This window comes from Strix aluco, chromosome 4 (assembly GCF_031877795.1).
Source record: "Strix aluco isolate bStrAlu1 chromosome 4, bStrAlu1.hap1, whole genome shotgun sequence".
Taxonomy (NCBI): Eukaryota; Metazoa; Chordata; class Aves; order Strigiformes; family Strigidae; genus Strix; species Strix aluco.
Genome location: NC_133934.1, coordinates 121,919,200 through 122,062,294, shown reverse-complemented (window position 1 = coordinate 122,062,294; position 143,095 = coordinate 121,919,200). Strand labels below are relative to the sequence as shown.

At 42.8% G+C, this 143,095-nt stretch overlaps 3 protein-coding genes and 1 long non-coding RNA gene across 10 annotated transcripts; 1 reads left to right on the top strand and 3 right to left on the bottom strand.

Moving 5' to 3' along the window:
• Nucleotides 1-9,182: 9,182 nt before the first annotated feature.
• On the bottom strand, nucleotides 9,183-12,209 carry ZBTB42 (zinc finger and BTB domain containing 42). Its single transcript, XM_074821606.1, has 2 exons — nucleotides 12,073-12,209; nucleotides 9,183-10,654 (listed from the first exon to the last, which is right to left on the bottom strand). Exon 2 carries the CDS (start codon nucleotides 10,638-10,640, stop codon nucleotides 9,210-9,212), a length of 1,431 nt encoding a protein of 476 aa, XP_074677707.1. The 5' UTR covers nucleotides 10,641-10,654; nucleotides 12,073-12,209; the 3' UTR covers nucleotides 9,183-9,209.
• Nucleotides 12,210-41,309: 29,100 nt separating this feature from the next.
• Nucleotides 41,310-45,251, bottom strand: LOC141921990 (uncharacterized). Its single transcript, XR_012622854.1, has 3 exons — nucleotides 45,132-45,251; nucleotides 43,522-43,662; nucleotides 41,310-43,333 (listed from the first exon to the last, which is right to left on the bottom strand). It is a non-coding gene; the product is annotated as an uncharacterized LOC141921990 (long non-coding RNA).
• Nucleotides 44,511-120,837, top strand: AKT1 (AKT serine/threonine kinase 1). Of its 5 annotated transcripts, none has more exons than XM_074820893.1 (15): nucleotides 44,511-44,681; nucleotides 45,914-46,054; nucleotides 51,741-51,917; nucleotides 83,936-84,064; nucleotides 90,695-90,806; nucleotides 93,600-93,747; nucleotides 95,574-95,705; nucleotides 95,866-95,931; nucleotides 97,612-97,680; nucleotides 98,383-98,508; nucleotides 99,819-99,947; nucleotides 104,189-104,403; nucleotides 112,552-112,639; nucleotides 117,363-117,465; nucleotides 118,162-120,837. In XM_074820893.1, the coding sequence occupies exons 3-15, from the start codon at nucleotides 51,872-51,874 to the stop codon at nucleotides 118,239-118,241; spliced, it is 1,443 nt and encodes a 480-aa protein (XP_074676994.1). In that variant the 5' UTR covers nucleotides 44,511-44,681; nucleotides 45,914-46,054; nucleotides 51,741-51,871; the 3' UTR covers nucleotides 118,242-120,837. The 5 variants fall into 5 exon arrangements, with proteins under 5 accessions (XP_074676994.1, XP_074676996.1, XP_074676992.1 ...); XM_074820891.1 differs by lacking the exon at nucleotides 44,511-44,681 and adding an exon at nucleotides 44,743-45,153 and having other exon boundaries at nucleotides 45,914-45,968; XM_074820892.1 differs by lacking the exon at nucleotides 44,511-44,681 and adding an exon at nucleotides 44,743-45,153.
• A 16,564-nt stretch (nucleotides 120,838-137,401) lies between these two features.
• On the bottom strand, nucleotides 137,402-139,414 carry SIVA1 (SIVA1 apoptosis inducing factor). 3 transcript variants are annotated; one of them, XR_012622853.1, is made up of 5 exons: nucleotides 139,274-139,414; nucleotides 138,890-139,102; nucleotides 138,282-138,441; nucleotides 137,656-137,780; nucleotides 137,402-137,507 (listed from the first exon to the last, which is right to left on the bottom strand). XR_012622853.1 is itself a non-coding variant. In XM_074820896.1 (4 exons), the coding sequence occupies exons 1-4, from the start codon at nucleotides 139,389-139,391 to the stop codon at nucleotides 137,723-137,725; spliced, it is 549 nt and encodes a 182-aa protein (XP_074676997.1). In that variant the 5' UTR covers nucleotides 139,392-139,414; the 3' UTR covers nucleotides 137,542-137,722. The 3 variants fall into 3 exon arrangements, 2 of the variants coding, with proteins under 2 accessions (XP_074676997.1, XP_074676998.1); XM_074820896.1 differs by lacking the exon at nucleotides 137,402-137,507 and having other exon boundaries at nucleotides 137,542-137,780; XM_074820897.1 differs by lacking the exon at nucleotides 137,402-137,507 and having other exon boundaries at nucleotides 137,542-137,780; nucleotides 138,282-138,438.
• Nucleotides 139,415-143,095: the final 3,681 nt, after the last annotated feature.

The window sequence follows — 143,095 nt, the reverse complement described above, 5'->3', positions numbered from 1 at the left end:
GGCATTGAAACTAGGCCTGGGTGGCAGCTGAGCAGCTTAGCAGAGCTTCCTCAGACCTGCTCCCCAGCTAGAGCAGAACTCAACCCCCTGGGTAAATTTGAGCTTAAACAAACTTTCCACCTTCCCTCAGAGGCATGGAGCTGAAAGTTTGTCTCCCAGGTGTAGGAGAAGCACCAGGAGACAAAGCACTGTCCAGACCAGGGGATGACAGTGAGCAGGCATTAACCCTGCTCCACCCTTCCATCAGCCCAGAGCAGAGATACGGGCACCTGCAGCACAGGTCTCACAGACCAACTGTTTCCCAGGAGCCGCCCAGCAGCACTGAACCCTTTCCCGTCCAGCAGTGGGTTTCTCCACCATACTCTCAACATCAGCTGAAGCACTTAGACCTCACAGGGCAGAATGCAGGAAGGACTGTCATGTTCACTACCTCATTCACTTACCAACACCACCACTCTCTACACTGTCCTGCACTGGTTCAGCTCCAGTCTAATGGGTCCCACAGTAAGCCTTGCTGTAGCCTAGGCCTTGGCTCCCTTTTCCTAGCATGATGTATCCGAATATCCACCTTTCAATCTAACGCAAGAAAAATTAGTTTCATTAGCAAGAGGCTAATTGGGTTATTTCTAAGTCAGAACTGGAGGTTCATTTTGAAGGCTACAAGAAAGGGAAGGCAACCACATTTAGGGTTTTTCCCCTAAAAATTTCAGTGATGCTCATTAAAGACTCTTAAGCAAAAGCCGAAGACAAGGCACAGGAGAACTACTTTTGACCAAGAAGATGAAAATTTTCCTGAAGAACAAACATAGCACCGAGGTCTTAACCTTGCACATTTTACAGAAGTCGCTTCTGCATGTGTTGACCCAATGGCCCATTTCTCATGCTGCCCAGACAGCACCTTACACCCTGGGGCCTCCTGTATCTTTACTGGCCATGAAATAAAACATCCATGGGGCTTTAGAATAAGCCTGTTCTGCAGTTTGGCTGCTTTGCTCAAGACTCTGCATCCCAGTCTAGTTTATAAGTTGGGTCAGTTCACCACATAAGCCCATTTTTACAGCTCAGTCATCACACTGCCAATAGAGCCACCCCCCTTACTGACGTGGAAAGACAAAAGCATCAGAGCATATGACCTGGGCTAGACATCAGGGGGAGAAAAGAGCTTTCCAGGCTAAGGGACAGGTGGGCACTGTGACAGATTGTCTGAGAAGGTTCCCACAAACAGGTTAGACATATATTTGTCAGGTAAAACTAATGCTGCATTCTCCCTGCCCAGGAACAGGACAGACCAGATGCCCAGACAAAGTCTCTTCCCATCCTCTTTCAGGGATTTTATGCCTGTTCAACTTTGACAGCAGCAGGGTGAAAGGGTTTGCTTACAAAACATTTTCAGAAACAAAACTGCTATATGTGTAAGAGCATCTCTAAGGAAATGATTAAAAGAAAACCACCTTCTTCTGACAGCTGATAAGACATCAGAAGGGTTGAAATCCTAGTCACTGCAACTACTTCTGGTCTACCAAAACTAAGATATTTTCATTTAATTTATAAAGTAAGGGAGATTGAAGCTTCTGCTCCTCCAAATGTCACTGGCCCTCCATAAAATAAAGATAGCTTCTGGTACATGAGAAATGTCACGACCCATTCCTGGTCCTTGCTCAGTGCTCATTGCCATAACCTATTGCACAGATGTGATGGATTTTTGAACACAAGATCTATTATGCTTCCTGCCAGAGGCTCAAATGCATACAGGCTTTCAAAACACCTTGCCAGGCAGTTACTTTTTATACAGACTCAGTATTTGCCTGCAGTTGCTGCCAAGCATTAGCTTGAATCTTACCAATAAGTTGGGAAGTCAGCATTGCTAATGAAATTCTTCATATTATCTGAACGATCATCCTCCTCCCATCCTGAAGCAAAATTCAATTGATTCTCACACTGAAGGACCTACCCAAGGAGAATGGCTGGAATTTGTGATAACCAAGGCAGAACTGGCATTGCCCTGTCTGAGCCCCTCTTGCAGAGCCCCACATTTGTTCTGCAAAATCCTGCTGGACTGGACCTACCTTATTTCCCCCGCTTTGGAGACACTGTATTTTTACACTTGTGCTTTTGAGTCCAAGCTCTCTCAGTATGACCTTGGGAACGAAGATGGCACTGTCTCGTTCCCATCTTGTGCCAGCCAGGAAGCCCAGCGCCTGCCAAGCGCCAGCCAGACACCGCAAAACATCGCAGAGTGCAAGGGAGGTTCTTCCACGGCCGAAGCCAAAACAGCCATTTGATAATTAACCACCCGGATCGAGCCAGACAAGCCACAATGATGAAGGCGAAGATCACTGTGCTCCCCCATGCAACCCGCACCCCGTGGGGTGGCCGGGAGGAGGTTAGGGGCTGACCCCAGACCTCGCTCGCAGACACGGCAGCAGATGTGCCGGGCTTCCCCACGGTCTCTCCCTTGCCTGGCAGATGCTGGCCTCTCTGGGAAAGCACTAAATGGATTCTGCTGAATCACTGCAGCAGATGGTTCATAGCACCACCTGGATAGCACAGAAAAAAAGAGATAAGGAAGGTTGGGGAACAGAGAGTACCTAGTGTGTGGGCTGAGTTATCCCCAGGGAGAAGTAACCTGTGGATAAGGTCGTCATTTGAACTTTTGTTTCCCCGAATTCCTATGTTATTAGGACTGATAACATCCCTTTCCTAGCAATTCTGTCCTGAGGTCTACAATATATCTTGCTTCAAAAGCCCTTGGGGAAAAGCCTTCAAAACCCCTTGGGATGCCAGATCCTACCCTCTGCCGCTGGAAAACGCTGGCAGCACTGCCCGGCACAGGCTGCTTTGGCTGGCAGCAGCACCAGCCTTCATCCCTGCCTGTGCCAAACTCCTCTTGCTGGGGTAGGGCACAAACAAGGCCCAGGAATATTAACAGGGGTTTGGGGGGCTTTTGAGGGTTTGTTTTTGTTTGTTTTTGTTTTTTTTTTTTAAAGCCAGGTTGGCAAGTATTTTACTTTTCTGCAACAGATCATTTTGAAAGGGCAGAGGAGCCAGCTGTGCACAGAAGTGTGCAGCTGTACGAGAGGGAACAACAAACAGGAAACAGGTAACAATAACCAACATGTTTGCGCGCTCTCCTCCTGTTAAACAGCATTAGCAATTTTTTTTTTTTTTTTCCCTCTCCTTTTTTTTAACTGGGATGAAAAGAGCTAGTCAGGAAGGGAACAGAGGGCTACCAGGATCCCTTGGTCCAGTTGTTATGAAAGACACCTTGCTGCACAAAGGTGCTCAATCTGTGGTACTTCCAGCCAGGTGCTCCCCAGCACAAAACATCAAGTCATTTGAGACAAAATGTTCTCTAGGCAGGTCGCTCGCAGCCCTGTTCACGATTCCTCCTCCTCCCAGGACAAGGCGTTTTCACACACCAACTGCACCGTAGGCTCGACTCCATCTCACTTGAGCCCAGCTTTGTCCTACATAGGCTGTTTTTGCTGGGTCACACCTGCCATTGATTTCTTCAGATAACAGCTGCTGTTTCATGTTCTGCTGTGTGCCTTTCTCAGCAAAACAGCACAGAAAAATACTTGCGGGCAAGTGAAGCTCAGGGTGTCACAATCCGACCCTGAGCACAGTAGAAGCTGCATGGTAATGGTATTACCAACAAGCTGGGCAATACAAAGATCCCTCTACCCCTCCACCCCAACTAATTCTTATGGGGGAGCTCCCTCATTAACATGCTTGGAGGCGTATTTCACCTGCAAGAATCTAATTTAAGCAATAAATACAGTCCCTCCACACAGTGCTTCCAACAATGTAGGATCCAACAGCACCAGGGACCTCACCTGGCGACATGTCCATGGGTCAGCATGACCTCTCCTCAGTGGTTGGGAGGCACTCGGTCCAAACCCACACCCCACCACCCAAGCTAGAAAAAAGCCATTCCCCCGTCGTCTCCAGCTGCGTGGTGGCATTGGGTCACACATGGCCAGATGTACCCAGACATCCACAGTCATCTCTGTACATACCAAGGCCAGACCACCTTCAGAAGGTACTTAGCACTTCAAAACAAAAGCTAAAAATAAATAAAAACATTTCACAACACTCACCCCAAGGAGAACTGGGCTTTGCAAGGGCAGCAGGAACCCAAGCTGCTGACATTGGTAGGACTGACCCTTGCCAACTTAAGGAGCCCGTTACATGCTGCAATCCTGGAAGATGACGGCCCTTGTCATGGTTAGGACAGCAGATGCCCTGGGGGGTCACCCCCTTTTCCATAGGGAAGGGCAGGATCACTCCCAGCATACCTGTGAGCTGGCAGGCAGGGAACCCTGCCTAGAGGGATCCCATTGCTTATTCAGTATGTACACACCCCAACCCCCCCCTTTCCAGTACCCACTTAGTGGCCTGGTTTCTTCTCAAAGCTTTTTATATTTCACATTCCTAAGATTTAATTATGTTATCAGAACAACAGGCATCAGGATTTGGAGTGCCAGAATTCACATTAGCAATTGCTATCAACAAAGAAAATGGGCACAGCATGCCCATGCCAAAGTAGATGTGGGCTGCTCTCCTCAATCTACTCACGGTTATTTATAGCCTGTTTGCAAGCCATCCACCTCCCAGGTTTAGCTTCAAGCTTGCTTCTTTCTGAGCACCCTTCTCCTTCAGAGAAAACACTTTTGCCTCCCCTTCCCTAGCACAGCACCCAGATTTGGGAGCATTTAGTTCATTTTCTGGGGCAAGGGGAATAAAACACCTTTGAATCTTCTTCCAAACATTCACAACAGCAGAAAAAAGTGGAGAGTGCCACAAATAAACAGCTGCAGGGACACCCACCCCGCAAGGGCAGAAATTAAAAAAAAGAATTTATAGTTTCTAACACTTCACCACATCAGAGCTGGAGGATGCAGGACTGCTGTGCATCTCCAGCAGCTTTCTGCCTTCCCTGCAGACAGGGATGGAGGCACAAGCTCTGCAAGGCAGGACGCATGCTTGAATGCAAGAAATACCTACCTATTTTGAGATGATTGCAAAGAAGCAGCTACATGATAGCAGGAGGGGAGAGAGAGCTGCGCCTCCACACCAGCATTAACTCTAATTTGCCCGTCCCCTCAACCAGCACCATTTCAGGGCAGCCTGATTCTGCCAGGATCCTTTGCCTCCAAATAATTAAGAAACACAAGATGCAGCGCATGTAGTACAGGTGCAAACCTACCCAACAGCTTATTTCCCTCCCCTGAGCAGCAGCTGGCACAGACAACTCATGTCTTCTTCCTCCTAATCCCAGCTTCTGCTAAAGTCAACCCAAGTTTTCAGGTGGACATTACCAGAAGCTGGGTCAGACCCCAGCTCCCTCAAGCCTGGGAGAAATTTTCAACGCTTTAAGAGAAGCCCTTCAAGCAAGTTAACCAACGTGGCTTCAGTCAGCCCAATGGTGTTGGGATGCCAGCAGGCACTGGTGCTCTTTGCTGGGCTGTCCATGCACACTGCATCCCTTCAGCATCCACAGGCTTGTCACCTGGTTCCCAGCACCCGCCTGCGGCTGTGAAGCAGCAACACTTGGGGCAGGGCTGCTCCAGAGCTTCCTCAGGGCATCGGAGGGAGAGTTGAGCCCACTCAAACCTCCCTCATACTCTGGTTAAAATGCAGAAGTGGTGCTGGCTTTAGTTCGGCCCAGTGACTAAGGAAACGCTCGGTCAGGCTCTGACTGAGATACAGCAGCTCCTCACATGCCTAGAATTCCACATGGCCCTGAAAAAGAAATAAATATTAAGAGTATATAATGATAAAAAAAGCAGTACAGCCACCTGTAAATAATTAATATTAAATAAAATAAAAATCAATTAATAAATAATAATAAACCCAAACACCACACACTTTCCGCTAAAGGGGGGGAAGAGGAGGAGGAGGCTCAAGCTTACAACTCTAGCACGTTTTATTTTGTGTAAATTTATAAAGACAACAATCCTAGTCACGATTGTCACATTGTACAGCACATACCAATACAGTTGCAAACAGAACTCCACGCAAAACTAAGCGTTAACAGTAGCTTGAATCACTCTTCCTGCGATTGTCGTATCTAGACTAACAGTATTACGCTAACACTGAAGAAAAAATAGTTCACTATAAAACAGTGATAGAACGTTTTTATAAAATATATTCCATTCCAATAGCTTCTCTACATACTGTATACTATAAAACTCTCCCACAAAAATTAGTGTCTTTAAATATACATATTTAATCTGAACTGCACCAAGATTAAAAACAATTAAAAATATCAATGATTTTTTTTTTTTTTTACATTAACTTCACAGTATTTGTTTGTAGTAGAAGACAAATCCAGTGTTTAAAATGCGGAGCAGGACTACTCCCTACAGAGACAGTAACCACCCCACAGTGAAACAGTTTATGAAGAGACAAGTGTAAGTGTGCCATGTTTTTAGTACTTCTCTGTAGAGTCATGAACCATTTTGAAAACATGCTCCGAGCTATTGCAACTTAAAAATGAGACACACACACAGAGAAAAAAAGTCACCTTAAGAACAAAAATAAGTGCAAACATTTTTTTACTTTAAAAATTCAAGCTATGAGGAGTGGGAACACAAATACCAGACTATGAGAACAGAGTGTTCATGATGTAGTCAAGAATGAGAAAGTCTTTTTTTTTTTAAAAAAAAAAAACCTTTTGCCCCATAATCACTGCAGTACAGAGCATGCTCACAGCATCAGTTTAATGAATTATTTCTATACTAAGATCAGACACAAACTTGTTTCAACTTTTCCCTGCTCCATACGCTAACGATGTTCTTATGGCACGTCCTATTTTATGATCTTCTAAAAAAAAAAAAAAAACACAAACCAAAACAGTAATTGAAGACTGAAATGCAAAAAAAGTGTCACAAGAATGCAAAATTAAGATTACCAGCTTCAGTAATGCTGACTCTACATTAAACTCTTTACATGTTGTTCAACATGCAAAACCCATTGTTATAAAATTTAAAGTGAAGTGTAAATTAACTAGTTTTGAAATAGATTAACAGTAATAATTCCACTTCAAAAAAAAATCTAATAAATACTATATCAAGTATCTTCAGGAGAAAAAAATAACTTAATTTTAGTAGAAAGAAAAATAACTTAATTTTAGTAATTTTGTTCAGTGCTATTTCCAATCACAGCAAAAAGGAAAAAAAAAAAGAGAAAAAAAATGATTAAGTAGAATAAGACCACAGTACCAAAGCCACTTATGTTCAAGATACAGTACTCTCCCACAACTTTCATATGTAACAGGTTCAGCAAAAATATTTTACAGTCAAGAAATTAGACTGAAAACAAAACCCAAAACTATAAATAGAAGCAAAATTTCACATTACATGTACATTCATAGTTTAAGAGATGAATAATAAGAGGAGGCTGTAACAATATCCTGATTTTCTTTAAAAGAGGAAGTACTTATTTTAAAAAGTAAAAATAAAAAAAATAACCAATCCCATATTATTTATGTAGGTAGTGCTCAGTTTTTGGACCAGAAGGGGAAGGCATTGGGTTATTTTTTCTTCATAAGATGAAATACAGTATTTTAAGCACAACTTTTTAAAATAACCTAACTCAGTGCTTCAAATGCATTTTAAAATAAACGCTTAAGTTTCACAAAAAAACTCCAGGAGTGTCAGGAAAGCTGGTGAAGCAACGCTAACGCAGCAGAATGACATTCAAAACCCTCAGATATTATTATTATTATATTTCAGTCCCATGTACCTTGAATGGGTAATCTGACTGGAAGGAAATAATCTCATATTGACTGACATGCACAGACCAAAGGATGATCTATTAGGCAAGTAATTGTGTTATTTGGAGTAAAACTGGTTAGTTACAGGCAGCCTCAGTTTACAAACAAACTAAAAAAAAAAAAAACACCACCTAAAAATACCCCAAAAACCTCCCCTGAAAAGGTGGGACATGGGGGAAAAAGTTGGGCCATATTTTTCCTCCAGCAGTTAATCTTCATACTGCCCCTTCAAAATGCTGGCAATTGCACGGAATTTGGCCCACAGGGAATCACCAACTTCTTAAAAAATAAAACATAATCCCAAGCTGCTGATTTTAGCACTGCAGCAAACTTTTCGGACAAGATAGCAAGGCATCTCCTAACACACATGGTATGAGTTACCTTGAATTAAGACACACCCCCGGAGCCTGATATCAAGAGGGGTTATTTAGCCACTTTGGGGCTGCTGTCACCCCCAAAGGGGAGAGGATCAGCCCCTGGGTGTCAATATGGGAATGAAAACATTCACATATCATGTGATTTTTTTTTGTGTATGTCCTAGCGTGCATCCTTCAGCATTTTAGGAGTGAATATGCTGCAGACAGAAAGAGTTTTTCCATCCGTGTTTTATGCTCAAAAGCAGCTTTTCAGTAGGTCAGCCCAGGGAGGAGGATGGGTGGGAGGGGAAAATTTAAGTCAAGTCCCGAGGCAAAAACTTCTCATTCAGATTTTAGGACCAGTTGCAGAACTATTCTAATACAATAAAGAGAATAAAAAATGACCAGTACCAAAGACACAGCCAGGAATCCTCACCCCCCCTTTATGATTTGGGCCAATTTAAGGTCTCATCTAGCTCTATAAAATAAGAGTACGTCTGCTTACTCTGCGATATGCAGACAAGTTTCTCTACACTGAAATGTATTTAAATCATAGTTCATCTCTTCGGATGTTTCTATGCGACATGCAGAGAGCATTAGGGGAGCTTAATGGAATCCAAAATTTTTCTCCGGAATTTGCTGATAATCTTTTTTCAAACTAAAAAAAAAAAAAAAAAACACCAAACCAAAAAACCCTGACCACGAAGCAAGTACTTCCAGCATGAAAACAGATGCTAAATCATTGCAGAATTACTTAGATCATTTCACATTAATAATGTAACATGGGTGCGCAAGAGAAGACCTAAAGGACAGTGCTGAGAAGGGAGGGTGGCAGGAGAAGGGGGGAGCTGGAGGGGTGGAAGGATTGCATTAAAAGGCCTCTGGAGTGTATACCTCTGCATCTTTTAGAGATCATATACCTGAAGTGAATATCACCAAAATAAAATAAAGGGGTGGGGTGGGGGGGTGGGGGGGGGGAACAATTCAGTTGCTGCCTTTTTTTCCTGTTTTGTTTTAAGGGAGGTGGGGGGGAAGAAAATAAAAAATTAAAAAAAAAATAAAAATCACACGTCTCAAACAACCAAGGACTTTACAAGGCCACAATGAAATTTGCGGATATGTCTGTACAAATCTCCAGACTGCGTGAACCGTCTCTCGCACCACTTGCACCCGTGGGGCTTCTCCCTGGTGTGCACGACTGCGTGGCGGCTGAGGTTGTGGGAATACTGGAAGCTCTTTCCGCACTGGCCGCAGGTGTAGGGCTTCTCCCCCGAGTGAGTCCTCTCGTGCCTCTTTAACGTGTACATGCAAGAGAAAGTCTTTCCGCAGAGGGTACAAGTGGGGACTGACCCGTCGGGGGACAGGCGGGTCCGGGAGCCGTCCTTGTCGCGGAAGTGAGAGCTCAGGTGCAGCTGAAGGATGTGGGGGCTCGGGAACACCTTGCTACAGAGGGGGCAAATGCAGATATGCCCGGGAGGCACGAGGACACCCGAGGAAGAGATGTCTGACGAATCCATGTCGTCCTCGCTTTCGTCTCGCTCTTGATCTATATCCTCCTCTCGGGCATGAGAGCTGCCATTCCCCGCGAACATGTGTCCTAACCCTGTCACTAGGCTTTTGGCTGAATTCCCAAAATGCTGACTCTCCGGACTCCTGGCTTCGCCGTCCTCCTGATCTGACAGCAAGTCTTGTTCATCTTTAACAAGTGGCTCGGTACCCTGCTGCTGGCTGTCGGAAGCCAGCTGTCCAAAGACATAGGAGGGGTGTAAGGAATCTCTCCCCGGCACAGGCTTGAAAGACAAATCCAGCGCGCAGTCCACATCACTCGAAGCCAGGGGATGGTTAACAGACCTTTGGGACAAAGGTCCTGTGGAACTATTGACATTAGCCTTTGTTTTTCCAGCTGCTGCGGCGCACGGTTCTGCCTCTGTCGGCACAGAGCTGACACTTATATGATCAGAGGACCAGGCGGGGTGACTGCTGACCTTTTCTTTGCCTGCTGCTCTCTCGTATTCTGCAACGCTGAATTTTTGTTTGTTTCCTGGGTCAAACTCGTGGACCAGGGGCACTCCAGCGTCTAGAAAATGCTCCGCTTTCTCCAAACTAGCCACCTCATCATTAATCTTCTCTTCCGAACATAATTCTTTATCTTTCAACTTGCCCTTGCAGACTTTCACAATGTCATACATGTGAAGGTAGCTAGCCGCAGCCAGCACATCTTCGACCGGGAGACTGTTGAATTCCAGCTTTCCCTCGTACATGAATTCGAGCAGCAGGCTGAAGGCAGGGGCTGTGACAATGTCACTGTTCAGATGCACAATATCCCTTTTGTCTAACTGGTCCCTGTAGAAAAGATGGAAGTACATACTGCAAGAGGCAAGAACGGCTCTGTGAGCTCTGAATTGAGCTTCTCCAACTAAAACAGTACAGTCACACAGGAAGCCCTGGTGACGCTGCTGACTCAGACACTGCAGCAACTGGCGGCTATGGTCTGGAAACTCCATTCTTCCTTCATAACCTGTTCAAAACAGGAAAAACTTGAATGCTACTGTAAACTAAAGCCTCCTAGCAGCTGTAACAAACAGATCGGCTTTTTGGTAACACAAGCCAAAGAAACAGCCTTGGAGATAACGTTTACTGTTAATTGTCTGTAATAGTTTTATTAAGGGGGGGCGGCGGGGGGTGGGGGGGGGGAAGAGAGAGAAAAAAAACCCAACACAACATGCTTCTCATCCTTTCGCACCTGCTCCGAACAGGAAAAACTTGATTGTAAGTAAACAAAAGCTAGTAAAGCAGCAGCCCCTCCAACCTTTGTTTCTCCCACTAAGCACTTTAATAAAATTAAGAGGAGGAAAGCACATACACATTAAAAAAAAATAAAAGCATAAACTCCCAGGCCGTCTTCCCAGCAACGCTAACTCGGGGCATCTTTTACTAAAGCATATTACCCACGTCACGCACATACACACACGCACATTTAAACTTTATCCTCAGTCGTTATGCACCGAAACACAACAAAACAGTCGCGGCTGGCGCTGGAGAAGCGGCGTTTTTGCAGGGAGGGAGCGGGGTAGGGAGGGAGCGGGGTAGGGAGGGAGCGGGGTAGGGAGGGCGGGCGGGGAGAAGCAGCCCCGGCACCCGCATGCGGAAAGGGGCGGGGGGGGCGGTGTGGGGGTGGGATAAAGGGAAAAAGTTTCCCTTGAAGTTATTAAAAGCCGAGGAAGAAAATAAGCGGCGTAAGGACAGCGAGAGAGCAGGGCTGGGGCTGCAGCCGGCTACCTGCCGCGGCCGGGCGCTTACCTTCCCGCGGGACGCGGCGGAGCCGGCCGCGGGCGCGGAGCCGGGCGGGCAGGAGGGAGCGCGGGCGCGGTGCGTGCGCGAGTGCGAGCGAGGCGCGGCGGGAGGGAGGGAGGCGGGAGGGAGGGAGGGAGGGAGGGAGGGAGGGAGGGAAGGAGGAGTGCTCGGTTTGCTAATTACACCGCAAGCTGGAGAGTCAGCTGCTCTGACTTCACTGCGATGGAAATGCTACCTCCAGCTGTGCGCCTTTTAATGCCATATGTTACTCCAAATCTCGCTACCAGCCAACCACAGCTTGCTGCCTTTTAAAGTTCCAGCAGCCCCATTTATAGCCCGCGATTAAATCCCACAAACTTGCCCCGAGCCCGCCCCCCCCTTCCATACTCCCCCCCACACCCCGGACCCCCGCCCCCCCCCCCCCTCCGCAAAGTTGCTCCCCGCAGCCCTCCCGCCGTGACCTTCGCCAGCGCCCCGTTCCGCGCAGCGCGGGGGGGGAGGGGAGGCACCGCGGAGCCGCTTTTCGGAGCCCGCCCCCCCTCCCCTTTTGCAGCCGCGCTCCCCAACTTTGCAGGGAGGACTTTCCCTTGGCGGGGTGGGGGGGTGGGTTTCGCCCTCCCGGCCGGCTCACCGCGTACTCACCGGCGTGCGGCGGCGGCGGGGCTCAGCGTCCGCATGTGCGCGGCGCTCCGCGGGTGCGGCGCGGGGCCGGCGGCGCGGCGGTGTTGTGGAGCAGGTTGTTAGCCGGCCGCTCTCGCGATACTTTCCCTCCGAGCCGCGGGTGTGTGAGTGTGTGTGAGTGTGAGTGTGTGTGTGCGTGTGTCCCCGTCTGGTGCACACAATAGCCCCCGCCGCCCCGGCCAGCCCCGCCGGCGGCGGCCGGTGTGCGCTGCCGGCTGCGCCCTCCCCCCCTCTCCTCCTCCTTCTCCTCCTCCCTCCCCCTTCCTCCTCCTCCTCCCCTCCCCTCCCGGCCGCTGCATTGGCAGCGCGGCCGTCCCGCTCCCAACTCCGCTGCGCCGCCGCGGAGAGGGCGCGCACGCCCGTCCGCTGCAGCCCGACGTGCCGCGGAGGGCGGAGAGCGGGGCTGCCCGGCGCAGAGCAGGGGCCGCCTCCGCGCCCGCGGAGGGCCGGGGGGAAGCGCGGTAGCGGGAGTTGCGCGGCGCTTGCCCCGCGGCGGGGATGGGGCGAGAGTCGTGGCGCTCCCCAGGCTTTATCTTGAGTTGCGCGTCAGCTGATAAATACCAGATGCCTACGGATTTTTCAAGATGACCTTTCCGATGGTTGATTTGAATTTTAAATTTTAATTAGCTGTAATCCCATCAAAAGTGAGCGCTTTCAGCGGGAGGGTGCGCGGAGGTGCGGGGCCGGGGGGGGCCGGGGACCGGCCGCAGGTCCCCGCCGCAGCGCCCGGGGTCAGACCCGGCCGCCGCCAGCACCCGCCGCGCAAGTCCGGCTGCCGGAGCCCCGGGAGCCTCCCTCGCCCCGCCGGGGCTGGCGGGGGGGCGGAATGCCGCTGCCGTGGGGTGTCCCCGGAGCCCCCGGGCTGCAGCAGCCCCGGGGGGCACGGAGGTGGCCGCGGACGCGAAGCGATGGGTTGAGGCTCCGGGTCGAGGTGGATGTTGAGGGTTTTGCTGCCCTTCGAAAGAAAAAGGGCTGAGTCTGAGCGTGCTGGTGGGTTTGGGGGAGCGGAGCCCCGGGGTCCCTTCAGAGCTCCCCTGCGAACACCCTGCGTGGTGCCAGTCGGAGTCTCCAGCCTGTGCTTTAGCCTCCAACAAGTAAAGCAGGGAAACTCCTTTCTCTTCCTTCCTCTAGCTTGCCTTGTCTAGATTAGAATATCCGCAGGATAGTAACTTTTTTTTTTTTTTTTTAATGCGTGGCTTTTCCGATGCACAATGGTAGCATCAGCACCTTAAAACACCAGGTTTATTGATTGGTATATTTGTTAACTAATCTAATCCCGTTCTTTGATATTTTATCTTTAGGCTCTTTGTCACAGAAGAAGGGTCTGCATTGCCAACACCACTTTTCTCTCACAGACCTCAACTATTTAACTCCATTGGCAGCAAATGCCAGGATATTTGGGTGGTTTTCGAGCATTAATGACTCTGTCCTCACAAAGCTCTTCTGAGATATTTGGCAATGCTATCATCCATACCGTTCAAATTGGGAAGTTCCAGCCCAGAACGTGGAGGTGCCCAGCTCCAGTGAAAGAGTTAAAGGTCCTGGGGTTGAATCTGTCACCGTTCAGTAAAGCCCAGAGCTTTATCTGTCCATGATGGCAGACACGATCAGGGAACGGGAGCTCTCTGTCCTTTTAAAGACGGTATTATCCCGCAGTCGCAGCCTGATAATACACACTCTACCAAAAGTGGAGCAATTTCTTCCCCAAAGTGCAAGTGCAGTTCCCATTAAGTTACTCTGTGGATTTGTCAACTTGTAGAGTTTCTTTGTCATTATACATTGGAAATATTAGGCAGTCTCTTGTATTCCTACGAATTGTGCTGCTTGGCAGAAATCCCTTATTTTGTGTACTTCATTGTTCATTTTTCCCTCTCCCCTTTAGCAATAATGAGAGAAAAAATAAGATAAAAAAAGAACCAAGGTTTTATTCCTGTTTGGGTGCTGTAAGCTAGGAATAATTGTCTACAATCTAACAGTGTCTTATTTTTAGTAAACCAGTTACAATTTCACAGTAAGTTTGTGGTCATTGCCGAGTTTGAAATGTCAGAAAACACAACAGCAGGTATCCATTTTGCGTGTTGTTGGCTTGCTTTTTCAGGGCTCAGAAATACTACACTCACCTTCACACCAAGGCAACGATAGTTACAATACGGGTGTTGTACTGATTTAACTACGGTTGTATAAAATACTGGTAGTACAACTCTCTAATGTAAACAAGCCCGAAGTCATTACTGGAGGCATGCAACAGGAAGAACTGCCCCAGAAACTTTATTCCTGTGTTTTTGAAGGCCCTTGTGAAAGCATGGCATGGTAAGCAAACCATCTGCTTTCATCTCCCTGGCCCCTGAGCCCTTTGCAGGCTGAAGGCTCCCCTACCATGAAGCCCAGAAGAGGCTCCATTTTCAGTCCTTCCTTGAGGGAACGGAGCCAGGCAGCAGCTGCTCGGCCGATACCGAAGTCTCCGTCCAGCGTCCGTGCTCAGGGGAAATCACGACCATCGCGTTGCCCAACATGAGGACAGCTGAACGTGAACTGGGACTGATGGAAGATGTTGGGAGCCACCATGTTCAGCATCCTTGTGCAGCTGCCCGCGTTCCTGGGTCTGGCTAAAACCCTCCTGGGCACCAGCAAGCCTTTTGCTGCTTATGGAACCTTCTAGAGTTGAGCAGAAAGCACAGGTTTAGGGCAGAGAGACTGAAAATCAGTGGTGCTGGCAAGGCTTTTACTTGCCAAGCAAGGCTAGCCCCGCTCCTGGTTGTTTATGCTGCCTGGACACCAGCCAAAGCCCACAGAAATTAGTAGAAAAACCAACTGGATCAGGTCCATAAAGCCTGAGGACTCTCTTCCATTCTTACCCCTTTGATCCAACAAGAGTATATATTTACTGAGTGGGGCCTCTCTAGCCCTCTTTGTTGGCCAAATGCAGAAGTGGTAGCAACAGGTTTTTCGTGCAATTTAATCATTTTCTCTCTCACCGCATTGGGCAGAAGCCTCTTTGTGTTTGTTTCTACATGATTTCAGTGCTTTTATGTTCCTTTTTTTTTTTTTTTTTTTTTTTTTTTTGTAGGGCATCTTCTTTGTGGTAGTCCAGTCACATTTCAGAGGGAGAGTCAGGGCCTGAGATTGTTTAATACTTGCAGGACTGAAGATACTTTAAGTGCATTGGTCATAGCAAGGTTTATTTGCAGAAGTTCTTCCAAACTTTTCCAGAGGTTGGTTTATCCCTTGCAGTCAGCAGTGGGCATTAGAAGGACTGAATGCTTCATTTTCTCCTCTGAAACAGGGAGGAATTTAACCCCAAAGGTTGCTGAGCCCCGTGGTAGTAAGAGAAGGAGCTGCCATTGGCATCCATGGATCTTCCCCAATTAGCAATCTACTCCAGCATTTACCCTGCAGTCAAATCCAAGGTCAGCATTCAGGGGGTTGCTCATTTTGCAGTCAAGTCATAAAAATGGGCATGACCTTCCCAAAGATCTTTTCAAGCACGTCATCTAAGACTCAAGGAAGCATTAACTTGCACTATTGCCATTCCAGACATTAATCAGAACATATATTGCAGACAGTCTCCTCAGCAGTGTGCTTATGTGAGTTGTATTTGTTTTATGGCTGTCCTGCTGATTTCTCCCTGATAACGAGACCCTGTGTGCGCTGGAGTATTTGTGAGTATATATTGTAGCAGCTAGAGCCATTGTCAAATCATCCTACCAAATGGATAGGCTCATAGCACTAAGCTGCATATATAAATTACATATTAACTTGTATTTGCTGTAACACTATCAGTAGGGATACACCAACCTAGTGACATGCATTAAGAGCACAAAGGACTCTGCAGAGGTACCGCTGGCACAGGTCACGTTTGACTCCGCAGCAAGAGCTTGCAACATCCCCGTCCAAAACCAGCCAGGCATTTAATATCACGCCTGTACTTCAGCTCCCTTGTCAGCAGCTGGGAGACAGCTTCCTCTCAGTTATTCATCTTCCATAGTTTCACTCAGCTTGCCTAACTCTCAACTTCTGATTGGTTTTGCTACAATCTGCTGTGTTCTGGCTTTCTACAAATGGTAAAGGAAGGTACTTTTTTAGCCTTTAAAAATCCATTGTTTTTTTCCATAAAGGGAGCACACTTCTTGGTTTGCAGTGGTAAAGGTAATTTGCATGGCATTGATAAGGCACACTCTCCTCTTTGAGAGGCTTTTTTTTTCCTTTTTCACCCTTGCTAATCACCCTGGCAGCCATATTTTAATGTTGCTTGGGTTTTCTTTGGCACATTCAGAATATAATATACATTTACTTAAAAAAAACTAGTACAATTAAGCATGTTATTTCCTTTTTAATATTTGTTTTATTTATTTATCCATCCCCAGGAAGGAACTCTGAGAGCCCATGTAATAAATTAGCAGGTGTGTAGAAGTTTGTAGCAAGATATATAGAGAATGACAGTGAAAGGCCATAAATACCAGTGGACAGTAAGTGGCAAAATTGGTGTCTGCTTTGGTACCAGGCATAAGATTTATCAGGCCCAGACAAAAGTCTTTAAATCAGAAGCTGATGTATTCTCAGATAAGCTGAGCAGCACTGGTAGGGTCCAGTGTAGTTACTAATCTCTTATTAAAGGAGAGGTTCTTAATTGGTGTTGCTCTACTTGTAAGCAAATAATACACAGTGTTAACAATGCACTTTATTTTAGTAACTCCCAGAAGAAGAGAGCTAAATACTGCAGAAGTGTTTTGCTAGATTAGGACTGGGAAATCTCACAATGGAAATACTTGCTCAGCAAAAATATAACCTAGAATAAAGGGCTTCGTACTAGCGATGTTCTGGTGCCAGTTTAGCAGCAGTTCTTCAGAAAATGTTTGTCCCAGGATAAATCAGTTTTACCTCCAACTATTATCCTGAGCTTTGTCAGGCAGAGAGTTGGCATACCTATCCCACTGTCTGTCCAAGGTCTCTTAAGCCAGAGCCTCTCTTGGGACTTGTGGGGTTGGCTGAACATATTCTTAGAACAGGTGTTGTGATCCTCATTAGATAAATCTGCAATCTCCGAGCATAAAAGACTATCTTTTCCTGTGTGTGGCATATAATCTCGGTCTTCTCTTCATTTTTGGTTTTCCGTGGGGTTTCCAAATCAACCCAGCCTGAGCAAATAAAAACAAGCATAAGCATCCCTGATGCCAGTTAAATAATACAATCCCAAACACCTTACTTTTCTCCATTCCTCATACTAAAACCTTCCTGTGCTACACAGTTCACACCATCATTGCTACAATCTGTTTGTTGTTGGCCTTTGTGATGCCCGTTTTTGCCCTCTCAAACCCATCCAGATAGCTGCAGCAATCACCTCTACTATTTCTTCATCCTTTTATCAGGTACTAAATCAAAATCAAGCCCCTTGCTCCCACCTCCAAGACCCTCTGTGATTTGGAGTGCTCACACTGGCATCATCTTCTAACCCCATTCCCCACCCTCCCTGGACATTTTCTTCTGCCCTCATCCCTGTGTCGTTTTTGTCCTGTCATATTAGGCCCCTTCAGCAGGTGCATCTATCTTGCTGTTTACCATGCCTCAACCTTTCTTTGCTGTCGTTCTCCTCAATCTAGTCAGGGGAGCTGGGATGAGGATTTGGGGAGAAGCAGCACTGGATAGGAAGGATTTTGGGGTGAGGGTGGGAGCTCTGTACAGAGAGAAGCCGGGCTCGGCATGCTCCCAGTGTCTGCTTGACTCCTTTGGGAGCCTGGATGCCAAACCCATGCCTCTGAGAGCAGTCCAGCCCCCAGGGATGGAGAGAAATGGGGGGCTGGGGATGGGGAGAGCAAGACAGACCATTTTTCTAGTCAAAAAGAGCTGCTGTTGTCTCAGGGCTGTATAGTAGCCATCACACAGGTCGCTCCACTTCCCTTGATGTATTCCAGGTGGAGGGGAAGTCCAGAGAATGTCATGTAAGAAATGCAAATAAAAATAGCTTTCTAGACTTCCTTCTCTTATGTACTGTCTGCCAAAACATTCGCTCCCCTCCTTTACTGCTTTGCCTATGGATGCGTTTTATGCTTTTATCTTGCTCTTCTGGTAAAAGAAGAAGTACTTGCTGTGAGTTTACATAACTTGCCTTTTACTGCTCTGGCAATGAATGTGGAACTTTGGTCTTAATTAGACTCTCAGTGTAAGTCCTGTTTTAATGAATCACTGAAATACATGAATAACATTAAGCTTCAGAATATGGTTGTAGAGTTGGATATTTAAAGCTGGTCGCCCAGCTGGGTCTATGGGGAGACGAGCGCTTAGCACCCAGGTGAAGGTGTAGTAAGGGGGAAGGGACTCCCTGAAACTAGGGCATAGGTTTCAATTTAGCTGCAGGTAGACCCCTCTGCCTGTGGAAGAGTTTTGATTTCAGAGCTTGTACTTGTGTACTGAAAACTTTGCTCCTGCATCACGGCTTCACCGTGCGACGAAGTGACGGACTTCACAGCATTGGGGGTTCAGGCTGTAGTTTGAGATCCAGGCTATCACGTTACTGAGTTCCTCCTGCAGCCCAGCAAAGAGCCTGAGCTCCACCTGCACCCATGGAGGAGAAGGTTTTTAGGAGTTTGCTCTTGGAAACAAAATGGGATGGTAGAGATGTCAGAAAATGTGCAAAACCTTGGGAAAAAATGCCAGCTCATTAAGATGTACTCCTGATGCTTTTGCAAAGTGCCAGTCTTGTCTGGTGAATCTGGTGACACTTATTAAAGAACATTTGGAAAAAAGGCTTCCAAAAGACCCTTAGCACCACACTTAGCTGGAGGTCAGCCTGTAACAGTTAATAAGTGAAAGGAAACAACCTGGAATGGTAATCACCTGCCGGGGACCTGTGAGTGTCACTGGTAGGATGTCACCCAGTCAAAGCAGGAAGGGAAGAATGGACCACTGTCGTGGAAATGCACTAAATTAAAAGTAACACTAAATGGACTAGAGATTTGTGTAAGAAGCAGCTGTGGGCCAAAACCCTGTGTTTTTTACATCTCCTTTAGTCTGACTGACCTTCAAGACCCAGGCTTGAGGATGTGCCTAGATGGTCCATTTGGCTGCGGTCACTGTAGGACCTTAGTTTGTGTAGCCAGCAGCGTACACAAGTGATGTGCTGCTGCTCTTGTCTGCCTTTAATTCCATAGTCCAAAAGGCTAAGTACTTATTTTCAGCCGAGTGAAGCAGAGATAGCCTCCAGCTCAAGTCCAGAGCAACGTTCAAACTACACTTTTGTAATCGGGATTACTCTCAGGCTCTCTGCTGCATCTTAGGGATCAATACAGGGGAGGATTTGTGACTACATGCATTTAGACCAGACTAAAGAAGGCAAGGAAAGAAAATGAAAGCAGAGGTCCTTTTCAGATCAGTTATGATTAAAAATTTGGATATTTTTTTTTTTTTGTTATTGGGACTTTTAGAGTTATTTTGTTTGGTTATTGGGAGTTACACCTGAACTCTCCAAGCTCTTCCAGCGCTGCATCTGATGCAGAATCAGTACTGAGAAGACCGGCTCTGATGCAGAAACCGAAATCCAAACAATCTCTCTCTCCTAACTAGATCAGATTGCCGATTTAACTCATATCTACAGATAAGGAGGGCAAATGTAGAGAGATTTATATAGAGGAGAGATTGGAAAGAAAGAAATTGCAAGTTAAATGGTGTTTGAAGTGATAGGGAACTCTGGGGAAATAGGCAAAACCTGAAGAGCAGCAAAAGGATAAAAATGATGAAGTTCTCTAGAGAGGCTGAAAAAAGTACATTTTATTTACTGGAAAAATAAGATGGGTAAAGGCTAAATCCCACAATCCCTTACTCATGCAAGGAATCCTGTTGACTTAAATACTTGTGTAAAAGTATTTCTGTGGGTAAAGGATTTGTTGGACCATGTCCAAAACTGGGTTAAGGTTGATGTTTTCACAGAGACAGCAGTCTTTCGTATGCCACCCCAGGTAGTAAATGACAATCATGGGACACATTTTACAGGATGCACCAAATAAATAAAAAAACCAACCCTTTGCCTAAGTGTGTGGGAGGTTCAGGGTGGCGGAGGGCTAACAGGAAGGTGACTCAGTGGCATGGGAGGCAGGGTCAGTGGTTACGGCTCTGCTGCGGCCGAGCGTGGACCCTCTGCCAGAGAACACCGCTGCCAGCACAAACTCACACAAGTTTTGGCGCCTGGCCTAGAACAACACAGGCCTGTTTTTTCCCTTTTGTGCTTGACTCTCTTAAACTGAGACAATGTGAGATTTTTAATTTTATACGCAGAAGGAAGAAAGAATGCAACCTTTTTTTTTTCTTTTCTTTTTCTTTTTCTCCACTGTACTTATCTTCATGAGTGGCAGTCTTACAAAGCCAGGTCAGCAAATACTTTATTCTGGCAACAAGTTTTCGTGCAAAGGGCACAAGGGGCGGCTGTGAGTGACCAGGGTACTTGTAATAGTCACAGACAGAAGAGAAAACCCAGGATGCGCTGCCCCCACCTTTAACCTTCTGCAATGGGTTCTTCAGCTGCGGGCTGTCAGGTCCAGCTGATGAAGAAAGAAGGAGAGACCAATGAGTGGAGCAGGAGAAGGGAGGTTTTAGGTGCTTAAAGCCTGATAGACAAATGAGATAAAAAGTCCCATCTCCTCCGTGCCCTGCTCTTGGCGCCAGTGACTTGGGGAGCCAAGCTGCAAATCTTGCACTTGTCCAGGTATGCCTGGATGGAGATGTGTGACTCTGGCCATGCACAACTCTTCCCACATCTTCAACGCAGCCGTCGGAGCGACCCTTGTGTGTACCTGCCCAGCAGCACCAGGAAAGGCTCCACTCTGCCAGCATAAGCCCAGTCTGAATAAGCTGGAGGAAGAATTGCTCATCGCCCTCATCCTTCTCCAGGACTTCGCAGAAGGTGCCGTGAACATGCACAGCCCCTGTGTCGAGGCTTAACGCTAGGCAGGTGCTCCCTGGATCAGGACCTACATGGTTAATTTTCAAGTGGCGTCTTAGAGCAGATGTTCCCATGTGTATCCCCTCCTTCCCTCTTCTGACACATTTCCTACACAAACAGCAGATTGCATTGCTGCTGTCCTTTTGATCTGTGGGAGGGGGAGGAAAATCCCACACAAATGATATTAGTTCTCAGGCAGGCTGGAGACGGTGCGTACGGGCATGTGCCTCCCTCCCACCTCTCCCTGCCCAGATGTCTTTTCTGGGATGTTCTTCTTAGCCTCTGCCCACTTCTGGAGCTGCTTTTAAGGTTGCTTACCTTAAAGTCTGGAAGGAAAAAGGAGGTAATGGGCAAATTGTGGAAAAATTATGATTGCAAAACATTGCTGTCTGTCTAAATGCATACAGAGGCTGGGGTGCAGGCTGATCTGTCTGCTGCCACGCTGCTGGCACTTGTGTGGTGCCTCACACTTGTGTACCTACACTCCTTGAAGGCACTGATGAATTCAGCCACACTGCCTGGGGGAGGCTTAAGATCTTACCAGACAGGAGACTGTCTTTGAGCTTGTGTATGAGACCATTCCCAGTCCCAAGCTTGCTGTCCAGGCTGGTGGGATGTTGACCCACATGCCCGCATAGTCTCAGGGTGATTGCAGAGGGATGGCTCTTGCAGCCTCGGTACGAGGCAACTCAGGGAGGGATGGCAGGATCCTGGAGGATCAGATCAGTATAGAGAGACCAGTCCTTCCCTCTTTCTTCCAGGGTAAGAACCAGGGACAGAAGATAATCTTGGCAAGATGGCAGGTTCAAGATGAATAAAAGGCGATGTTTCTTTATGGGATTATAGTTAAGGTATGGATCTCCTTGGTACAGCACCTTCAGGGTGCCAAGACTGCATGGGTTTGGAGAACCCTGAGAAAATTTCATGGTCAATAAATTCAACAAAAGGTGTTAAACGCAATGCACTGATTTTGGCTTAGCAAGCCACACAGTGTTGACAGTGTGAAGAATATTCTGGGAAGGCATCACTGATTGCTCACCCTGTTCTTACATTCACCCCCAATATCACTGTTGTTCTTTGTTGGAGAGAAGACACTAGACTAGATGTACCTTTGGTCTGCCCCAGGATGGCCTTTTTGTATTACTGTCTTGAGACAGGGCAGAAAGCTTGCTTTCCCCTTTTACTGGTGGCAGTTGCAAAAGCCCTCTAGATGTATGGTGGAGATGATGGAGGTAGGTGTGGTGGCCACTGATTTTTCTAGCATCATCCTACTAATTCCTTTCTGTGAGTTGACTGGTGTGAAACAGGCAAACAGTTCTGCCTGAGCTCTTTCCTAGAAAGACAAGACATCGTTTTCAGGAAGAGCCTTCGGGATGGCTGGGATGCTTAAAGCTGCCGGTGTCACTGGCCTTGCCACAGCAGCCAGGTGGATGCACCCACACGGAGCAGGATGCATGTGTGAACTAGCCTAACACTGAACTGCTGCTGCTGAGAAATCTAAATGTAGCCAGTGGAGTTTTGGAAACTGGATCTTTTTCTTCATTTAATTTTGCCTGCTTTGGCACCATCCTCATTTCTAACCCCCAGCAGTAGGCTTATAGTATCAGGACTCTCTGCTGTTGTCTTTGGAGGCTTCTATAACAAACACCTGATTATTATGAGAATGATGTTTCTTGAGGCAGGGGATGGGAAGGTTCAAACGTGACACTGTGACCGGCCAAAACAGCAAGCCAGGGAGTGACTGATTGAAATGCTGTAAAAACCAAATTCTTTTAAACCAAAAACCATTCCAAAGAGATTCAGTGTATTTGCAGATGTTATTCATATAGAAGGAGAGTCAAATAACCCACGAAGTCTGACTTACTCATTGGTTTAGAGAGGATATACTAAGCTTCGCACTTTATTTCACTTGGTTTCTTGAGCTTGCAACCAGAACCATCCAGCTCCTTCTTCTGTAGTTAAAATTGCTCAAGAGCATGTAATGAAACCATCTCTGCGTGGCTGTTCACCAGCACTTCTGCAGAGGCATGAAGTACGGGTGGATGCTGGGTGGGTCTGTGCGGCTGTGAGGATCGAGGAGGGTGGGTGCCGCGACGTGGGCTGGCACGGGCAGTGCCAGCACCTCTGCTTTCCCAACTCCAGAACATCTGCCCCTGGCACAGGGCACCAGCGATGAGCAGCGCTGCACTCGGGGTGAGCCCAGCCCTCTGCAGCAGTCGGGCAAAATATACACATAGCAGCCACGGGCAGCAGTGGGGAAAGGAAAGAACAGACTTGTCACACTCCTGGAAAGAAAAGTGCGGGTTGTTTTTCTTTCACGGTCTTTCAAATGGAGCAGCTTTTCCAGTTGTGTTTGGGATATTTCTTAGATGGCAATTTTCTGATATCCTTAGATTTCACAAGTTTCCGATGTTCAGTGTTTCACCTTGGCTCCAGGGGAAAAAAGAAACCTGCCCAGTTCTTTGTCTTCCCCTTTTACATTTTCTCATTAGTCCTCCATTGCAAACCATCAAGTGAGCTCTTGTTTCAAAAAGTACGGGGGTAGAAAAGCTAAAGTTTGTGTTCATTCCCCTGTAACTTTTCCAAAGTTGGTGAAATGATGAGAAGTTAGAGACTCAAAATAAAAGCAGTCAGGAGAATGGGTTCAGATGAATCCCTCCCACTCCTCACCCTGGCATCTCCCCAGCATCTTTCATTTTATTTTGTTTAGCAATAACAACAGTAGGAAACAGAATTATTTATCAAGTAATCAAATGTCCTTTGTGAATGCTCAAAAAAGTGATTTTTTTCAGTTTATTTCCACAAGTATTGTGCTTTGTTGCTATACATTCTCAGGGCTATTAAAAATGGGGGTTGTTTTTTGGGAGCACACATTTAGTTGAAAGAATGCAAGAGCTGCCTGAGGCAAATTCATTTCAAATTCAGATGAAATAAGGTGAGGGAAGGGGAAAAATGGGAAAAGTTAAAAATAAAAGCTTTGGAGAAAAACAGGTTGTGGTAGGCATGCTCCCAGCCACCACGAGCTCAGGCTGAATATGGGAGACAAGGATTCACGAAGAAGTGTGGGAAGGCTCAGGTCTCCATGGACCATGCAGGTACACTTGCTCTTAGATATTATTCTGCCCATCAGACCATATACTTTCAGCGATATCAGTAAAAGCTGAAAGCAATTTCTTTGTGCCTTTCCCAAAGTTGCTGGCATCCCTCATTCCCACCTCACGGTTGGCCCATCGCGTGGTACAAGCTCTCCTTCCCAGCTGCTTTTCAGGTCATCTTGGGAATGTTACTGGAGCTCAGGGCTTAGGTTGTTGCCCTTCACATCAGGAGACCATATGATGCATTTCAGCATTTAAAAAGATAATTTTCGCAGTTTCATTGCCTTGTGTGTAATATATATTTATGAACCATGTGTCCATATGATTTCTACCACTAAGCTTCTAACCCTGTGGCAGACCTAAGGCTTAGTAGACTTACACACAGCAAGACTCAAATTCTTTCCTTTTAATATCAAATCATGCATTATTGTGTGATTTATTCAAAGGCTGCAGCATGGAAAGTAAGAAATGCCCATTGTTGCCAATAATATAATCACATGTGGACTTAATCCTGTAAACATGCACAAATAAAGTTACTTACATATCTAAGTCTTTGGTGCATGCAGCCATTTGAATAAACTCCTCAGTCTGAACGTGCATCTGTACAGTATTTAATGCAAAGGGTTTGAGCCAGCCTAGGGTCTTTGTGCTAAATATATAGTAATTATTATAATGAGGGTATTAATGATTTATTTGTGTGCTGTTCTTACATCTAGTGCCAAATATTATACAGAATGTGTATTTGGGAAGAATTTAGCCCTTCGTATTTTATATCTGTAATAATCCATGACTGAGTTGCTGGATTCCATCTCATTTGTATATGCCATATTTTTTTCCAGAACATCTGTTTAAACCCACACTGGATAGCTGCCAGATTAGTGGAAAGGATATGGTATAAAGAAGACTTTTGTTTCCTCCGAGCAAGGAGAAAAAATAAGTTACAAGTCAGTGCATATTGCCGAGAAGAAGCAACTTTTTCTCTCCAGAAGCAGATGTCCTGTAGTGTTTGAAAATGAAATATTTTTGTGTCTCACAGGCAAAGGTTCTGTGCTTCAACAATATTGATTGTCAGTTAGTACAGGCTGTCAGCCTGCCGTGGTTAACCTACCAGTTGTTGGAGAGACAATCATGAGCAATTAAGAATCACATTTCGCAGTTTCAAATGCATCCATATTGCCACTTTATTCAAAATCCTTTTTTTCATGTTGGAAAGTACATTGGTGAGAGAGAAGGAGTTTTCTTTTTTCCCCCTGCCAACCATATTTTCATTGCTGGCCAAATTAAGAGAGATATATATTGCTCATAAACTTGCTGCAGTTTCTTGATTAAAATCTTACATGCAGCACTCCTTTCAACATCAGTCTATAATAATAAAGCGGGAGCACATTGCATTGCATGTCTTTGTGTTGTGCCTTAGATGCAAAGCACCAGGGAAGCATCAGAGAAAGATTCAGCTGCAGAACAAGCAGGAGCACGATGAGAAAAGGACCGTTCTTCTTCGTGAGGATGGACCTTTGTGATTTGAAATGGGGAAAAGGATAGGAAGATTAAAACCAAGAAGATCTGTAGGCTTAGCAGCTGAAGTTACAATGGTGCTGGGTATGCAGCCATTATGGGAATGGCTGATAGAAGCAAGGTAGCAAAGTGCTGAAATCAACCTGTCACGCCAAGAAGACCAGCCCACATGACATGCTACACAACCCCAAAATCAGCAGTGTCTGGAAAGCTTGTAGCTCTTGTCACCCCTCTGCCAAGCACCCTTCAAGGCTTTGGCAGCTGGTGGCCTTTTAGAGGGAAATACCAGAGACTCTGGGTCTGGGCACTCTCTTACCACATAACTGGATGTGTTACAAAGCCTGTGGCAGGCACTATACACATTATGTTGTGACAAACTGTGTGCGTACCGTCAACTTGGCTGGTGGTTTCGGTCCAAACACCTGGGAATGATCTCAACTTCATTAGCCAACATGGCTTAGAAGGACTTTAGGCAAAGATAAATCCAGAACCTTTCCAAACCAAATAATTTCCTAAAAGCAATGAAAATCCATCAGTTCTTCCAAGAGATCACATCACTCATGGCCTCAGAAGAGATTTCTGACCATGAGATGACTGCTTCCATGGGGCTTCTCAGCACCCTGAACCTCAGAAGCCCTTCCCATGCCTCTGCCACCCACCTCTTGTGAAATCCATGTGTGGTCTGGATCCATAATGCTCAGAGGAATGGGACTGGGAGGTTTCACTTGTGGGAATATGCTCTTTGCAGAACACATGAGATTCTGCCCTACACACAGCAGAGGCATGTAAATGTCAAGTCCTGAGCAAAACCATATACATCATTCAGAGATTGTCAAGAGCAACTAGTAGAAAATGTCAGCACACACTTCACAATAAAGAAGCTCAGAACAACAAGTTGTCTTTGAACCTGTCCATGGAAAGGGTTTTTTTCACACCTCACACTCCCCTCCATCCCATCATCATTACAAAAACCCCCAAACCCTGAGCAACATCAAAACAGACTAAGCCAGCCATTCACCTGAGGTGAGTCCCACAGTGCTGCCTTGGCATTGCAGCACTGATGGATTAATCAAGAGAAATGTACATCATTTAGGATCTCAGCAAAGTATTTCAGAAATGATCAACAATTTGGGCCAGCAGTACTAGCAAATGAAAGGTGCTGAAAATGGGGAATCGTAAGAAAAAAGGGAAATTATGTAGCTGAATAATACTGAGAAATCATCTCCCACACACAAGTGTACACAGGTTCTGATACCAAGACTGGTATGAGTATAAAAGTGAAGAGTTTCAACTTTAGTAAGACTTTGTCAATTCAAAACTTACATTAAAGGGATTTCTGTGCAGTAGCTCTCTCTGACCATATTCACCTCTCCTCTGTACAAAACACAAGTTTGTGGTTTCACAATCACATTTTCCTATTTTTAAAACATGTTTTCTCTGCTGTCTTGCTTTGCAAAAAAGACACTGGAACTGCAAGAGAAACTGTCTCAATGGAGGAAACTGAAATGGCTTCGTGTATGACATGTGAACAATGGAACAAAGTAAACACCAGCAAAAATAGAAAGCAGTGCTTTATTTTCTCTCTGATCTTTCATTTTTAGGGGATATTTGTGATGACGGAGAACTTCCAACACTTCAGGCAAATGGGAAATTTTTAAACAAGAGTTGTGGTGAACGGAGTTAAAATCGGTTGGCGGCCGGTCACGAGTGGTGTCCCCCAGGGCTCGGTTTTGGGGCCACTCCTGTTTAACATCTTTTTTGATGACCTAGAGGAGGGGATCCAGTGCACCCTCAGTAAGTTTGCAGATGACACCAAGTTGGGTGGGAGTGTTGATCTGCTCGAGGGTAGGGAGGCTCTGCAGAGAGACCTGGACAGGCTGGGGCGATGGGCTAAGGCCAACTGTAGGAGTTTCAATAAGGCCAAATGCCGGGTGCTGCACTTGGGCCACAACAACCCCCAGCAGCGCTACAGGCTTGGGGAGGAGTGGCTGGAGAGCTGCCAGTCAGAGAGGGACCTGGGGGTGTTGATTGACAGCTGGCTGAACATGAGCCAGCAGTGTGCCCAGGTGGCCAAGAAGGCCAATGGCATCCTGGCTTGTATCAGAAATAGCGTGGCCAGCAGGGACAGGGAAGGGATCTTACCCCTGTACTCGGCACTGGTGAGGCCGCACCTCAATTACTGTGTTCAGTTTTGGGCCCCTCACTACAAAAAGGACATTGAGTGACTCGAGTGAGTCCAGAGAAGGGCAACGAAGCTGGTGAAGGGTCTGGAGCACATGTCGTATGAGGAGTGGCTGAGGGAACTGGGGTTGTTTAGTCTGGAGAAGAGGAGGCTGAGGGGAGACCTCCTGAAAGGAGGTTGCAGAGAGCTGGGGATGAGTCTCTTTAACCAAGTAACAAGTGATAGGACAAGAGGGGGTGGCCTCAAGTTTCACCAGGGAAGGTTTAGAGTGGATATTAGGAAGCATTTCTTTACAGAACGGGTTGTTAGGTGTTGGAATGGGCTGCCCAGGGAGGTGGTGGAGTCCCCATCCCTGGAGGTGTTTAAGAGTTGGGTCAACATAACGCTGAGGGATATGGTGTAGTTGGGAACTGTTAATGTTGGGTGGATGGTTGGACTGAATGATCTTCAAGGGCTTTTCCAACCTAGATGATTCTGTGATTCTGTGATTCTGTAATAGAGAGTTTAGGTGTTATCATGCAATGAAACAGTATCTTATGCTACTGACAGCAGGATACAAAGGTTTCTTTTATCTAGGACTATCCTGAAACTAGCAAGAACGATGGATAAATGTCTTTAAATGGATTGCAGATCTTTGCATCACACTCAATAACTAAATGCTCTGTCTCTTTGTTTCTTCTAAGATTAAACATTCAAGGAAACTAAACATGATTTTCCCCCCTCTCCTATGTTTGCCTTTGAGTTGAGGAAAAGTTTTCCATCAAGCAATTCAAGCTGTGGAAAATGTCAAGTACCCTGAGCACCTTACTATGATTTATGATCCCAAAAATCTTGATCCTGATAGCAGAGATGAGAAACTTGGATCTGTACTGAGAAAATGACTTAGTTTTATGCTAACCTCGATCAAACTGTTGACACTGACATTAAGCAAACATACTAGGGTGTAATTACATTTTACACGGATCTATGAAATATTCATGTAATAATAACGAATACATACATGCAATCATACAACGTCATCATCATAAACTGTGGTAAATACATACGATATTTGCAATGCTTATACCTTGTTCATATAAATAAATATTCATTAGAACTGAAACTAATTACTGCATGGTCGATGACAGCTGAGAATATTAAGCACCGCTACTGAATTATGCCTTCAAAGGCAATTTTGAAATGACATTCATTGTCAAGTTATGGGTCAGTTTATTTGTCCAGCTATGATAATATTTTTTTTCCAATGGAAAGAATAATGTTTATACTAATTGTCATGAGAATGTCTAAGCATTTTCTGTGACTAGTAATCAAATTAGGGAGCTACGAGTGTCTGTAAGTACACCAATGTTAGTCTATTTTCATATTTAAAATTGGCCTTTCCCACAGCTCATTCAAGTTTATGTTCTAGCCACATGTCCCACAGATAAATAAACAGATGCTCTATATAAAGAGTTAGATCATATTCTGAATGAGTGAGGAACATATGTCATCATTAAGGGAAGCTTCAGTGCCAACGCTGGCATTAAGGTAGAGGAAAGAAAACAAGGAAGAACTTGAAATAGAGCAACATAATCCCAAGGAAGTTGTCAAAACCAGAAGAGAGGTTATTTGCACTAGAGTTGGCAAGAAAATGTTGTTCGGCAGTTTTTGCTGAGAAACAAAAGAATAGCAAGAGGAATTTTTGATTTTTAATTAAAAAACATCCTCCGTTGTTGGTAGTTTTGGGCTGAAACCAAAAATGATGGGTTTTGTTACCTCAACATGCCAAACCTCTAAGTTTTGTGTGAACAGAACTTTTTGCGAGGGATTTAAGGTGCCCAGTTTTGCAACAAACACAATAACAAAATGAATAAACTAAAATTTCCCAAGAATATTTATCTTTGTTAGAAATTTTTTTTTTTTCAGTAAGAAATTTATATGGAAATTTTTTTTCACATGCCACTGATGAAAGGAGGATATCCAGATATAGCTGATAATAGATCTTTACTGTCTGAATGCAACTAGATGACATTGTTTTTATTGTTACTATTGTGTTGCGTGCTTCATAAATAGAGACTGGAAAGACAGTTCATGCCCAAGAGATCATTGTAATCTAAATATAAGTCTAGAGGCTTTATTTATAAAATGTACAGAATCAGGGTTTTTTAATTGCATGCAGAAATATTGTTCAGAGAAAAATACTGTGCACACCTAAAAAGAATTTTAGTTCCCAGGTTTTGGGAAAATCATAAGTGAAAAATCATGCTATAAGTAAAAGAAAAAAAGAAAAAGTTATCTGCAAATGCTCATGAATTTATCTGCAAATTGATCATAGCAAACAAGCAGAGGACTAATACAGAAAACCTGGAAAAGACCAAAGAGCTCCCTGAAGTACCAGAAGAGGGAGGGGAGTCTGTGATGGGCAGAGGAGATACCACTGATGCAATTAAAGGGTTTATGTAAGATATTGTTTCAGGTGATGGTTGATTTCTTAAATCACAAACTTCCTAAGATGCATCTGAAGGTGCGGTAAATAATAATGCACAAAGCACTGGAAGGACAGAACTGCTGTTACACCCATTTTTATCTCTGAATTCCCTAAAAAAGGGTTTATTTCTTGGACAAAATCCACAAGAACTGGGGGATCCAAGGGTGGGAAGGGAGAGACTGTCTCGAAGAAGGGAAAAGACCCGTTCCCCTGCTATCAGTGTAGCGTGGTGTGATCAGGAAATCAAGGGCCAGGCTGGGGAGCCTCTGGCCTGTGGTATACAGGGGAGGTGGGATGTTCTGCATCTGCACATCATGCACCAGCTCCAGAGGAGGTTGCTGGGCTTACCAAGCTGCTTTTGGCTGCTGGTTGCATCGGTCACTGGCAGTGTGTAAAGATTTGGCAGTACGCAGCCGGATCTGTGTGAGACTTGGCTGCCTGCACCATCTTTTTATGCACTTAATTTGAGAAATGAGTACATGACTGAAATTTCTGATGGCCTGATGTGACAGAAAACATCCAGTGCTTTGTAAGCTGAAAACCTCCTGTAAAGCCCCAGATCCAGGTGTAGTCCCATTTGAAGGAAACACCCACCTGGCACTCTGGATTTGGAAAGTAACCTTTACCGGGGAAGCTATTGGAAGGGTTTTTGGAGCAGGACCATTCACACCAACAAGCTTCAGGCTATTTCTTGTCCACAGTTGTGCAACTGCCCTTCCACCCAGGTCTTCAGAACTGTCACTAAACGAGTCCCACACCAACCAGCCCCTGCCAAGGAGTCCCAAATGTTTGGGAGTGAGGGAAAGGGGCAGCCTGGTCTAGGGTGATCACTTAGGTTGTCTTTTCCCAGTCCATCACCACCTGTTCGGGGGCTCTTGGATGGGCAGGTCTTCTGAGGTTGACTGGAAGGAGAGCAGAGCTGTAGTTTGCTGAATGCAGTCAGTGGGTGCTGGCAGCCAGTCGGCAATCGGGTACGTTCCTACCTCGCTCCAGCTATTTCATTTATGTGACAGTTTGTGAGAAACATCTGGCACAGCATCTGACTGACATGTCTCCAGCTACAGAAAGCTGAGAAAAATCAAAGCAGCCACCAGGGATAACAAAATGCATTTTTATGCATCTTAAGCCTCATTCTCTTCTTGCAGCCATGAGACCTGAGCCAGGGGTAATTCAGCTAAAATCAGTGAAGGACAGGCTAAAGATAGCGTGAACTTTGGATAAAGTGTTCCTGCCTGATGAGACAATCCCTGAACCAGGCCATCCAGGTTCCCCTACTTGTATTATCACTGATTTTGTGTATGACCCTGGCCAAGTAATTTTTCTTTCCCTCACCTCGGTTTCTCTCTCTAAATGATAGAAACAAGAGACTGCTTTGGTCACACATGTTGATATCTGCCCGTGCATCTAGAAGAGTTAAATGTAATTATACCCATTCTGGCTCCATCAATGATTGTATGTAAGTTTTGGTGGTTATCCAACAGCCAAAGGTAAAACGGAATGAGGAGCTGGAAGATGAAATGTTTTCAGTTCAGCCTGAATGTGTAGAGTATGTTTTTAGTGCAGATGATGAACCACTGCAATGGCTTACCAGTGACCATGGCGGATTCTCCACCACAGAACATCTACAGGCAGTCTGGGAGTTTTTCTGACATTAAAGACAGAGGTTCTAGAGGACTAGAAATGTGTTTAAACATTTGGCTTTCCTTTATCCAACAGCTGATGTCCTCGCTACCATAAATTAAAGATAGTATTATTGTGTGAGGGAAACCCAGGTCTCTGCAGGGCTCAGATGCACGATCCAGTTACTGCAAGTGAACAAGCTACCTCATGTCAGCTGAGATGTGGTAACTCTGGGTACTTGCTCCTACAAGCAATAACAATAGCTCCCTACAGCAACTGTGCGCTATTTCAGTTTTGCTTTCCCCACCACAAGAAGTGCCATTCCACTGCCTTCACAAGAGATGAAGCATGCACACAGTAGTAACAGTTGCCCAGCTCAGTTGGGCTGACAAGCACTAGCTTGTCAAATGGCAGTAACTCGATCGAATGTCTGCGCGCTAATATTGAAACTCCGCTGAAAATAGGAATAACCTCTTCAGAGATGTGTTCATTCTTAAGACGTCGTAAAAGTGGATGTGGTTGTATGGTGGCGGAGTTCAAACAGGTAGCCCACGATCTTCTCCCCAGGTTTATGTCAAGCTTTCCAGCTCTGTAACCAGTCCCTGCTGCTGCTATATCCAAAGTAACTGCTTAAAATATGCTCTGCTGTTGGAATACAGCAGAACATCCCTCCTCCCACATCCAGCCCCCATACAGAATGATCTAAATGCAAAAGATATGACAAAAAGAGTGGTTTTGGAAATAATTAGGTCAATTAGAATGTAACAAGGAGAGTGGTCTAGACATAGGTGGCATTTAAATTAGCAACAAACTGCTCCATTTGGGTTCTTTAGTTCAGTCACCTATTTAATCATCAATTCATCTATGTGAATTCCTAGCAAATTAGAGAATTTGCTAATTTAACGTACCCTGAAGGTGCTGACTAAATTATGTATCAATGTCACTGATGCCTGCTCTGTCTAAAGTGTGAGAGAAATGCAGTCAGGCTCTTCAGAGAGGGGCTTTGGTGTCACATGCTTTCCAGGGATCACACAAAATGCTGCATTTTAGAAAGGCCTGTTAAGGTTAAAAAAGACACTTTGGTTCTGCATTAGCCAATCTGAATTTTGTTTAAACTTTCCTCACCCAAACCTGAAGTCCATGCACAAAGCTGCTGATAAAAGAGAGGGAACTGAAATAATTTTCATTCTCAACATGTCCTGTACTCCAAAATGGCAGGTGGCCATTTTTGAAGCCAAAGGTAATGAACAATAATCACTTTTATAATTGATACAGTATAAGCAGATCTAAAAGTGGGAGATGATACAGGAAACCATAGCGTCCTCTTACATGATAGGCTAAGAAATTGCCCTGTGGCTTGTACAGCACTTCTCCCAGGCCATACAAGATGCCATCAGTCTCTCCTAGTGGGGCTAACCCTTATCTGGATGAAACTGGCCCCTGGGGAAAGCCCGCATAAGAGTTATCCATCACTCAGGTCACTCCTCTAATTGCAAGTGGCACATAAAAAAAATCTGTTCTGGCTTTATAATTGATGCCCTGCCAGAAGCCAAAGTGTCCTTCCTCCAGGGCTCAGATGTGATCCTCTCACGTCCTTCTTCAGGACTGTCATGGCCTTCAGTGAGACCAAAATCAAGTTCTGAAGAAAACAAGTGTTTGGTGCATCTCTGAAAGCGATCTTTGCAGAAAACATGGGTGGGGAGGGAATGGAAGATGAGGAAGTTGGTTGGGGAACAAATCTGGGAGAAAAACAAAACTGGAATTTTTGAAAAGTCTAATTTTATGCTGCACAACCTGCATGTTTTACCCTCTTTCCTGTTCACTTTTATTTTAGACTCAGCAATTTGAGGAAGCCCCTACTGTGTAGTCAGTAACAGATTGAGGATTCAGTCTTGGGCCCTGCCTAGAGCAAAAAAGATGATACTATTTGTCACAGACAGTAGCTGTGCTTAAACATCCCCTAGAAAAGGGCATGCTCCTGTCTGGTGAGACCAGGCTGACAGTCCCAGGGATCCTTCCAGGTATGGTGGAAGGAGTGGTACCTCTACAGGTAAGAGGTAGCATCGTTCCAGCGCGAGGTGCATTTTGTCAGCACACCGTCATCTGCAGGGGTTTCTGAGAGATTACGTGGTGCCTTGAAAACAGGCCTACTGTCAAAGAGTTCAGATGCTTCTTGAGTGGTATTCAAATGCCTAGAGATATAGGGATGGGTGCAGCCTTGGCAAGATTTTGAAAGCAAGATAAGGAGAAATGAATAATTAGGCATCTGACTGGAGCTGAAAATTAACATCTCTCCTCAGGATTGGTGAACTGCTTTGGCTAAAATAAGATGCAATTTGAATCTTTGCCAGTTGCCTGTATTAAACTGAACCCTTTTTTTTTTTTTTTTTTTCTCTTAAGATCAGAGATTGCTTTGTTCAGTGTTGGAGCACGTCAGAAATTCTTCTGTGATCCTTGGAAGTCTAAGTGGGGGGAGTAGAGAAGAAGGAGTTACCATATTGCTGCATTTGGCACCAGGTGCAACCAAGTGAATGCTGCCTCCGGGTCTGGGTCTGTGATTCAGCAGGGATTTTGATAAATTAAAGAGGCTGCATAGATGCAGGTAGCCACCTTTCTACCTCTCCATGCCTGTTTTAGGACATTTGGCTTGGTCAAATATAAACTCCAAAGAGAGGGTCCCTCTGCTCACCCTGGGGCTGGATGTTTTCAGAGAGGTTTGCCCTTCAGCTCAGGACCTTGCAGAGAGACCAGCTTTCTTCCACTTGCTGGCTTTAAAATCACTTGCTCCCTTCCCAGATGGGCCTGATAACGTCAGGGATCTGGCTGGCCCCAGGCCCTTGGGATTGTAAAAGGTTGCAGGCACCACCGCTGCAGCCTAGAGCAGAGCCAGGAGAGGGGTTACAAAAAACCCCCTCCCTTTGACTTCGGCAGAAAGTTAGATTATTTGGGCAATAAATGAATACAGCAAGTATAGGCTAATGTGGCCAGATCTGAAAATAAAGACAATTTTAGCAGTCCTTTACAGTGCCTAACTGAAGAATTTGGTCACATGGCAGGAAAGAAGGTTACTGAAGAGAGCTCTTTTAGCAGAAGCTCATTCGTATTTTAAACTGGTCACATGCCTTTTCATTTGTGTCTTCTCTGATGTGAGTCTGCTCTTCCTTCATCTTTATTTACATTGATCTGTTTTCATATTTTGCTTTGAATTGCAAGCAGACTTTTCTCTATTAGCCAGTTTGAAGGGGTGGCAGAGGCATCCCCACTCAACTCCTGTTTGCCCCGTGTCCAAGAGGAATCAGTTTTCCTAGTGAAAGAACATTATGGCAATCGCATTGACACGATGCATTTTATGCTGACTGGTCAAGATCAATTCTAGAAACAAACTGTAGCACACAAGTGTTTCTACTCTTCCATTTGTCTCTGCAGTCAGGCACACGTCAAATACATTCCACGTCACATCGCAGACCAGAACAAAAGGCTTGCATCTAAAAATGGTGGGACTCATAGCTAACATTATCAGAAGTGTTGCACAGTGATGCCAGTGTAGCAAAACACAGATTTCTATCGGAGAAACATATATCATGCTCAGAAGGATAGCAGCATTTGCAAAAGCATGCAGTACATAACGAGGAGAATTTCATCATGCAGAGCAAGGAAACGTGTTGGTGGCTACAAAGCAATAGATACAATTCATACCTGAGAATAATTTGATCTTCAGTTTTCCTCCACACTACTCACTACGTCCAAACAGCTTGTACGAGCTATTGACGGGCAGAAATTGTCGGGGAGTTATGGCTTTTTAAGATCTGACTTTCTCAGCAGTTGCAAATGCAAGAGCAGAATGCTGATTAGCTCTAAGATGACATATGCATAAAAAAAAGGACCCCAAGAATATAATAATTCAAGGCTACTTAAAATGAAACGTGTTTTTGTAAACATTACGCAAATAGTGATTTGGGGAATCTGAGCCCCGAGCCGAAAGCCAGGCTGAATGCATTTCCAAGGAATGTGCAGTTAGTACCTTGACCGTGATAAGATTACAATGAGCGTTTTCGACTATTGCTAACTATAAACAGAAATTTGAGCTGTGTGGGTCAACGTGGTGACTCAGCAATCAAAGTTACTTCAATCTGCTGCAGTCAGAGGACTGCAGTTTGGTTTCCAGCACCACGTTTAGGATTTCCAGGGGGAACAGGAGATGAGTCAGGGAATTAGAGCAACCTTGCATTACTTAACTAGTGCTTGTGGCTTGATCAATGGCACTGGGAAGGCTCTGCTGTAGGGAACCCCTGCAACAGTGTCGCAGTGTGCTCGCTGTTACAGAGCGCTGTGGAGGCTGCCAGTGCTGTCAGATGTGGGGGGGAAATAGGGGAGAGAAGAAAAAAAATATACGGTCAGCAAATAATGTGAGAATTTACTGTAGAATCACATGGCAGGTAATATTTACCTTATTGTGCATGAACTGATGCATACTGTATCTCAGCTGTCATGCAGGTAGACACAAAATTTTATATCCCATGGCTCAAAAATACTGCTATTTTCAAGGTACGCCCAATCACCAGTAAACTGGAACGCACACAAAACCCACAACGTCCCTAGAGCAGGAGTGTGTCCTCACCGGTCAGCTGCAACGTCAGGCAGATAATTAACAAATGCCTGGATAAAATGAGCGAGGTCTTGTTTATCAATCAACATACTATTAATTAGTTTGCATGTCAATTTTAATTGAAGTGATTTGTATTAATAATGGTCGTCTGTGCAAGTTGTATGGCATACCTGCAGGGATCTGTGCTTGCTCCCAGGCTTAACTTTTGGCAAATATTCTAACCTAGGAAATATCTTCACAATTTCAAAATACTAATTTTCTGAGAGATAACTAGCTGTGTAACTGTTGGCTATTTATTAATAGAACCTATACGTGGAAAACCATCACTTAACAACTACGTCTCAAATAAAAACAGAGTAAGTGTTATGTAAGAAACTGTCTAGCTGAAGGCATGTCATAAAAAAGCTCCAATGACACACATAAGGGGGGTAACATTATTTGCAAATTATAATAATAGCTTTCCACATCTGTTCTCATGAAGAGGGAAAGCTGTGTGGCTGCTGTTATTTTATTTAAGGTTTGAATCCATCCATATTGCTTTACATTTTGTAAAATATCTATCACTCTCTTCATTTTACCTTTTCTTACTTTGTTAAAGGCAATGCTGTAGCCCAGGTTACTCTGGGGTTGTCATCATCCCAGGATTATGCTGAGCCTCTTCTGGAACTGAATTGTCCCAGGTGTGCTTTCAATTTAAAAATGACTCTATGAGGACAAATATTAGGGCAATCACAGCTGTTTCTGTGCTACTGAACATGATTGTTATTTTATCACTTACAGGATTGCTAGAGCTCCCTAGTGCTGTGCCGTGTCCTGGCACCTCACAAGAGGCAACGTCTGCCCCAAAGAACCTATAATCAAAAACCGGAGAAGGGGCTGGGGGAAGGGAATTAATCAATGATTGACTTTCTCTGCATTAAATACAGGAGTGTCTGAGGTATGGAGATTCAATGACTTGGCTAGGTTATGCAGAGAGTCTATAAAAGAATTGGGAATTCAGAGTAGCCCTCTTCCATCTAAATTCAGACATGTTGAGTCATCAGTCAATAACAAGACTGATTTCCATGGCAGTAGCGTTTGGAGGCTTTAATCAGGTTTCATGTCCTATTATGCTGGGTACTGTGTAAATATAGAGTAACAGATACTCTCTGCAGGCATGTCCTTAAACAGATCCCCGCTGATTTCAGTGGAACTTTACACGTCCAGAAGGATACCCTGGGTAGATCTGATTTTCTAAATAGGAATGAGATGCAGTAGGTGGGAATAAAACCTACAGGATTTATGGGGAACAGATTATAGGTAATAGGATCACAGGGGTGCCTGCCTAAGGGATGCAGTGTAGCTACTTTGTTGATCACTTGTTTTATTTTGGAAGAGGGTAAATGAACAAGGGAAAATCATAAACTTTTTCAGTGGGAGTCTGGTACCTGTATGCTTTGAAGTGTCTGAGTACTGGTGTTTTATTGAATTGCAAAGTTTTCCTGCACAAGAATAAATCAAAACCACTTAAAACAATTGCAGCAAAGCGCTTTTCCATTCTTTCACATAAATACTCTTTGCTAACTTAAAAGGTGGGACAGTGAAAGGTAAATGGAAAATAAAGATGCTATAATGGGAAGAACCGTGAGCACATTTGGAGGACATCTGCTGAGATGTTATCGGGGGCAAAGAAGCCCTGCCCATTCAGTGACATCATTTTCTACAACTTCCAGCCTGTCCTGGCAGGCTCAGGGGCTGCAGCGGGAACGCTGTGTGAGAGCCAGGCTGGATGCGGCAGAAGAATACAGTGGGTCTGATTCCCTCCAGGCTGGCAACGAGTATCTGGCTGAGGAGCAGCCAGTTCTCCAGCCTAATGCAGATGACAAGCCTGAGGACAGTGAAGACTGCAAGGCAGGTCAACAGGTTGATTTCTTTCACAGTTGCCTTTATTATTTTAATATTCAGTGTGTATGTTAGACAAGCACCAAGAAGTTCCTGCAGAGCCTGTGCTTGGCACTGGACACGGACATGCCGAGAGGTACGTCCTGTCCCATAGAGCCCCGAAGGGATGGCTCTGTTATGCACAGGCTCTTAGTGAACCCAGCTTAATGCGTGAGCCAATCTGTTCAAGGCTGGGTTGGGAAGTTCAGCAGACAGGCAATATTTGGCAACTTGAGGGCCAAGAAAACTGATGTTATGTGCTGAGTATGGTGAGGGGTGGGGTGGGGAAGGCAACCAAATAGGTGCTTGCTACATCAGCACGCACACAGGGTTTTTTAGCCTGAATTTTGCAGTGTTTGTACATGTGCCTGATTCTTCTTCCTAATAACTTCTCAACTTCCAGATACCATCAGCTCATGTGGCAACAAGGTTTTCAATGCCTGTGTCTACATTAGCACGTTTGAAACAGGAGTGTGCTTTTGAAGCAAATCTCCTGATCATACCAATTTACTGTGCTCCAGTTTGTATCACGGTCCAGTCTGGGAATGCATGAACTGGGCTCCCTTGCAGAGAACCCAAAGCAGTGACATCCTCCAGACCAGTTCACATGAACTCTGGCCACCACTGGGCATGCAGTCCATGGGACCCCCTCACAGCTAGCCCAAAGCACCCCCACTTCACTGAAACACCTTCAGCTGAGGAACACCAACTGAATCACTCCAGAAAACCACTCCTCCAGGACCACCGCTGCTCATCCTGAGTGCGTCTCAGCTTGCTGCCAACAGGAAACTTCAGGCTGGGGGGAGAGGAAGAGGGTTCAGCCTTGGAGAGGAGCCCTGCCCCTCAAAGCAGGATGGACAATAACTCACTCTGGCCACAGGGTGCAACAGCCACAAACCTATCTGTAGGCACAGCTAACAAAACTAGCGTAAGTGTAGCCAAAGGCTAGTAAAAGCACTCGAAAGTTTTGTGACAATAAGAAGTCAAGCAGAAAAGGAGACCTCAGAGATTTCACTGAGGGCAAGCGGTAGCATGAGCTCAAACCTCATTAGACATCAAAGAACTACAGGAAAAAACCCAGCAAAAACACCTTTATATATTTTTAAATATATAAAAAAAATTTATATAATGTATAAGTTATTACTGGGGCTCTCCTTTCATAGGACTGCTTCTTGTATTATAAATAAAGCAGAAACTCCTCTCTCTCACTGCTCCATAAGCCATTGCTTTTTTGGTTGGTGTCCGGTCAGCATGACTGCAGAAACAAGCAGCAGGGCTCTGAAGTAAAGAGAGCACCAAAGATAGGAATTTATCTTTCCTATCTTTTCCTGCTTTTATTCATGGGAGTGTCACCTCTTTTACATATGAGGTGTGAATACAGATATCACTAAATGCAATTTTATGGCTGCAGTAGCCAGAGGGTCAGACCAGAATGATGCTGAGATGGCCACTTCTGCACTTACAAGCTTCCAAATGATACAATTTTGAGGAGGTGAATCAAAGGGTAGCAGATTTTCACGTGCATGCAGATGCCATTAAAAATGCACTGAAGAAATGAAAAGCAATCCCTTCTCTTCCAGCATTAATAGATAAATAAGAAAAAAACCTGCCGGTCCACTGAATAAATGTCATATAGATTTTAAAGGATCTAGGAAGCCCCTGTCACCATAATACCTAAAACCTTAACGGCTTGATTACAGCTCTTGATCTCCAGGAAACTGCAAATGTCAAGAGGAAGCCTGACCTGCTCTGCGCTGGCTTCACCTGGAGCTCCACGCAGCCAGAACCAGTGCTCCAAGAACCCATTGCTGCACCGGTGCCCACATCCAGCAGTGCGGCTGCTGCTCCTTGCACATGTCCATGTGAGGATCTGCAGGAGTAATCAACCACTGAAACTGCACCCAAGTTAATATGCCCACATTGGGCTTAACTCTGTAATTTTAGGTGAAGAGCATAGTCAGCTTTGGGGGTGTGAGATTTGGGAATGCAATAGGAGCCTGAAAGTTTTAACTTTTCTTTTAATACATGTCTATAACTTCAGTATTTCAGCCTCAGAGGACCTGCCTTTCTGACTACAGTTAAGACCGTGATGTTTCCTCACACAGATCATAGGAACTTCAGCATTTTCAGGTATCTTCCCAGAACTAAGAACTCATGACATGTTACTTTATAAGCAAAGGGGAAAAGCAGTGGTTTGAAGCAGATTTCAATCCCTTCAGATCAAAGACCATGTCTTCTGATGTGTCTCTACAGCACCTAATGGTGCCTGGTCCAGGCTAGGACTTGTGGTTATTAGTGTAACAACAAAAGCAGCTGCGGTGGTGTATGGGACAGAACTGATATATTTGCTATTTTTGTACATTCTATATCTAACCAGCGCATTCTCTATGCAAACCAATTCGGTTCCTGTTTACAGACCATATCCCCCAGAGCATGTTTGCTGCCCCTTGTCACGGCTATCGGTATTCCTGGTGAAGAGGACTGTACCGCTCTCACTTTGGAGTTTGTCAAGAGCTTCCATGACCCAGCCAGAAAAGCTCTTTGTGAAGCATGCCTCCTTCCTCCCGCTGCAGCTGGAGAAAGCACACTGCCATCCCAGGGCTGTCCAGCTTTAGCACCCTGGCAACCAGGAACAGAAGCTCAAACCAAACCTAGGTCTCCTGTCCCACCTCTCCCAGGGCTTTTAGCGAGCCATTGGGAAGAGCTCCCAAAGATGCTTCAGCAGACAGGCATCATCCAGTTCGCTGCTCTTCATGCTACCAGTTTAGCTGACACTAAGTCTTGTAGGAAATTCATCAAAGTACAAACTAAATCATACATGTATTTATTCACAAGATTAATTTCTAAAAAGCAAAACTACAATATTTCAGTATGACTATATTTATTATTTTCCAGATAGCCTGCTATTGTTTTGTTATTGAGAAATACACCTTCAAACATCGGATTTGTTCAATTTTAGAGGCACAACTATATTTATTATATTTGGCACCGTGAAATGTATTTTTATTGAGAGATTTTTGTCTGAGACCAAACCTGAGTTGTTTGTTTAAAAGCTGTTAATGCCTAGACTGAGATGCTAGCTCTGTAATTCTAATAGGATGTCGTATAGTCTCTTCCTTTGAGTACAGCCCACTTTTTAAAAAGGGAGGAACAAATTCACCGTTGGCACATAAAAGTGCTGTCATTACTTGCAGTCAAGGAACAGAACTTGTTCTACTGGGGGCTAACTCAATAATTCTACTTTATCTTACCGTGCTAGTCTTTCTTCTTATGCCTGACTGGATAAAAAACATTTTTATCCAAAGCTGCATAATTTCAATGTTTTAAAATAACGTTTAAAAGTCACATTGAATTATATGTTACCTGTATATGTGTTAAAAATGGATGAGAACAGGAGTGCCTGCTCTTCTGGTGTGGTATTGATACACCGTCTGGCAATCAAACATTCTTTGCCACTAACCCCTATGTTCAGTATTTTCAGGTAATATAATACCAAGGAACAGTTGATGCACCTTATCCTGAAGCACTTAATAAACTAGAGTCAACATAGGTGAAATTTGAGGAAGCGCTCAGGGAAATCTAGGGACTTCCCTGAAAATTAGGGTTTATAGACTATAATCCCACTGATGATAACTGAGTGATAAAACGCACTTTGTTTGCATTTATAAGAATTCTTGAGTGATTTCATTGTTCTCAAAGAAAAAAAAAGCTGCTTTTGTTCATTGTTGATACAAAGTCACTCTTGTTGTTGCAGACCAGGCACTTCCTACTTTACCTGGGTATTTTTATCCACAGTACTTCGCTGTGTTTGAGAGATAAGCCCTTACTCCAGACTCTGAATAGCACTTCCCCCTCAAATTTGGGGAATGGCAGATTCAGATCAAGATTCAAACTTTCTAGTTTGGGCCTGTCTTTCATCATGGTAAATCAAGAGTCGGCAAATCTAAACAATCTATTCGTGTTGAAATTTTGGGGTTTTTTAATTGTACTTCCTTTTTAGCAAACAACGGAGGTTTATTTTCTTTTCTTCAGGACAGAAAACTGTTTACTCTATGACCTTATTTTTTAAACTGCTGCTTCATTTGCAGGGGGAAGTCCTAATGACCTTGCTCACCACACAGCCTGGGAGCTTATCAATCAGGACAGGGTTTGGCAGGAAGGCAAGAAAACACGCCTGCAATCAGATCTATTACCAGAGATCCCCCTGCCTGGACAAGAGTGTCTTACAGCCAGTGAACGCCTGTATTTACGCATGTTCTTTAATGCTAGGTGTGACTGCAGTCTGAAGACTCAAAATTAGTTCATAAATTAATTTTCTTGGTTTTGTTAAGTTCGATACATGTCCTCTGAGCTGCCTGCAAGCTTTGCACACTGATGATTAATTTGATTTTAAACATATCTTTAATGGCTACCTACAATTTAATCTACACTAAATATCCTGTACGTAATGCACGGTAGGTCAAAATGTGGTCACAAACCCAGACTTTTCCTTTCCACTACCTTTGCATCTTAGAGAGTTCTCACAGCCTGCCTTGACACCAACAGAAACCTTTCCACTGACTGCAGCAGGTGAAGATCTGACCCTAAACTAGGTGACTGGACCTGTACCACAGGATCTGCTTATTCCGCTAAGTTGCCCGAATGGTACGTTTTTAAAACTGTGCTGAAATATGTTCCAGTAAACCTAAAGGAAAGCCAAAGAAAATACCACGCTGGTGTAGCAGCTCTGCCAGGAGGAACTGGTCTGTTCCTTGGTGGGAAGGGAGGTTTTGCTCTTCCTCCCTCCACCATGAAGAAGAGTGAAGCCTTTCCTCCTCTGTCTCATGGTTGGCTCCTCTAACACGCTGATGTATCCGAAACCCAGTGATCCATTTGACGCTCAGGAACCCTTGTGACAGATACAATTAGACAGACCTAGTTGGTCAAAATGGAAGAAGAAAGTGAATTTCACTAGATGTGTACAATCATTCAAATGATGTGGTAAAAAGGCCTTTTATTATACCAAATAGGTTTGCTACCAGCGTAAAGGCAGAGTTGTACTCCTCATCTTTACTGCTGTAAATGCATTTTACGTACCTTTATGTTGTGAGTGCAAAGCTGCGGGAAGATGTGCTGTTTCCTAGATTCCAGCTTGCTTCCGACTGCAGAAATGCCATCATCAGTGATCGTACGTTTCAGAAGAAATCCGATCAGTTCTTCCAGTTAGTGTTTATGGCACTGTCGATTAGAAAATAAACAAAATCCCTTAATGACCAAAGAGGGCAAATTTTGGTACTGGAAGTGTGGAGAAATAATAAATCTGCCAAAGGCATTTCCACCACATCATTTTTCAGAGCTGAACGGCTCTTAAAAATCTTACAAAATATTGCGGTGCTGTAAGCAATAGTTGAAGTAATTTGTGATGTTTTGAGCCATTCCTGCTGCGAGAGCAGGACGGCCTCGAGTGCAGCGAGGCAGCGGGGAGAGCAGCATCCACGCTCGCCACCCCGGCCCCTCCGCCACCGCCACTCCCCAGGCAATCGCTTGACCTTTCCTCGCCCCCCCAGCCCGCCTGCTGCGGAAAGGGATATTGAAATATCCTCCAAGGTACCGTCAGACCGAATTATTTAATCAACTGGTTGTTTCACGGGCGCAAGGGAAAGCTCCGAGCGCGGGGTAAGCGGACTGGCACCCCATGCTTTTGGGGAAGCTTGCTGGTGGCACCCCGGGGGGGTCACGGGGGCCTGACCCTTCCCAGAGGTTGAAGTGCCAGGGGCTGCCCGGGGCTCTCCCCCACTGCGGGGTCGGGCCCCTGTTTTTTGGGGTGGATTGTCCACGCTCCGGGCACCAGGCTCCTAACGCTGGCGGCTTCCCGCAGGGCCGAGTTAGGCGAGGCCACATCACCTCGCGGGGCACGGCGTCCCAAACGCCCGGGTCAAGGGCCCTGGGTGGGGGGACACCCCGCCGCCGGGCCGCCCGGGGCCAGGAAACGCCGCCCCCGGGGCCTGGGGCCGGCCTGGCGGGTGGGCGGAGGGGGGCGGCAGGAGGGCCGGGCCGGGCCGGCGGGCGCTGCCCCGCCGCGCTGAGGGGAGCGCTGAGGGCGGCGAGGCGGGGCCGGGCGGCGAGGCCCCGGCGGCGAAGCGTGTCCCCCCCCGCCCCCGGGGAGCGGCGCGGAGCGGAGCGGCCCCTCGGCACGGCGGGGCTGGGTGGGAAGCGGCCCGGCGGCGGTAGGACCCGGCGGCCGCTCCCCGGAGGATGTGAGCGAGCGCCGCGGAGACGCGTGTGGGACGAGCCCGGCCCCGGCTGCGGGAGCTCGGCCCGGTGGCGCGGGGGGGAGGCGGCTGCGGCGGCGGGGGGGCTGCTGAGCGAGGCGAGGGGCGGCCTCCCCCTCCCGGCCGGAGGCAGGGCGGCGGCGGGGGCGAGGCGGAGCGGCGGGGAAGGCACGGCGGCAGCCGGAGCGGGCGTGTGAGCCCCATGGGCCGAGCGCCTGCGAGAGGGGGAGGAGGAGCCGCCCGCCGCCCGGGGATGGTGAGGAGGCGGCGGCTGCCGGGAGCCCAGTGAGGCCTTCGCTCGGCACCCGCCGGAGAGCCCGCCTCGCCAGCCTCCCCCTTCCCCCCGCTCGCTCGCTGGCTCGCTCCCCCCTTACCTCCCCTTCCCCTGCCTCCCTCCCCGGCTGCTTTCCCTTGCCGCCGCCACCCTCCCATCACCTCCTCCCCGGGCTCCAGCCATGTAAGTGACCCGCTCCCCCGGCTGGGAAGGGCTGGGGGAAGGAAGCGCCGGGGCCGGGGCCTGCTCCGCTCGGCCGCGCCGTGCCCGCCGCATTGTGCGGGGCCGGGAGGGGAGGGGAAGGGAAGGGGGGCGACCGGCCTCCGCCTTCCCCGGGCGGCGGCCGCTGACTCGCCTAGGCCGCGGCGGCGGGTGGGGGGCTGCCCCGCCGCTCCCCTCCGCCCGCCCCAGGCACGGCCGGGCTGTGACCCCCCCCCGGGGCGGCCGGGAGGGGTGGTGGGGGTGAGGGGGGCCGGACTGCGGGCGGCCCCCGGCCGGCGTCCTGCCGGCGGGCCCGGGGCGGACAGGAAGCTGTTGGCTCCCCGGGGATGCGGTGGGTGAGAGGGCGGCGGGGCGGGGGGCTCCCCCGGCGGCCCTCGGGCCTGCCCCGAGCCCCTCGGAGCAGCGGCCCTCCAGCACCGGCGGGGGCTGGGGCGGCCCGGGACCTGCCCGAGCATCCCCCAGGGAAACCGGGGGGCGGGGGGTGTGTGTGTGTGCGCGCGTATTTCTAAAACTGTGGCAAATAAAGTCGCCAAGTGCCCCCCCTCCCACCTTACCCGCCCCCATTTTCTCCCCTTGTCTCTGTAGCCGCGTTGTTCAGCCCAGCTCCGCTTTGCGGACCACTAAGTGTTTGCCGACGGGGGTGTGATTATCTCCGTGGGCATTTGGCGTGTGTAGGTGGCTGTGCAGCGTTTGTGGACTGGATTTTTTTTTTTTTTTGCAGTCGTGTTTTGCAGAGCTGTAGGAAGCTGTTTGCAGATGCCCCCCTGCCCCCCCAGGTGAAATTCTGCAGTTGCTGAAATGTTCTTAGAGACTTACAGGACTTTTGCTTCTGTTTCTTTGTAAAGCACATAATTATAATCACGTACGTGAACGTGCTGGGACTTTTTATGTATTTTACTGACAGTATGCTGTTGATGCTAATACAGCTTGTACCTTGTCGGTCTCCCCCCCCTCTTCTTGCCCCCCCGGGGAAAGTATTTAACTGTTTTTCTTTTTGCTTTGTTTGCCTACCACCTCTAATATGTAAGAAGCAAATCCCTGATTTGCTCTTGTTTATTTATAGCACAGGAGGGATGTACATTTCAAAATACAGTTATAAAGAGTTACTAACACTTAATTCAGAAGAATATTTGTTTACAGGTAAATAAATTTGACATACTGCATGACTAGTAATTACTTTTATGTAGTAGTTAATTTCCTGATGACAGCCACAACATTTGTCTGAGTTAACAGATTCAAAGACACTGTGGAACTACCTTTGATTTTTTAAATATGAGGGTTTTTGTTACGTGCGATGTTTATAGAACTGTTTTCAGTGTGCAGCAGTGGTAAATCACATTTAAGAATTGATTCAATGTCCATAAGTAACTTGTAGCTCCAGCATTCACTTGCTGGCTTATAAAAATGTCCTGTAAGTGATTACATTAAGGATTAAATAGGTTCATGACTGACTTGATTTGTTTGGGGACAGAACAAAACTTCTGTTATAAATACTTTAAAATAGAATTTGATTAAATGCATCTCAAGTGGTACAGAAGTTCTGAGCAGCACAGTTCTTAAATTATATGAGCATAAACTGTAAAAGGACTTGTTCTTGTTGGGGAACATAAAGAGGATTTTGTCTGAGCTGTGTCTTTGACAGAGAGGGTATGAAGAAGTCTCTTTTCTGCCATCACTCAGTTTTGAAATAGCTTAGTTTGAAAAAGCTTAGTTTGTCCTATCAAACTATAGTTGTGCTTGCAGCTTGGACAGCTGGATGTTGTAACTCTGGCCCCTCACCTGAACAATATTAACCTTGTGTCTATTGATCAGCAAAGGCATGGAGAGCACAAGTATTTCAAATTACAGTTTTGTAAACCTAAATTAGGCTAACAGATTGAAAGAAAAGTGGATGTGGCTTTAGAGATTTTTGTTCTCCACTTACCATTTTCCCTATAGCGTAGAATCAGAGAAGCCTTTCTGAAGCTTGTGATAAGCTTGCTGCCATGAAATACCAGTTTAGATGTGGTGTCATTCGACACAGAACATTGAGTAGCAAATACTGGTGACCACACCTAACTCGTGGCCCACAATGCATTTTTGTAAAGTAAGCTAAGATGCTGGAACAACCTGGTCCTTCTAAGCTTTTTTGAAAGCTCTCTGCCCAGATTTGGTAACTGGGTCACAGCGCAAAGCTACTGCGGGCTTAGAGGGCCCTGAGCGCATTGGAACCGCTGCTGCTCCCGCAGAACACCCAAGGCAGGATTTGCATAACTCAGGAGATGTACTTCACTGGTCAAAGCCTGGTGGGGACACCTATGTCTACATTCTACTTGAAATATTGGCTGGAGCCCAGCTTTGTGTGTCTGTGCTGTTCAGGTACAGTTGGCTGTCTGCTGTGAGCTTACGCTGGGATCTACTGCAGCAGGAGAGCTTAGGTTGCTCACGATACCCCATGTAATGGGTCCAGACGCGTGCTCCTCTGCCCCCCTGCAGTTCCTGTGTGTCTCATCTGCTCTCATGACAGTGTCATGTGGCCAAGGTAGGCAAATAGGGGCAGCTGGATCCTTTTTTGCCTGGTCCTGCTGCTGTGGATTGTAAGAACATGTAAGGCTGCATAGCATGTTAGGGCTCAGGGTGTCCTGGGAGCATCAGGACCATGCCACACCAGGGCAGTGGGCATCGGTAACTGGTGGTGTCATGGGTGGTGTGGAAGTGTTAGTCCAGGAGCATGCTTTGCTGTAACCTGCTCTCTGATCTGGACTAATTTACACAGTCTAAAGTGCCAGGTGAGGCGGCAGCAGGACTGAGGTTGGTGGGTCTGATCCTCCTTCAGTCTCTTGCTTACTCTCCCTCATGAAGATGAGGTGATTACCATAGATGTTTCTGCATCCCATAAACTTAGGTTTCAGCTTCAGTGTTAGGGAGGAATTCCTTTTCTTCCTGCTCTGCTTTAGGGTGTGAGTAGAAATGAATATAAAATTTCATCTTGGAGAGAGGACAAGGAAAACAGATTCATCTCTTGATTTTGTGAAGACAAAAGAAGGTGAGCATAGTAAATGAAAGAATAAGAGAAGGAACTCTGATGCGACTCTCCCAATACGGAAAAGACAGTTCTGCTCCACCTTCTGTTGGACGGTTGGTTGGACTGACTCCTTAAAGCAGGTTTTGCTGCTGCAGTGCCTAGGGAAGTGAGTTATTATTTATAAAAAAGTTAATAACCTTTAAGGAATTAATATATGCATAAAACCAGCGTCACCATGATATGATGCTGGTGTCATGCCATTCATGATTTACTGCAATTCAGCCGCTTGAGGAATACTTTGGTATCGAAAAAGTATTACAGAAATGCATATTGAAAAACAGGCAAACAGAACGCTGGGAGAAAGACGGAGTTGTTTAGCTTTTGACAGTATTCAGTCATGTGCAGACACAGGCTGGAGCAGCCAGGTCATACTTACCTCAGATGCCCTCTGTTCACTGGGAACCATTCCTAGATGGCCATAAATGAGGACTGTAATCTTTTTTTTTTTTCCCCTCCAAGGATTTTATGGAAAAGGAACTTTCTCTGGTTTACGCATCTCCAGTAGTATGTTGACCTGTAGTTAACTTGCTCTTCTATTCCGAGAAATTACTCTTACTTGCTGCTGCTGTCTTCAATAGCGTCTTTTACTAAAATAGATATATTAGGCACAGCTTGAATGTGTGTTTTAAAATATACCTGATAGAGGAGGTTTGCTGCTGTTGGAGCTGTGTCTATGGACATCTTGTTGGACAGTGAGAAGGGATCCCCAGCTCTTCGCAGCGTGAAGAAAAGATAGCTTAAGTTCCCCCTTATAAAATAAGAGGCTGTGCATAGCTGACTGAAGGACTGAGGTGGAGCCCATGCTGCAGTTTGGTGTCAGGGATTTAATGTTTTACCACTTTGTTGTGCCATGCTGCCCAATCTCCTGTGCATGGCTCCTTTATAAGACCCCCTACCCCCTTCACCACCCCTCTCCCTTCAAAGGAGACAGGCAGGTGAAGACACATTGGTAGTAGCAGGGCTGCAGTAGCAAGTGAAGAGTGTTTCTTGGGTAGAAATTGAAAAGGCAGTCCAAACTTTTTGAACACCACAGAGAGTAGAAAAAGTAGTTCCTCTGAACTTAGGGTTTCTTTGTTGATCTGCTTTTTTGGGCTGTATTGTCATTCAAATTCAGATTATGAGATGACAGTTTAGCTGGTGAAGAGCAGGAGGCTGCCAAGTGGTAATCTTGGCAAGCATTAACCCAGAAAAACCTGGAGTAAGTTAGGTGCAGATTGCAGAATTTTGGGCCTTTGCACCTTTTTCTGTTTTTAATAATAGGATTGTCCTTTCTACAGACTAGTTTGGCTTGTAGCTTACTTTTTTAGGTATGGTTATTGAAAAGGATATTGATTGTTCAGTGCAGCTAAATTGTTGAATTCAAGATGCAGAGATAGGTCGCACAGTCCCTGTGTTCTCTGGCACAATGTTAGAAGTGTTAATTTTCACATCTGGGTGTTGCATTTCCAGGCCTAAGCTGTTATAATCTTAGGGGTTTTGCTCAACACTTTGCAAATTGCTCGATGCTTAAACGAAGCCTCTAAATGAAGTCTGGTCTCCTCTTGACATCAACAAGTCATTCTAGCTTGCATGGCTGTTGTGCATGAAGTTTTGAAAGGATGAAAGCCTGCCATGTTTGTCAGGTTCTATCCTAATTGCTCTGGAGCTAAAGGAGTTTGTTCCAAGGTAACTCTGGCAGCTGTGGGTTACTGGTCTCTATTCTGCAGTATATGGTGTTGTCATATTTATTTATGAAATTAAGGAATTCTTACATGTCTCTTGTTCCAATGTAATTTTTCGTGTGTTTTCCCTCCCTCAAGCAAATGTCTTACGTGTTTGTTGGGAGTTAATAATTATAACCAGTGAGATATGGCAGATACGTAATTTGAAAAAAAAAACCAAAAACCAGCCCACCTTGTTTCTGGGGAAAAACTAGAAAATAAAGTGTTATTGGAAAAGCTGAGGAATAGTGACAAACAGTGAAAGTTCATAGGCAAAGTATCAGGGGAGTGACCTCCTTTGTCCCAGTCCATTTCTGCAGGCAGTGGATGGAACTTGTTCAAATTTGACCTCCTTGCTTTGGCTGCCCGTTTCAGAGTGCTGGTGACGTACAGTACAGACCCCTCTGTCCCTGCTGGGGTTTCAGTTCTAGTTGGATTCGTTCTTACCACCTGTTTCTTCCATCCAGGGTTGTGTCTTAGTGAGTTATGGGGAATTAGTTGCTTTTTAATCTAGTTTCTGATGGATGGCTATCACCTGCACGCTCAGAGATAATTGATGCATGTGTGCCAAATGCATGCAGAGACGGTGTGTATTTGTTAGGGAGGAATGCGATGTCTCTGTGGTTGGAGAGACACTCCAGTAAAAAACAGGTCTTTGGTGGCAGGTTACAAATGCTGCTGGGTTTTGTTTTATTGAACTTCTTGATTACTGCTGGGAATTTGTCACCAATTACATTTTTTGATCACTCAAGTAATACCAGATTGAATGGTGATATGGACACTTTGGAGAGCACAGAAGTCATTAAAGAAAAACAAACAGAGAACATTTGTACCACCAGAAGAAAAATAATCAGATTCCATTTAGAAAAATAAAAAAAGCTAATGCATTTGGGAAGACAATACTTCAATGAGGAAGAGAAATGCACAGAATGTTTCTGTGGTAGTCAGCCATGAACTAGACATGTTTTCAATAAGATATGGCAGTTTTTAGCTATTTAGATAGGGACTTCATCTCATAAAGCAGAGGGGTAAAAATCCTAAGTGGTACTTAGGTGTATTTCATTGTGAGAAAGACAGCAGCAAACTGCAGTGCGTTCAGGGAAGAGCAATAAAATTGATCAGGGTGCTATAAGGGCTGACTTAGAATAACAGAAATGTATGTGAGCTTATCTGAAATTCTCTGTATACCTCTGAGAGGTAGGAATTATAAATATCAGAGGTTGGGGAGTTGAGATCTGCGTAGGATTAACAGGGTGATGCTGAAGGTAGGAAAATTTGAAGCAGAGTATTGGGAACTTTTACTGTCAGAGGTTTATCTCTAAGGTGCACTGTGTGCTAGTTGGTAGACTGCTATACATCAGGCTGTAAAGAAGCCTTCCAGAAGAGGTTCTGGAAGTTTTCTTACCAGGAAATATTTAAAACCGGACTTTGTGAAATCTCAGAATTTTTATTGTTGTGGAGAGTGAGGTGGTGTTTGGAGAGATGGAGGTCTGCTGGGCAAGGTCTTGGATCCACCTCTAATCCAGACAGTGTCCGGTGATGTTCAGTCTGCTCACAATCCACCTACTCACTGAAGAAGCAGGACTTCAGCAAGCATGTTTCTCCACCTGCAGAGATATAAAAATCCTTGTGAAGAGCTAAGCCCTCATTTAGGATTTGTAATAATAGTTAAAAAAACCCCAAACTAACAACCCAGCAATGAAAGCTACTCCCTGCTGTATCCCTTACTGTACATATGTGACATGCTTCAAAATGATGGTGCACTCTTCTTTTGATCCTTTTAGAAATAACTGAGAAGGAGAAAACCAGAAAAAAAAGCCCCAACCCTTTTGTGGAGCCTTCTGTGGAAGTTCAGGAATTTCAACAGAGTGATCTTTTGGCATAAACTGGTTTTTCAAGAGACATTCCCGCCATTATGAATGAAGTAGCAATAGTGAAGGAAGGGTGGCTTCACAAACGAGGTAAGTGTCTCTTCCCTCCAGGACAGTAGACCGACTTTGTGTGGTGATCTGTCCTTTAGCAGCATATCTTCAATAGTCTGTTATTTTCCCGTTCACCCGAATAGGGAATGGCATATAAGGAGCGTGCATGACTTTCTCTCAAGTTTTTGAAGCGCACATATAAGGGGTTTTCTTTGAGTGTGTGCATGTGTGTGTGTTCACCGAAAACTGTGTCAACTGCTTTGAAAATGATAATAAAGATAGCAACTGAAGGAGATGATACTTAAGAGTGTTAAAGGTTAAACTGTAGCAAATTATTTTGATTTATATGGAGGTCTGTAGCTTTTCTGTTTGTGTTAGAAGGTAGGATTGTCTTGACGTGAATCCTCATTTGAACAGTGAAAAATACGCCTGTATTCTGCGAGCAGTGCTGTGCTTTTGCAGAGACTTGCTAGAGAATGTACTGTTTTGTGTCTGAACTGCTCTTGGTACCAGTGTCCTAGACAGGAAGAATAGCCTTGAGTTTGTGCACTCTGTGGATTTCCGTTGTACCACTAATGACATTTGATTTTTACAAAAAGTCTTTATTCTTGACTGGGTGGCAAAACTGAAATAACATAGTCACGTGTACTGTTATGCTTTTTGCATTCTTAAGTGTTTTATCCCCAAAACAGTGGGTTTGGTTTTTTTTGGGGAGGGTAAGGAGGTGTTTGTTTTCAAGCACTACAGCGTTGCTCCTATAAGGTACTTGACTTACCTGTTTCTTTGTATTCTACTATCATTTCTTGGAAAGGAGAGAGCAGTGTTAGGTACTTTCCATAATATCATCATTTTTTTGGACCAAAAACAGATTGTGTGTGCTCCAGCAGTAGGGAAACTTGCATGGTTCTGCAGATTCAGGATTTTTCTGGAGGGTTTGAAACAACTTGCCTGAAGGTGCAGAGGTGTAGCATAATTATTTCTGGAAGAAAATAGAAATACGTTATTGTAACCTTGATGAAGGCTGATGGTTCTTCTGCAACCATAAGAAATTTCTAAGAATTCAGAAAACACGTTGATAATCTGTGTTTTAAAAGGGTGGAAACATATATTTCTAACAGCTGGATACTTGATGTAAAAATGTTTCGATAAAGTTTTTTCCTTTTTTTTTTTTTTGTTCTGGTTTATTTCAGTTAGAAATGCTTTTCCACTCATCATCATAAATAATTTATTCAATAATTCTGGTGTACCCACACTACATTGTTCTGGTAAAGTATTTGAGAATTTTGCTGTGTTTGGATAAAGCAGGAGAAAGAAACACAGAATTATGCTTCCCATTCTCATTTATGAATCTAGAAACTCTTCAAATCAGAGATATGTTTTTAGTTTTAAATTATGGTTTTAGGCTGAGTTTTTTTTTTTTTAACTGTCTATTGTTACAATTCTTTCTGCACTTACCTGTAACTTTAAAAAAAATTATTTTGCTATTTTGACGAGCACTGTACAGAAATCTGGGGGAGAAACATTTAAAAAGTATAAAAATAGAATTGTATCGTCAGGATGATTCAAAGGCAGGTGTGTCTGAAACTTTAAAACAGTCATGTTGTATTTCAAGCTTGTCCGTATTTACTGTTGAGAATTTAATTTTTGCTGTTTCTAGGATTACAATAAAGCTACTTTCAAGGAAGAAGACCTCTGGAGGAGGTCTTAGTAAAAGACGCCCCGATCTGATTTTCTTCTTTTTTTTTTTTTTTTTTTTTTTTTAAAATTACCTTAGAGAAACAGATTATTATCTCTGATGGTTTGCTGATAATATTATGATGAGATTAACTGCTGAACTCATTTCCACTTCCAAAATGTTAGTATCATGTTGTGCATATTTGAGACTACAAATTTGTGCCCAAACACCCAAAGTGTTAAATGTATCTTGACTTTTTTTGGATGCCAGGTTTCCTAATCTTTTTAACCTGTTCCCCAGTGCCTTTTTCCCTTCTCGGTATGTGCGGTGACACCTATTTCATTCTACCTCATTGACTTTGCAACTGTTAATTTGTTGTCCATGCGAGGAGGATTTGAGAAAGCAGTGCTATCTCCCCTTCTCAGCTTGCCAGTGTGTCAGCTCCGTTACTCTCTTGTTTTTTGTAGCTGTTTTGGGATCAGTTGACAAATTCAGTTCTTTTGGCTGGGGGTGCCTGTGGGAGGGAACTGATCCACTTGTGTGTGCATGCGTTTTGTAGAGGTTTGGTTTTTTTTTTAATCATCCACATTTATTGCCAGACCCTATCAGTTTGCTGGCTCTGCAAGATCGAGTGCTTCAACCACAGGATGTTTCCAAAACTGATGTGTGATACTGTGAGCTTCTGAAGTTAAGGCATAAACAGTAATTACTGCAGGGAGGGACTGCTAAAGGAGGATTTTAGATATAGGAAATGTATATTGTTTGTCTTTTGGATCATTTATAAAACCGAAGGTTGCACTGCATGTGTTCTTTAAAGATCCTAGGGCTTTCCACATGCAAATATTTTAAGTAGTGACTGGCTGAACTCCAGATTGGGCAATGATGTTCTCTCTACCTAACGTTCCTCCATAACTTTGGTTGGATATGGTGTCGCTTAGTTCATGTCCTGAGCAGTTGAACAGCATGGCTGTGTGCAGTTAAAAGAGTTGCTACATCTCACCCCAGCAGTGTCTTAATTTTGGTGGTTTTAATGATTTGTGTATGTATAAATCAGGCTGCAAAGTGCTCTGGAGCCCTTCTGGATGGCAGGTGTATATAAGCATAAAGCCGTCATTAGCAGGAGCAGGTGTTTTGGCCTGGCAGGGAAATAGCAGGGCTTTCTAGAATTGTGGGGTTGTTTTCTTCTGTCAGCATGCTTTACATTTCTGTTTTTGTTTCCAAGATTAAAAATACAAATGGAGAAATGAAATTAAACATTGCTGCCTGGCCGAGAGCTCTTGGCAGTTCTGTAAGTCAGTCGCTTGAAGGAAGCTCTACTTCCAGTAGCACAGATGTTTGTTTGTGCAGGGGCCAGAGCCATCTCCATGACATGTCTAACCTCAACCAGGCAGAAATAGAAGAATTCATGAATGAACTTTTTCCCCCCCCTTTTCCCCATTGGCAGCACTGGGTGCTTTTACTCTAATCATAGTGAGGCGATGGACTCTGTGTGAAGACAGAAACAGTAGTTAAAATACTAACCACTTTTTGCATAGCTGCATGGCTGAAGTGTTCCAGCACACACACAGAAAATGGGAAGAAACTCAAACGTGGGGTTGGTGTATTGTATGTGTATGTCCAGAATACGTAGACCCTGGTTGTGTTACATTGAAGGTTTCTTTAGTGGGAAAGGATGGGGTAAGTGGGTTGATGCAGAGGTGCTATAATTGTGATTGGATATGAGGGGGGAAGGAGAAAATTATCTGCCCAAATTGCTACTTTTTGAGTTCTGAGATTACAGGTTTTCTGGATGTATGTCACGAGTATCCTTAATTTTGGTCATTTGCTGTGGAACTTGTTGGATAAAAGACGTATGCCTGAGTGTATTTTATTTACTGATCCATTTTAAAGATCTTATTGGATTTCTTGCATCTTTCTGCTCTGGTCCCTGTTTATAAAGGTTCTTCTATTGTCTTCAGTCTTCATCCTGTGGTTGCCTTTTTTTTTTTTTTTTTTAAGTCTTTCTGCAAAGCTAACAAAAGGGGGATTGTGCGTTTTGATACTCTGTCATCTCTGTCTTCCCTAGTATGTCCGGTTTTCTTATTAGGGCATAAACTCATATGGAAAAAGGAGTCTTTTGGAGGCAGGGAAAGGGGGGGAGGGGAAAAATGTACACTGACATTTAAAAAAGGAAATAGAAATCTTGATTTCTCACTCTGAGAACTCTGAAGCAATTATAAACAGCAGGAGAGACCTGCGTATTCAGCCATTAATATTTAGCAGCAAATGTGGTGCTACTTTTTGCTTTCATTTTTAAGTGGTATATAAACACTGCACAGTAATTTTAACCATGAAAACTAGAACATGTCCTCCAAATGTCAATTTGTGTGGACTTTAGGCAGGTAAAACTATTTGACTGGTTGGGAGTCTGGCTTTCAAGCTGATCAAAATGACTAGAGGTCCTTAAATGAGAAATTGTACAAAAGATACTTACTCCACTTATGGAAATAAAACTAATTTTTTTTTGTTAAAGAATTATTTCTGTAATGGAGTGATACAGATGTCCTAATAAATAACCAGTAGTCCATTGTGATTTGTCTTCCTATAGCTTCATTGCATAAAATGAATGCAGGATCTGTATGTAAAATACAAACCAGGAATTAAATGCTGATTGTTGGTCTTTTAACTTTCTCTATCAGAATAGCACAGACTGTGAACTTTAGCTTTGTTATTTTGAGCACAGGTTCATACTTTCAGTATTCTGTTAGTGTGAATCAAAACAGGATCTTATGAGGTATGACCAGAAGTTAACTTTTTTTTTAAGCCAGTGAGTCTCTTGTGTTCTGTTTCTCCTCACCTCTTCTTTCTTCCTTCTTTTCTGCTCTCACCATGTTCCCTACCTCTTTTTGTATATGTGTGTGTGTGTTTTATTTATTACCTTGGCTTCTGTCTTCCCTGGGAGGTAGCGGTGCACTTTCTTGATGACCTGTGTAGCCAGAACCTTCAAGCTTTTCAGCTTAGTTCATGGATGGTCTGGCTTTAATGGTATTTCAAAGGAGTGGCTGTATCCTTGATACAAAGGATCCTAAGACACATCTGAACTCTGAAGATGCCAGCTAGAGAGGGTACAGCTGCTTCAGAGGAAAAACGGGACAAGAGGAAAGGTAAGAAACAAGATAGGGGCTGAACAAAGAATGGAGGGGGGAAGTTTGTAACAGAGGGAAGGAAGCTGATGCTACTTCCACAGCTGAAGGGTTGGGTTTATAGGGAAATCTGTTGCTCTTCTTATTGGAAACAAAAGATAAGCTGTGTCAGTTTGTGGTTTTTCTTGTGTGTCTCTTTTTCAACACAAGGGGCAATAGTTTTGCAATGCTAGCTCTTGGTTGCTTTCATTTTGCTTGCCCTGTTCTGGGAAAAGGGGATTGGGGAGGAACCAGGAAATTGTCAACCAATAAATCTGACCTCGGTGGTAGGCAAGATGCTAGAGACATTAAGAAAGGATGAGATCACAAAACATCTGGAGAAATATGAGCTGATAATGGCTAGTCAGCTAGACTTTTGGAGAGTAAATCTCATCTGATGGAATTGTTTCTGGAGAGATCATAGGAAACAGGCTGGATCCAGTGTACTGTAAAAAGTCTGATTTAGATGACAGGGAAGTCAGATGCTGAGAATCACCTACTACAGTGTAACTGTACTGTACTACATCTTTGAAAGAGCTAGCGTAGCCTAGAGATTGCTCATCTTCCTTGCACTGAGCAGACTGCCTAAGTTTTTGACCATCTTTGTTACTTTCCAGTGTCCTTTTAGAAGAGTCTTTCTTCCAGAACACAGCTTCACATTTTTGAGGGGTGAAGTCCAAATGTTTCTTTTTTCAGTAAAAATTACTCCCAAAAAATCTATTCCAACATTTTCCTCCACCTTTTTTGCAAAATACTTTCAGTTCTTTAGAGAGGTCATGCTAGGTTAGATGTTCTTCTCTGTGTTTGTAAACTGACTGTCTGGAACTTGCGTATGAGTGGCACCAAACACACTCTCGCTTTGAATGGCAAAGAGGAAGAGCTCAGATGTTGATGTCCACATTATTTTTGTCAGATCTGGAAGTTTACTTTCATATTCTGTTCCATTGTACATCAGAAGCGAAACAAACTAGGTCTCAATTCTATCTCTGAAAGTGGGGTAGCATCATAAATTACTGTTACTTGTTGTTAAAAGAGATTTGAGAGTGAGGGATCTGGGATGTTGCAAGCCCTGTTGAAGTGAGTCTGGGAATGCTTGATAGAGTGGGTCATGCAGAAACTGCCTGCATTGGCTTTGATCCTCTTTTTCATGGTTCCTTCATTTTCGAGAAGGAAAAGGTAGGCCTGTGCAAAAAAAAAAAAAAAAAAGATTGTCCATGTGGTTTTCTGTTCTTTTTTCTCTCAGTAGGCGTATTGAGAAGTCATCAGGTTTGGATTTAGGAAGAAAGAAATACTGAGTGTGCTATTTTGAGGTAAAGAGAGAGCAAGAGAGTAAAGCTTGTGCGTTGTTCTTGCAGGAGTGGTTTTCAGCAAGGTGCTGTGCCATGCATTTTAAATTTGGTGCCTTGTCCTCACTTGAAAATGTCTTTTCCCCTGCAGCCCCTTTGTGGATGCCAGAAGGTTCCTTCGCTTCCATCATTCCCTGCTGGTGCTCCCCCTGCCTAAGCACCATCAGTTGCACTCCTTGCCTGTGCCCACGGCTTCCCCTGCCTAAACTTGCTCTGTGTTAGTGCTCTTACCATCTGAAAAAGCTGGTGAGGACTTTGATGCTTGTAGAGTAGTACATGGTGACATGTAGTGTATATCCTTTTATCCACCACTTCTGTTACTGATAATTGTTTTAAAAATTAGGGTGGGGGTTGGTCTCAGATTCATTTAGGAAACAAACCTTAATATGTATTGGCAAGAGGGATTTGCTTGGCATTTGAACATTTAATTTGAATGCATTTTGAAAGACAGAGCATTGTAAAAAACAAACAAACAACTGTCAGCCTTGTGGGTTTTTTCCCCTTTTATATATTGAAGTAACTGATTTACTAAGGGGGGAAAAAAAGAGTTAAATCTTATTTAAAAAGTCATCTTTGGGGGGGGGGGGAGACAGAGGAGGAATTATTTTCAGATGTATTGTGTTGCAGGTACAATGTGCCTCTTAAAGGGGGAACAAAAACCAGGAAACTATGTGAGGAAAGAGGAAGAAAAAGAATGGAGAAAGAATAGCACCATATTAGGTGTGAAGTAGTGTGCTTCTGTGAGAAATATTTACTGCAACTGAAAGGGGAAATAATGAAGACTGACTTTGAGTGCAGTTGGAAAACATGTTACAGAACTCTGGAATTATTCTCCCACCTCTTCAAGTTGAGCCAAAAATGTGAAAAAGATAGGTGGTCAAACAATATTGTGAAATTTGTCAATTTATTCAAAAGTGCGTGGTTATATTTGAGGACAGCCGAGGTAAACACTCATCACAGACTGTGGGCAAGTCAGTTGTTTTCCTGAGTCTCTTGGGTAAGTCGGGAGAGCGTGTTTTGAAGTGCTGTCCAAAGCCCAGGCCTTTGGTGAACTGCATGTAGAAATACACTTTGGAGTCAGTGGTTCTGTGCATGACTGCAGTGGTATTTCGTGCTAGTACTGAGGCTGAGTGCAGCATCTGAATTGTTCAGGGGCTATCAAATCAGTCTCCTCTGTTTGCGCTTTGCTAGTGTACTCTTAATGAGGACTACAGAACATGTGTGCTGGAGAAGTGGGTTTTGTGTTGGTCATGAACCACATAGCCTTCACAGGAGATACATGTTTTGAGAGGGAGCTCCAGTCATAAAATGGTTTGTTGGAAGGGACCCTTAAAGATCATCTAGTCAACCCCTCTTGCCCTGGCCAGGGACATCTTTCACTGGATCACATTGCTCAAGACCCCATCCAACCTGGCCTTGAACACTTCCAAGAAAGGGGCATCCACAATTTCTCTAAGCAATGTGTTCCAGTGTTTCACCACCCTCATAGGAAAGAATTTTTTCCTTACATATATGTAGTCTGAATCTACTCTCCTATAGGTTAAAACTGTTACCCCTTGTCCTGTCACTGTAGGCCCTGGTAAAAAGCCCCTCTCTGCCTTTCTTATAAGCCTCCTTATATATTGAAAGGCTGCAATAAGGTCTTCCCGGAGCCTTCTCTTCTCAAGGCTGAAGAGCCCCAACTCTCAGCCTTTCTTCATAGGAGAGATCTTCAAGACAAGCATTATTATGCTGATACGAAAGTGTAACTCATGGGGCTGACACTGGTGTTACTTGAGTGGACTTCAGGTGCTGATGGAGGTCATTAGCAATCACTGCTAATTCTCAGATTTTAAATGCAGCCCTTGTGTTTGTGGTGGCTTTATAAATCAGTTGCCACCTGTAGAAGTCACAAGATTTTGAAAGTTTTGCCCCTTTTTCTGAAGCAGAGGAGCTTGCTGATACTCATGATGTAGAGGAAAAACTGGAAAACGTAACCTGAGTGCCGCCTTCACAGTTTAGACTAAGGAGAAGAAAAAGGGCTGTTTGAGATTTTTCATTGGAAGTAATTAAATAGAGAATTTAAAATAATTTATAATGTGTGTTTTTTATTTTTCTGAACTCTTAGCCTTAGCAGTAGACCCTAATATTTCTGCAATCATGTCAAAGGATCTGGGGATCAAGAAATACCTCCTGATTTACACTTCAGAAACCAAGCCATATGAAAGAATAACTTCCGTATTTTCTGCAAGAGGCTCAGTGGGTCTAATGGCTAATAGAAACGTACAAATGAAACTATATTTGAAACTATATGCTTTTTTATCCATCAAACTCCGGTTAAACTAAATCTCAAGATTTAAGAGAAAAAATACTTATTTAAAATTTTTGCCATGTGTTTCCATATGAGCCTTTGTACATGCCATATTACGGCTGCCAGTGTAATGCTGCCTTGTTCAGAATCATGTAGTTACAGTGGTGTGGAAAATATTTGCACTAAGTAGGGTTTATGCACTGAAATACAAGGGTGCACACTATTTTGTATATTCTTGCCATTATGCCTAAGTTGGAGCTTCACAGTTGGAGTATCAGTAAGAAGTTACACCCTTGGACAAACCTGTTAAGCAGTTCAAAATCCATTGTCAGGCCTCCTCATAGCTGCAAATGAAAGGTAGTGGGAATACCACCTTTCATTTGCTGGTTGTTTTTCAGGGGCTTCCAGGCACAGATTGTCTGGACTAGTCTTTTTTTGTGTGTCATACATATCCCTGCCCCTGTCTGTCTTCTGTAAACCATCTATAAGTAGCAGTCAGTTAACTAAATTAAAGTGTTTTCTCTGTAGTGCAGATGTTTGGGGCTTTTGTTTTTTTTAATTTTTAACTTTTGATCATGCAGTCTCCTTCCTCTCCTATCCTCAGTAAGTAGAAATGAAATTTTGGGAACGCTAAGAGAAGAGAAGGCATTTATTTCTTAATTCAAGACTTGACTTAAATGCGTAGTTACATAGGTTTCGCGACATTATATGTTTATTATTCCACTGCAAATTTATACACGGAGCAGACTAGAATCCAGTTTTGATAATCTATGGTGACAGTGCTGGTTGTGGGACTTGGAAGTAGTTTTATAGGTGGAAATGGATTTCTGGACATAGGATATGAATCCTTTGCCACTATAAATTCAGTAATCAAATTATTCTGTGGTAAATGTTCTTTGTGCTGCTCTGGCAGTGTCTTGAGAAGACCCTGCTTTAGATTGGGAGGTTAAATGCCACTAATCATCATGGCTTTTTCATCAATAATTTTTTTAAAAAAAGAAATCTTGCTTTTTTTACATGGTTGTTAATAGGAGAATGGTTTTGCTGCTTTAATACTGCCTTTGGTGATATGTTTCAGACAGTGAAGGAGTAGGATAGTAGTTGACTTTTTCAACTTGAAATTTTCCTTGCATCAGAGATCATTGTAGTTCTAGGTCGTCTTTTCTGCTACAGATAGATTTTTACTATAGCACGAACATTTGAAGGTATATAACTGATGTATCTCCGGGTGTGGAAGTCAAAGTTGCCTTGTTACTTGCATGATAGGAAAAGTATTTATTCTAAAAAAAGAATTAGGGAAAAATTACTTTTTCATAAGTGGAAAATCACTGCAAACTTGCCAGCAACATCCTTCAGCTGACTTGCAGAGATATTGCCCATTGAACACTATTGTGACAGCTTGTATCTGTCGTTTTCGCTGAAGTTCAGCCTGTAAAGTCAAGATATCTTGATCTGAGAGATGGGAAGATAGTTAAATTACATCATCATGGAAGAATACCAGCATACTTAGCTTTAAAGCCATTCAAGACTACATTGGCACCCCTTTGTTATACAGTGTAGCTGAAAACGAACTGCAGCAATAATGAACCAATCCATCTAAATCACAGCAGCTGAACAACTGACTGTTCTATCTCAAAATGCAAATGCCTTGTGCAGAATGGATTTAATTGTAAATGTTTGCTTAGTAGGGAATATGAGCCTTTTAGTTTGTGACAATAATCGTGAATACAAAGACCCACTGAATTTTAGGGTTTACATAGCTTGTCCCTGTTCTCATAACAATATTTCAAAGTCAGTTTTTTAAAATGTACCATTTGGCTTTTTTCTAGCCCATGAATAGAACTCTAAATGCCCAATCTCTAAGTGGTGTTTCGAAAACTGAAAGATAAATTTAGCTCTATGTATTTAGATCAGGCAGGATTTTCTGTTGTATTTCTTTCAAATCTATGTTAGGGCTTTTATATAGCTTCAGATAATAAGAGGAAAAAGTGCTGACTTTCAGAGCTTGGATTTTTTTTGCAGTGCAGAAATGCCGAGTGTAAGTTAGAGTATTAGTATTTTCTTTGAGGTTCTAGTAAGGTGTCTCTCAAACAATTAAACCGTTACTGTTAGGAATTTCTTTTCTAGTAAAATAACCAACCCCAACCCCCCCTGCCCCCCAACTCCCCAGTATTAAAATTTCAATTCTTTGTTAAATTCTTGAAACCTGACTGCTGAATGCAACCTATGAGGATGAATCTCTGTCACCCACTGGAATGAATTAAAATAAAATAGCATTGTCATTTTTAGGGGAAAGGAAAAATCTTACTGAGCTTCACTAGTAAAAAGAGAGAAAGCAGAAATACCTTACTCCAGGCTGTTCCTAGGTATCTTTCTGTGTAAGTAAAGACAGATAAAACTTTGAAAAAACAAACAAACACACACACACAGGTTTATGCTCCTGTTGGCATTTTGTGTGTTCTTTAATAGCGTTCACATGTGGATTAGTCTTTCTGAAAAAAAGGCGACCGAGCCCCCTGAAGAATAGGCCTTTGTGACACTGGAGAAGTTTACTGTGCCAAAGTTATGGTAAGAATTTGTAAATTTTGGCTGCTAGAGTACTTCCTTCCCCTGCTATGTTTTTAATGTTGGAAACTTGTAAGTGTGGAATAGAGGGTGTTGGGTTTTGTTTTTTTTTTTTTTAATGACAATGCAAACATTCATTTCACAAACTAAACCGACTGTTCGCATGACGCTGCTGGCTGTATATAAACACCCTGTTGATCTTGTTCTGCCGAAGTCTTCGCTGGGCTTCCTGAGTCACACAGAAATGCTCCGCTGCTCTTTTTGGGGCTGTACTGTGGACTTAGCCTGTATCTGCTCAGATTTAGTTTGCCAAATTAATGTCCCTGAAAGAAATGTTTTTACTTGGAACAGGGCCCTCAAAGCTGGGATGTTTTTCTATGTGTCTTTTTCTCTGTGTGTTTAAAATATTTCTTTCTGCTATCTCGGGAATGGTTTTTGTTTTGCCTGTATTCCTCGGATAAAGCTGAACCTGTCGGGGAGATGTTTAGTATTCCTTAGTTGCAGAACTGTCTTCCTCTTACATACGATGTTGTTTCTTCACGTGGATTTTAGATGAGTGTTTTAGTTTGTGGGTAAGCAAAATAGCTTGGGATGAGAAGGCCATGTAGAGCACAGAGGGCCGAGAGGACGCTGGTAGCCACACTGCCAGGTGAGCCTTCCCGGCGGCCTGGGACGTGGCGATGAGCAGTACAACACAGTTGACTTCACAGGGGTTTTCTGGAGTAACCAAGGGCACAATTTGAGTCCAAGGCTAGACTGTCATGGTGACAAAATATTTAGAAAACATTTTCTTGCTTGAAACAAAAGCTTGGATTGTGCAACATGAAGTACCGTCCCAGTGTAATAAACGATGTTGTGTATTTTTAAAGGGTTCTCTGTGTTCCCTGACTGTCAGCTCTTGCCAGATTCAGCATGTTCAGGTAAAATGAGGCATTTTTCCTCTGGACAGTTGCCTTTACAAGCTGGGGTAATTCTTCCCCTTTACACAGTGGGGTTGCAAAGGTGTAGCAGCCAAATTTGGCCTCGCATTTTGAACACAGTGGACATCCCTGTTAAAGACAGATGCAATGGAGCAGCTTCCTTTCAGCCAAGGTGGCTCAGCTGCATTAAGAGCAGTTGCTTAAAACTTACACCTTGTCATTGGCATAGACTGATGTGATCCTGAGCGAGCTCTAGGACTAGACTTGGTGATTGCTTTTATTGGGTTAGAACATGCTGTTCTTGCTGCAGTAGGAACCTTTTGTACTGTAGGTGTTTCATCCTTCCATAATAACTGCTGTAACTTTTTTTTTTTTTTTTAATGCCTGAGGTTTTGAGATGTCCCAGCCTTACTGATATCTACTCTCTGACTTGAAAGGAAGCCGGAGGTCTAAAGTGGCTGTAGTAGATAGTTCACTGGGAATCAACAAAATGATTTTAAGATGAACAAACCTGTGATAACTTGAGTGAAGACTACTAGCTAGCCGTGTACAATTTAGTTCAGCATAACTGCACCATTTGGAGTTAATGCATTTTTTCCCAGTCTAGTCTGTGTTTCCTGGGTAATACCAGTTGTAATTTCGGAGAAAAGCATGATTTTACATGTATACCGCCTTCTCTGCTTAGAGCAGCAGGTGGCCAGATTTCTTTCTGAAATAGTGACTTGTCTCAGCTCTACAGCAATATAACCAGACTGTCTGCAGAGACTGTATTTTTTGATCCTCGAAGAAGTTGATGTTTTCAAAGTTGCTGTAGTTGTTGGAGTATACTGTTATTCATGAAAATGGAAAACAAGAGCAAAACATGGAGAGGGGGAATATACTTTTCTAAGGTTTGCATCATCTTGCATCTTTGTATGCTTGGCATGTAACCTCGTCCCATTCAGAGTGCTGCTCTGAACAGGGCAGAGCTCGTTCTTTGGGCGGCTGCTTTGTTGCTATCTATTAGTTCCTCTGTTGCATTGAGCTGCAAAACCAGCTGCTTTTGCTTTTCATACCTATTTTTACCATCTCTAATTTGCTATTAAGATGTTAACTTCTGCCTCCAGTTAGCCTAGCATGTCTCTATACTGTGACTACAACATGGGGCAAGCAAGCACTTCTGTGCTTTCTCTTGTGTTACCCTTTCACACTTGGGAAATAGTCCCTGTAAACAGCTGCTTTATTATCCTCTTTTAAAAGCTCTCGCTCCTTGTGTTGCTTATAAAAGGCCTTGATGAACTTGCAGTGCATGTATACTGAGACTGCTGTTCACTGCGATGCCCAGTATTGGTCCCCCTTTTTTTGTGTGTTTATCTGTCTGACTTTCTGTTTTCCCTCTCCTGTGACAGTAACTCTGCAAAACAGGGACTGTCTCATTGTTTTATTTGTTCAGCAGGTGGCTCAGCCTCAGATGTGTATCTGAAGTTGCAGTGTACTGCAGTAATACAAATCATTATGTTATAGAAAGCTGTATCTAAAATAAGAAAAAAAAGAGATCAGATTTACTGTTACAAGTTTTATATATTTTTAAGGCTTTTTTTTTGGTGGGGTTTTTTGTGTGAATCCTCTGACAGGTTACTGTCAGGAATGTGCAAAAATTAGTATATATGAAGTTTTCTACCCATTTTAAGGAGTCCTTTCCAGGGGAAAGCTTTCTTCTCAGCAGCTGTTCCAGGCTGCTAGGAATGGGCTACTTCACAACAGCTCTTGTTGGTGTCTTGAAGAGGTTTGTTTACTCCTGTGACTTGACTGGGTGTGCTTATGGCAAAACCTCATGTTTCTGGAGACTCTTCTCTTTTCAGGCACCATTTTAGAAGTGGAATAACACACAACAGGATGTGTGGTTGTAGATACACATTCACGCTTCAGAGGCTATGCATACCTTTTTGACCATGTACAATCCTGTGCTATTTCTCTCATCATTCATGTGGTGAAATAAAACATGGAGAAACACAGAATTCATTTCTCCTTTTTATGACCAGTACACACACAGAATGTTTATTGATATTCACCTTTCTGCTGACTCTTACAGTCCTCAAACCAGTTACTGGAGGCAAGGAGATTAAAATGAGGGCACATGGCCAAGCAGACTTGGTTTTGTTCCTCGAATTTGATTTGAAAGTTGCAGTTTGATAAAGTTGCATTTGTTCTATTTTTTGCCTTTGTATTTTTATAATTCTCCTGAATTACCTACATGTACTATTAGTGTTAGGATTTCTTTTGTAGCATTTTGAATGGCCCTGCTTTGAGTGGATGATTAGGCTAGATCACCTCTAATGGCTCCTTTCAGCATATTCTGTGATTCTTGACTGGTTTGATATTGGGAATCTCATGTAAAGTCCAGCCTGATTTTGAAGGAGAATAACAACCCCATTTGTAGAGGTGTTTGGTTTTAGTTTTGATACTCCTTGTGGTGGCCGTCAAACAGAAAATAAATAGCAATTCCTCTGTTGTCAACAGGCCTTTTAATTTTTCAGTGTTGGCTGATCTGTTCAAATACAGAAGTTGGGATTTTTCAAGGAAAAGGTTCAAAACATGGAATAATAAACAAGCCCCGCTAATTTACTACTTTTTGTTAGTGTTCTGGGTCTGTGCTTTGGAACCAAAAGTTGCTTTTTGCTTTAATTACTATAATGTCTGGTTTACTAAGATTGCTACGTAGCTGTGAAGATGTCAGGAGTTTTGCTTTCATTTGGTTGGTTGGCTGTTGTTGCTGTGAAGCTTGCTGTCAGAAAGTAGAAAAGTTTCTAACCTCATCCCAGCCTTTCTCCTTCACCCTTTTGTAGTCCTGGTGTAAAAGAAGGGGGAGAAATAGGGGTAGCAGGATGTGTGGTGGGGCTAGCTCTGTTCTTTCTGGTCCTCTCCAAGCAAGGCTTCAGTTATTTTTTTTGTCGCTGATAGAAGTTAAATTAGGTGCTTTGATGGTCGCCTTCAGCAATAGCTGTTTGGCTACAGCTCCTTGAGACTCTGACCGTGGCAGAGGTGTGCTTTAGATTCACATTGTGTTGCTGGTGGCTGAAGTTTACAGCAACAGCCTGTTATAATAGCAGAGTTCTGGGCCATAAGGTCCAGTTTATCAGCAGCGATTGACCGGATAGTCTACTGATAGCAGAGGTGACCTGGAAGCTGCGCATGGCTGATCTGGTGCCCTCAGCTAGCACCAACTCACAAATTTCTTCCTTTGTCCCAATCGGTATAGTGACAGTGTCCTCCATCAAGGCCCGTTCATGATGGTTTAGTAGCAGTCTGTCATCCTTTGGCCGTTATGATGAGCAGCCACCTTTTGAAGTCAGACTTGATAAACCAGGTTATCCGTAGGGTCATGGATCTCTGCTGTTTGTTCCAGGGTAATAGTCAGCTCACATAGTTGACATTAAATGCTGCTTTATGAATGCCCTGAAGTTGTAGAAGCTTATTTCACAACTGGTGCTCTGGATGGCTGCAACTGGAGTCCCAAAGGACAGAGTAAATTTTGGACCTGATGTGCCATTTCACTTAGAAAAGAGAGCCTTTGAGGACAGGGTTGAAGTCTGGCTCAGCCAGAAATGGGAAACCTTGAGCATTCTCCAGCCTCTGGAATTTGTTTTATCTGAGACTGTTGTGTGAAGTCTGGAGCCAAGGTCTCCATATGAAACTACATCAGATCTGTGTTTAGATCTGTGTCTGAAATAAGATAGCTGTAGTTCCAAAGGGATTTTTTAATTTCTTACTGTTTTATAACCTCAAATCTCCAGAACCAGGGGGATTCTTGCAGGATGCGTGTCTAATACCAGCTTTCTATTAAAACTTTCACTAATTATTTTAAAATTGTACTTACAACCTGCCATGGATTTTTAAAAATTTTTCTACTTTGAAAATTTGGTATGTCTTCTGTCCTCTTCCCACAGTACCAGGATAGTGCTGACTGTTTTGGAAATTGTTTTCTTTGTTGAGATTTGGACTTCTGAATGCAAACAATGCCTCCATCTGATACCCTCTTCCACTTTTGCTGGGCTGGAGATGGTGTTAATAAAAGGTGTAGGCATTCCCCAATCCTTGTTGCCCAAGGGAGATTGGTAGGTCAGTCAAACTGAAGGCAGAGCATCTAGAAGCTGAAGAGGTGGCTGGTGTATTAGAGTACTGTCCTGGAACCGAGAATCGAAGCCAGTCGTCCCCTGTTCTGCCACAAACTTCCTCCTATATGATCATCTCAGATAAGGTTATTTTTATCTCTCTGTGCCCCAGTTCCCTATCTGTAAAATGGTGATAACAGCACTTCCCTACTTCACAGGGATGTTGTGAGGACAAATGCAGCTCAGGCTGTGGGGCTCTTGGATACTGTGGTAACTGGGAGCACAGTTGGAAGAAGGGAAATGTTCCACATAAAAGCTTTCTGTTCTTTAAGCCCAGTGGTAGCTTACAGCTCTGATGTGAGTGTGGCTTCCACTGATGTCATGGCTTGACTGGTGCCATGTCTTTTCTCTGAATGTTTCCTTGCTCTCTACTGCCTGCATACCAGCAAAGCACTTAACGTCCTTGCTAAATGCTATTGTTTGCATCCTTGGCTGCAGGCTCTGAGAGCCCAAGAGCCTGGGTGAGACTTGCTACTCCTGTGTTTGCCAGCGTGGGCTGCTCACAGTGACTGAATGGAGTATGTGCTTCTGGCAACAGCCACCCAGTGCATTTCAGAGACTCACTCAGACCCTGGAAGGAGTTAAAAATACGTATGAATGGATTTTCACTTGCGAAATTCAAACTACTGTAGCAGTTACTCTGAGCAAGCCGTGCGTGGACTGCAGTCTGACCAGAAGAAAGCAATTGTCCTTGACATAACTGGTTAAATTTCATAGAAACCACATCCTTTGTGTTGCCACTGACAACATAACATTCCTTAACGTTTGATTTCAAGCGGTGCTTTATTACCCAGCTGTACATGCAAACATACTTTCTTCGGAAGAATTTCTGTCCAGAGACACCACAGAAGAGTGCAAACCTCTTTCCGTTTTAACGTGGGCTTCGTAGTACTTGTTTATATATAGTACAACCAGGTAAGAGACAGGAAACCTATCTGCTTTACATTTACATTGTCACATGTCCAGAGGGAAGGCTGCTGTGAGTTGAATATTTGTTCAATCAAATCTTGCTCATGCAAATTGAAGTGTGTATTTGGGGAGCTTTTTGGGCCAGGAGGTAGGAGTGTACTTTGTTTATTGCTTGCTCCTTGAAACATGTGGCTCATGTCATCTTCCTTGTTCACCTGCTTTGATAAATTCTATATTTAGTTGTGTCTGCCCATCCACTTGAACAGGACAAAAATAACTTCAGTGTAATCCATCCTCTCTGTCCTTTCCTCTCCACCCCCTCCCTCCCCTTTCCTGCTGCTGGGTTTAGGGCATTCAGTTGTTTGGGAAGTGGTGGATTTTTTGTTTGTTTTGCTTTGTTTCCTTACAAGTAGTGTTGGAGGACAGGAGAAAGCATTTATAACCTGCAATAAAATTGTTGTGAAGAGTATGCAAACTGTCAGAAACACTTCCTCCTCTCTTACAACATTTGCTGAGGGGTCAGAGTGTGTGCAGAGTGCGTGGAGGGAGGTGGAGCAGAGGTTGGGAAATGACTTGCATGTGGCATACATACATCTGTCTGACAAAAAGCCAACCGTGCCAGGGGATAAATGGACAAACAAATAGTGTTTCTGTTCTGAACTCAGAGGTTGAACCTAAAGTTTGCGCAGGAGCAGTTCTTCAGATAAATTTCCAATGGACCTTGACTCCTGTTGTGCAAACATGTAGTAGCTAGCACAGAGGAGACTGCGCTCTAAATCCCAGGTTGGGAGAGGATCTACGCACAGGCTTGTACTTTCCACAGCTTCTCCTGTGTCCCACGATGGGCATATATATATATACACTGTCATAAAGTCTGACACAAATCAACACTGGCCAAAACCTTCAGAAGTATTTTAGCACTTAACCTCTTGATTTTAGCATGAATTAAACACAAAATTAGTTAAACGCTTTTGTTAATCTAGCTGTGGGTGTTGACTGTTTTTTATCTGCGGATTGGATAAAGAATGTCCACTGAATTCACCAAAATGTTTGCTGCCTATGATATCTGAAATATTATTGTCTTCCACTATTAAGCTGATAGGAATTTGAGGGAAACTATTGTTTTGGTGAAACTGCTTTGAGATACAGCCTGCCAAGTTTTTGTATCTTGAGCTGAGTCTTGGGTATGTTGTTGTTCCTGACAGACACAATGTCTGGAGATGCAGGGGGGAGTGTTTGTTCCCACAAAAAACATCATGTTTTGGAACTTCACTGATTTTTAGGTTGTGTTAAAGGTGGTGATGAGGAGCAGAAGGGTTGAGGGAAAACCCTTAATTGTTGCCTAACAGAATTCAAGTTGTTTCTTGACAAAATTTTCCATTCAGCATCTGCTTTTCAAAAGAAAGTGAGAATTTTTTTTTTCTTATTTTTGCATTCATAGAATTGCTGCAGGACAGGAAGAAGAATTGGTTTTGAAAACTGGTCACAATTTTAAAGATTAAAATTCTCCTTTCTTCCTCCTCTTTTGCCTGTGTGCCGATGAAAGCCTGAGCCCCATGGCAGTGTCAGGGTGGCAGTGCTGCCCCGTTTCGACTTGCAGCACCCTGGGTGACACAGGTGTGAAAGACAGCTAATTGGAGGACACCAGATCAGGTAGATCCTTCTGCGACGTGAAGTGTGTTGGGCAGTTCAGTGGAACCACTAACCAAACCTGGCTTTCACTTAGGAGCCTAAGTTCTGGTTTGAATTTGTAACAGGACTCGCTACTGGAGCCTGCCTTGCCACCTCACCTCTGTGGGGTGGCATCCGACTGTCTTGGCCCCAGTGCTCAGTCCTGCCTTTTAAAGCAAATGGTGCTTTAGTTTTTAGGAACACTAATTCCTTACTTCGCAAGCAAAAATACGCGCCCTGGGTGTTTGAAAAGGAGTGGGCCCTGAATTGACAGTGCACTTCTTATGCTTCCAGGCATAGTGTAGTCCTGTTAGTAGTCTGGGTTGCTGCGACGGTACCGGGCAGGCCAGGCTGCCTCACAGGCATCTGCTGCTCTGCCTATTGAGTCAAGTCAATATCCTCAAAACTGCAATGATGGATTACGCCTGTCACGGTTTACAGAATTTTGTCTTGTGTGTTTAATAAAAGAAAACAGATTCTAATGCTTATTATTTCTGAAGTCCAATACGTCTGAACTAAAGCTCAGTGTATGCAAGACAAACTATGCTTTAATTTTACAATTGTCTGATGGGACTTTGCGATTTATTTGTTGTTACTTCCTTAATGATGTTGCAGTCAGAGGCACTGTTTTGCTAAATGTTGTGTAAAAAGTAAATTGTAGCACAGCAGATGTTGGTATTTGGATGGATGTCGGTGCAATGGGGGGACAGCAACAGTCATCTCTGTCAGCTGTCTTCAGTCTCGGCAGGCCTGCTGCGTGGTTACTTTGGTGTGTAAAAACAGCTCGTTTTGCAACTGGGAAGTTTGGCATTACATTTGGCACTGAGCCATGTAACTGGGTTAACACAAGTGTTTATCCAGCGATTTTCTCAAAATTGGTAAGTTGGAGAAAATGTTTATTAAACTTCAGTACAAAGGAAAGGGGAAATATGGATGGATCTGTTGTTTTCAAAAGGCACTGATGTTTCTGACGCTAAATCCCATTTTTTAAATTTTATTTCCCCCACCCCTGTCTGTCTTTTGCTGTTCCATCATCAGCCTTTTTGCAGCTTACTGTTTACAGTTTCCCTTTTAAAAATTAAAACCGGGAAGCATACCTGATGAAGTGCAAAGTATATAGAGTGTCATAACTCTTTCTCTCCATCCTGTATGCTGTCATGAATTATGTGCAAAGAATTGAGGACTGCAAATGAAGCTATTTAATTACCGCTTCCCTGTTTGGTAGAAATTCTAACTGCAGCATGGAACAGGAGCTCAGATCTGCAGAGCAGTTGATTTTTGTGTAATAAATTACTGTAAACTTTACCTTGGGTTAAGTACAAGAATCCCTGCAGACCATCAAGAATTTTTCATAGAACTCCTGTCAATATTGGACATACTTCTTTATGGAAATAGCAATTTGGACTGAATTTTTAGTAAGGAAAGGCAGGAGAAAGCGGTAGTTTTGCAAAACGGCAGCAATTTCAATCAGATTTTATACCTGAAACTGGGAACCTGTTGATTTACGGTTCATTGTGAAACTTCATCATAATGGAGACGTTTAGTTTGGATTCATTTCTCTAATCCATTTTAATCTTGTACTGCCCCTGTGATTAAATAACTAAATGTCTTCATTGCTTAAAAAGGGCTCCATTTCTTTTGGAAAAGGGAAGATTATTAAACTAGGAAATCTGGATTCTCTTGTGAGGGGAAGAAAAGCGTGTAGAAAAACGTATTCTCCAACCAGTGATGGTGACCCGGGAGTGGACTTGTGCTTAGTTAATGTTGCAGTTGAACTGCAATTTTATTACCAAATATATTGCCAGGACGGTAATTTTCATGTGGGTCCTTTGTTCTCACTTTTTTTTCTTAAAAAAAGGAGAGGGTGTTACCTGTACTTCCAATTTCTATACCCAAGCATGGCTTCGTTTTTAGAAAACTGTAATTTGCGACAAGGTCTGCCCACTGCAAAGATCCATTTATTATGCTGTGGATAAATGAAAATTACAGATTAGCCACTGCAAGTGCACAGTGATGGCTTTTTGGAAACTTTTTTTTGTCTGTTAGCTTGATACTGAAACTGTAATCCTAGTGTTAAAGTGGTTTTCTCACAGTATGGAGGGGGAGGGGGAAATAAATGCATGAAAGCATTAATTTGGGAATAATCTAAACTTTATAGCTTCCCCAAACCAGAGGGTGGGCTGAGTTTCATGGCCAGCCTGACTTTTGGAAGATTTCACTGTGAGCGTTGGCTCTGCCTGTGAAGGAGCGGGGTCAGTGCAGCGATGTCATGTGCTGATAGCCAGGCTCTGCATTAGCTCTGTTTAACGTACGTACGTACGTGTGTGTGTATTTAAAGGATGTAGCTTCGCTATTTGAACTTGCTCAGATTTGGCCATGTTTCAAGAATGAGGTTCTGAATGGGGAGCAATGCTCTCCCTGTGTGCTGGGCACAACCTGCCCTTCCAGCTGTGTCCCTGTTGCTGCTGGGATGGGACCAGGACCAGGACCAGGACTGATGATGGCCACAGGCCCAGCTGGCATGGCCTGGGGTGAGGGTCAGGCTGCCACCTCTCCCTGCCCTGCCTGTGCTCTCAGCAGCCCAGTGCCTTCCCCGTGTGCCCAGCAGAGACCCAGCACTGGGGACACACCCCGGCTTGTCCCTTTGCCAGCATCCTCTTCTCTGATGCAGCAGACTCAAGCAATAATTGTGGTAGCCACATCTTGGCTCTTGTCTACCACACTCTTCCCCCTCCACAAGGTGCCTCTGTCCTCCCCCCCTTCTCCTCCTGCTCCCCTCCTGCCTTGCTGCCAGCAGCAGCAGGGTTTTCAGGGTGGCCTGGCTTGGTTTGACCCCTGGGGCAGCAGAGGAGCCCCTAGCAGCTGCCGCCTGAGCTGATAGCATCAGATCAGGGACCAGTGGAAGAAAATGCTGTAACCAGAGCATGCGCTAAGCATTGAACACAAAGCAGGGTTTGCATGCAGGGTTTTCTGTACGTGTGCATGTACCTTCCTTTGCAGAAGTCCCTGAGGCATGAACGTGGCCCCAGGTGACCTTCTTCAGGAACATTACCCCAGGTGACCTGTAGGTTTTTCTCTTGTTTTTTCTTTTTTATTTTTTTTTTTTAATAAACAGCAAAAACCAACTCATATGAGTTTAAAGCTTTATTTATAGCTTTCTGATGTTCTCACGCCTAAAGTGTGGGAATCTAACTCTCCTGGACAGCTGCTGTAGTTGTTGCAAGTTCTACAGACCTGAAGGGTAGCTGTAACCCAGCTAGGCAAGGGATGTGTTTTGGTGTTTCTTTTGCTTCTGTTCTTTGGGGACATGCTAGTAAGAGTGGGAAGATGAACTACAGAGAGCAGACTGTGCTCAGTTACGGGACAGGGCTTTTAGGACTGAGGTGTTAGAGGGGGTGTGCATGGTGAGGAGCAGTTGCGTGGTGTGCTGTTCTGTGCTTGGAAAATCAGGTGCAGAGGAAAGGTGCGGCTGATGCAGCAGTCCCTGACCTCTGCAGATCCGGTGGGACAAGTACCAGGTTTGATGCCCATGGAAACTAGTGTCAGTTTAGGGTTGGCTGGGGGTGGAGGGTGATGTTTGGTTTTCCCCTGGGAATAGGAGCAGTTTTAAAAGAGGAGATTGGAATTTTTGCCATGTCTTCTCAAAATGACGGTATAGGGCACTGCAGGCTGGAAAGTGTAATTCAAGCTTCCACCTTCCTGTGCCCATCTGCTTTTTGCTTCTGTGTGGTGTATACCTTTCATTTTTCATGCTTTTTAAAAAATGAAAAGTGGCTTTAACATACCAAGATGCTGTTGCAACATGAAAATCAATTCACGGTAACAATATCAAGGTAGGTGGGTCTTTATTCAGTCCTTGTTCAGGTGAGTCTTTATTTCATTCCTCCTTGTGTAAGAAACAGATTTTCATGTGACTGGCTGGAATGCATCTCTCCTGGAGCTTGGAGCTGTTAGGGAGAGGTATGATGAGCTTACTATAATAGATGACTTTGGGGTTCAAAAAATAATAGCCATGATTATATGTATGTGGTTTTAGTAGTACATACATATATTTCGATATTACAGGGCTAAATTGTGGTACCACTGAAATCCAGCAGGAATTTTGCTGTTTGACTATACTGAGACTCAATATTTTTACTGTGTATTGTAAAAATAAATTAATTTTAATAGTCTTTTAAAGTGACAGAAGTGTGTAGCTGAGCCTGTGACCCTCTTGAGGCAGCAGCGTGGATTGTGCTCTGTTTCATGGTGACGACACACCTCACTCCAAGGCACAGAAATCCTTGGCAAAGTTTCTTACGCCTGTGTTACTCGGCTAAGTTTAGCACCAGAGCTACAGTGGCTGTTTGCTCTCATGTTACCCAGTGGTGAAGTTGCTTTAATAAATTTTCAGTATGCAATTAAGTTACTTTGCAAAATTCTTCTGAACTGAGGCAGGCATTCCTGTTATCTGGAGGAGACTTTCATTGCTGAGTTTGGGGTAGTGACTCAGTAGAAGTTATCTGTGGAATACTAAATTTGGAGGCGTAACCAGGAGGTTGCCATGATAACAAATATTAGAACTTGCTTTCTGGGAAGTGCTTGTAATTTTTCCATTGATGGCCATTAAATGGCTCAAGATAAACGAAACTTTTTATTAGAACTAACATGGTCTCTGTGTGTTCCTCCAGGATTTTGCAGACTTGCTAGTGACGAAATGAAGAAGGGAAATCCAAAGTAGCCCCAGCCGTATAAACAGCACACCCCTTTTTTTTTTAATGTTGCTTCTTATTTTTGCCATTGAAATATTTGCTTCACTTGGCTTTTATACATCTTTCGATGAAATATTTACCCAGTAACTGTTTGTATAAACATGTTTAAAATTCTGCATTGATTTTTTTTCTTGGCACTTTGAAGAAATTTCCTGATGCACAGCATGATCACACAATTACTGGTAGAGCTTTTATTGTAAGTGGCCTAAAACAACTCTGTGTATTTGTGTTGAAAATTAGGACTCAAACCCAGAAGCTAAAGGATAACAATATGATGTGTTAATTTCTTACCCTCCATAAACTGCTTATTTATAAAAGTCCATGTTCTGCATCTTAGTTTCTACAAATAGAGCTTTTTCTTTCCATTTTGAAGCACCTCTGAGGTTGGTCCGTATCATCTGTTTTAGAAAAGCTGCTGTTTCCATAAATCTCCCCTAATGTCCCTTAGCCTTTTTTTCACCATTTCTTTACAATTCCCTGAGGTTTTGATTCGCTCTGTGAATGACACAATGATCTAGTAATGGGAGCCTAGAAGAATGAGCCAGGGACTCATGAGTCCTCACTGCGGATGTTTTCTGTGTGGCTGTGTCCTGCTTTTTTCCTCCCCTGCTCTTGCTTTCCTGTGTGCACCCACCCTCCAAGTTACCAGCTCACCTCTGAGCTTCACCAGCTTTGGGATTTTAATGGGGAGCTTCTGCTGAGTACTTCTCAGGTTTAATGTTTGCAGAGGAAATAAATGTATCATAAAAATCACTCTCACCTGAGTCTTTGGCTCTCCTAATCTTTTTTTAATGGGGCAGAGTGGAGGAAAGGACCTAGAATCAGTTTCTAATCAATTAATGATTCTTTTCCTGAACATCCTCCTTGTGTAGGCAGCCCTAGGAATACAAGCTACAACTGTGCTTTTGGACTTACTTTGTTTCATCTCTGGAAGAGCTTTGGTTTGTATACGTTTCTTTGCTTTGTCCCCTCTTACACCATCAGTCTCTACACTGTCAGTCTCTAGACAGGATTTACTGAAGAACAAAACTGGGTATGTCATATTCAAATAAGGCATGTGTTCAGATAAGCACAAGAGTCACGGCTAAGGATGCTTATGCTAAGAGGTAAAATAATTAAATCAGCTTTTAAATGATGTCTAGAAAAGCCCTTCCTTGTTCAAATACACAGGGTGTGGCGTGTGGTGTTTTTTGTTTGTTTTTTTTTCTTTGTATTTTTAGTAGAGATCATAAAATCTTTGGAGGATTAAGTCACACCCTTTATATAAATACATGCAGTGTATTTAAGAGCCTGATTTTCAGAAATACTGATTGTATTAACTTCAGAATGAGCTCGAGGAATAGTTGTGGGTACTTCCCTCCTCTAAAGGAAGATATTTAAAAAGTTGCAGAGGCTTGTTAGCTTAAGTGCCATGTTAGCTGCTTGTGCTATTTTCCATCATGGTGTCAAGGTAGAAATTACTTGGGGAGAAATAATTGTTCCAATCATGCGTAATTCAGTTCAGTGAATCTGACATCTCCTCTGTCACTTTTATTTACTTATAAAAATGAGAGAGAGTTGGGCACCTGTCAAAAGCAGAGGAATATGTGATGGCACTTTCTGTTACAGGGACGTTTTATTTTGTTAAAATGCTGTAGCTGCTTGTGAGCATATTACAGAAAAGATTTCTCTAATTGTGTTTGACACCTTGTGGTAGTTTTTAGTCCTTTCGCTCCCACCATGAGGTAGTGGAGACACAGTTCACTCTGAAATTGTTTTCAGTGTAGCTTAAGAAAACGCTTTATACTTTCCTGTAATTTATGTAGCTATCCTTAAAACTGCTGTTTTTAATGAAACTTCATTTACATCTTCTCCCACTGGAGACAGCTGTAGGTTAGGACTAGCCTGACTAAGCTGTGCCAAAGGTAGGAGTAAGGAGTTTTTTACATGCTGATTAATTCTCTTTCGCTCCTTCGGGAATATCTGGTATTGCTTAAATTGATTGCTGTAAGCAATATGGCAACATTTTTGACCTTCTAAACTGAAACTCAGCAAAAAAAAAAAAATAAAAATCCATGTTTCAGTTTTACATAACCATACAGTTGAAATACAGTGATAAAAAATACAGAGGTGTCATCTTCTGTAGTGGTGGTGTTGACTGGTGATCTCAAACCTTTTGACAGAGATGGAATCGGAGAATGTGGTAGTTGTCCATCCCCTGCATGGAGAAAGTATTGGGTGAGAATCTGTTTTTCTTTCTCCGTAATCTGACTTCTGATCTCTCCCATGGTCTAGCTTTGTGAATCAGAACACCATCCCTTGCCTTCATTAGGTGTTTCCTATCTGCGCTGTTTTGTAACTAAAGACAGGGGTAGCTTCCAATACACTTATTTTTGTACACAGCGCTCCCATAGAGCTTTGTGGGAAGCGCTGAGCCAAGGCTGCTGCTTTCTGAAGTTAATTTACAGACGTGGGGTGCCAGGTGACCAGGACCAGTCCTTGAGGGGCTCCCTTTGTCGCTCGAAGGCCAGAATGCTCAGCCATACCCCTTCGCCCCACCTCCGGCTCCCCTCTTCCTTCCCTCCCTCCCCAAATTCCCCCAAGATATGATAATGAAGCAGGTGCCCTGTATTGCAGCTTTCTGTGAGCGTGAGAAACGGCTGTAGGTTTAGAAAAGCCGGAGCCGAGCTGGAGGAGGAGGCATTTCTTCTTAACCTGTTGGTAGTCACGTCAGTCATGGCCATGGGGACTGCTGCCACACCGCAAGACCGTCCAGCTGCCCGAGGAACAACAAAGCGGGGAGCGAATTTGCCGTGCCCCGAATTAGCCCGTTGTGACCGTGGGACCCCGTGTTAGGGCCGTGAAAGGCGCGGAGGAGCTGGGCTGTGAGCTGTGGAGTGCTGGCCTGACGCAGGCGAGCTGTGGGCCATGGGCTGACCTCCCTGCCGGGGAGCAGCCCCGGCGTCAGGCCCGGCCGCCTCATTGAGATTCAGGGCACAGGCAGTGCCTCCGCAGCTGTACGCTGGGGGCGACGGCCGAGGAGGCATCCAGAGAGGGGCCAAAAAAAAAAAATCATCAAAGAACCGGCCCCCTTCGCTGCGCCTCTGAATAGGCAGACAAACCAGAGGTCCTTCTCTCTCTGCTAGCCTGTTGGGAAAGACATTAGCATAACCTCTTTTTTTTTTTCTCTTTTTCTTTTTCCTTTCCCCAAGCTACCGAAAATCTGGCACTGTGTTTAAATATCTTGTTTTGACAGTTTGTTGAGGGAAGGGAAGAGTGCTGCACCAGCCTGGTGGGTGTCTGTGCAGCTATTTTTAAAAAAAAAAATACATATTTGAACTGAGAGTTTTCATTTGGGTCACCCTAGACTTAATTGTTTGGTGTCAAGTCGTTAAGATCCAGAATTAGCTCTCTGTCTTTGGAAAGGACTTGCTTCCGAGTGCTTTAGAAATGCAAAGGCAAGTTTTCAAGCCCTGCTTGCTTTTTCCAAATTTGTTTTGATTTCAGCTGGTTTTGAAGCGAGTGGACACTTACCCTATTTACTCAAACAGCAGAAGCTAGCTGTAAATCCCTGTCCCACTCTTCAGCACGCAGGAGGTGGCAGCTCCTGAAAGCTTCACGTCTTTAAGGAAGCTGGCATCTGTTTCGCTGAAGCCTTATTAGGCCGACAGGATGCAGACCACTTCTCGTGGCCATTGAAGTCTCAGAAATGAGTCATTCCGCCTTTGACCGGTGGCGCATAACTTCGGTGTTTCCCTCGGAAGGTTCAGAGCTGTACAATCAAGGAATGTTGTACATCTTCAGAGTGTGAGGGAGCGTAGAGAGGACTTGCATAACTGAAAAGCTCTAATATTTTGAGTGTTAACCGTAATTGTAATTAATGGTGCTACTTCTGATGCTCAGAGCAGGAAGTTTAATGCATTATTTATCCATAGATTTGTGGTAGTCACTTGAGTGCATTTCATATAACTGAGACGTTGTTTTCAGCCGGTGCTCCTGGGCTTGTTCTGGTTACTTTGGGGCATAAGAAAGTTAATAGTTGGTCCAGTGCTTTTGTAAATATCAAGGGTATCATTGGATGCTGACTTGGTTAACCTAATGATTTTTTTTTTCAAACCATTGGTATGTATGAGTTGATTAAAAAAAAAAAGCGCAGAGACTTCTTAAATATAGTCTGTTCTGAATTAAAGGGTGTGGTGTTGGCTTTGAATGAGCTTGATGCAGCAACAAGCATGCAGCAGTTGGTAAATAAAGATGGATTTTCTTTTGTTCTGCTGGTGCTTGCTGCTCATTATTCTCCACTTACCCCGTGAGCTTCCCAGGGAGTGGCAGCTGTTTCTGATGTTAGACACTCTATCAGTGGTAGACAGCTCCAGATTCGGTGAGATACTGTTGTGGGGAGGAGAGGAAAATAACCTAACCCTGCATTATTGTAAATCCTCAGTAGAATTAACTTTTCATGAACCAAGAGAGTTTAACTTTTTCTAAAATATTCAGGCGTAAGCATGCTTTGCAGTACATGTTACTGTGAAAAAGCTTTTCTGGCATGAGATGGATTTACATTCTAAGTGTGTGTTAAGTATTTTAATGTGCAGCGTGTGGGGGCAGACACAAGGCAATAAAGGGAAATCGGTCTATAACAATCTTCATGTATACTTCCAGATATATACAGTTTGGGAATCTTTGCAATTTGGAAATTGCTTGGAGTAAACAGAATGGTACATAAAGATTTTAAATAATAAAGCTAGCAAGCTACAGAGGAGTCTGTTTGGTTCCAGGATTTTATATGTAGGATTTATAACCCATGCTTTTGCTTTCCTCTCTCTGCAGTGTTAGCATTCTGTTACTGAAAACAAAGAAGGCTCTGCCAGGGCATTACACAAGCAATGAATCACAGAGGAAAAAATGTTTTGCTTTGTAAATTGTTCACTTTTCCATGGTGGATCATTATTATTATTTTTTTAGTGTTGTCTGATAGAATTTGCCACACATACGTGCATTTACTGTGCTCGGTACAATTCTTCTAGTGTGACTACATAACTACTAATATTAGTGACTTCAAGTAACTTACTGCTTATGATTCTTAAAAACAAAGCTGCAATAGGAACAAAAAAACTCAGGGCAAAAATTGAAACGGCTCAATTCACTCTTCAGGCATGACAGCTTACTGAGTATATCAGAGGAAGGAAAAGGTGTTAATGTTTTTCAGTCAGCTTTGTCCCAGCGGTTCCACATAATTATTTTTTGTCTGTATTGATGCACACTTTTTCAGCCTGAAGTACTCAGATTTACTGTCGTGATCAATATGGGAGTCCTCACAGGCTGTAGGAAGTTTATAGTGTTTTAGCTAATCATAAAAATACAAACTCGTTTCTTAAGAATACACACTTTGTACATTTTCTTGATGACTGCATTGGTAAATCTGTGTTTCAGAACTTCTGTAGAGGAACAATAGTTTGCTCAGGCTTGAATGTAAAATTATACTTACAGATTATCTGATTGGGAAGTCGCATACCAGGCAGTGTCTTGCCACTTTGCTGCAAGATGCAGAAGTATAACCTCAGCATGTTATATAATAAAATTTATACCACAGATGCTGCAGTGTGCCTCATACTGTCCTTGGCAAGAGCAATAATCAATAGTATGTATGCTTGCCATATTACAGGATTCATTAAGCTTCAGAGATGTGGAAAAAGACGTTTAAAATCCTGTTACTTATTTGCAAATTAAAAAGGTGGATCAGGAACCAGAACCAGCTAAAGCAGTGGGTAAGGGAAGCTCCAAGTAGAATAGTCCTTGCAGAATGCCTGGCAGTAATGAAATCCTTGGTTTTTCACACAGAAAGAGTGAAGAAAGACTGAGTGTGGAGGAGGATGCTATATATGTATGGAATACACCATTTTAAAGACTATGTGATTAATCCTGTTAGATGATGTGTTTCTAACAGAGAAACAGATCGGTGGAATAAAGCTGTAAGAAAGTATGAGAGCCAAACATAAGCATCTAATCTAAGAGGAAGAGTCTCTTTTGACAGTACGGTGTAATTTTGTGTAAAATTATGCACACTTCACTGCAAATAACCAGATAGTAATTTCAGAATCTGCAAAAAATAAATGTGCCCTCAGTAAATACCAATGGGGAAGACATGTAGCATAGATCAGGGAGTAAGGGAAATGGAAACTCTGTCTTGCCCCTCTTCAGGTATTTTTCATCCCATCCAATCTGGATTTAGTACTAAATGCAGATATGATAAAGGGTGTGTGATGGTTCCTAGGTCTCCTGCGTGTGCTTTATGCAAGAGAAGAAAATACCAACGAGTCAGGTATGTAACAGTGTGTTCCAAAATCTTGATGGTCTGGGCAGCCACCTCCCCGACCTGCTTACCTGGGAAACCTCTCATCAAGAGCTAGGCTGAGTGTGCCATGTATCTTCTTGTCCTGTAGTCACATCTGTGGTGTAATAGTAATGAGATTGGAGTAATCTCACTGATCTGGGCTGAGTTGGGCTGATAATTTAAATGTGAAAGGCTTCATAAGCTCCTACTGATCCCAGAAAGTTTTCAGCTTTTAATTAAGGTCAGAATTAAAAAGATGACAACAAAACCTTCTACATTTACTGCCTTGCTTATAAATGTTAAGCCATGACAGCTATAGGCAAATTCTTCTGAAACTCCTAAAGCAACGATGACATTTTTGTAAACCCCTTACAGGTTAGTATAACACTTACAGTTGTAACAGACGTCTCGAAAAGACTGAGAAGGTTTGTGCTCATTTCTTTTCCTCTTGTCTTTCTTGCCCCGTTTCCTGTTTCTTCAGTGCAAATGGATGTTTTGTGTAGACATGGCTGCTGTTGGGAAGGTAGTTAGGTGTGACACTCTCCACTGGTTTGGTAACTCTTAGTTTTTTGCTTTAGATTAGAAAATTAAAAGCCTAACGAAGGCTAAACAGGTGAAAGCAACAGCTGAGGGTGTGCATACCCATGGCCATGTGGTGTGGGCATTGGGGTTGCTTGTGCTTCTGTGCGCAGGAGAGAAAAGTATGAGTCTGAACGGAGAAGAAATGACACAGCTGGTGCTTGAAGCAGGTTGAAACTGCACCGCAGAAGGAGAGGAGGTCTGTGTGGAGAGGAAGGAGGCAAAGCAGCTGCAGGGGAGTTCCTGGGGCAGGATGCACATCGCTGGTAGAGAAATTACCAGTGGAAGAGAGCTGAGCAGCAGGAAGAGAGGGTGTGAGCAGAGCCTGGGAGAACAGGAGAGCAGCAGAAGGTTGCCAGAGCCAATAAATCTGGGGAGCCTTTTCTTCTCACCACTCTCGGTGGTTGTTTGAGGAGCTCGCCAGCAGATGAAACTGTGGGCACTGGGTACCAGCCGCTGCAGGGGCAGCATCGCGGGGTGCGCAGGCGTGCTCCTGCTGCAGCAGACCAGAAAGAAGCTGGGCTGCTAGCCTGCTCCCTTGTCCTCTCCCTGTCATTCGACAAACAAGTGAGAAACTATTTTGGAGGGAGGAGGCTATAGCTGCTGCCCAGCTGTGGCTGCTTTGTAGTGGCCACTGCTTTTAAAATGTTTTTTAAATCAGTTGTTGTTGGGGTGAGCAGAGTTGGGAAATTGTGGCTGGTACCCTGATTTGAATAGTACCTCGAGCGAGGCTTTTGTGATTCAGCCAAAAAGAAACATTAATGCAGGACCTTGCAGGACCTGGAGGGCCAGCTTGACACCATGTAAAACTATTTGAGGTTCTGGAGAACATAACGTGGACAGTGAGCAAAGGGGGAAACTGGGGCACATTGACAGTCACCCAGAAGAGCCACAGGTGGAACCCGTCTTCCTTCCCCGAAACCCAACTGAATAAACCCAGTAAATAACAGGTTTTGATCAACTCTCTTCTTACTGCTGGACATTTTGAACGTGGCTGTAACACAGTCATGCGTCTGTCACCTGTGCAGGTTACTCAGATGAGCAGAAGCATGGTGTGAGAAAGGGGTGTTTTCTTTGGCAAAGAAAGGTGGAATATCTTTCAGAATAGAGGGGTTTTTTTCCTCTTTGGTGGCTATACATCATCCAGTGTTTTCCCTTTCATATTGTGATATATCATCTCATGTTTCATGCTTGAGATGTTGTGAGAGGAGTGAGTGATGTTATGTAACTTAAGCAGAGAATTATCTTCTTGTGTTCTAAAAGTGACTGTTGGTTTGATAAAGGAGTTGACTAATTAGTAAATTACCCATTGTTGTTTAAAATACTTGCGCTGCAAAATGTAAATGAAAAAAATTTCTCCACTTGTCAGTATGAAAAATGACAATAGCAAAAATAATACATAGGACATCTGCTCTGATTTTTTTAAAATTTAAAATGCATTTAAGGCAGATGTTGCAGAATTTGAATGGAAATCAGAGTAGATGGAAGAACAAAACATGGCTGTTTACCTTTTATCAAGTCCCATTTTTATGGTTAACATCACTAGCAATATCTGACTCAGTGCCTGTATTTTTCCACTGTTTGTATCAGAATGAACTGAATGTTCTTAAAGCCGCTGCTATGTCATGATGACATATAGTTCTAATATGAAAAAAAAAATATTGGCGAGTCAGTATTTCAGGTTGTTTTCTGATGTTCTCTCCCTTTGCCCATCCTTTCTTTGCAGGAGAATACATAAAAACATGGAGGCCGCGGTATTTTCTTTTAAAGAATGATGGCACGTTCATTGGCTACAAGGAACGACCGCAGGATGTTGACCAGCGGGAATCACCTTTAAATAACTTCTCGGTAGCTCGTAAGTGTTTTTACCTGCTCCCTCATCCAGTTTGGGGGTTGATGGCTTCTTGCAGTCATAGCACTGGTAAGATGTATCAGTAACATTTGAATCTGCCCGGTATGATGTATGTGTTTATTTGAGACAGTAAAATCCCACTGTGTTTCTCAGGAATGACTGTGGTGTAGAGGTTTGATGTTCTGCCTTTTTTTTTTTTTTTTTTTTTTTTTCAGTTTTCTACTAATTTACTGTTAGTGGTTATAGAATAAAATGGGTTTATCTGTTAAAATTTTGCATGTCATCAGCTTTCTTTAAAGTGAAGATTAACCCAGGCACGTCTCTTGATACTTGGCAGGTAGGCACAGCCGAAACATTTCAGACTCTTGTTCTGCCACCAGATCTGGATTCAAGTGGCATTGACATAGGTCAAAGTTAATTGATTAGTAGAGTAAGAGAATGCAGAGTGAGCACTGGTTTTAATGAAACACACACAGTTTTTCTTAATTTTGAACATAAAACCATATTTCTTATATTAGAGCCAACAAATGGGTTTGGAAATAATAACATCTCCTAACCTCTGCACTCTGTCCTATGCAAACATTTCCGACTTTGCTCAGGTGCTGCAGCACAGGATGCGATAGAAGACTCTGAAGAGAATTTCCTTTTCTTGCTCGTGTTTTTAACCTTTCGCTGTATACTTCCAGCTTTTATTTTCTCCTGTTCTTACTCTTTCCTGTCCCATGATGTGCCTGTGTCTCGTTCCACCACTTAAAAATAGATCATTGTGGCACCTGTTATTAACAACGATCTGTTCCTGGTGACTAGTGGAAGCAGAGCTCTGCATAGAGAAGGGTAGGGGCTTTCCCTTTTCATTACATGGTAGCTTGAAATATATGGGGTTCATCTTTGTAGTTGACCTTTAAGCAGACAGATTTATTGTGGAACACCCTGGGCCCAGAAGAGGACTGGGCAGCACTAGGAATTAACGCAAATGTTCATTTTTTTCCACTAGTAGCAACATACACCTACCTGTTCTGACTGATGATGGGTATAAATAATGGACGTGCTGTTGCCTGGTGCCTCTCTGCAGGATGCCAAGAGTGCTTTGGGGGTTTTTGTCTCATTTTAGAGAGAGAATTGTCGTAGTGTTTTCATTTTGGTAATGACATGGTACTTTCCCCTTTAGACTGGTATCTCCTTATGGATCAAGAAGGTAAAAAAAAGCAGCAGAAAGCCATTAATTCATAAATTAATTCAGTACTTGGTCTGTAGCCAGAGGCTGTTAACAAATGCACTTTTTGCAGGGCACTTCCATCCTGTTGCTGCTAACTGCATTACTTACGATAATTATTTACTGCAGCTCAGTGCTGAGGAGTAAAAAAAGATGTGTCCGTTGCCTTCTCTTTGTCCAAGTTGGCCTCAGAACGGGTTAACTTAAATCAGTTTTCACAACAGGAATATGGTACTTTTTTTGGCAGATTGAGCCCATCAGTCTTGGCATTTATAGATAAACAAATTTGTTACCATAGTATCGGAGCATTGTCAAAAAAGACATGACACATGCCTCCAGAGTAATATGTAGCCCCCATAAGAGGGATTGTGAGGAGGGTAGTGGGTGGAAGGATGTTCCTAGCAGTGGCTCTTGCCTGGTGAACCAGTGGCAGGTCGGGAAGGCCTTGATGATTAGTGGGGGGGGGCCTCCTTGCTAGAAGTCATTATTGTGGTTTTGGGCTCACAGAAGCAGCTGTTGCCCCACCAGGATTTAATTTCTCATGTAGGCACTGGCATGCAGTGCTGCCAGCACCTGATGTGTGGTTCCCTTCTGGGTACCCTCCACATTTGTATCGTTTGGATGTGTTTTGCACCACAAGTTTTCTCTTTGAACCTGCTTGCCTGGTACTTTCATTTGGGTTAACTTGTCGAGCTAGCGTGAATGAACTTGAGCTGCCTCTGGAGGAAGGCTCAGGCCAGAAGGCAGCCTTGCGCTGCAGAGACAGCCTGTAGAAACCTCCTGCCAGTGAAAGGTGGAGAAAATATAGCTTAAATGTTCTGTAAAAATTCATACTTTTTTCTTTTTTTTTTTTTTTTTTTTTTTTTCCGAGAGACCATGATAGCCCTGACTTTTTTGTTAATTAGTGAACTGGATTTTTTTTTTTTTTTTTTTTAATGAGATGGCAGGCTGTCTGTGTCAGTCTGTTCTTTGGAAGTGGTCCCATGTTTCTGATTAAAATCTTTACCCTCTTCTGTTGTAAAATAATGTAGGTTTTTTTATCTTTGTAAGTAAAAGGTTTTTTTTTCATGACTAGGGGACTCTTATTTGTAGTGTAAAATTCATATTAAGTGATTCTGTCAACCTATGAGAGGTAGGAAATACTCAATTCAAGAGAAAACAGTGAAAGAAGATAACGTCTAATGATGATCTGTCTTTTCCCTTAACAGGTGTGAAGAAAATATTAGCAATAAATAGTGTGCTTTCTGTGTGCTTGACAGTCTCTTCTTTCTCCTATACTAGCCTTTTCCTTTCAGTCTGTGAGGGTTTTGATCATATATCTTTGAAAACTTGCTTCTATGGCCCCCCATGGGTAAAAAGAAGCTTACTTTTTTTTTTTAAGTACCTCTTTCTCCACCTAATTTTCCATTTAAAATATCTATATATCTATGTTTGCAATTTAATTATATGCTTAAGGAGTTTATTTTCCCTGTAAATTACCTATTGGTGATTTATTTTAAAAAACCCAACAAAAACCAAAGCAAAATCTCTGAAGGATGGTGCTTGAGCATTTAGCTGTGATTTTTGAGTCCTATTTGTATTCGTGTTCTGTACTTCACTACTAGTAAGATAGAAGGAATAAAAAAAGCCTGTACTTAAATAGTTCTGCTCCAGAGACCCTGCAGATAAATAACCAATAGAGCCTGTGTTGTAAATCTGTGAGATAAGTAGCCTTCATACCGATTGTAATCTCGGATTATCGTGTATGTCTGCCTATTAGGTTATAAGCCTTTAAAACCATATAGCTGAGAAGAGCAGTATATTGTGAAAAACCACATGGAGAGAGAGGTTATTCCTGTTAGAAAGAAGGGATTATTTCTCTGTCAAAAAGGGGGGTGGACCGTGGTGGTTTTGTTACACAGCTGAAAACATAATTGCTCAACAATATGTGTGTTCCTTCTGGGACAGGACTGCGTGTCTGCAGTCAAGCATTTATCAGAGGCCTCAGGATGGCCAGATTAGTGGACAAATTTTTTGTCTGCTGTTACTAGTGGCCACCTTAGTCCAGGTCTGTAGCACGGGGCTCCCAGCTCCTCGTTTTTGCCATGCTGAGCTGTTTGGGGGTGAATCTATCAGGTGGTGCTAGCAGAAAAGGAGCACTTCAACATAATATTCCTGTTCGCCTTTCCAAAGTTTTATTTATTCATCATTCTTCTTGCCTGATTTGCCTTTTTTTTTTTTTTCCCCATCCCCTTCCTTAAAGAAACCAAAGCAGGAAGGATTCTTCCTTGACATTATTGTTTTAAGTGTGATGTCATTATATAGGGAGCAGAGTTCCACACTTTCATCGCAAGTAATCTGCCTTTTAGCTTAAGTGCTGGGGAAGCAAATATTGTGACATTTTAGAAAGTCACTGGGATAATACTAAGTGTCTTTCAAATACAAAATGGTAATTTACATTTGAATGCCTTGGTGTCTATTCCTGTTAGGAACAATTTCTCTGTCCTACTTACTTTAAAAGACCAAAGCCAGGAAAGAATCAAGAGGTTCTTTAGAGCAATTTAAATAATTTTTAACAGGCTGCTGTTTATAGTACTTACTTTGTTGCAAATGGGGATAATTACGTTGGCCTGTTTGACAGAAAAAACTGTCTTCAAAGTGGGTAAGTGACCCTCAGCCCATGTTTGAAATGTGAATGTTTTTATAGCAGAACCCCCAAACATGTCATGAATCAATCACACCTAATACGATACAGCATCTGTATCTGTGCTCTGCTGTAGTGGTGCATGTTGCATTACCTGATTATAGAAGTCAAGTTTGGTGCTTCCCTAGCTTGCCAGCTGCCGTAAACAGCACAGAGCTGTTTTTAAAAGTAAGAAGAAACCTACTGCTTCATCGTTTCATTGATAAAATCCGCGTGATTGTTGTATATGGGGAGAACTAAGTGCTAGCTTCAAACTTTCTGAAACCTATATGGTACCAGCACTTTGGTAAAGCAATTTAAAGCCTTCTGTATTTCTTGATATGTGCTGTTATGATTGAGCAGGGTAATTAGACAGCATATTGTTCACGAAACAAAACACTTCTATGTGACATACTTGAATTATAGTGGTTATTAACTGACAAATCTCTATTATTCATCTTGCTGTATGCCTTAAAAGATTGCTGGATCAGCAAGCTTAACAAATACCAATGGACAGTGCTGATTTAGGGGAAAAGTGGTGATGTTTAATTGGTCCCCTTCTATGACAGAAAATGCCTTGTATGTTTTATGATGCTGAAATTAAATGGTTAAAGTTTAGAGTTCATGGCTAGTTTAAATATCTGTGCTGCTACTTCAGAATACTTAATCTGAGGCACTAAACGTGAATCTAAAGTCTGTTTTAAAAAAGTAAGCAAAGCCTTTTAGTTTACTACTTCATAATGTTGCACTCTGGATAAGTATAGGGGAACAGCTCTGGATTAGCACGAGGTTAGAAATAGCCTGATTTTCTTCTTTGAGTCTTCAGCCAAATTCAGTATCTGTTAGGGCTGCATTGTGCAGGCTCATAGAGGACAACCCCAGCCTCAATCACATTAAGCAGACAAAAATGGGAGACAGAACAAACAGCAAAAAACCAGAAGAGCAGCTAAGCTAAGGTGGGCGATGCGGGAGCAGGAATGAGATCTTTTGAGCTGAACTGGGCTTACTGGGCTGCGCCAGTTCGTGCAGTTGTGTTCGGCTTTCATTGCCATTCTGTGAAAGAGGATGCCTCCTCTTAGCTGGAAGGCTAAATACAGCACTCTGCAAGCACGGCTGCGTCGCTGTGTGGAAGTTCTTTAATCTCAGTGAATGAAGGAGTGCCGTTTATCACACTAAAACCTTTTCATGACTCATTAATAAACTTTCTCTTATCTAATTGCAGTGCTTTAGTAGGATGCAGTATAACCTCAGTGTGCCGCTAAAGAAAAATTAGATTTTCTTGTCATGAAAAATGCAGAGTTACTCATTGAAAAGCTTATAATTCCAGTAGCAAATGAGGCATGAAATATATTGCCAAAAATACGGCGCCCAAAAACACTGGCAGTAAATATTTTATCTTGGTGCTAATTAAGAGCTTGAATTTAAAACTGAGCATTCTAAATTTTCACAATAATAAAATTAACCTAACGATACCAGTGTAGCTTTAGTACTGTGCACTGTTATTCTGGCCGGATTCTGCCCTCGACTTGCACGTTGCTGATGGTGGAGGATGTTCATAGCTCTAGCAGTAAGCAGAAATTTCTTCTTGTCTTCATAGTGTATTTTTATTTACTTGGAAGTTGATTGAGAACCTGAAGATCAAATAATAGCAAGCTTATGGTTTCATTAACTGCAAGGAAAAGAGTTTAAGGAAAAAACCCCCAATTATCCCTTTTTTTTCCTCCCCCCATCTCCTCTGATCACTTGATTTCTTCATTTGATTTTCCTTTAACAGAAGCTGTTTAACTAGCATTAGATTTTCTATTAATATAAATCTGAAAAATGTGGTGGTTTGGCTTCTGTTGTTATTTCATTGATTTTGTTTTTCAGATTCTCTCTTTTAGTATAGCTAGTGTACCCTTAATCACACGCATTTTCAGGTCCAGATTTTGAAGGATAAACACTCATAACATCCTATGAAGCTTAAAATAGTAGGTGCGATTTTAAAAAAAAAAACAAACAAACAAAAACAAAAAAACCCCCAAAATTTAGCGCTCAGCTCTCAAGAGAGCATTTTTATGAAGGAAGCAGTGGTTTTGCATGTAGCTATACTTCTGTAGCCTTTTAAGGTTGTGTTTAGATACTGGCAGTGGTGGAAACTGTTAGCTGCGTGTCCATACAGCATCCGACTCTGCAGCGGCTGTCCCGAAGGCGTTTTGAACAGGGTCTTTTCTGGGGGTGCCACTGCAGTTTGATGTTCCCTCTAGTGTTTGAGGGCTGGAAATGCTGAGTCTAATCTTCATCAGGTTGCTGCAAAATGACCAAATGTGCTCTCTAGCAACTCCTTGAAAGCCAAGGACAGGGGTTTGTGTCAGGAAAGTCAAAGGGAGGGAATGTGGGGGCTTGGCTTTAGTTTCAGTGGATGTAATTGCTGCATTATCAGCTGACTTTGTCCGTGTGTTCTGCTCTGGATGACCTTTGGAGTGTAGGACCTGAGTCTGAGCAGCCTCTGTGTCATCACATTTCTACTTACCTCTATGGGCAGACCAAATGTGGAGCCTTTCTAAGCAGAATTTGATTTCAGTGCTGCTTAGATGGCTATCTCCCAAGCTATTTATTGGTTTCATCAACACAGTAAATTGTCTCAAGTCTCCTAAAGAAGTACTTACAGAGATTTCTATGGCTGATTAATCACAACAGTTTGCTAGATAAGAATAAAGACAAATGATTATTTAAACCTGCTTATGTACCATGACTCTTTCTTCCTTGATTGTGGTAGAGTGCCAGCTGATGAAGACAGAACGACCTAAACCAAACACATTTATCATTAGATGCCTCCAGTGGACCACAGTAATTGAAAGAACATTTCATGTGGAGACTCCAGAGGAGCGGTATGTTTCATTCATATTTAATACATAAACTACTTGCAAAAGCAGATGCAAGTGTTCAGCATTAATAGCAAGTCCTTTGCTGAAGCTCTTATTTATCAGATGATGTACGTCTAGACTGAAAAGCAACAAATAATTTTTGAGTGCCTCAGTTTTAGTGCATGTTCCAGTATAAAAGGTACCTTAAAGGGGGTTTCAGAGAGTGGATTTTGAGTGGTATTTGTAAATGAAGTGTTGCTAGGTTGGGTATCCAGAATGGACAGGTGCAGGTGTGTACCAGCACACAGGTAGTTATTTCTGGGAACTTAAGGTTCATTTCTCAATGGAAATGTCACGGTATGTGAAATGAAGGGTTTCTGACCTGGGAGTTTCTGGAAGGATGAGCACAAGTGAAATAGAGATTCAGGCAAAATGGAGTTCTATCAACATACTGACCTTTTAAAGTCTTTTTAGACACCTTGTTTTTAAAGGGAAAAAAAGTTAGTTGTATCATTTGCTGATTGCTAATGTTTTATGCAAATTAGATAATAAAAGTGATAGTTATCTGCTGCAGGTGCAGATTTCTGTTTCAGCTGTTAGGAAACAAAGCTAAGAGCATGCATCCTGTGCTCTCATCATTGGAGAATTGATCTCTTACCTCCTGAGAGAACAGTTTTCCAGCACAGCTATTGTACAACTACAGAGTATTTAAATATTTACTTGCTCTTCAGGAACTGAACTTAAATTATTTGAGTACCATTGCCCTAGGGGAGGGGGTATTTTAAAACCGTTGTCCTCCCTAGGTATGGTACTGGCACATGTTGATTTTTAAGATCAGCAAATTCTGCCTAATATTCTTTGCTTTTTTCTTTCATAGCCTTTGTATGCACTGATTTAAAGAAGGTTCCTGTTTATTGCTTTTGATTCTATTACAGTGATCAGAAGAAGGTGATATCAAATTAAAAGCAAAGAAAAAGAAACTAGTCCTTGTTTCTTTTAGTAGCTTTGTGGTCAGTGACCCTAAAGGGAGTGAATAACAGTTTCTACTTGGGGGAAGATTGTATTTCAGTCTTGTTTTGTTCCCTCCTAGCCAATTAAGTCAGCTTTGTGACACTTCAGGGCTCAGAGTGTTAGTCACCTCTGTTGTGTATGCTTGAGACATAAAAGCTGAGGGTGAAATTCTGGTCTCCCAGAAATCAAAGTTACTCACTTCAGGAGAGCCGAGATCTCAACCAAGTCAGTAACAGATCTTAAAAGAGATGTGAAGGTAGATACGCCTTTACCTTTCTCTGTGCCTTTGCCAACCAACATTTGTTTTTTGAGAGAGATGAAGAGATAAAAATACAGAAGAAAAAGTTCTTTTTGTAATCATTCCGAATATAAAAAATGATTAGTAAATAAAGGAATGTCTTTGTGATGGTGAATGAAGTAGTCTGTGCTGGGAGTATAAGGAGAATGTTCAGAATTTTTAGCATTACCTTGCTGCCCCAGACAGGGCTGGACATTGCACATTCAGACAAAATCCAAAATAAAAAACGCACAGGGTAGGAAAGACCATATGTGTAATTGGTGCAGTTTTTGTTAGAATTCTATGTTGGGTGCTTTTTCCCATGGACTTTGCATCCTCTGGGGAATGATCTGCCTCTTCCATCCATCACAAACTGAAATTCACATATTCAGATATGGTTAAGTTTTTTTTTAATAATTTCATAGAACCAGTGAAAAATTTGCCATTGATTAGGATGGCATGGTTTCACTGCAGATTGTGCGTAGAGTTGTTCAGCATTGACTACCTCTCTTGCTGCTGTAGTAGCAAAGTGTTTTACCTGGGATGTCCTTGGAAGAAGCGTTTAGCCGGTGCCTATCAACTAAACCACTATGTCCAGTTCCCTACAGATAGAAAAGATAATAAACCATGGTAAATTCACACAGTCCTCTGAACATGTCTTCAGCCCCTGTATGCCTTAAAGTCTGTCCCAAAACCCTGTAAGCCCTTGCAAGTTATATCCTTCATGTTCAGTAAATTTGCAGTGAAATGAAGTGAAGGCCAAGAACTTTCACTTCAGTAGTTACCAAAAGTGTGAAATTTCCCAAACGATGCCGGAGTGGAAGTGGTCTCTGTGGGAGTTGAAGGGGTCAGTATTAGGGTACCCATTGCAGTAACAGCTGTGGAAACTATCGTAACCAAGACCTGTGCCTAAGATAAAATGCCACTGCTTTTGCTGACATTCTGCTAAAGTTTACACAGGAATTGCTGTACTTCTATCATTATCTTTACAACAGAGGAATAACCTAAGTATCCTGGGCTTTAATACTTTCTCCTAGAACACCCCTTGCCATTAAAATTTGGGATGTGTGTGCGAAGACGTGGCATAGTGCCCCCAGCAGTTAGATATATGTGTTTTCAGTGCACCATAGGAATGGAGAAGCTGTGTTTAATTGCTTTGTGCTGCATGGAAGCCATTTGCTTTTTGGTTTTGGCAAGTCTCTTTTTGTTATGTAAATCTCTGTATCACCAGGTCATATCTTGAGCTGCTGACTGAATGCCTATTAGAAATTCTGTTGTCTGAAAAGCCTTATATTGTATCTAGACTGGGAGGACTTCAGTTGTCTCTTGTTTCTAGTATGATTAATAAAGATACATGTTAAAGAGTGCTCTTAAAAACTCATTTTTACATGAAAATGCACATAATTCATTGTACGTTGCATTGTTCCATCAGAGAGCATTAGTTGCTTTGTATTCCTTGATCACCCTTGCCATGTCAGATGGTAGTCTAAAGTCACAAGTAACGGATGTCTTTGCTTCTATTTTTCCAGGGAAGAATGGACGAAAGCCATCCAAACAGTAGCAGACAGCCTCAAGAAACAAGAGGAAGAGATGATGGATTTTAGATCTGGCTCTCCTAGTGATAATTCAGGTGCTGAAGAAATGGAAGTCTCTATGACAAAGCCAAAACACAAAGTGGTAAGTGAGCATAGCAGGAATAACAATATTTTTATAGGTCTTCTGGAATGTAGACAAGAAATAGCCAACAAGACACATCTGTTCCCATAACAATTACACAGTTGGTTGTAGATGCAGCTTCTGGAAGAAACAATTGTCTGAGCTGAGCAGGTACCAGGCAAAGCCTGTCTGGGTCCACTGGAGTTCTGAGTTCAGATGTCCTCACTGGATGGCTTTCAAGGCCAGCTCAGGTCTGTATGTGGTTTGCTTATTTTCCTGTGGTACAGAGCCTGAAATCATAGCTCCTGCTGGGCTGTGTGACTGTGTAAACTCTTTACAGGCTGGTGCAAAGATAGTCCAGTGGATTTGCAGGATTTAGGGTGGGTCCAGCGGATTTAATTGCTCCGTATTAAAGGTTTAGGCTGACTCCCAGACAGCCACTGCAGTGTCTGTCCATAGTGTTCCTAGAGCTCAGGTTTTTGCATCAGGCACAGCATTGTCTGAATGCACAGGGCCAGCTCAGCAATGGCCTTCCATGAAAGGAGTATGTGCCAAAGGAGATCTTTGCCTTTTGGAGCTCTTTTAGTATGTATCTTCAACCTGCCTTCACTTCTTTCTACCCCCTCGTGGTCTCCTGTTTGGGTTTCCATTTTCCAGTGCGTTCCCACCTGCTCTTGTAAGGAAGAATTGATAGAACCTTCTCCCGTGCAAATGCTGTCTGTGAACTGTACCAAGGCACTTCTTTGTGTCCTTATCTCACCGTTGTTATCCCCACTTACTTTCATAAGTTTGTTTCAGTTTTGGGAAGACCAGTGAAGTTTTTAAAGAAAAAAGATAGCCATCCACCAGTGTCAGCACTAAGTATGTGTGCCAGCCTTGTGTTATGTCAGTGGTTTTAGACTGATGTGGGTGGCTATTTACATGTCACTCTGAACTGTAGCTACCATTAGGCTTCTGTGTCCTTGACTGAATAGGTACCTCTCTTGCTGAGCAGCTCTTCATAGAAATGCAAGAACCACCTCATTAGTCAAATACACATGTTCTTCTGAGACAGTGACTGTCTCTGAGCATGGTAGGGAAGATAACCAAAATGATGATGGGGGTCCTGGCATCAACTGTATTGAACAATTAGCAGAGAGCCTCCTCAGCCAGCCCTGCGGAAGAATATGGAAGAAATTTGCTGTTGGGAGCATCTTAATATTTTTCCCCAACTGAAGCTGCAGTAGCTTTTCGCTCTGTAAGTCTCACTGTTGCCATGTTGGCAATGGTCATTGATAAGAGAGTCCAGAGACTATCCTCAGTCTGCAACAGATTCTGATTTTCCCAAGATTTTTCCTAATGGTGAAACAGATAAGAGCAAATGGCTAATTTGTGAAGCCGTCATTTTGTCTGTGGGTTTTGGTGCTGTTCAGTGAAGCACAAGAAAGCTGGTCCCCTAGAGAGGTGGGAAACAGGAGAAAAAAGATATGAGTTTAATCCCTGAAATCAGAGCAACATGTGCCTTTTAATGAATGCACTGACAAAGTGATCAAAATGTCTGTGGATTAGTAATATGTTGAATGGTATTTGCACAGTTGAGTGTTGAGTCACGTAAAAGAGTGTTCTGTTAATTGAAAGCTTATGGTTTTCCCTCATAGTTTGATTGATTGTCTTTGGGAGTGCACCGGTATTCATTTTTATGAAAGAATCATTTCTGCTCCTGAATTCTACTAAGCAAAAGGATTAAAAATCCCATGTATACGGCATATGTAATGTATTCTCACGTGAATGAGAAATTCTAGTCTGAGAACGATATACTTTTTGTTAGTTCATGTAATTCAGTTCTTGTTTATCTGTATCATTAACAGACCATGAATGAGTTTGAATACCTTAAACTACTGGGAAAAGGCACTTTTGGAAAGGTCATTTTAGTTAAAGAAAAAGCAACCGGACGGTATTATGCTATGAAAATTCTGAAGAAGGAAGTTATTGTAGCAAAGGTGAGTAGATGGGAAACTTGGGAATGTGATACAGCATTCGGGAAAGTCATACCAAGGATTCTCTGAGTACTTGTGAAGAATTGCTCTGATTGATTTCTGATTGAAATGGACCCCTGATCTGGGGAATCACTTTGCTGATTTCCTTCTGCTTGTGTTTCAGGATGAAGTAGCGCACACGCTGACAGAAAACCGTGTTTTACAGAACTCGCGGCATCCATTCCTAACAGTAAGCATTTCTCTCTCTGCTGAGTGTAACTTGACATCGTGACAACCAAGACCTTCCTTATTTTTTGTTATTTATATAATACATCTGAGATCAGTGTTTTCAGAGTGGCTGGGTATTTTTGAACCCTTCCATTTTTGGGAAGCATAAATTAAAATGCTTTTTTAAGTCTTCTGATTCTTGCAGAGCAGGTCCTCGGTACCTCTTGAAGACAGTGTTTCAGGGTGTGGTTCGACTTTATGGCTCACCCATTTAATGGCTTTCTATCTCTGAGAGAAGTATCTGCTTTCCTTGTCCTCCAAATGCTTGGTCTCCTCTTTGTAGCAGAGATCAGGGTGACCCTGATCTTGTGACAGACAAGTTCAGGAAGATATAGTGGGGGAAAAACCCTTTAATTTTGCCTCTCTCTGTTGTTTTTTTAAGCTCCCAGAAGCAGCTCACTGTGGAATCAGAGTGCTGGTAATGCCAGCCAAAGGACACTGGTGGGAGCGTGTGGGATGGGACAGGGAAGAACAGGATCGTGCTTTATCTGCTGCTTTCCTTTCAGCTTGTCTTAGCTGTAAAATCAAACCATATTCTCAGCTTAGATCTCCCAACACAAGCAGTTTCTCAGGGTTGAGTTCAGATACCCAAGTTCCACCTCAAGATTTTATTTCCAGTATTTATTACAAGTTGGCTCTGAATTTTTTCCAACCACTTTAGCACTCTAAGAGACATGTGTAGGATCCCGGTTCTTTCCTTTGTCCAGGTGCGCAAGGGCTTAGCTGGAATTTAGACCTTTTAAGCGTGGCCTCTGGAAGTAAATATTGGCTGTACTGGGTATAATCAGTAAATGTTTGTTGACATGTCTAAAACCTGATCCTCCCTTTCTCTACAAAAATATGACTGGTTTAAAAATGCCACCCCTAGTAATGAAGACATCATATGTGGTATTTTCTTTTTAATGCTTTCATAAACCCAAATATCCAAAACAAAGGTTGTCTTGAGAAGTCAGCTACAAGACTGGGTTGTGACCAAAAAACTTAAGACTGTGGCAAACAAGTTGATGTTACACTTGCCACAGGAATACACGTGACAGGACTGTACAAAGGCACTTTGTGACGCTCCATCACACCCTCTGTCCAGTCTGGTTTTGTGAATTGCTCACAAATTGATACTGACAGTATTGCTCAATCCTCTGGCAGGCTGTCAACAGGGAGCAGTTGTAGGCAGCAGGGCAGAGACCAGGGGGCTGTGTGGGGTAAATATATGTGTGTTTCATATAAGAGGGCTTGTAACTAGTGTGGTAAAACTGTGCTCTGGGGTTTGACTGTGGCCTCTCGTCTGTGAGATGAAACCGTCGGAGCTTGTGGCCTGGGGAGGAAACTTCAGAGCCACTATTGGTATGTTTTGTATCACTGTTAATGGGCTAGGACTTTGTTTCACAGCATTATAGGCGTTACTGATAGCTTCTGTAAGGGATTGTTTTAATGTTTTATTAAATCTATTTAACGAAGTAAGTTGGCGGTGGATCAGTCCTCAGCTGCCACAGGAAAGTGTTAAGTATTATATAAGATCCAAGGACCAAAAAGTCCACTAAAATAGACAATTTCATGTCTGTCTATGTTTCTGAAAATCATTTAAAATGCTTTTATAACTGTCAGTGTGATCTGTCTTCTAAGTTTTGGTTTAAATCTCTTTCAGGCTTTAAAGTATTCCTTTCAGACACATGATCGCTTGTGTTTTGTTATGGAGTATGCTAATGGAGGGGAGGTAAGGGAAATGTAATAATGTTTAATACTTCAGGATTTTCCTGTACTACTACTAATTCTGCTTGACATTGTTTAGTTAAGGTTCATGTTTGCAATTCTAATTAATCCAAGTTGTCCCAGGTTTAACTAATATTAAGAATTAAGATTCTTAATTTTCTTAACTCTGTTTTTAGAGAATAGAGGTTTTGGGTGTAGGTTCATATTTTACATGACAGCAACATATTGTAATCTGATGTAGTTCAAGAAGGCAGGGTTGCTTTCTAGTTGCTCCTCAGACAACTTCTAACACTTTTTAATTAATATTGTGAGCACATATTACTTGGGAGGGAGAACTAGAAACAGCAAAACACTGTTAGACAGTCAAGGAAAAGTTGGAATATTAACATCTCTAAATCCTACATTAAGCTGTAGTTTTAATATGTAATTGTAGTTCAGTCAAAATGAGTTTTTATAATTTTCTTGTACATACAAGAACACGCAGCACACAAACTGGTTATCAGTGTGCATCTGTGAATATGAGATATAATTGTCTAATCATTTAATTAATGATGCTTTTTAACACATTTGGGAACACAGCTGGGTGAGGATGGGGAAGGGGTTTTCTCTTTGATAATACTGCATTCCAAGCAGGATGGCCTGTGAACTGCGAGACATAACTCAGAAACATGTGCAATCTAAAGGTAACAAATTATTGTTCTTGTAGTTGTTTTTCCATCTGTCAAGAGAGCGTGTCTTTTCTGAAGACCGGGCTCGGTTTTACGGAGCTGAGATTGTTTCAGCACTGGATTACCTGCATTCAGAGAAGAATGTGGTTTATAGAGATTTGAAGGTATGTAGAAAAATAATTTCAAGGCTTTTTGGGTTTGGGCTTTTTGTTTGTTAGTAACAAAAGCAAATGAGCCTGAACTATAAGAAAGCCTTTCCTGACTGAACTTTAACATAACAGTTATTGCAGCTGTTGGACTTGACTTTACAGGATGTCTAAACACTTTTATAGCCTAAGAGGTTGTATAATGCATTTATCAGGACCCTGGCAGCGTTTCAGAGAATATGAAGGGGTACAGAGGTACTTGGATTGCATTTTCACTTGCCTGCTTATGTTCCAAGAGAAACCTTGCTGCTCTTCTGCATGGTGGAACATAATCCTGGGCTCTTCATCCCAGGTCTTACAGGATAGATGCAAATTCATAACTTTGTGGATGTTGTGCTTCCTCGCAATGTGCTGCATAGCACTATCTTCATAGTACCTGCTTGAGTTAGAAAATTGGATAAGCTTCACGTTGCTTATTTGTTTAGTGAGCACAGAAGGGAAAAAAACCACAACCAAACAAGAAATCTCAGAGCAAACAAACTTGGGAAATTCTTGAGGAAAATGCAACAATAGCTTTTTTTTTTTTTTTTTTTCCCTGACAAGTGTTTTCAGGAGAGGATGAGAGGATACTGGTAGTTCATTTAGGAGCAATCTAAAATGAAGCCCGCTGTGTAATGTTTTCAGGCTACGTCAAAGTCATTTTGGGATTCCTGCTGGGATTTTGTCTCCCAAAGAAGCATGATTCCTTTGAAAGTGCTTTATTTCATACACAGTGGAAACTCTGTCCTAAAATCTGGATGGCTTTCTCAAAATTTAGTGGCACAGGCTGGGATGAATACCACGTGCTGAGTAAATGTATAAAGTGATTGTCATGTAAAGGGTCTCTTTGGAAGTGGTTCCTTAGCCTTGCATTTGATTTTTGTTTCATTTGCTATCTTTTACTGGTACAGAATCTTTCATAAAAACACCTAGAGTAAAAGCAGGGATGAAGTTGTGTGAGGAGGAATACTTACTTAATAAAGAGCTGGTGTTCTGTTGGTGATAATGTTGTAGAAGCATAAATACAGTGTCTGCATTCTGTGTTCTTTCTGTATACGTGATCAGTTACCCAAAGACTACAAATTAGTTACCTAACGTTCCCTAAGGAACTAAGGAAAGTGATATAAATGTATATTTACATCATACGTGCTTTGGCAGCTACTGTGGTTCTGACCCCAGTGAGAACGAGGTTGAAAACTGATCTGCAGAAATTCATGTCTTTCATTGACTTGCTCAGGAGCAACGTACGTTATACGTAATAATGTCTTTCATTTGGATTTTCTTCTCAGTTGGAAAATCTTATGCTAGATAAAGATGGACACATAAAAATAACAGATTTTGGACTATGTAAAGAAGGCATCAAGGATGGAGCAACAATGAAGACTTTCTGTGGCACTCCAGAGTATCTTGCACCAGAGGTATGTTTATGTTGGCTATTGTACTAAATTATCTTCTTAAATGCCATCCGTGATAGCAGTAGTGATACAGAGTAATTCCTGTGCCATAATGTGTTCATACAGTAACTACTGTTATATAACAGCACATACTGAGAATCTTTTATTCATCATGTTCTGGGATGTATCTTTAGCATAACGATATGTGATAATTTTCAGGAGGATAGTATCTTCCTTCCACTTTAGGGAATATTTACATTTTACTGGAACTGTGCTCACTTCTTGAGTCAGAAATCTAACTAAAAAAAACAACTTTTAATCGCTTCAAATACTACGTGGTGGATTGGTGGCTGTTTTGCAATTTCTTTGCTGTGTCTTGGCCTGTTTGAAAGCTCTCAACAGGACTTCACTTAAGAAGTAAAAGAATTGTCCAATTCTTTTACTCTTTGAAGGCAGTATAAGGCGACATGTTTTCAGAAACAGGACAGACCAAGCTTTTTCTGCAGTATTTAGTGTGGTATGCATTAAAAGTGCCGACTGTTTTGTTAAGAGCACGAGATGTTTCTCAACATTAATTTGAACTTTTAAGTTTCAGACGAACTAAATCCAAGTAGGGGATCTCAGTCCCCAAACTGTATGTTTTGGGAGTTTTTAGTACTTTTTTTTTTTTTTTTTAAAGTAAAATGCAAATGTGTGCTTGCAACTTTCATCCTGGAAATACTCCTTCTGAGTTGTGCAACACAGGTGGTGTTATAGCTGTGAGTTAGTTACGGGCAGATCAAAAGTGAAATTGTGTGATAGAGGATATATGTATACATGGTATTTTGCAGACAGACGCTAGTTTTCTCTGCCCACGCTCTGAGCTGTCTGGAAGCAGATTCGCTGTATTAGTAGGGCACCGAGCCTGAGCTAACGTGGTGTGCCTTGCAGAAGGGCTGCTTGCCTTGCAGTGGGTGCTTTGCTACCCGTGGCGTTAAGACTTCCATCCAGCTTGGAGCACAGGCAGAAGCAAGCCTGGGACTGCCGGCAGGTTGTGTATTGTTGGCACAGGCAGGAATGTAGCCTTTCTCCGAGATGGGAGACTCGAGCATCGCAAACCCTTCTTGAGTTGAATTATGCAGAAGTACAAAGTGTGGAAAACCAAAGTGGAGGAGGAATATTTCTACCGAGAGCTGATGTCTTTGCTGATCAGTGCTTTTGCGCTCTCCTCTTGCGTGGCGGTGGCAGTGTGCTCTTGTTTTTTGTTGTGGGTTGTTTTTGTTTTTTTTAATTCCCAGCTGCTTTCAAGGTCCTCCAGTCTCTTTGTAATAATGAAGAACGTGGGCACCTGTCAAAGTAGCTTGCAGCAAGGAGGTGGAGCCAGTCTCACAATAGCTGCTAGCTCTCCATGGATCACCAGAGTTTTCAGTGAATCTAAATTGGGGTCCATACACCTCAGTTTGAGATTTACTGATGGAGGGAGTAATTAGCAGCACAATAGAGTTTTTATTATTCATAAACATGGCTTTTATTTTAGCTTCCCTCTTAAAATCAATTGGCGAACTTCAATTTCTCAAGGAGACTAAAATATTTATTGTTTTGGTTTTGTTTTTTCCTAACTTGGAATGTGGGGATTCCCTGTGCAGGCGTTAGGTTGTTCTTTCTGTTATATTATTTGCTATTATTTTTCTTTTTAATATTTATGATGAGTTGGCTCATCCAAAACCCTGAAGGAGAGATCCTTTTGATTAACCCAGCTCTCTCCCTTACTTGCAAATCCCATCTGTGAGTTGGAGTGTTAAATTCTGGAGGCTTTTGTCATCTGGTCGATAGCATGCAAAAAATCTGGAAACTGTGCGTGAGCGATATTCCGTGTGTTTAAGGTCATACATCCTTAAAAGCAGGGGTCTCAATCTTCTTGTCTGCATTTGTAACTTGAATCCGGCATAGCAGCGTGTTTGTACAGTTGTTGCATCGTTGTTTTTAGGTTCATACTGGAATCTCGTGCATGGATGACAGTGACTGAATCATGTCAACTTTGATGTGTCAGATGCATCGATGGCTGTGATGTTTACAGCTGTTCTGCCTTCTCTTTCAAATTCCATATCACAGCAGTCTAGAGCTTCTTGTTAAGAAATGATGATTCTTTAATTTAAGTGAAATGACCTTGTTACTTTACTGCCTCCCAGCTATCCTGAGTGTTGAAATAAATCATGGATGAGTACCATACCTTTTTCGTTGTGGTATATTTTTGATACTAACGCTGTTGCTCTGTTTTGTGCAATCACTAATAGGAGTGCTTGTTGTGATAAAAAAACTTTGACGAAATAAGCATTTTATATTCTGTTTAGAATTAATGGAGATGAAGGAAAGAGTTGTAGTTAGGAATCTAGATTATAATACAGTGTATTAATATGCTTACTAAAGTAACATTTGAAATATTTTCTGCATTTTGAAAGTACATGTAGCATTTATTACATACACAAGAAGGGCCTTTGTGGTTTTCTTTTAGTCTTTCCTATTGCATCTCTTGCAGCAGTTTAAAAAATAAAAATGAAAATTGGAGGCCCCACGATGGTTTTATTTTAGGTAACTCAAGTGTAGGGGAGTGCGAACAGGAAGCGCTTATTGAACGGGGGCGACTCAGAGCGGTAACTGCATTGTCATACAATATCTCCTGCGAGCTGCAGGGCTGCGATGCCTCGGGAAGGACGGGGCCGGCTCCTGGAATCCTGTCCGGCCGGCAGCTGTGTCGGCCGTATACATGTACGGGGCAGCTGCACAGCCAGCTGTCGTTTGGTGTGAATCATACGGCAGGGGATGCTGTAAATAGACCAATGCAGGGTAATCTAATACCTGGCAGCCTTTTGATTTTTACTGCAGGCCCTTTCCCTCGTTCAGATAATTAAGGGGAATAATTAGTGAATAAAGAGAGGCAGAGTGCAAACAGTTGTTATGTGGAGTGTCTCGATGCTTCTTTTTTATGTCCAAAACCTTTACCAAGGTTTGTAAGAGGTTCAGGTCCTGCTTTTGTTAAACTTGTGGCGACTTCGTTTGGCTCTTTCACCCTTTTAATTTTGAGTGTAAAGTATTCTGAATTGTAGCAATGTAAAGCTCACACAGACACCATGCAACAAGAAAACATGATGGTGGTGTGGTCGTGGTTTGTGCTCTTAGCCAGAGTAAGCAGTTCAGTGCAGCCCCGTGAAAAGAGTAAAGATGACGTCTAAAACCTGAGGACAGGGTCTGGAACATGAGACTGTTGGTGTCAGCTACAGACAACTGCGTAGGAGACATAAAGTCTAGAGAAGTCCTTGTAACATCCACTCCACAAGCCACAAAACACTCCCAGCTCCCTTCACAATGTGCAGTGCACAAGATCAGAAATGCACTATGACAGGGCTTCTCCAGAGCATGCAGGAGAGCTGGAGGGCACTGCTGGGGTCCCCAGTCCCTGCACCAGCCGGGGCTTTGTTAGGTAGAAGTGCCCAGGGCAAGGCAAAAATGAGCTGTGCAGGACTCCTTCCTCTGTGAGACCTGGCAGAAGTCCACCCCACTGACGATTCTTGGGTTTGCAGCCCAAGCAGAGGCAGGAGTGTTAGAGCTATAAGCAAGGCCTTTGGAAAGAGGCAGAGGGGAGGAGAGGAAACATTTCCAGACAATTTGGCTGCCGTTTTATGGTCCTACATACAACTCTGTCAAACGTTAGGAGTGGTGTTCTGGCTCTTAGTGTTTAATGTAGATTAGTCATTTATTACTTGTGGGTGGTCTTTCAGGTTGCACCGAGCCACGCTTTGGGGGGCGCAGGTTGATGGAAAGATGATGGGGATGTTTGGCTTGTCGCTTGTGAAGTAACAGGTTGACGGTCTTTTCTCCCCATACTGGCACCTTGCTGGTTTGGGGTTTTTCTAAAAAAATGGATCCCATTTGGAACGGTTTGTGATGAATAAGTGAGAATTTAACAGCTGGCTCTGTAACGTGAGAACAGTTCTCAGCCTTCGGGTTTTAAAAGGTTGTGCTTATCATGACCATAATGTGAGGGAGGGTGGGAGGAAGAAGAGAAGGGAGCTGCTGTAATGTACCCACTGCCTCCTTTTTCCCCTTCTGCTCACCTAGCATGGTGAACGTGGATGCCAGTTCTTTTCAAATGGATCTTCTGCAAATACTCCGCTGTGGCTGTGACATGTGAAAAGATGACCTTGCTGGAGTAAATTTTGCCTCTCAAGTTCTGTGTTCATGCCTAGTTTGGGAATGTCTTCTAAAGCCTTTTCCTTACATTTCTGCAGGTGCTGGAAGATAATGACTATGGTCGTGCAGTGGACTGGTGGGGTTTAGGAGTTGTGATGTATGAAATGATGTGTGGCCGGCTCCCTTTCTACAATCAGGACCATGAAAAGCTCTTTGAACTCATCCTTATGGAGGAGATTAGATTCCCACGCACTTTGTCACCTGAAGCAAAATCTCTCTTGTCAGGTTTGCTGAAGAAAGATCCTAAGCAAAGGTGAGACTGTTGTGTAATAGTTGCATTTTTAAGCATTCGTGCCCTCAGAAATACCAAAAAATTACAAAAGGAAAACAAACTCTGTTAAAGGCTTCACAAAGAAGTTAATAACTGTGCTATGCAGAGGCATATCTATGAAAGGGAACTATGTTCAAGACAGGTGACTTAAAAGTGACTGTTTCTTTGCTGCTGTATGAAATGCCCATTATCACCATCATTGGAAAACAATTGAAAATGGTATTGCACAAATGGCTATTTGTGCAGTATTGCATGCAGGCATGCCAGCCATTTTTCTTTATTTAAAATTGAGGAAGGTATTTCAGACAAAATTGTAGTTTTGTTTCTAATCCATTCAAAATGATCATCCACCAAGATGGAGCAAGTGGACCTACTCATTTTTGTTTTAACTTTTGACATGAGCAGGCACCACAAATAATGACATGAAGCAGCTGTGATCAGAAGGCTGAACTTCAGAATATGATGGCTGCCATTAACGCAAAACTATAGCCTGAGACAAAGCAAGTTAACCCTACCTCCAGCCATAACAAATCCAATGGCTTTTGTGGGTTTTAAGATGCTCTACACTGAATGCTTTCACCTTCTGTCCCAGTTCATGTTGCTGTCGGTTTTCTGAATTTTTGTTTAAATCTGTGCCAGTAATTTAGCATCTTGCTTTGGACAGTAGGTGGTGGTGTGTGTACCGTGTTTGTGGTGGAGTTTATACCATGTTTAATCTACTTTTCCTATTTCCTCCTTTTGTTTTTCTTTTTTTTTGCTATGCTGTATTATTTAAAAACTAGCCCTTGATTTAAAAACAGAAAAAGCGAAACAAAACAAAAACCTCCCAGCCCTTAATGGCTAATAAACAGAAAACAGAACAAGATCCAAAAAGGATGTTGACCTCTGCACAAAGATAAACATCAGTTTAAAAACTTGCCATCTTGTCAACCCAGACATTTTTAAAACAAATAGTATTGTGACTCTGCCCCTGATCTCCTGTCCTGAACCTTCCACTGTAAATGGGCCCCAAATAGGAAATCTTTCATGTGAGGTGAAGCAGAGTATTCCGGTTTGCTTTCTGATGATTGTTTAGTCTGTGTGTGTGCATGCACATAGCAGGAAAATGGGGTTTGCCAGTACATGGATACTTGTAGCAAGGATTTTTGTCATCACTGTAGGCTATTTCCAGCACTATTTTTAATGGAAAATCCTGCTGAGAGGTCTTGTAATGCAAATCCACAATTTTTACTACTGGAGGATTCAACTTCGCGGTGAGATGAGGAACCAGGAACAGTTGTAGTCAGGAACATGGGCAGCCTTGTACTAGGTGGCATCAGCTGCACACCCCTCCTGAACCTGGTGCCTGCAAGGGAACCCCCAGGAGAAGGTTGTGTAAGTGATTAGCAGCCCCCCAGGCACTGTGCTTTGCGAGTGTGGTTGCAGCCCCTGCCAACAGGATTCCTGTCCAGGAAAGTGCTGGGTTAAATACAATTGTGACCCTTTTGTAGCTTATTCAGGTGGGGCCTTTCAATCACGGGAAACACAAGCAGCATCTGCTGTAATTTGTTCTTAAAGGAGCATCTCTGATGAACCAAAATGCAGTTTGTTTACAAACAAAGAACGCCCACTTGTTTCTAATTATAAGGTTTTCCCAATGCCAATAATTACTCGACAATATGCTCATTTTATACAAATAGCCACTTCTTCACATGTATCTTCTGCAGGCTTGGAACCAACGATGCTCTGATCTGTTGGACAGATGATTTTTCATGCTGCTGATAGCAATAACTATAGACTAGACAAGCCTGCACACATGCCTGCAGCTTGCTAATTACACTGGTGCTTCCCAAGCTTTTTGGATCATGGACCATTCTTAAATACTGGTTTCTCACCAATCACCGTTCACCCAACTTGTTAACTGAAGCTGTGGTTCTGCAAATCCCCTGCATTTCATAGTGTTTGAGGCAGTGTGAAGGACTGAGCTGGAAGCACTAGTGGTAGAAGTCCTGAGTCCTGGCCTTGTAGTTTTATGTTCTTTTTCCTGTGTGGTCTGCATGCTGGGGTGGGCGCCTGGCATACTTGGTAGTTGACTCATAGTGAGTTCATTGAGCCATATTGAAGAAAAACAGCCAGATAGCTACAAAAATACATTTAGTGGAAAAGTTAAATAGTGTGCGATAATTTGGTTTACATTAGCCCCTTGATGATGCTTTGAGGAACCTCTGTGTAATTCAGCAGAAATCTCCCCTTCCACAAAGCCCAGTGGTGGACAGAAGTTGGTGTTGTCATAATGTTGTCTGTGGCAGAAAACATCAGAATTGGCAGCATTTAGTAACTGCTGATGAACTTCAGAGTGGGATGGAGGAGACAGCTGAAACCATGAGAAAAATGAAACTGGGAGATGTTGTCCCTTCCTGTAAAATCCTCAGAAAAACCCAACAACAAAAAAGGTTGATAGAATGAAGTTCAGTGGCAAGGATATTTTAAGTTAAATATCAAGGAGCTAGGGAATTGTGACCTGCATCAGTGAATTAAATCTTAAAAATAACCTGTTGTACCTGAGCTGGATCTATAGAAGCAGTCTTAGCTCTCTGCATTCGGTAATACCAGTTCCATCTCAAACTCCCAGGCATATGGGGAAAATGTGAAGAACAATAAATTGCATTCTGCTTTTAATCATGGCTGTTTCCTAAATTGGGTCATACAAAATCCGTTTTGTAAGAGAAAAGGAATTTTGAAGTTTCTTTTGGGATTGATATAAGTTTATTAATCTTGTAACGTGAGCCCTAATTTTCCCAAGAAGGAAAAAATCTATTCTGCAAATATTTCATTTTAATGTGACCTGAAATTCTCCTTCGCTGCTTTGTGACATGTATCAAATGGAAGGAGGTAATCAGCATTTTTTCACCCATAAACCAGCAAAGTTTTTATTACTTTTTTTCTCTGGCTGTGGAGACTGCAACCTGTGAAAGAGGGCATGGATCAGAGCGTTTCATGTAAATGGGCTGAGTTTAGACGGGTGGGTGGGTTTGTAATCAGCAGAGTGTCTTGCAAGCTCTGAATCTTGGCAGGTTTTAAACTTGAGAGAACTTCAGGATGGTTTCATCTGAATTTTGATCATGTGTTTTCACTACGTGCCTTAGTGCTCCCTGTCGTAGGTCAGGGTTGTTCAGCCTCTTTCAGATGGGGTTTGTCACAAGCTGCTTCATCTACTTCTGTCTTCTGCGGTGCTGTTGGACCTTGCCATTCAGCAAGAATGAGAGGAAGAAGATGCAGCATTTCACAAATGCCTGTTAAGAGATTTACTGACTTCACAGAGTTGTAGTTGTGGCTCTGGAGTTCTCAAGGTGGTCACAGGGAACTGATGATCAGTTCTTACAGCCACACAGAGATCTGGCACTTTGTTCTTTCTAGTGGTGATGATTCTTTCCACATCCAGAGTGCAACTTTGGCTGCAGATGCTCAGGATCAGCATCAATCAAGCCTTTATCTGCATGAAAACCAGCTCCTTGGGTTTTTTTCCTTGTGAAAGGAGGTGATTTGTAGTTAAAGTGTATGTCTGTGTCCTCTGTGGTGCTCTGCTATTGGAAGTGTAGATGGCTTGAGCAAACTTGCTCTCAGACACAGCTAGGTCTGCAGCCCACGCAGCCGCTGCTAGAGTTGGAAGAGGTAGAGGTGACAGTCATGGGGACTGCAGGGGCCTGGAGGTGGTCCCAGCTAACTGGTGGCAGGTCGGAGGAGGTAACCTTGAATAGCTGGTCCTCTTAGGCAGCAGACTTCATGCCTTGTGGGCGTCCAGAGTTTTGAAACCACACATGACAGGTGTCTTATGTTTGCTCTGAAATTTGTGTCTCTTGAGTACAAAAGTGTTTCTATCTCCAGACAACTCTGGTGTCTTGGGTATCACTTGAACTGCAGAGTGCTCATCAAGTATTCATACATGCTTTACCAAGTGCTTTGAGGTAGACTGAGATTTAGCTGTTGTGTATGATAATTTTAGTCTAAATCGGTTCAGTCCAAAGCTATTCAGAATGAGTTTGAACAAACTCAAGCAGTTCACCCATAAGAGATCTGAATTGAAGCTGAGGAAAACATAAAAGGCAAATTTAAATGAGATTTTTTTTCCCAGCTTTCTAGAAATTGGTAGTTTAGAGACTTCCCAAGCCTCAGCATCTTCAAACATGACTCCTCTGTGGTTACTAATGTTGGGGAGTGGGAGCTTTTCCAGTGTTACTGGATCCAGTGTGTTTGTGTTTCATGCATGTGGTTAATGAAGAAGTAGGGAAGTAAAACTCAGCCAAGAGCTAGGAGTTGCATTAGGCTTTCCAAAAGTCTTAATCTCTGAGAAGAAAACCCCCAAAGACTGTGTGTTTAGATACAGCTTTGGGAAGAATGTGGCCTTTTCCTTCCAAATCTGGAGTAATCAAATGGTGCTGTTCCCAAAGCCAGCCAGAACCTCTCCATGCTGATAGTGCTGGTCACAGGAAAGCGATGTAGATGCAGTCCCTAAATCCTTCCTGTGGCTTTTAGAGGCCTCTGAAGGTAAGGGCCATAGTAAAATAAGTTTCTAGTCTCCATCCTGATGGTATCAGAGAAGGAGAAATGTGCGTCTGGTGCTCTGAGCTGGTGAACACCAATTGATTTTTGCTGAGCTGATTTTCTTGAGCCTGGTGGGTATATTTGCACTGTTATAGAACCAGGTTTGGGGGCAGGGGGAAGTCAGAGAACTCATATGGAGACAGAATGGCAGTAAAGCGGTGTCTAAAACTGTGGCCATTTCCTCAGATGAGAATGGTGTGTGTGAACAGCAGAAATCTGTCACCTCTAAAAGTATGGCAGTTTCTCCAGATGAGGATTTGTCCACACTCAGAATCTGTATTGTGGCTCCTAATGTGGTGATGCGCGAGCTTATGAAGGGTATTGTTTGGCAGGGCAGAGTGAAGGAGGTTGCTGCCTGCTTTCCTGTATTGGAGTCTGGCTGTCCTTACTGCATAAACTTTTTAACTATAAAACTAGAAGTTTGTGGGTTTTTTCTTAAAGAGCTGGGAAAGGACCTGGGTGCTGAGCACTGTTACTTTTACAAGGACAATTAGAGAAACAATATTTTTCCCTTGATCCAATAATTGCAATCTTCTGGCCTGTGATACTACTTTCACTGTTGACTGTGTGTTTATACACTATATTTTTATTTTTTGTATATATATATATATATATATAAAATTACAGTAAATAAATTTTTAAAAATATGTGCACATTATTTATCTGTGGAATGATAGCCGATTGCCCTTGATTTGTGGAGCACAGACATTTGTCATTAAATGATTAAAGGAACTTGCAAGCAGTACACAGTTTCATAAAAAATTAAAAATGTGGAAATTGTTTCAGTTTAATATTGATGTTGCACTTTATTAATACATTTTCTCCTTGGGATTTAGCTGAAATACAGAAACAAAGGCTCTCAAATACAGATGGAAGTTAAATGAATAACCAGAACTGTTTGGGAGGTATTTTCTGAGGAGACCAATTTAGACAGAAGTTTGTGTTTTGAGGGGTTTTTTTGGTTTTTTTTTCGTTTTTTTGTTTTTTAATTGCTTTTTGGCCTCTACACTTTCTGTTATATTTCGTTGTATACTGTAAATCTCAGTAACTTTTTCTTTTTAAGTCCTATTTATACTATTTTTGGTTCTGTCTGAAGACTTAAATGCACAGAATTCACTCTTATTGTACAAGAATCTTTTTAAGACTTTTTTTCCTGCTATATTTTCCTTCAGTTGTTGCATGTCCTTACAAAAGACAAACCTGTGGCTCTTTCAGTGCTCAATGGTGCTTAACCATGATTTTTACATTAGGTGCTGATTTAATTTTCTTCTCCTTGAGAGGGTCCTTTCATAATAATTCTGAAAAGTCCATATCCAAAATATGAGTTTTCTATTGTTTTCCCATTCACTTTGAATAGATTTGTTTAATAGTATAGATTTTTTAAAGGTAAGTAAAACATCTGGGTTTTTTCTTGGCATTTCCTTGAGTATGTGTTTGCCCTTCATGGAACAAAGGCTCTTGCTAGATTCTGTATTCTCCAAAGCACTTGTACATGGCTGCAGCCAGCCAGTCTTCTTATATGCTTCTGCAAAACACGATTCAGATTCTTCTTGGCTCACAGTTACTCCTGAACTTCTGTGCAGAAGTGCAGTCTGTTGACATCTGTGGATAAAGAGGATTGACTCCAACCTCCTCTTCACTGGCCATCGTCATCTGTGCTGGGGAAGCAAGGAGCCTGGTAGAGACTTGGCAAAGCCTCTAGACCTGTGGGGAGCCAGCTGAGAGATGATTACTCACAGACTTTGTCTCTTCCCAGGCTGCACTGGAGTTTTGTCTCTGTTCCAGGCTGCTCTGCAGCTGTATAATGTGCTGCCAGGCAGATGGGAGAGCCATCATCTGGCTTGGCTTGGCCTGTGGGGCTCTAAGGTTAACTTAGGCTTGGTCTTAGAGCTTACCTGGGGAAGGAGAACATGACTCAACATTTTGCTACTGGAAGACTGGGGACCCGTTCCCTGTTACACTGCACATTTCCTGAAGGAATGTGAAGGAGCAAACTCCTTAGGTTGCTGTGCCACTAAATGGAAGAGGGCTGGGAAGCAGGCATGGATGCTGAACTGCCAGGCACCTCTGCTGCTTGGTCTCACAGCTGTGGCCTCTGCCAGCTTTCATTCTCTGAAGACAGTGCTTGGGCATGGCTGAGAGGGTTGCCCACACCAGGATTCATTCCCGGCCAGCAGTATGGACAAAGTGTCACCGTATTTCACTTCTCCGTGCTAAACGATCATCCAATGCTGTCCCAATAACGTGCCTTCGAGCTACGTCCCAGAGCATGCAGTGCAGTCTGAAGCTGTAAAAATACCACTTCAATGGGCTTTAGCACAGCCTTCACATTACCTCTGATATTTTGAACCAAAATCCCTCCCCTCTCTCCCCAAATAATCATGTATTAAGGCTGCAGGATTGCTGCATGTGGCGCAGAGGAGATTCAGGGCCAACTGCTGTGCAGCACAGATGAGGCCTGACCAGGCAGCTTGTCTTCAGGTTAAAAGAACAGTCCTTGGCCCTTTTTTCTGTAGCAGTATAGCCCTAGCCTTGGGCACATGGAGCCATTGTTCCAAGCTCATAAAACAGGAATAATATCTCAGTTTGCCAGTGGCACCAAGAATCAGAGAACAGGCAGATACTAGAGGTCAGCCTGGACGAACATAGTGACACCTCTTGTACTTAAAATCCTGAGCATCGTCTTAACCTTGTTACCTGAAAGTAAGTCTCCTGCTGATTACTCAGTGTGTGTTTTGTTTTCTCAGTGCATGCCTTCGCTTGCAGATGTGGTTCAACCTTTTAGAGAACATTTTAACCTCCACAGCAAAATTTAAGCATCTGTTAGCTCAAGACTGCAACTAAACTGATTGCATCTATAAGCTGTGTGGACAGTTTTATTTTGGAATAATAGTGCTTTATCTTGATATACCTTAAGTCAATAAAACAGTCTTTGTGCTTTCATGAAGCCGAGGAGGAAAGATTTGCATACAACACGATATTATCACTTCAATTGTCAACTGTTTGCTTTAATGGAAATTTAAATCAGGTTGCATAAATCAGTTTGTCTTAAAAATCCTTGCCTCTCATACACTTCAAAATCAAATTCAGTTTTACTGCTGGCATCACTCTGGTCTAGAAAATTGTAAGGGGTAGTCACTTCTTAATTTAGAAAGAGAAGGCTGTGTGGCTCAGACCTTTTACTAGCAGGATCTGCTGTCGTCCCTACAACAGCATCTTTCCTGAAGGGCAGGTCTTTTGAATTTGTCTCCCCCCCCCATCCCCTCCCGCCCCCCCCCCCCCCCCCCCCTTTTTTTTGTTTGTTTGTTTGAGAGACCTTTATTCTAATTCTGTTTGTTAGCATGCTTTCAAGTCTTTTAGTGGAACTGTGTCAAAGCCTAAAATAAGCTATCCTGTAGCCCTTGCACAGAAAACAAATACAAAGCAAATGCTAGAACTGCTCCCAAACGTATTATATAAACTCAGAATTTCTTCACTACCGTTTAATAAAAATTGTATGAGAAAAATAACTGTACTCAAACATTTAATTACTTATTTTGCCCCAAACAGGTTAGGTGGCGGTCCTGATGATGCCAAGGAGATTATGCAGCACAAATTCTTTGCTGGCATTGTTTGGCAAGATGTATACGAGAAAAAGGTACTTATACAACTGTTCTCCCAAGGTGAATTGTAGCTGTGGATATACTGAATGTTTCAAATTTTGTTGCTCTCAGTAAGGTACACAGAAGCCCTCCACCGAAGAGGTTTGCAATTGTTTTTAACAAGGCTAAATTGCTGCATGTTTCTTAAAATACTGTAATCAGATTACTTCTGAAGCAAAGCCTTTTTTTCACATTGAGAGGAGGATCTCTCAATGAGATACTTGTTTCTGTGTCTGAATAAATAGGATATAACCAGAATTGCTTCCAAATTTAGACAGTATATAGGCTTTTAAAATGGCTTTTCCTGTGAATTCTTGTTGCCATTCCTTGCTGTCAACTGATACACCCCTTGCAAGCCCAGGAGTTATTGTTGGTTTCTGAGCACCTGAAGCAAAACTTCCTAGAAGCAGTAGTGGAAGATGGGCTGATTGTTCCCTTTGCATTTTTCCTGTCTTGAATGATGAAATTAGACTGAATAGGCAAGTGCAGAGAAGTGTAGGCTTTTACATCAATCCCAGCCTAATACTATTTTTTTTTTTTTCCTTTGTGACAGAGGGCTGATGTGAAGTGACTGCACTTAATGGTATTTCTCATTGGTTTTCCTTGTGACCCACTGAGTTTGTAGGCTTTCCAGTGGGGGCCACTGAAGTCAGAGAGCCAAGCCCTTTCCGTATGAGTGTGTTTCATCAGTTGTCTTTGCCTCACTGTTGCTTCGTTCACAAATCACTTACTCCACTCCTCCAAGATGCCCTGCTTCATGCTCTCAGGGCAATCTGCTGTTGTCCTCTCCCATTTGATCCTCACCAGACACGTTTTCTGTAACGCTCACATGAAATGCCGCTAACTAGAACATGGGAGTGGTGATTCAAGGTGCCCATCTACTGGTGCCACATGATCTCACTCAATCCCAGCCTTTCCTGATTTCTCTCCTTCCCCCTGCAGCCACCTGTGATAATCAGATCTCATTTGATCTCTAAATACAGTTTAGTTCTCCCTCCAGTTGGTGGGAGCAGGTAAGAAACTTAGCAGAAACTGAGCTTTAATTCTTTGAATTCTTTTGGTAAAACTTAATACAGGGATCTGTTAACAATGTTTGTATTCCTAAAAAAAATGGAGCATTACACCCCTGGTTTCCATACCGTAGTGGGAGAATTGTCCTGTGCCTGTATACAATTACAAAAAGTGCTCTGTTTCCTTTTCTTCTTTCACTTCCTCACAGATTGGTGTGGCTAAAGGGAACTGAAAAATCATAAAATAAGTTTTTGTGCCTTGAAAGTGTAAATAGAGTGTAGACCTCCGTCCTTTCAAAGCATCCCTTGAGAGAGAGCTGCATGTGGTCATGCGAGCAGGAGGGAGTTGAGTGGAGTTTATTCAATATAATGTAAAAAGTGTATCTGAATTACTGTTCTAAACAGGAGGTTGTCCCCATTTTCAGCCAGCTAACAAGCTGAATACTTTGGGTTTTGGTATTTTAAGGTAAAAAGTTGATAACAGGGTTCAAATGTCTTCAGTGAAGTTATTTGATGGTAGTCCTGGTTCCCTGAATGGAGGACAAATCACACAAGCTGGAGGCAATTTATTTATCCATAGGACTGAGAAAGCCTTCATAAATTGTCCCATAGTAGTACTGACTTAGATTGTTGTGGAAACTACCAGGAAATTCCAAATGATACATATTTTGGCGAAAACAGTGTGCTAATTGAGACTATTTCTGACCCTGGCATATCCAAGGAGGCTAGATTCTGGTTTGCTCCTGACCCATTAGCATGTTCATCTGAAATAGCCATGCTGTGCAGATGAAGAGATTTCAAAAAGCCTCTGAGTAATTGCTGCCTACGTTCTGGGTGGTCCAAAGAGGATCTTGCAGCATTTACCTGAAATGCAGTCTCACAGATAAAAGCTGAATTTTGTCAGCTGCCTAGAGGTGTTTATATGCTAAGCTTGGTTACCTACTATCTCCAGATAACGGTGAATATGTTTATGAATATAGGCTTGGGGTAATCGAGAACACTTACTTTGTAATTAAGCTTTTTGGAAACATAGCCTTGCTTTGAATTATAAGGAGTTTTGAATAACTGGGGTTGTCCTAAGAATTTAAAATATTCATTAGACTCTTCTGGAAGAGTGTTGTTATTTGTCTCTGGTGCAAAGAAAGGTGCGATTTAATTGGCAGTATTTTGCCCACCCACAAGCGAAACATACGCAGTGACATTTTAATCACATCTTCTTTTCTGGTCTTTTTTGTCTTTTAAACCAACATAAGCCTGTGGGCATCATGCTGGTCTGCAGCAGTGGGAGGCTACAGGTGGCACCTTTCTGCCAGTTGAACTGCAGAGCTATTGCAGTGACAGCTTTTCAGTAAAGCAGCATATTTGCTTGGTAAAGCCAGCGTTATAGCTTTCTGCAGCTTCCCCTCTGTTTCCAGCTTAACATTCTGAATCTGACAGCTGGGGGAGGGGGGTGAAATTGTCTTGTGGGTGCATCATAATCTGTCTCAAATTGCTTTTAACAGATACTAAAATAAAAGGGAAAATGATACAGGCAGCGCTAGCCCATTACACGTGTGTTCTGACTTAGGATTGCTGCTCCGAGTCTCTCTGATGTGCATAGTTCAGGTGTCTGCTGCTATGCCCAAGTCCTAAATCACTCTGTGCTGCGCACAGTGAGCTAGAGCAACTGGGAGCGTTGCGAGTGCCAAAACCACCATTAGCTTAAAAGGACAGATAGAACTTCAGACACGCGTGCACACACAGCTTGTCAAAAACAAACAAGGTTCACTTTAAGGAGTAGGCAGAAAACTGCTATAAGGAGAAAGAGAATAGAGTTAAAACGTGAAAGAAAAAATGTCCATCCTCAACAGGGTGTTTACGTATAATATGTTGGTGTGACTTGATTGAAAATAGTGTTATTAACATGAAAATGTGAAGCATTCCCTCTTCAGTAGTTCAGGAGGACGGTAAGGGTCAGAGTGACTTGTGACTTTGGGATATCCAGTTTCCTTTTCCTTTTTAAATTCAGGACATAAAGACCACTTTTAAGGATCTAATTTTTTTTGACAGTAACATTTGCCAGGCTCCTCTAAGCCATCCTTGGGCATAGAGGATCATTAGTAATTAAAAAAAAAAAAAGTATACTATAATTGTACTCTCTTATAATAAACAGAATTTTTATGTCCTAATTTTTAACCATTGATGTTTAAACAGTAAATGTTTCTTTGTGTTTGGAAATACTACCATATGTGTAGATGACATTGCTTAAAATCTTTACATTGAAGATGAGGGAGCTTTACTGGATTGCTGTTTATAAGACAGGACAACACTCTATTAGGTGCTCTCAAAACAGATCAGAAAGATGATCCTGGCGATAGGGAGCTTGAAGCTAGTGCTTTCTTATTTACCAACTTGCCAAGCAAATGATTCTTCAGATTTAAGCTGAAGGGGGTGGGGAAGAAGTATTTTGTACGTTCATGATTTGCTGATGTTTTCCAGGTAGTGATTTCTGTCAGTGTCGGTCTTATTTCTGTCAGAGCAGAAGTGCAAGTCTTGGGGTCACTGCTTAATTCCAGTTGGAGCAATTTACCATTTGCCTGGGTAAACCTTTCCCTGCAGTTTCAGGTTGGAAGCCGTATACTTCCTCAATCACGCTCCTAAATTGTTGCCTGGTGTGGCTCTGTGCTATTAAAAGATGGCCATGCTTAACCCCAGTGGTGGGCGAACTGAAGCCCAGCGCTGAGAGCTATTACATGTCCCCTGTGGGAGGGCTAAGAACAGTGCTGACATGCTGTTTCTACCGCACCGTGCAGTGGGGAGGTGAGCGAGGTCTGAATCCCAGCCGCGTTGCCCTCCAAAATTGTATGTGTTCCAACTCCGTGCATCTGTATGCAGCCAACTCCACCACCCTGCTTCCCAGGCGCGCTTCTCCTCCAGCCCCAGTCAAGCAGCTCCGCTCCATCTGGAGTTCCTCTTGCTGGAGCTTGCCTAGGTACACATGGATGATTTCTAGCCTGTCTGCCCAAGCGAGTGTCAAGAATAAAACCCAAATAGTGCAACTCATGGTGTAACAAGAGGAGGATGCTCCCTGCTAAGTGTGCTCGGTTTTTTTGTAAGCACTCCAGATTTTCTAAGTTCAGAGTTGGTATCAAACTGCTTTTGGGGACCAGCAGTATAAAAGCTTAATGTTGGTTCTGCCTTGGACTAAATTCTCCTGGGCTGGTCAGACCTACAGCACAGTTGCAGTCAGAGCTGCATGGGCATGGTAGCTCTGCAGCTGAAATTTTTTTGTGAACGTTTCAACCCTTGTGGCGATAGGCAGGTCTAGCTGATCAGTTTGGTATCACTAAGTGTCTTACTCGTTTTCAACCTTCTCAAGCATAAATCTGACTAGATGCAGTTGACTGTTTCCCTATAATTCGGTGGGGAACCGGTTTAAACTTTTAAACCTCTGTATGCATGTGATTTATTACTTGAAGAGTCTAGGTTTTTCTTTGTGCAATTAAATCCTAGAGACAAAATGTCTTAAACTCCCCATAAGTAGGAAGTGCACACCTACATAAGTATTTTTTACTGTATAGGGTTCCTTCTTTATGAACTGGCGTTTTTTAAACTTACTTTAGGAATGTAGGAGAAGGCATGCTTATAGCTTATAAGTCTATTTCGAATTCTGTTTCAAGCAGTACTGCAAGAACCTGTAAATGGACAGTATTGTTTTTGCTTTTCATAGCTTGTACCTCTGTTTAAGCCACAAGTTACATCTGAAACAGATACAAGATACTTTGATGAAGAATTTACAGCACAGATGATAACAATCACTCCTCCTGACCAAGGTAAAGTTTTCCTAAATGTTTCCCACTGTGTTCTCCAGACCACCAGAAATAATTTGCTGCAATGTTATCTGGTCTCTTCAGACCATGTGAAAAAACATTGGTTTAAACTTGCTCGTTTTCCATGTATGTATTTGACCAAGAAGTTGGTAAATTGATGTGAAACTTTCCACATCTCTTTCTAGTTTGGGAAATGAAAAACCTGTTTTAGAAGACAGTGAAATTATTTGTAGTGTTGTCTTTTCCAACTCTGCACATTCCCACTAGAAAATTCTGTTTGTGAGTTTTGCATGTGTACATTTGCACACACATTGTGTATGTGCAAGCAGTCAACTGAGTGTGGACTAATGTCCATATTCAATCAAAATATATTTTATTTTCATGGTAACTGAGCACATTTGATGCCCTGAAATAGTAATTGCCAGAAATTCAGAACATTGAGTGTGAATTTAAGCAATGCAGCTCCTAGCAATTTTAAATGGACATCTGAACAACTGTTTCCCTCCAACAATCAGGATCTTCTGTGATAACATTTAATGGGGTGAGATTTAAGACCTCCTGTTTCTTTGTCCTGGTTGTAGAAGAAAAAGGCAACAGTGAAATTTTCTGAAATAACTTTACCATGCATTATCTTGTTGTTTGCTTACTAAAAATCAAAAATGTAGCAAATGTTTTCTACTGTTTTTTTTCATTTTTCAGATGACAGCATGGATTGTGTAGATAACGAGAGAAGACCTCATTTTCCTCAGTTCTCCTATTCAGCCAGTGGAACCGCTTAACGTTTTGCAATGTTTTCCCATTCAGAAACAAAACAGACTGCATTTTGGGGACCTTACTTCAATGGACACTAGAGAACTTTCTATATTATCTGAATTACAAACTGTGTTTGTATTACGATTTAGATGAATTTGTAGGAAGCCTCACAGATTCTGTATTTAAAACAATTCTTTGATGCATTTTTGAGAAGGAAAACAAATCCATTCTTAAAGTATTACGTCAAGGCTTTTATGCTGAATGACCATAGGTTTTTAAGAATATACACCAAAACTGTTTACTTTAGAAATAATTAAGGTATTCAACATATCAGCAACTCTGACCAGAAAATCCCCTTATTTTATTTATTTCATACAGTTCATTATCTAAATATAGAATCTGCACTCTGAACAATTAGATTTATATAGGAAGATATAAGACTTTAGTAGCTAGTGCAATAATATAAGCAACAAAGTGAACAAACTCTGGAGGGTTAAGGTTCAAACTCATTTTGGACAGCAGTGAAGTGTCATCCAACTCCAGAAAACCAACTATAGGAACAGCATTAATGGCCTCAGTGAGGTAAATCAAAAAGCAAAAGTTATTTTTGTTATAACATCTGCTACAAGACATTACATATCAAAATGAATCCAGTGGAATTGCCACGTCATACAGATGAGTATTCCATTCTAGACAGTGCATTTAATTATTCCATTTCCATAGGGTTTAGGAATACTTCATAGGATTGGCTTCTCAGAACCTAGAAAACGCTTGATTTACCAATCTAATACGAAATGCAACAATGCAAAATCACCCACTTTCACCACTGTATAAAAATACCGTACAGGTCTAAGTGAGAAATCATCTTAATGAGTGAGTCAGCCAGATAAAAGTACATTTTGGCACTGAAGTAATGACTTGTTGCCGCTTTTTTTTATGAAAAGATATATGAATATATATAAACACTTAATGATTTTTTGCATCATGCCAGATCATTTCTTCTTTCTTGAGTGTGCATTAAAGGTATCAGCCAACAGTTCATGGTGCCTTCTCACTCTTGAAGATTCACTTTAACAGTGTTTCCCATGTATAAGAAGAAAACTAAGTTGAATCTTCATATGTGTTTGAATAATAATGGTGTTCAAAAGTGAATTTTTTTTTGGTTTTCATTTTTAATCTTAGTGGAAAATCCCCCACACCCTATTTTTGTTGTATCATGTTTCTTTGTAATTTTCATAAAAGCAGTCTTACTCTGTCTCTGCTGCGAATGAATTTATTCCATTGTAGGTCGCGTTCTCTTAAATTGCTTTTTTTTGTTTTTGATTCTCTTGACTGTATAAAAAATGATGACATGTACTGCAGTTAACTAGCATTTAATTTTTTTATTTGAAAGGGAGTATGTTATGAAAACCCTCACTTCCCCTTTCCATCAGAAACTGCTGTGTTTGCACAGAGAGCCCATCATCTGGACTTTTTTTTTAACAACATTCAACTCTAGTATTTTTCCTCATTATATGAAAGTTTCCCTCCAACTACTTAAATAAAAATTGCTTTAACAAGTTAGGTTCTTATTTCTCGTGGTAGGAGCCTTCTGAATTTGTAAAGATGCAACAACTGCTCCAGTTTCTTGAGTTTGATGTGTGTATCACTGAGGGATTTAGGCTTTTCTGCCCCTCCTCAGTTGTTTCATCTCTGTGCTGATCATTATGCAAAGGTAATTTTGGAAAATGTTTGTTACAAGAAATACACTCTGTCCCAGAAATAGTTTGTCTTGAGGTGAATGAGGACAGGCCTCATTTTTCCTGTCCTCCTGATGCCAGTGAGATTGTGTTACTGAGGCCCTAATCTTAAAAGGTATTTCTATTCCAGTCACTTGGGCCAGCGTACAATATATAATATTGCGTTTCCTTTCTAGGGACTAATATTAATTGCTTTTAGGAGGTAGTTCTGCAAGGCTGGAATGTCCTTTTCCAAACAAGAATACAGAGAAAAATACAAAAATGTCCAAGAACAACTGCAGTATGCTTCAAACTAAGCACAGAAGTTGCAACTGTAGTAAGCCCTTAAACATCCTAAACATTTTTTGGTTCAAGGAAATAAGCTCTAATTCCCAGTACAATTTACTGCACATTTTATGCAAGGAGGAAAGGTGAAAGAAGGGCTCTGTGTCTCTGGAGGGACTGATGCTGGACAGCCTGTCCATTCTAACTGCTCTCCTTTCTTTGCTTCCAAGCCTTCATCTGAGTTTCCAGCCAGCCCAGGGACGAAGTCCAAAGAACTCTTCTGCAAGTCCACAAGCCCTGACAAGTACTGAACTAACCCACTCTGTACATCCAAATATAGGCAACATGAATGAGCAAAGGTTACCATAATCTGCCCCAGGAAAAGCTGGTCTTTCAAATGCAGGAACAGACATGGACCCGGTGGTTCTGTTGAGGCCGATTCTGTCTCAGAACAGTATTTTTCTGCAAGTTGTTGCTAATGGTTTTTTGTTTTAATTCCCATATATAAAATGGAACTTAAAAAAAGCTGTCAAAAAAGTCTGGGAATCTTACTATTGTTATCAACAGTGAGCTGTGAGAGGGCCACACCTGAATACAGTCTTCTGGCTATTTTCCCTCATTTTGCCTGTGATTATTCAGAACGCCTTGCCTGTTGTCTATAATTGAATGATTACTGGTGTTACAGCTGTCTCCCTGCAAACATAAAATGTGTTCTTTAAATTTTGATTTAGCACGGAAAATCCTATCACAAAAGTCTGTGACCTGACTCGTTCACATCGGATTGCCTTTGTGCCATATATGCAGAGACTGCTTAAATCTTGTACATTCCTTTAACTCTTTTATTTCAACCCCCCAGACTTTTCTATCTGTACAGCCAAAACCTCCTCATTCTTCCTTCTGGCATTGACAGATGTCCTCTTGCTCTGGTGTTGTACATTGCAGCAAAGGTGGTGCATCCCAAATGCAGGACACTGGTAGTGTAGGTATGTTAGAGCCCAGGAACTTGGTTGTAAACTCAGGTTGGGAGAAAAATAGAAAAAAAAAAAAACAACCCACACCTTTGGCAAGAGCAAGTAAGTAACATGCAGTTCTCTGCGTGCCTCTGACTGCAGTCAGAAGCTGAGGTCAGCTGAGCACTGGTCAAAACAGACACACTGATGCTTGTGCTGTTTGGGGTTAAGAGACACTGGCAGAAGCCAGGTAACTGCGAATTCCATTTTATATTCTCTTGTTAAAAACATCCACTACAATCCCATTGGGATATGACAGGCTGTTCTCCCTTTAAACTGGGCATGGTTTAAAGCATTCCCAACTCTGCACAAACTATGCTCTCTCACCCCCCACTATAAAATAAACTGCTCGCTCTTCATTTTCTTCCCACCCCTCCAGCAGGTACCTCCCCGTGCTCTCCAGCTGCGACACTGCTCTCATGCAGGCCTCGAGTATCTCAGCTGCTATTTGAATTTGTGCATGGTTTTCCACCTGAGAAACAAAGTACCATAGTTTTTGCAGGTTTGAGGGTAAAAACTTTCCTTGGTTGAATTGGATGATCTTTGCTTTAACCGGAGGTGGATTTTCTTGTCTGCTACTTTGGATTGCTTACATGCATTTAAATGCTCAGTACCAGAATACTGTATTCATACTAAGTGTTTGTGGGGATTATTTTAAATGTCTGTCAGAGAAAATGCCCTTTTTTATTTTAGAGAGCATATGCTAAGTCAGATTTTTATCTGCAGTAGCAGGGTTTAGAATGGGGGTCCCAAATTAGAGGTCACAACCTATAGTGGGAATGAAGCTCCAAGGAGATGGAGTTGCAGAAGAGAAGCCCAGACACGTGAAGCGCCTGGGAGCTGCATGGGTTTTCTGCCTGAGAAGTTGGGGAAATGGTAATTTAGGGGGGAGGTTTGATTTATTTTTACTGTATCTAAAAGAGCTTCAGAGGTAAAAACACATTTGAAGAAATGGGCGAATGTAAAAGGATCTTGTTTCTTCAGTGTTGCAAATGAGTGTTTGTCTTCTACTTTTAGCTCAATTTTCTTAATAACAGGGAGGTTAATTGCCACTAGAAGTAAAACGAAAAGAACACACAGTGCCTATAGCAAATGGGAGCTTATTATCCCCAATGCAGCTGAGCGTACAGACGTTTGGTAGCTCTGTCTAATGGAACATATGTTGCATTCTAATCAGGTGATGACTAGTTGCTCTGTCTCTGAAATAATTTTAAACAAAACCATTTTGTTACAGTAGTCCCTGCATGCCACTTTTTTCTTTTTTTTAAAAAATTTTTTTTTATTTTTGTAACTGCTGATCACCATCCTGGTTTTTTGAGCATGGTGGGTTCTTTCTTGAGGACCAGATCAAGGACTTTGTATGTGAAAACACTATAGTTTTTCAGCGTGCTTGTAGCTCAGTTCTCAGTTTCTCTTTCGCTGAAGCACTGCTTCACGTGGTTGTCTGCCTGTTACTGCTCACTACCTGTTTCTCTAGGAATGGACTTTTATGAACTTCTTCCTGTGTTAAATGTAACCCTGGTCTATGCTAAGATTCCATTTTTATTAATTTTTCCACACTGTTTCTTCATGTCTTATGTCATATGACTGTATCTGCTTGTATTTTGCATCTTCATCAGGTCTTAGAGTTTGTTTCAAGAAGATAATGATAACACCAACAGCAGTTGCTGTAATTTCTGAATTCTGAGGGTCTCTCTAATTCTGTACATTTTTAAAATAATACATAACTTTCACCCCACAGAAGATACTGTAATTGAGTACAAAAGTGAAAATTCTTCGCAGAAACAGGAGACGCAATCCCTACCCTAAATATTGTGATCTTTAGTTATTTGTAAGCTTAACTGTACCTGTTTCCTTGCACTATTGATGCTGCTAGCCAGAAAACTGCTTTGTATTACTGGGAAAACCTGTATCAGAACAAAAAAATAATGATTGTGATCTTCAGCACAGTGCCTGGGAATTAACTAAGATTGGATTAAAATGATCATAAAATATATGCTTAAACATTATATTGTTTTTGAAAATACCAAAACCAGTAATGCTATTCTTCCTTCATCTTACTGAAGTACAGCAATAGGAACAAACTGGACTCCTTGGGGGAAGCCTTGCTGACCATGCTTGGAGCAGGGGCACTGGGCTAGACAACCTCCAGAAATCCCTGCAAACCTCAACTAGTCTGTGAGTCCATTTAATGATTTAGGTCCTGGATTTGAGAGCATGTGCTTTAGTGAAGGATGTACTTCATGTTTGTTTTGTTTTTTTTTTTTCTATCATCTCTATACTTCCAGACTGACACAACCTGTCTGCGACTTTCACCAGCCTTGGTGTAGGCACCAGCCTTGTTTTGAGATGCTTCCAGTAGTACAAATCCTGCATTTTTCTCATTTTCTTTTATGTCATTGGCCCTGGTCATCCCAAGTTCCCTGCAGTTACCGTTTTAAGCAAAGTACGTATCTTTGTTGAATTCATACATGTTTTATTGCATTATAGTTTTGTAAGTAATTTTCTTAGGATATGAAGAGTATGGTGTGTTGTAGCATATTGCCACTGACCTGGAGGTTGTCAGCACATTCGTCTAAAGCAGGAACACCAACACTTGCCCTTGCATTGCTTGAGAGGGGTGCAGGCAGGCTGGACACTCTAGGTTTCCTCCTGGCATGCCAAGAAGAGAAAACCCTGAGTGGTATTTACTCTTTCGGATAAATGATGATGTCTGCTTTGCATTAGGACTTGCACTCTTAACCGGAGCCTCTGGCTGTTGGTGATGCATTAACAGCATCACCACCAGGCACTTTCGAATCTGGTTGGTTTTGGTGGTTGCAGCTCTTCCTTTCCAGTTTCATGCCCAAAATGGATTCCTTTAATGTTCTTTTCACCTGTCTGACACAAGTCACTCAGAAATTGTTTCTAGTGGAGGCTGGAGCTGCCAGCTCCTGTAAGGTGGCTTGTACCTGGAGCTGCGAAGCTGTACCCCGTGGATTGGCATATGCTTCCAGATTGCCGACTGCTGTTGAAAATGCCAGTTTGACTTCGGTCTCCTGACAGAATTGAGTCCAGCAGCTCGCCACATCTCAGCAGTGCCTCAGTCAGGAGCCCCAGCAGGGCCGAGGGCAAGGTCTGCGCTGTAGAGGCTCCTTACCTTGAAATTGGCTTGTTCTTAATTCAGTGAAGTGCGGATCTGACTTTGGAGAACAGTTGCAACACCTTTTCCACATACAGGCCTGGAGATGATACAGCATTTGCTTGACTTTTCTTTTTAAATAGCTAATGAACTTTTCTAATGTATTTGATAAATTGCTCCAATTATTTTGAAAGGCTTTATGGATGTGCAGAAAGATCAAAACATAAGCCCTTTAATGAACTTTAATAATGAAAAATGGAGTGATACTATTCTTAAGATGGTTGCAGTGTACAATAAGCTTTCCATACAATATGTTCAGCTCCTGCAATTGTTCCTTATTCTGATATTATTGAGGGAAATGAAACTAAACAGGAAGATAGGAATACCTGCTGACAGTCCAGTAATGAGTATAAAATGAAACTCAGTAAAAACAAAGTGGAAAGAACAAGGTCACTTGGTGTAACTGCATACTGGAAAGTTGCAGAGGAAGGGAAGTATAAGAAAGCAGAACAAAATGTACTTATTTACACAGGTGAAGTTGTAAATTTAATGTGTAACTAAGATAAAGGGATTAAACTTAGTATCTCCCTTTAGTTGATTGTAAAACTTGAAATCACATTGCCTTTCCAAAGTTTTACTTTCTGGGCTCATGTGCTCAGCTGTTAAGGAAGTAGAGATCAAAGGTGCCTGCTTGTTACTTAAAATAGATTTTTTTTTTTTTTAAATTCTAGTAAGCAGCTCACTGAGTTGTGATGAGGGTGATGCTTCCTAGGCTGCCCAGTGGTTTTCCAGGTAACTGAGAAACTTGCCACACCTGTACTTTGTCAGAGGTAGGAGTATAGGAAGGCACTGAGACTGACTGAAGTCGGTGTGTGAGTGATGCAGTGTTGTCTGGGGTTCCTCTCTGCAAAACAGTTGTGTCAACTTTTTTCTCAGATCACTGCTGGTAACTCAGCGTTTATTAGCAATCTCTTGATAATGAAAAAACACAGGCACATGTGACTAGAAAGGAAAGGTCAACAAGGATACTTTTCAAACATGAAGAAAACCCTAGATATAAATACACCTATTTTTCTAACGGGTTCAGCTGAAACGTTCACAGTACCGAGATGCATGTGTGCACATGTCTGAGTAGCATATGATACGGGTACGCAGACTGGTGGAGGCCCCAAGCATTTGAGGGCTGCTGGAGAGGAAGGCTGTAGCAGCACAAAGAAGCTTCCAACTCCCCATATGGAAAAATCCCCCACAGGAGCACAGGCAATGGCGATGCCATCTGTCTTTTTTCTGCAGAGCAGATCTCTCCTGGGAGCAGAAAAAAAGCTGGCACATGGAGGTGGGCTTTCACTTCCCTGCTGCAGGGAGGTTGGATGCAGATTGCTGGGTGTTACCTGTAGGGACCAGGCTGCTCTATTCTGTCCCCTCTCCCAGTTTTTAGTCAGTTTTGGCTGAATTGCAGTTCTCTGTCTTTTGCCTTATGACACCTTCCTCTATCCCCTGGCTCTTCCCAGCAGACAAGAAACAAAGGATTTCTTCCCCCTCTTCTCTCCTGCCTTCTCTCATTCTTTTTTATGCTGCCTTAGCCTGTTCCTAATCTTCTGTAGTCCCTTATAGAGGGTGTGTTACAAACTGACATAATGTCTCTTACTTTTAATTTTCTCTTGGGCAGTCTCCTGATGCTGGATGCCCCTTGGGTCGCTGTGGAGACTTCAGAGACCGAATATACAGTTAAGCTCCCTTCTAACTGGTAAAAGACCCTCTTTCCTTGGTCTCTCAGAGAAGTGTGGATTTAATGAGCGGGAGGAGGTATGGCAGTTAAAGCCTGTAGCCCTTCCTTCTCCCATCAGCACTATCTGGTATGGCACACGGACTGGGAGAAAGTCTTGGCCACAGCCTCCAGGGTGGGTCAGGACTGTGCCTGCCACTGGTCTGGGTGTGGTGAGTTTCCTAGAAGATGTAAAATACTGAAGATGACCAAGTGTTTGACTTAAGGGGTGGATGTATGAGATGTACTCTATCAATGAAATCTTATTTTGGATACTACAGTTCATTAATGTAGTGAAGCTGGGTGAGTTGAATTTTGTCATCAGATCTAAACCTATAGGACCACTTCATATGGTCTCTATAAACCTACATCCTCAAGTTTCTTGCATAATCCTGACTGCTGCATTTTGGCATGAAATACTGGCCTAACCAAAGAAAAGAACATGTGTCCTATTGAGTTTTAAAGTGATTTCCTATTGATATTTTTAATCAATTCTGCTGCGAAAGCACAACTAGAAATCACTAGGGTAAGGAGATAATTGCCTGGGGCCTTTTGTCACCCACTCTTATTTCTTTAATGGAGTTAGAAGGGAGTCAGTTGCTTTAAAAAAAAAAAAATAATCTGGTCATGCCAGATCCATTTCTGTTCCAGGACATCCCTGCATTTGTGTGGTTTTCCAGCTGATAAATGTAAGAAACTCAGGGAAAGCAAAACAGACCATTTTTCTGCTCTTTGTTAAGCTTATCTTTTCATCGTGGTATGAACTATCAAGTTTAACATATCCAAAGTTCTCTATAGAGTTAAATCTCTGACAAGACATTAACTGAAAATTGCTGATGAAAGTCATTTACATATTTTCTTTAAAACTCTTACCAACTCTTTAAAATGTGGGAAACTAACACCAACCTTCTTCAGCATCTTCAAGTTCACTGCCTCAGTTTGCAGCTTGTACATCCTGTGAGACCTATGTAATCCACTTTTCTAGTGGTGTGAAAGGCTTGTAGTCCAACTCAACAAAATTGGAACACAAAACTTACCATGTCCTCTCCCATCCTAGTTCTGCAGAACCGCTGAGGCTTTCCATCTCTGGCACCCATCCCTCATTATCCCCTGGGTACCCACAGATGCAGTTTGCTCAGAGGAACTGGGGGGAAGTCCTGCCAGGCAGCTCTGTGGAAATTGGCTAAGAAGTTTCAACACCCTATTCCTGGATGATACTGTCCCATCCTATAGTTACCCTGCTTGGCTCCAGCTAGTCTGCAGATGCAGCTTCAATATACAATCAAGACAATACAACCTCCACATTGCTCCCTCCCCCCTTTATTTAGGCAGCCCAGTGAAATACAAACATATGCACTACATAAATTCTTTTGTGAATGGCCTTGTGTTAAAAACTCAGCCAAAGCAATGGTTATCATTAAACAAATAATGACACCACCAGAGCATAACACAAATTACATGCAGGACCACATCCTCAGCTGTGTAGCCCAGTTTGCCCAATGACACTAGGCTGATTTACACCAGTCCTTCGGGCTTGGTGTTGGTGTAATCGCCTAACTGCTACAAAACCAACAAGGAATCCACGCTATCCTCTTGCAAACCTTCAAGAAGTGCTCTTGCAGCTTGCTAAACTCTGAATGAAATGATGTTTTGTAGTGTTTGCAGAAGAACAGTACATGAACATTGGAACAGGCTGCCCAGGGAAGGGGTTGAGACACCATCTCTGGAGGTACTTAAAAGATGTGTAAATGTGGCACCTAGGGACATGGTTTAGTGGTGGACTTGACAGCGGCAGGTGAATGGTTGGACTTGATGATCTCAAAGGTCTTTTCCAACCTAAACAGTTCTATGATTCTATGATAGCAAATCTTTCAATAGACACACAGCATAATCAAGAATGTATACACAGCTAAGCAAACCAGACTTAAAACTGAAATAAAATACTGCTGAAGACAGGTTTATATATAGACTGACTCAAAAGCATGCAAAGAGCAGTTCTACTGCTGGGGCAAACTGTCTCTCAGTAACATGAAATGCCATAGGGAATGTGTCAGAATAGCTTGCTGTAACAAATAAACATACACACATCCCCCCCAGCCTACTGAATTTTTTTGGTAATTAATGGTAAATTCTTATGTGCTATCTAGGTATTCCCAAAGCTTTCTGAACAGTAATGAAACTTCAGAGCACATTACATTAAGTATCAAAATAATGATCTTAAATTTATGTCACACCTTCCAAGGAGCTCAGTTCATAGCACTTTTGCTTGTGTGGCATCTGACCAGATTGTCAAAACCCATTCTTACAGGGTGCTGCAGGGTACTATAACTTAAGTGATTCATGCATGCAGCTGTTGGAACTGCTTGTTGGGTTGTGAAAAAGCTCACGGTGCCAAGTGCTGATCTAAGAGAACTCAGATCTCCATCAGCCGTCTTGGCTCTGAGTAGTTACTGAACAACAGATGGTAGCATGAGTTAAGCAAACTAAGAAAATATTCGGAGTGGAGGAATAAAGTTAAAAGCCTCGCAAGAACTGAAATTCTCGAGAAAAATAGAGAACAAGTGTTGAGGTTTGAACTAGTTTTAATGTCCAAGTGATGTATGCCACGCAACTTTAAAGAGTAGTCTCATTTTGGACAGTGTTTCTGAAGCACTCATGAAAGTTTTCATTTAACTTGGGCAGAAGACACTATGTGTGAAAATAGTAATACAGACATTTCAGATACAGCTCAAAGCCACAACTCTTGCATATTATGCTATACTTGCAATGTAAAACACAACAAAAGACAATACCTGGCACTAAGGAAAAGATAACCCCAAATCATGCCCTTTTGTAGTAGATTACAAGCACCAGCAGCAATGAAGGGACAGCATCGTGAGCTTCAAAGATCTCTTCAACAGAGCAAGGACAGCACTACACTTCCACAAATGGAAAACTTATTAGCGTTAAGGTGAGCAGAAGTGCACACACTCTTGATGTACCTGTATCGGTAGCATCAGCACAGAAGGGACAAAGTCAGTACAAGACGTAAGAAAAAAGGTTATAGCAATGATCTAAACACAAATATGTGGATATATGAAAGTGCATGAAGTAAACAAAGAGTGGAAGACTTGTACCAGTGAAGAGGAAAAGTCCCTCTAACTTGGTTTACAGTAACTTCTAGTTCTTGGTCTCACTAAGACAGCGCACTCCAGTATTGGATAGATGAGGAACAAAAGATACTTTCAGGATATACAGATACTTGTGTTCAACAGTGCTGATATGAACTCACATGAATGAAGCAGTTTTCTATACAACTTTACTCCATGTGATGGCTGAATAAGAAAGCTCTTGCATTCATGTGAAAATCTGACCCACCTAAATACACAGGTATCTTAAACCAGCTGTGTAAGTACCAATCATGGGACTACACCCGACTGACCGAGTTCTCTCATTTTCAGAGAAGCAAGGACTTCCACAACAACCTGGGGTTAAACCACTCAGCAAAAGATGAAACAAGGTACGAAGGAAGTATTTGAGCTGGCTTTCTTAACATTTTTGTGAGGAGACGGTGAAAATTTGCACATTGACTATATATTTTCAGCCTTACATTTTACTATAATTCCTTATACTGTTCATCCAAAGTAACTACAGTCTCAGGTTTCTAAGCTTGTTTTTACTGAGCTTAAAAATATTTTAAAATCTAGTTTGGGGCAGTAAATAATGTTGCTATCATGGAAAGAGAAATCAGAACAATCAGATTACTCATGTAGCGAGGTATTACTCAGTGCAAGAAAGCGTGGGAGAATCAAGCTCCTAAAACGAAACTCGCTGGGACCGAGATACACAAAAGTGCATTAATTTTTGTATGTAAGCTACTTGGTTGAAAATTTAATTCTTTCTTTAGCCTCAGGAATCTATATTCTGCAAAGTGCTGCACTCTACACCACAGCCCACCGAAACACTTAAGGGCATGAGTAAGTTTCATCATATCAGTAGTTCTAGCAGAGTAAACAGGATGTAAGAGTGGACACATTCAGACCACATATCCTTCTACCGGTTCCTCCTTTCTGACAGCGAGCAGTAATCAACGCTTAGGAGAACAGAAGAAGAATGCAGCAGGTCTGAGTGCTCGAGAGTTTCAACAGTACTATAAATTCCTAATGTATTCAAAAGCACCATACATGAATACACACCCTTGCAATCTCAAGAAAAATCATAAAATGCTTGTGCTTTTGATAAGACTCTGAAGGCCACAGACATGCCCCACCTGTGAACCGGAGGTTGCCAGGCTTCCTGTCCCTTAGTGTTGTCTCTCTGCACCGTAGGGTCCTCAGGACAACTAAAGCCTGTGTGTGCAACAGTAACGCCTCTGGCTGTCACGCACAGGGGAACGCTGCTGCCTCTGCTCTTGCCAACACAGCCCAGCACAGTTTGCCTGTCCCTTGGCACGGACACACCGACTCAGGTGCAGCCCATGCCCCAGGACACCCAGGTCCTTTTCTGCAAAGCTGTTTTCTAGTCAGTCTGGCACCCAGCCAGGGGCTGAGTAAGGGTCTGTCCCATCATCCAGGTCATTAGCAAAGACATCTAATAGCATCAGTTGCATTAACACCCCCCAAGCAACACTACTGCTAATCTGCTGCTGGTTGGGTTTGTCCTGCCTGCCACAGCCCTTTGTATCTGACACTCCAGCAAAGCTTCTACCCACCTTACGGTTCACCTGTCCAAACCATACCTCTCCCGCAGAGCTTCTACAACAGTACTGTCGGGGACTCTGTTGAAAGCCTTGCTAACGTCAAGGTGAATGACATCATTTCTCTCATCTGATGCCGCTCATCAAAAAAGGCAGTTAAGCTTGGTCAGACATAATTTGCCCTTGATAAATCGTGTTGACTGTTCCAAATTATGTTCTTGCCCTTCATGTGCCTGGATATGACACATGAAAAATGCTGGACACAGATTTTGTGAGGATTCACACTATAATCTTCCTGCAGACTGAGGTCAGACTGACCAGCCCTTAATTCCTCTAATTGTTCTCTTCAGGGAATGGCATAACCCCCACCTTTGCTCAATCATCAGGACCATCCCCCCGGTTGCCACTGCCATGCCAAGGTGACAGACAACAGCCTTCTAGGGACATTACCCCACTTGCTCAGCACCTTCCCAAACATTTCAAAGTCCAGCTTTACAGTCCTACTCTTGCCACAGCCATCACCGTACTCTTTCACATCTTTATGAGAAGCAACTTGTGTGCGATATGTTAATTTAACGCAACAAAGTGTGGAATGTGGCTGTTTGGGTTTTTTTGGGGGAGTGGGCATGTGTGGTTTTTTTGTTGCTGTTAGGATTCAGTTTTTTTAAGAAAAGAGGGATATAACTTACACTGTCTGTCATATAAATACCCTTGTTTATGATACTTACACCTTAAAATTTAAAGAAAAAAATGTGATCAGTTTACATTTATGCATATGATTTACATACTCCTGTTGTCTTTATAGACAGCAAAATGGTCCATTTTGAATTTCAGGCTGTATGAATGGTACAAAGTATTTTTAATAAAAAAAAATTCTGTTCTGGAAACATTTGTTTTGGACCTACAGATTTATGAGGGGGATATTTCAAAACAACCCCCCTCCCCAAAACTAGCAATCCAATTTTATAACAGCATCAACCAAACTGCAAGGACTCAAGAAAAAAAAAAACAGAACTTGGGTAACAAATCTACACAAAACTAACATAGTGATGCCACCCTGTGGCTATAACATGAAACTTCTACCAAAAAGGTAGGATAAACGGTTATGATTTTTATCTTAAGTCTCCAATCAAATTAAAGCAAACCTGCACAAGGAGCTGCTGGCAGTTTTCTGAACTTCAGTGCACGTTTAAGAGCATATGTATGTAGAACAGATCAAGATAGTACCTGGTGATACTGTGTCGATTTTTACATTGCTGTGCAGGTTAAGCAGACATCTGGCCCCGCTACCTACAACTGTATTTGTCAGGGAAAGAAGAAACAGAAAAACATCCACGTCCTACAGAGTAAGTGACATAAGAACGAATGAGAAGGGGATCATGATCTCAACTGTTACAATAGTTACAATAATAAACTCTGCAAGGGATAATTAATACATCTATCACTAGGTTTTAATAGAAATCACAACCACGAGAACTAAAAACTTTTAATAGAAGTGTAAACTATAATAATTTGATTCCAGCTGAGGCTTTTCCTAAACGAAAAAATAAAATAACAAAAGCCCAGAATACACAACATTAGCAAATATCATTAAAACTTGTGTTACAATGGTAGCAGTTCAAAATGGAATCAACTGTAAGAAGTATTGTATTTCAATACCTTCAGAAATAAAGTATCTATACAAAAGAAAAAGGTAGAAGTCATGTATATAACTGTGATAATCATTAAAATATACAATGTCTGATCACTTTCACTCTATTGCAATTTTATTAATGTAAAAGAGAAAGTAAGATTTAGAATCATTTTCTTCTGATTTTCTACCCACAAGCAGTGTTGGTCTTTGAATTACATAACTCCTCTTTATTTTTTTAAAGAAGCATTAACATTTTCTGAAGCCTCTTGGCTACTTTTAGTAGGTTAACCAATTTGCTTCAATACAAAAAAACTCACAATGTTCAAAGCTTTGCTACCTTCACCTGTAAGATTCAGTAACAAAAAACCCTAAAGAGAATGAAAGAAGCAGCACAAGGAAACTCAATGTTGGGATACACGTGGTCTTTCTTAGCCTTAGCTGTCCTTATGCAAAAGCCTGCTGGAAAAAAGATGCTCTCTTGGAAGAGCCTCCCACCAACTTCCTCATTTCACATTTCCAAAGCTGTAATACCCAATGTCACGCTACAAAGTTTGGCTATACAAGCTTTGTGCTGCTCTAGCAGTTTTGTTCTGCCCATCTGTAGAGTGTTTCTGTTGGGTGGTTTGAGGTTTTCCTCCCTCTGCTTGGACAACCCCACACATTTCTATAGTAGCTTGGGATCTAAGCTTAGTCTGACAATTGATGGTAAACCACTGCATAGAACAGAGGACAAACTTGACATATACAAAATAAACTGTTGAGATATACTGCCATGCTCAATAGCAACTGGAGCTTCCCCCAGCACTGAGGACTTCATGCCTAGGTAGTCAGCACTACTGGAATCTAGATGGAAGGTAAAGGCAGCAGAGACAGCTAAGAGTTGCATCATCTGCCACGATGAAACAATATTACCACTAACCAAAAATTACAAAGGAGCACTATATGCAAGTTTGTACACATACATCATAGGTGGGAGTTTAGTATCAGTTAAGTTTTGCTAGGATTCAATTTTTTAATCCAGTCTGATCTTGGCAAAAGACAAAACCATCATGCAACAACTAGTAGGGTCCCGCACGTGGAAGAGAGAAGTATGTATTAGTTGCGTAGTGCTGGCATTTGCTGTTGTCTAACCAATTCACCTAGAGGCTAGTCATGCATTTTCAAAAGAACCAGACCTAACAACCCGAGGGATAAAAGTACTCTTTCCATTTCTACTTCTTGGTTGCACCTCTTCAGAAAAGATTTAAACCATTTGTAGATTGCTGCCACTTCTTAGTATCTCACAGTTGATGGTAGCAAATTTAGCACAGAAGTGAAGCGTAAATGTCAAAGAAATACCATATTCATAAAGAAAAAAAGGACATAAACTTTCTTACACCTAAATAACTTGAGTTTTGTGCCCTGTCCTGAAATAAAATACAGCTGCATCTAATTATCACCTGCCCAGAAAGAGAAGGGCTATGAATCAGCTACAAGTCAGGGTCCAAATGGGTAGGACACCAAAACAAAAGGAGGGGAAGAGGCTTACATGCTGGCTGTATTAAACAAAAGACACACCAATCACACAATGGCACTGGTTAGATTTGTGTCCTGAGCTAAGGTTTTTTTTTTTTTTTGAGATTGTCTGGATCACTGAATCACAGAATAGTTTGGACTGGAAGGAACCTGAAAGATCATCTAGTTCTGACCCCCCTGCCATGGGGCAGGGACATCTTCCACTAGACCAGGTTGCCCAAATCATCTGTGGAATGGCTCACTTCTCTCTTTGAAAGCAAACAGGCTTCTGACCTGATCTGAAAAACATATAGGAATTACTCACTGTGAACACAGGACTAAGGTTATTTGTGACCACCAGATCTGATCTACCCACCAAGAACACAACACTGTTATGAGGGATGCACGTAATGGATAAATGCTATTGAAAGAAATAACTCAAGTGTATTTGATCTTTTTATTGAAGTTCATAATATTTTGTGGTTTTGTTCTAATGCAGATTGTAGATACTGGATACTACTGAAGTCATTTACCACCTTAGATTGTCCTTAAAGGAGTATCTGGTATCTCTGAAACCATACTTTTCTAGTATTTACTCACATATTAGGCTTAAAATAAATTGTTTCATCCTGATCAGATCAGTTGACTTCCCTTTAGACATAAAACCGTGCTCTTTGAAAGTTATTTCGCCAGTAACGATATACAGGCTTCAGAAGTTTCTCATCCATCTGTAAAATCATTACTGTAGGATATTTTCACCCATCAACATGCTGGCTCCTCAGAGGATCTCCTTCCCTCTGAAGACCAGGCAAACTTTGATTTTTGACACTTTGCAAGGAATAGGAGGGGAAGAACATATGATAATAACAACAAAGCACAGTATAAAAACCATTTTCCTGCTCAATTAGCACACCAGACAATTTCTCTGGCTCTCCCACGCAGTCCTAGGGGTACGCAGTGTACAGCTCTATGACCAGTGCCAACAGACAGGCCTTGTGAGTAGGAGTTAATTAGACAAAGAGAAAAATCATGGGACCTCTCACCCAATGATTCTTCCCTTCCCAGTTTTTTTCTGTAGGCCATATAAAGATTTAAAAACAGTCCCCAGTCCTACCTTCCATTGTTCATCTAAGAACCGCAGGACTAGAGCAGGAACTTCCCTCAATAATATTTGAGTCTTTTGGGAGATGCAAGCACATGAGAAGCAGTTTTTCACAACTCCAGAGAAGCAAGTGAGCTGGTAACCACTAAAAAAACATTTCTTACGTGTATGATGCACCCCCGCTATGCAAGAGTTGACCACGCTGTCCTGTGCTCCTCCTGCCCTGCTCCTCCCAGCCTCTAACCTTTCTTTTCCAGCCCTCCTGCTTCTTTCTTCTCCCAGCTCTTCACTCCGCATCGGGTATCTACCTTAATGAACAACCATCTTTGAAGGGACAGGCTAGAGGATAACAAATAAGAACTTTAAGCCATGAAATCCATGTCATTGTTTACAGAGAACAGCTTTCTATGAAATACAGCTGTGACTAAATGAGCCAAAAACACGTATCTATCAACTACTTCAGAACACAAATCATTTGTAAACAACATGTCTCATCTCTCCAGGAGCCTAGAAGCAAAACAGTATTTTCAGTCTCTCAACCTCAGGAGAGAATGAGAAAAAGCAGACAGTATGAAAAATATGCTTGACTGAAAAACATTTTTGTTCACTGCTTAAAGCTTCAAATGAAACAGACCCAAATTCTGAAATTCTTTCCTAGAACTAGCATTCAAATGCAGTAACAGATTCTGCATTTGTTGCAGAACATGCAGAACACAGATTCTTCCCATTCATAAAGCTCAGAATTTTTAAGATGATCACCACAGGAACAACATTTTTATCTGCCCTATGATACCAGACAGCAGGGAACTGCACCAGAGATCTGCTGTCATCCTGACTTAATCTATTACAGTTTTTAAAAGATAAATAATACTATGGAATTACTGCACCCTGACTAATACTATCACTACTAGTTCACCTGACTGACTTGGACTTTTTTTTTTTTGTTTCTTGATACATTTTACAGTTGCTCAAAATCAAGACTGAGGCAAGAACTAGTAAACTCTCCCATTTTAACTGGCTACAAAGCATGCAGAACAGGCAAACAAACCGGATCCACCAGCCAGACTAGGCTAGCACACAGATGGTTGACCTAGCAGAGAAGTGACCACCCCTAGGATACCCTAAAGGGCACAAATGCTTTTAAAGTGTCTCAGCATAGTCATACAAAGTATTACACCGGGGCTAGAAAAAAACATCATCTTGCACCTCATTGTGGCAGATATATCCAAAGCCACGCAACGTGCAGCTATGACGAAGTACTGCTATTCAGCAATGGCTATCAGTCCACCCTTTGCTAAAGCAGTTACTGTTCTGTTCAGTTAGCTGCAGTATTCCAAAATGAAAAAATATCCCCTATGCTTTCAACAGCATGTCAAATAAAGATGTCCCCACAAGACAGAAGTAAGTCTCTCAACTTGCATTGCAAAAGGGCCTTGCAATTTCTTCAAATAGAAATGTCTAGAGTGGAAGGGAAGAGGTAAAAAAAAGTTACCCCACACAAAACATACTAATCACAGTTGAGAAGACTGGGAAGCATGAGTGGCAGACTTTGCTTTGGGAATTCAGGGCAAATAATCTGGAAAACAACATTAGCTATGAGTGCCATGAGAACTTATTTTTTCTCTCAAATTTGTTCCTTTTTTCCTATAGTCTGAAATCAGCCTCTTAAGTCATTATTTTCCTGAAGTAAAGAACACTAGTTTTCTTATACACGATTGGTTTGCAAGATGAAAAGTCTGGTGTTTTTATTTTTAAAAACATAGCAAAAATAGTAAAAAGAAAATTACTATGAGGAACTTTTCCAGTAGTACTTAATGATAGTCTCACTCCTACAGCACAAACAATACTAAACAAACTGTTCTCTGCAGTGAAAGGAAAGGAAAATGAGGAATGAGCTAGTTTATGGAGATGTACACTTGAGTGCTGACCATTTTTCAGACCACTTCATGAGGTATTTTTGAGTGGGTATTCAGGACAATATGAAGTTTACAGTGTAAGTGATCAACTTACAAAAACAAGCTGCTTTCCAAGAAAGATCTTGCAAGGAGAGTACAGGAAAATTAGTATTTGACACTTAACTATTGAAAAGAAAAAACTTTTCTGCTCCAAGCCTGGTGTACCATTGTTCTTTCTATCAAAGTTACCATGGAAAGAACAATTAAAACCATTTAAGCTGTCAGTAATCTTAAAATGTTTGTAACAGTTTAAAAAAAAATTTAACCAGAAATCAGCAAATTCTCTAATGGAAAAGCCTTCAGGCATGGCTGATTTTCCTAGTTAGCTGACAAAGAAAATGTTGTGTGTCCAGAATAGATGCACTCACCTGAAAGCACACAAGGAGCAACTGATTTCTGTTCTGATCCCGCAAAAGTGTGTCCTAACATGAGCAACAAGTGGAGAGACACTGAGTGAATGTTCTGAATTCTGTATCACATAAGGAACACCAGGTAAGAGCACGAGGTGGCTCCTTTCAGATAGGCATACCACAACTATGGAAAAAGAGAAAATTGACTCAAAATAATCTAGAAAGCCTTAAAATATAAAAGTTTATTTAGCTACAATATTAAAAAGTACAATATAAAGATATAAAACATAGAAATTCCATAATTAATTCACATGCTAAAAGGATTAACTGACCAGCTGTAAGGAGGAGACTTCATGAAATTTATGGACATCTTAGCCATAAAGGCTATTTCATCAAGTTTCAGACTTGAAATATTGAACAACCATTGCAGAGAACTTGCTCTCCCACATCACCATAACTAGGGAAAAAAAAAAAAAAAAGAAGAAAACCGAAAGAAACAAAGTCAGTGTGTCACCTGTTTCTGGAACATAACAAAGAATGCCATCCTATTCCCTTATCAACTGTAACCACAGGACTCCCACACAACATACTCAATATTTCTTTATATTGTAGAACTGTTAACAATGATGGCAAATGCTTAGGATTACTCCTTGGGAGTTCATCCATTCATCACTGGCCAGCATACTCTATTGCTGGTGGGCAAGCAAGAGGAATTTTTGCCTCCTAGAACATTTAAATGAGAAGCAAAACTAGATTTGCACTAAGATTGATTAGACTACGTCACATAGGCATTTTGTCTTCCACGTTTCAGACAGCTTTACTGCTGCTAACGCAACATGAGAAAAGTTCCAAGTCCTTTACATGGATAAGCTAGATATCTGTTGGCTTTTCACCTGCTACAGCCAATTTCCTGAGCACACAGAATTAAAATAAGCTTAAAAATTCAAAAGGCACTTACTCAATAGTGGAGCACAAAGAGCAGGTAACTGTGTTACAGCAGCTGCAGAGCTTGCTGCAGTTCTGGCAGACGAACTGGTCGCACTGTGTACACACTTCCTTGACATCAGCAGTTCTCACACACGATGAGCAGGCTTTGGAAACTCCCACGGGTGGAACTGCTTGGGAAAGATGCAATTAAGACGAGATGTACTTTAAAGCAAAACAGAGAAAGCACCTGGAAGCTCCAAGGGCGGCAGCGCGGGGTATCCCCGCTCAGCGCTGCGGCCGCGGGTGGCAGCACTTCACTGAACACACTCGCCGGCACCAGCGCGGGGCCCGCTGCTCGAAACTTTGCTGGTGCTTTTTCAGCTCGACGGCAAGACCACTAGGAGATTCTCACGCAGACCACACGCGCAAGAGTTTCTAAATCCGCCAGTGAAGCTCAAATCTAACACTTTCTTTAAAAAAAAAAAAAAAGGCAATACGGAAGAACTACGGAGGGGCACCCCCCGCCCCAACGTTTGCCTGGAAGCCCGGGTGAGGGGGGGCGGAGAGCCGCATCCGCAGCTCGGCCCACGCCACAGCGCCGGGCAGCGCCAGTCGCCCGCCCGCCGCGGGGCCACTCACCCTTCTCCGCGGCGGCGGCGGCGGGGCGCCTCAGCAGTTTCCCGTCGTGGCCGATGAGCAGCTGCCCGCTCCAGCGGCGCCCCGCGCCGCCGTCCTGGGCCTCCCCGCCCGGCTCCGGCGAGCGGGCGACCGCGCAGGTGGCGGCGGGGCCGGCGGGCCAGGCACCCCCCATGTACGCCTGGGCGCCCCTGAAGAGCAGCCGCCGGGTCCTCTCTGCCGGCGGGAGAGGAGAGGAGAGTTAGGGGCGGCTTCCCCTCAGGCCCCGCCGCCACCAGGCCCGGGGGGAAGGCAGCGGCGGCGGGGAGAGGCCTGCGGGGACAGGCCGGGCCCGGCGGGCCGGCGGCCCCGGCGCTCCCCCCGCCCCCGTCCCTGCCGCCGCCTCACCGCAGACCTCCCGCCGGTACTCCTCGCCCCGCACGCCGCGGCTGAGCTCACGCAGCCCCACGCGGGTTTTCAGCTGGAGCGGGGCCGCCTCCCCGAAGGGGCAGGAGCGCTTCGGCATGGCGGGCCCGGCCCGGCGCCGCCTCCAGGGGGCGCCCGCGCCCCGGCGGCGTCATCGCCGCAACCCGGCCAATGGCGGGGCGGGGCGGGGCGGGCGGTGGCGGCGGCGCCTCAGGCCCGGCCGCGGGGACCCGCCCGCTAACACCCCCCCACACCCCCCCACACCCCCCCCCCGGAGGTATTTCGGAGCCGGCACCGCCCGGTTCTGTTCGCGGGGAACCGATCGCTTCGTCTGTAGGAAAATCTCGCTCTGCCGCGCCCCGAGCGCCCGCTGCCGCCCGCCGGGGTGTCCGCGGTGCCCGGCCGGCCCCGCCGCTCCCCCGCCGCCGCTCCCTCACGCGTCTCGACGGACGGCTGGAAGCCCTCTGCTCCCTGCGCCCCGTCCCCGGTGCGAGAAACCCGCCGGGACAAAGCAAAACAAGGTTTTGAAACTCGGGCTTGGCAGTGAACCCTCTCTCCCCGTTAGTGCTTTCGGACTCGCCTTCCTTTCCACAAGTCCCGCGGGTTACGTTTGTGTTCGGCCTCAGCTCGTGCTTCCTAAACTTAAACCACCTGCCAAAGTTTTAGCTGTTTAAATGCGGTAGAACCAACGAAAATGTGCACAAGTGAAAGAATTCAGTTTTTTTAAAAACCTCCACTGGCCAGGGGGGCTCCTCAGCACCTGCTGACAAGAGCCGATTCCCCACTCCTGGTGAGGTTTCGGGGACTGATGCTCAGTTTCAGCCAAGTCATGGAGCTCCCCAAGAATTTCCACTGGCGCTGTGTGACAGGGAATTACTACAATTGGTTTGCTATTTATAGGTAAGTTGTCCAGAGCAGCCTAGGTACCGTTTCATGGATTAAAAGCCTCACGTTCAATTCCAAGAGCACTCATCCTGGTTACTATGTATATTTTGAAAATACATTGTTTTCCTCTGGGCAAACAAGATCTTGATAACTGGTGGTGCAATGTTTTGTGTCATTTGAAGAACGTAATCAGGACAGTTGTGTTTCTTCCAGAGAGGTTTCTGAACTCAGACCTTCGTCTGTATGTACACTACAATTCTGGACAAAATCATAAGCGAGCATAGAAGTGATTTTTCCATCAATGAACGCCAAAACCACGTCTCCGTGAGCTGCTGAACTGCTACTAGTTTGCGGGTAGAACCACACTGATTTCATACAGGTTAATGTGATTTGATTTTTTCTGAATGTAGAGCTGATCAGCCCAGCCTTGTGGTCTGTGGAGTGGAAGCTATGGTTATAATGCACAGTAATTCACAAAAATCCCTTCTGAGCTCCGAAGTCTGACTCCTGCCACACTTCCTTTGCTTTGAGAATTTCTGCTTCTGCTTTTTCCGCATGTACTTGCAAATGCATGCTTAAAGATGTTCAGCAATTTTCCACTGCACATTGAAAACTCACAGTCTTTTCTTTCTCTTAAGGAAATTTTTTTTTTTGGTAAATATTCATTAGATACACACTCTCATGTCCCTGAAGCTCTCTGGGGAATATGGGTGAATCAGAATGTGACCTCAGTCAGACAGAGCCCTGTCAGGATAGAGGGCAGCAGATCACACATGTTTCATTAATATGACACAAGATAAGTGTGGATGGAGCTCGACTGCCTGAGAACTGGATGAAATACAAAGAAAAAAGTTTAAAGCGCTGTTCTGCTTGTGAAGAAGGAGTGCTCTGAAATGCTGATCTCAAAATATGAAGTAGATTTGAAAGTGAGCGGCATGTGCTGCATCAGTGCTGCTGGTGCTGTCACTAAAGGGTAAATTTAAGGGCACTTTCCTTGAGGGCTGATTACATGTGACATGAGCCATTGCCACCCCACTGCATGGCAGATGCAGAAATCTTCTGTTGCAGATATCTGAGTCAGCCTCAGGTGGTGACATCTTTTAATTGCTTTGCAAGCCTCAACCTTAACAACATCTGTTACTGATCAGCTATTTCCTATTTGTAAGCTACAGAGGCAAAATAATTGTCTGGTCTGTATCAGCATATGGACAGGGAGGGAACTGGTTCATCTGCCAGTCTGTTGACTTGCTACCCAACAGAATGATTCTGAGTATTTTATTAGTTTATAGCAGTAAGCCTTGAGGAAGATCCACTGGTGATTTGGAAGTAGAAGAAAGGCTGAGATCTGATCTGGTGAAGCTTGCTGTCATTGAGCGTTCATGAAAATTAATGCTGACAGTTTCCCAGGTTAGTTAATGAGATTGTGTGTTATGTTACGCAGCTTCTGAATGTGAAAAAGTAACCCAAACGAATCCCAAACCACTAATGGTAATTGTGAAATACGATGATTTTGGTTTATCCTTGAAAACGTGTTTATGAAAGAAAGCAGAGAACAAAAAATTTCTTGCTATTTGCTTCTCCTGTGCCTGTGTGACTATTACAGAGAAATTGCCTGGCTGATAGCTTTGTCACTTACGGAACAAAGAAAAATTGCATTTCATTTTTTTTCAATAGTTTCCACTTTCAGTAAGCAAATTTAAAGAGCAAAACGGACTGTGCTCACTAAGTCTGTCTTTCCTAATATTCTGTTTCTACCAGTGCTTCAAGAAAGTCAGGGCAGATGCACGAGGACTGTAGCCATAGTTTGCCTTCATTTGTTCTAGCAGTTTAGAGTTCAGAAATTTTCTGAGACAAAATTCCATTAGGATCTTAATGTGTAATAATTGTCAGGAGGCCCACTCTTCAGTAATTTGTCCGGTCCCCTTCTCAAAACTGGTAATGTTTAAATTCTTATTTTGACTAGCAAGGTCTATAACTTAGCAATATATTATTTTTAAAAAATGCTTCATCAGGTTTGTTTTCAGTTTGCCAGTTCTTAATTTCCTTGGGTGTCTCCTATGTCTGGTTTTATAAAAAATAATGAATAACCATTCCCTATTGTCTCTGAATAACATCCATGACTATAAAGACATCTGCTATATCACCCTCCTTCATCTTTTATTCAAGCCAAAATATTTTGTCACGTTCCTTTGCAGCGTGTCCTGATCCATATCACCTGTGCCACATCCCGGTGCGTGGCACAGGAAGCCCCGAATGTGCACTGTTGCTCTGGAGAGCGACTGGGGTGCGTGGGGAGGGAGCCCTGGGTGCCCCAAGAGCTCTGGGCAGTGGGGGACTAGGCAGCCGAGTGCCCCCAGCAAACCTAAGCTGCAGGGTACAGGCAGCCTCAGGTGTCCTTTTCCGTACCTCTCACAGTCTCTAACGTCCTTCCTGAAGCTGGGTGGCCAGCGCAGCAGCTGTGGGCACGCTATGCATCTGGACAGCACAAATCTAAAGGTGTTTCCTTCTTGGTCCCTTCCCTAATAATTCCTAACATCTGATTTGTCATTTTGATGACTGCTGAAGTACCAAACCGATGCTTTCAGGAGACTATTCATAAATGGTTCACAGCATCACTCCCCTGAGTGCTGATCACTTCATTCAGAACCCATCACTCTATGTATATCACTGAGGTTATTATTCCCTGACGTGTAACTGCGTACTTACAACACTGCCAATTTATTGCCTGTTTGGTATAGTGACAGCCTTGAAAATACACAGCAGTAGCTCTTCCCAGCTGGCTTTTGGATTTGACTTTTAACAATAATGCAGGAAACACCGATACCTTGCTGCTCATCTCCCTTCCTCAGAGTACTTTTAAATACATTAAATTGCCAGAAGCTTCCTGAGGTTTACTGATATACAAAAATCACAGACAGC

Bases quoted from the DNA above. Each gene is read 5' to 3' on its own strand.
- ZBTB42 (XM_074821606.1), bottom strand. From the start codon at position 10,640: ATGGAGTTTCCAGACCATAGCCGCCAGTTGCTGCAGTGTCTGAGTCAG.
- AKT1 (XM_074820895.1), top strand. From the start codon at position 51,872: ATGAATGAAGTAGCAATAGTGAAGGAAGGGTGGCTTCACAAACGAG. The intron at 104,404-112,551 runs GTGAGACTGTTG...TGCCCCAAACAG, and splicing joins AAGAAAGATCCTAAGCAAAG to GTTAGGTGGCGGTCCTGATG. The intron at 117,466-118,161 runs GTAAAGTTTTCC...TTCATTTTTCAG, and splicing joins AATCACTCCTCCTGACCAAG to ATGACAGCATGGATTGTGTA.
- SIVA1 (XM_074820896.1), bottom strand. From the start codon at position 139,391: ATGCCGAAGCGCTCCTGCCCCTTCGGGGAGGCGGCCCCGCTCCAGCTG. The intron at 139,103-139,273 runs GTGAGGCGGCGG...TCCCGCCGGCAG, and splicing joins GTACCGGCGGGAGGTCTGCG to AGAGGACCCGGCGGCTGCTC. The intron at 137,781-138,281 runs GTAAGTGCCTTT...TTTTTTCCCTAG, and splicing joins TCTTTGTGCTCCACTATTGA to TTATGGTGATGTGGGAGAGC.